Here is a 144,179-nt window from a genome sequence, read left to right on the forward strand (position 1 = left end):
TTGCAATTTCACATACGATGTCGTATGCGATGTGACCCACCCCCAACGTATGTGCGGCATGTTCAATTTGTTGACCGTGTCGCACAAACGATTTTTTCCGGCCACACGTACTTACCTTCCATGCGACCTCGATGTGGGCGGCGAACATCCAATTCCTGGAGTGGGAGGGACGTTCAGCATCACAGCGACATCACACGGCAGCCGGCTAATAGAAGCGGAGGGGCGGAGATGAGTGGGACGTAAACATCCCGCCCACTTCCTTCCTTCGGCATTGCAGGCGGGACGAAGGTAAGATATGCTCATCGTTCCCGGGGTGTCACACACTGCGATGTGTGCTGCCTCTGGAACATTGAACAACCTGACGTTCAATTTTTAGCTTTTGAACGACGTGTATGCGATCAACGTGTTTTCGTACAATCGCAATCGCGAATAGGTTTCACACGCTACAACAACACTAACGATGCCCGATGTGCGTCACTTACGACGTGACCCCGCCGACACATCGTTAGATTTATTGTAGCGTGTAAAACCCACTTTAGTCCCTATAATAGTCATACCTGTAGTGAAAACTTGACTAATTTCATCATACATAAAAATGTTTTATTATATATTTAAATGATGGGTTTTCAGTGCACTCTTCGCATGACAAAGAGCTCAATGCACCATTCAACTTTCCAATAACACTTCCCTGTATTGATGTTGCTCGCTTTATAGCATTGTCTGAATGGAATACTTAGGGGCACTTTGCACACTACGACATCGCAGGTGCGATGTCGGTGGGGTCAAATCGAAAGTGACACACATCCAGCGTCGCAGGCGATATCGTAGTGTGTAAAGCCTTTTTGATACAATTAACGAGCGCAAAATCGTCGTAATCGTATCATCGGTGTAGCGTCGGTCATTTCCATAATTTGGAAATGACCGATGTTACGATGTTGTTCCTCGTTCCAGCGGCATCACACATCGCTGTGTGAGAAGCCGCAGGAGCGAGGAACATCTTCTACCTGCGTCCTGCGGCTCACGCCGGCTATGCGGAAGGAAGGAGGTGGGCGGGATGTTTACGTCTCGCTCATCTCTGCCCCTCCGCTTCTATTGGCCGCCTGCCGTGTGACGTCGCTATGACGCCGCACGACCCGCCCCCTTAATAAGGAGGCGGGTCGCCGGCCAGAGCGACGTCGCAGGGCAGGTGAGTGCATGTGAACATTATCGCTACGCCAGCTATCACCATGATATCGCAGCTGCGACAGGGGGCAGGGACTATCGCGCTCGGCATCGCAAGCATCGGCTTGCGATGTCGTAGTGTGCAAAGTGCCCCTTAGCCCTGCACACACGGACACTGCAGAAACCAACAGCACACACAGTGTTAGTGCAGGCATGTCTGATCACTCTCTCTGGAGGCTCATTGCAAGGGTGTTGAGAGCGCGCACACTATCTACAGCGTTAAAGAAGGTGCGTTCTCATAACCTTCATTTGTCAGCATTGACCACCTGCTAATGTATGATCCTATGTGCAGAAAGCGGCCGCTGCAGGTAGGAGAGAGGGATCAGAGCATGCCCGCACTGACATTGTGTAAGCTCTCTGCTCTTGCAGTGTCAGTGTGTGCAGAGCTGGGGATTTAAATCAGGCAGCACTCCACAGCAAGTAATTTCAGTCACCTTAAGGCCATGTGAGCACGTTGCGTCCAGTACCTTGTAGAAATGAACGCATCCTCTGGCAGAATTTGTCATTGTCAAATTTGGTTTTGACCACAAAAACACTGGAAATACGCAGGCGTTTTTCTAGCATTTTTACATGCATTTTCTATGCTTAAAGACAGATGTGTTTTCAATACAAATACACTACTAAATAAAGTTTTCACATTCAAACACTATTAAAAAATGGTAAAAAATGATTGCAAATAACATGCTTTAAATCATACTCAAAATAGCTAATTTTAATAAAAAGATTAATGTGATCTAATGTTTAGGTATAAAATAACGTTAAATTATTGATTTTAAATTTTATTATAGTTGGACTATATGTGTTTTAAAAAGGACACATCATGACCTCGCTATAATGTCAAAAACGTATGCGTTTTGCATAAAAAAAAAGCATGTAAAACGCTAGGATTGTGATTTAGGATGCGTTTTGATCGTTCTCATTGACTTTAATGTTAGCAAAACGCTGCCAAAATGGCAAAAACAATTTACACGCTGCTTCTTCAAACGCAGAGATTTTGTCAAATTTTAAGCAACTAAAACGCTGCGTTTCTAAAAGCATTGCGCGCACAAGAAATCCCTATTTCCCAAAGACTTTGCTTGGAAATCAAAACGCATGCATTTTTGCATTAAAACGCTGCAGTTCAAAACACTGCGGAAATGCATGAAAAAATGGAACGTGCGCACATGGCCTAAGAGAAGGTGCAGAGTATTGGAGTTGATAGGGTGGAATGGTGCATGGAGTGCACCGAGGTTCCCTCATTTACATATGTAATAATTGTTTGTTTTCTTTTATGTAAAACAAAATGAGTGAAATCTGTCCTATAGGTATGTTTTTTGTTATAGGAACTAAGTCCCCTATTTATATTAATAAATTATTTGAGTTTTCGGAGTGTCAGTCTCCTGTTCACCATGTACATAAAGACTAAAGGGTGCTTTACACGCTGCAACATCGCTAGCAATTGCTAGCGATGTCGAGCGTGATAGCACCCGCCCCCGCCGTATGTGCGACATTTGTTGATCACTGCCGTAGCAAACGTTATCGCTACGGCAGCGTCACATGCACATTCCTTGTCAGCGATGTCGCTGTGACCGCCGAACAATCCCTCCTTCAAGGGGGAGGTGCGTTCGGCGTCACAGCGACGTCACCGTGATGTCACTAAGCGGCCGGCCAATAGAAGTAACATCCCGCCCACCTCCTTCCTTCCGCATTGCTGGTGGACGCAGGTAAGGAGATGTTCGTCGTTCCTGCGGTGTCACACATAGCGATGTGTGATGCTGCAGGAACGATGAACAACATCGTACCTGCAGCAGCAACGATATTAAGGAAAGGAGCAACGTGTCAACGATCCCCGTTTTTGAATGATTTTGCGATCGTTGATCGTCGCTCCTAGGTGTCACACGCTGCGATGTCGCTACCGGCGCCGGATGTGCGTCACTAACGATGTGACCCCGACGATATATCAGTAGCGATGTCGCAGCGTGTAAAGTACCCTTTACCGTATATACTCGAGTATAAGCCGAGTTTTTCAGCCCATTTTTTTAAGCTGAAAATGCCACCCCCGGGTTATACTTGAGTCAGGATAGCACAAAAAAAAATATTCTCACATGGAATCATTAGGGTAATTCCATTATTTTTACCTCAGAATTGAGTGATTCAATAATTGTTCCCTGTTTGGTCTTGAAAAGTAACCGTTACTGGCTAGCACATTATGTTTTCATGATTTTTTTAGTGTTTCTTAAAGCCAGAAAGTTGACATTTGAAATTACTTTAGTTTTGTGTCATGTCTTTGATCTGATTTTTACAAAAGTAATCAACTGAATGAACATCCTCAGAGCCGGGTGAGTCCAGAATTTTTGAAAGGGGTTGTATATATATATATAATTGCCTTATTCTGTCTGTCTTGCTCCAAAATGACGTCATTAGAGTGACAACCGTCGCCACAGCACGTGTGCTAAAGAGCCCTTATCCCGCACCCGCACAGAGCCCCGACTCCCAGGTGACTGCTGCACTACTGGGAGCCCACACCGGGAACCCAGCCGAGACATACCCTTGCGTTGCTGGGATCGTGCCGGGAGCCGGCGTACACTGGTAACCATGGTACAGATAGGGTAATTAAGCAAAGCGTTTGCATAGTTAACCGATTGTGTACCATGGTTACTAGCGTAACTCGGCTCCACCCCCCGCACTCCACCCTCCGCATGTATACACTGAACACACACCCCTGCACTACTGCAGCCATCATCCCCGCACACACGCAGGCACTACCGCTCCCATCATCCCCGCACACAAGCAGGCACTACCGCTCCCATCATCATCACTGCACACACCCCGCACTACTGCACCCATCATCATCACTGCACACACCCCGGCACTACTGCACCCATCATCCCCGCACACACGCAGGCACTACCACTCCCATCATCCCCGCACACACGCAGGCACTACCGCTCCCATCATCCCCGCACACAAGCAGGCACTACCGCTCCCATCATCATCACTGCACACACCCTGCACTACTGCTCCCATCATCATCACTGCACACACCCCGGCACTACTGCACCCATCATCACTGCACAGATCCTGGCACTACTGCACCCATCATCCCCGCACACACGCAGGCACTACTGCACTCATCATCATCCCCGCACACACCCCGGCACTACCGCACCCATCATCATCCCCGCACACACCCCGCCACTACCGCACCCATCACCATCCCCGCACACACCCCGGCACTACCCCACCCATCATCCTCACCGCACGCACAAGCACTACCGCACTCATCATCATCCCCGCACACACGCGGGCACTACCTGAGTGAAGTCTCCAGTGACAGCGTGGCTCACTTCAGTTGCTACGTGGAGCTAACACAGATTGGTCATGTTCTACGGCGCTACCTCTCAGCTTCATGTAGCAGAGCTGAAAGCGTCATGTGGATTACATCGGACCTGGATGGGTGTTTGGGGATTAATAAAGTGGTAAATGAGGGGGTTTTTTTGTCTTTTTTTCCAAACAAAGGATTTTTCGTTGTGTGTGTATATTTACTTTCACTTACAGGTTAATCATGGAAGGTATCTCGGGAAGACGCCTGCCATGATTAACTTAGGACTTAATGGCAGCTATAAGCTGCCATTTAACTCCTTATTACCCTGATTGCTACTGCACCAGGGCAATTCAGGATGAGCTGGGTAGAGTCCCGGGACTGTCGCATCTAATGGATGCGGCAATTCCGGGCGGCTGCTGGCTCATATTGTTAGGGTGGTGGGCTCCGCATAACGTGGCGCTCCCCATCCTGACAATACCAGCCTTCAGCCGTGTGGCTTTATCTTAGCTGGTATCAACATTGAGGGGACCGCAGTTTTTTTTTGTTTTAATTATTTGTTTATTTATTGTACCGCACGATATAGACCCGCCCACCGGTGGCTGTGATTGATTTCAGTGAGACAGCTGTCACTCAGCGTGGGCGTGTGTCTGACTGCAACCAATCATAGGCGCCGGTGGGCGGGGGAAGCAGGGAATATGAGATTGAATAATAAGCGGCCAGCATTTTCAAAAGCGGAAGCCGCCAGAGCAGTGTTACAGCTGTGCAGCGCCGCGCCGGTGATCAGTGAGTATCAGAGAGGGGGAAAGAGGGGGGGAGAGAGGGGGAAAGAGGGTTTGGAGAGGGGGGTTGGAGGGTGGGGGAGACCAGGAGTGATTTAAAACGATTTAGATTGTTCTGCTGGACATGCTGAGCATGCGCAGTAGAATGTGACGCTATCCGTCAGCGGATTCCGCCGCTTAGTGCATTGCTGCGGAATCCGCCCCCATAGACAATCATTAGACACCTTGGCGGATTCTAACGGAATCCGTCAAGGTGCGATATTTTAACGACCCAAAAAACGCTACATGCAGCGCTCCCTCCGCCCGACACTGCGTCAAATTAACGACGCAGCGTCTTCCAGTGGATGCAACGCAGACACTTGCGTTACAGTGCGTCGTCAATACAAGTCTATGGAGAATAGCGCAATGCGTTAACGGACTGCGCTGTTCTCCATAGTGGCGGATTGCGCTGAGCGCAAGTGTGAAAGCGCCCGAACACACACACACACACCTGGATAGTTACCTGTTCCCAGCCATGCAGTCCCCGACACTGACGTCCCCACCCCGCACTCCGCCCCCACCGCAGGATGGGGCACATGTCAGGATGGTGGCTGCACCATGATGGGGGCACATACCAGCATTGGGCCACATCACAGCATCAGCATATTTTTACTTAACTTTACACTGTTCATGGCCTTCTTTCATTACAAGCCATGGACATCATTAAACATTAGACTCATCTATTAAAACTGTTCCTTCTGTTGTTTGTCATTTTAAAACAAATAAACAATTATAGGAATACTAAATTAAACCTAACCCATCCAGTCCCTTCATTACCTTATTATTCAATCTGCTAACTTATATACACATTCTAGACTATATATACAGTCATGGCCAAAAGTTTTGAGAATGCTACAAATATTAATTTTTACAAAGTCTACTGCTTAAGTTTTTCTAATGGCAATTTGCATATACTCCAGAATGTCATAAAGAGTGATCAGCTTAACAGCAGTTACTTACAAAGTCAATATTGGCTAAGAAAATGAACTTTAACCCCCAAAACACATTTCAACATCATTGCATTCCTGCCTTAAAAGAAGCAGCTAACATTGTTTTAGTGAATGTTCCATTAACACAGGTGTGGGTGTTGATGAGGACAGGGCTGGCGATCAGTCATGATTAAGTAAGAATGACACCACTGGACACTTTAAAAGGAGGCTGGTGCTTGGTATCATTGTTTCTCTTCAGTTAACCATGGTTATCTTTAAAGAAACACGTGCAGTCATCATTGCTCTGCACAAAAATGGCCTAACAGGGAAGAGTATCGCAGCTACAAAGATTGCACAGTCAATAATTTACCGCATCATCAAGAACTTCAAGGAGAGAGCTTCCATTGTTGCCAAAAAGGCTCCAGGGCATCCAAGTAGGACCAGCAAATGCCAGGACCGTATCTTAAAACTGTTTCAGCTGCGGGATCGGACTACCAGCAGTGCCGAGCTAGCTCAGCAATGGCAGCAGGCTGGTGTGAGTGCTTCTGCACGCACTGTGAGGTGGAGACTGCTTGAGCAAGGCCTGGTTTCAAGGAGGGCAGCAAAGAAGCCACTTCTCTCCAGAAAAAACATCAGGGACCGACTGATATTCTGCAAAAGGTACAGGGAGTGGACTGCTGAGGACTGGGGTAAAGTCATTTTCTCAGATGAATCCCCTTTTCGATTGTTTGGGACATCTGGAAAACAGCTTATTCGTCGGAGAAGAGGTGAGCGCTACCACCAGTCTTGTCTCGTGCCAACTGTTAAGCATCCTGAAACGATTCATGTGTGGGGTTGCTTCTCAGCCAAGGGAATCGGCTCACTCACAGTCTTGCCTAAAAACACAGCCATGAATAAAGAATGGTACCAGAATGTCCTCCAAGAGCAACTTCTCCCAACTGTCCAAGAGCAGTTTGGCGCCCAACAATGCCTTTTCCAGCATGATGGAGCACCTTGCCATAAAGCAAAGGTGATCACTAAATGGTTCATGGAACAAAACATAGAGATTTTGGGTCCATGGCCTGGAAACTCCCCAGATCTTAATCCCATTGAGAACTTGTGGGCAATCATCAAGAGACGGGTGGACAAACAAAAACCAACAAATTCTGGCAAAATGCAAGCATTGCTTATGCAAGAATGGACAGCTATCAGTCAGGATTTGATCCAGAAGTTGATTGAGAGCATGCCAGGGAGAATTGCAGAGGTCCTGAAGAAGAAGGGTCAACACTGCAAATATTGACTTGCTGCATTAACTCATTCTAACTGTCAATATAACCTTTTGGTACTCATAATATGATTGCAATTATATTTCTGTATGTGATGTAAACATCAGACAAACACAATTAAAAACCAGAGGCCAACAGATCATGTGAAAATATAATTTTGGTGTCATTCTCAAAACTTTTGGCCATGACTGTATATATGTGTGTGTGTCTGTGTGTGTGTGTGTGTGTGTGTGTGTGTGTGTGTCTGTGTGCTGCTGTGTATAGCTCTCAGATCAGCTTCAGTGATACATTATTGCAAACCTTTACTTGTGAAGGAAAAAAAGGAGGGGAGCCAGCACTGCTTATGAATGGCATGCAACAATGAAGAAATAAAAAGTGTAATATTCACAAATTCATTCCTACTGTAACAATTCAATGAGATTATTTGCAAATGATTGATCAATGATTTGAGCCCCCCTGCCCCGTCACAACAAATCTCTATAGGGACCCCCTAACGCTATATTATAAATTATTATTGTACCATAAGGTCTCATATAATGAGCAGGACCATATGAAAACACCACTTACCTGAGACATGTCTGAACCGCTCCCATGCTGCCAGGACTGGCAACCGCGAATAAAGGCAGCCCAGGTGCCAGTGTGTGTGGCAGAACCACACACACCAGCACAATGTCAGGACTGGCCCTTACAGTGCCAGACCAGCAAACATGTATGAGGGCGGAACAAGCACGTGAAAAAAACGAACCATTTTTTACGGACGTATTAAAGGGATGGTTTGCTCCCCGTGTACCGTGTTTGTGGCACATGCGTGTTCTCCGTGTGTTATACGTAATAAGACACGGAGAACGGGAAGTCCCGCCTTACTTGTTTCTTACGGAGCTGTCTGTGGTGCTGAATGACAGCGTCTGGCACAGGCCACACCTCGCTGATGCTACTTCCGGCCCCCAGTGAAGAAGATGGGTTGTTCAAATTCACTGGGTGTCGGATGCATGTGACAGCCGCGGCAGAGACTGCAGGGTTGGTGGAGGTGAGTATGTGTTTTTTTATTTTTACAATGACACGTGTGTTTCTCCGGCGCATGTCACGTGGGACCGCATCCACACTACATCCGTATGGTACATGTGCGGCCTCCGCATGGAGCACGCGGGCTCATGTCTGTTCCACACGGAGGCACAGGCCAATGGCTGAACACGTGCGTGCACATATAACCATTGATTTTAATGGGTATACGTGTGCCTGTGTCTCCGGTACATGCGGGAACGGACCTAGCACGTACCGGAAGCACGTGCGTGTGAAGGGGGCCTTAAGCTATGTGCACACATTGTGCCTCATTCTGAGGCTTTATGGCATTTGATCTATGTAATCGAGGAACGTCGTAGGAACCGCTGGACTTTGTCGGATCTGGGAACTTTGCTTTCTAATAAATTGGTGAACAAGAGACAGTGTCTTGTTTTTATTTCTCTCTTTTAATGTCTTTCAAGTTTCCATTTGTGGACTACATTGGATTGCTGGACTACTTCGGAATCCCTGAACTTGATAAAGTATACATACAACGCAAATTTTTCCAGCTTACATGCACAAACTTAAATGCATTTTATTGGGATTTTATGTGATATACCAACACAAAGTAGCAAATATTTGTGAAGTGTAAAGGAAATAATACATTTTTTTAAAGAATATTTTAACAATATTAATCTAAAAATTGTGAGGTGCATTTGTATTCAGCCTCTTGTAGTCTGACACCCCTAAATAAAAGCCTGTGCGATTTATTTCCTCAAGAAGTTGCCTAATTAAAGGGTACTTTACACGCTGTGATTTCGCTAGCGAGATCGCTAGCGAGTGTACCCGCCCCCGTCGGTTGTGCATCACGGGCACATCGCTGCCCATGGCGCACAACATCACTAGGAACAGTCACATATACTTACCTGCCTAACGACGTCAATGTGACTGGTGAACCGCCTCCTTTCTAAGGGGGCGGTTCGTTCGGCCTCATAGCGACGTCACTAAGCATCCGCCCAATAGAAGTAGAGGGGCGGAGATGAGCGGGCAGGTAAGGAGATGTTCCTCGTTCTTGAAGTGTCACACATAGCGATGTGTGCTGCCACAGGAACGATGAACAACATCGCTACTGACCAGACAACGATTTTTGGTAAGGGAACGACGTCTCACAGACCAACGATTTTTACCTCTTTTGCGGTCGTTTAAGGTCGCACATAGGTGTCACATGCTGCGATGTCGCTAACAACGCCGGATGTGCGTCACAAACACCGTGACCCCGACGATATTTCGTTAGCGATGTCGCAGCGTGTAAATGGCCCTTAATACATTGAGTCCATCTGTGTGTATGTGTTCTCAGTATAACTATAGCTGTTCTGTTATAGGATTACTTGAGAATATTAGGGATTAATCACCATCATGAAAACCAAGGAACACACCAGACAGGTCAGGAATAAAGTTATGGAGAAGTGTAAAGCAGGGTTAGGTTATATAAAAAAGCCCAAGCTCTGAACATCTAACGGAGCACTGTTCAATCCATCATCCAAAAATAAAAGAAGAATGGCCCAACTTTAAACTAACCATGACATGGTCATTCACCTAAACTGACAGCCAAAGGAAGGAAAGCGCTAATCAGAGAAGCAGCCAAGAGGTCCTTGGTCAGTCTGGAGGAGCTGCAGAAATGCACAGCTCAGGTGGGAGAATCTGTCCATGGCACAACTATTACTGGTATAGTCTCCAAATATGGCCTTTATGAAAAAGTGGCAAGAAAAAAGCCATTTTTGAAAGCAGGCCATAGAAGTCCAATTTGTAGTTTGTGAAAATCCATGCAGGGGACACAGCTAGCATGTGTAAAAAGGTTCTCTGGTCAGGGGTGAGCAAAGTATATCTTTTTGGCTAGATGCAAAAATGTTATGTGTTGTACAAAACTAACACTGCACATCACTCTGAAAACACCATCCCCACTGTCAAAAATGATGGTGACAGCATCATGCTGCGGGGATGCTTTTCTTTACAAAGGACAGGGAAGCTGGTAAGTGTTGATGGGAAGATGGCTGGAGCAAAATACAGGGCAACTATGAAGGAAAACCTGTAAGAGTCTGCAAAACACTTGAGAATGTTGAATTGGTTCACCTTGCACCAGGACAACGACACTAAACATACTGCCAGAGCTACAATGGATGGTTTATATCAAAGCATATTTATGTGTTTGAATGGCCCAATGACAGTTCAGATCTAAATCCCTCTGAAAATTTGCCAACACTTGAAAATTGCTGTTCACCGTCCATCCAATCTCTCTGAGCTACAGCTATTTGCAAAGAGGAATGGGTAAAAATGTCAGCCTCCGGGTGTACAAAGCTGGTGGAGATGTACCCCAAAAGAATTGCAGAAATAATTGTCGAGAAAGATGATCCTACAAAGTATTGATTCAGGAGGGCTAAAAACATATGCAAGTCAGAATTTTCAGATTTTGATTTTTAAAATATTTAGATCATGTGTTTTCTTTACACTTCAGAAATACTTGCTACTTTGTGTTGGTATATCACATAAAATCGCAATAAAATGCATTTAGGTTTGTGGGTGTAACGTGAAAAAATTTGTTAAAGTTCACAGGGAAGGAATAGTTTTTGAAGGCATTGCAAGATTTCCTAATATATATCCTGGTAGAGCCTTATTTATTCTCCAGGAAACCGGAATCATTAACAGAAATGTTTACTAGGTTAAAGTTATTGATAGACAAAACTGAATTTTCAAGTTCTCAATGAAGTTTACATTTTTTATATTTTTAACTTTATTATATTAATAAAAGAACTTTACTGAGAACGCAAATTACAAATTATAACTGTCTTACCCTGCTAGAAATCAGATCTATGTACCATTCTTTTTACTACGCAATAAGTACACAGGAAATATTTCAAACACAGCAGTCCAGTTATTTTTGCTGCTTAGAGCTTTATTATAACAATCACGATTGTACATATTCGTTGGGAAAGGATTTAAAGAGGAGTCTTGCTGCCTTTGATTATAAAGTCCAAGATTCCTTCCCGATCCAGTGACAGTTAAAGCCAAGGTGACCCTAAACCTTCCCCATTTCTTGGAATCAGATGGATTTGAAAGGTGGGGCTGGCCTTGCTTTTGAAATGTAGGTTTACTGTTTTGTTCTTCAAACAATTTTCAGTAGTTTTGCATGGGCTACAGTACTCCATAGAAAATTAGTAAAATAATAACCCAGTGTATGGTGGCCCTGATGCTTCAGGACTCCAAGAAATGTCCTAGAATTTCAAGTGTATGTATCCGCACAGCAATTGATTCACAGCATAGTGTAGCATATACATAACTATACACCTTTTGTATCATTTAGTGATTTAACAAGATGTTAGGTTTTTACTCTCTTTACAAATATGTGTATTAGCTGCAAGAGTGATATTTGAACCTACTGAGCGTGTCCTTCCATGCTTGTAAAATGTTTGCGTATGTTTTCGTTTCCTTAATTTTTATATTACATCTTTTATTCTTTGCAGGTGAACTTTGACACTTTCTTCATTTGTGCAGCTACACATTTGTGTGAGTGTGCACTGGGTTTTCACATTTCCTGGTACATAAATGTTCTTGAATATTAGTCTGCACAGTTTTATTCTACGAACATCTTTGTGCCCACCTGTCAATTTTGTCTCTTTGCCTGTCTGCCTGTGTTCTTTAAGGCATTCTCTCACTTTTAGATCCCTTCCAAGGCACTACACTCCAAAGTCTATCTGGGAAAGTCTCTGAAACAACTTAGGCAAAAGTTCATCATTAGCACAAAGGAGTAGCTGGCACATTAATGCCTGACAAATTGTCTTCTTTTTTGTTCTGATTCCATTGGTGTATGACTGGAGGGTAAATCACTCTGCCAGAGAGAGACCATGGCGAAGAAGGGTCTGATCTGCCACCTGGACGATATCGGGCAAGTAACCCAATCACAACTAGTAATGAGCAGAATGCTAGTGCAGTTAGTGCTTTTTGTCCTCTATGTCTGTAACCTGGGCCAGTCTCCCTAGTCCTGGCACTAGCACAAGCTGTTCTCACTCTGCCCCCAAGAATGGAAACACGTAGGCATACCCTGCATTCTTCTCCTGGAAGCAGTCTTGTGACATTGTATGAATTCAGGCCAACAGGAAGCCTTGCACGTTCAACACTGGCACCAGGTGTTAGGCAACTCCAACGCAGGCTGCATCCAAGTGCATTAAGAGGTGGAACCCAAGACAGCAATAAATGACGCTCACCTACTTCTCCAACATGAAGTTGGACAGGATCATCTCTAACTGGGTATAGTTGGTTGACCATGAGATGAATACTCTTGTAATCTGCTCCTACCAAATTCTGTGCTACACAGGTATACACCCCAGCATGAGCTGATGACACCACCTGTATTTCAAGTGTTCCTTCTTCTTGTACTTTATATCCTCCCCAGTTTGCAGACACCCCTAGCCTCTCTCCAGAAGGGGTAACCCAATATATTTGTGGCTCTGGCTCTGCGAGTGCTCGGCAGTGTAAGGTTATGCTTTGTCCACTAGATGCCCGAACACGAGGTGAAAAACTTGGTACTGGAATAAGGGGAAGACACCTGTCACTCATCTCTCGAAAAGGGACTGATTTTAACTGTGTGCGCCTTAATTCTGGTGGCTCAGCACATAGTGTTGATTGAGGTTCCATAAAACGGACATGTGAGGCTGTGGCATTGACCCAACGGATAACACAATCACATCTCAGAGGATTTCCATGCATAGCAATTTCCTGCAAGTTTGGCAGTGACTCTACAGTTTCTCTGTGTAAAGAGCTCAGAGCATTGTTATTCAGCATTAGTGTTTCCATGCGTGGCAGTTTCTGGAAAGCCCTGGGATGGATGAAAGAAAGCTTAGGATTGTTAGTGACTTCTAACTTGGTCAGTTCTGGCAGGTTCACTAATGCTAGCTCATCAATAGAAACTAGCTCTTCCATGCTGTTTAATCCAAGTTCTTTTAACTGAGCCATATTTTCAAAGTCTTTTTGCTGTATTCTACTGAGTGGATTTTTGTTCAAATCCAAAAACTTCAGGCTTGGCACCCTTTGTAAAGCACCTTTTGGTACTCTGATTAATCTGTTATCATACAAGGAAAGACTTTCCAAGTTAAGTAATCCTTCTAAGGCAAAGTCTGATATGTCCTTCAACCCCATACCTGCCAGAACAAGGCTACGTAAATTAGAAAGGGCCTTAAAGTTCATGTCTAGTATTGAACTTACTTTATTGCCACCAACCATTAAGACCTCAAGGGATGGCATTTCTTTAAACCATTGGTTATTCAGTCTGGTCAGTAGGTTTGAGTTCAGATGAAGACGAAGTAAACGTTGCAAACCAGAAAATGCTTGGGGAGATATGTAATTCAACTGATTGTGATTTAAGTACAATTCTTCAAGACTCTCGAGTCCAGAAAAGCTATGGTCTGGTAAGTTTTCCAATTGGTTTTCTTCAAGGTGGAGGCTTACGAGTTTTGGTAGGTGCCTAGCATTAAAGTCTCTAATATGGGAGAAACTGTTCTGAGACAAGTCCAGTTCTGTCAGGTTTTCCAGGTAACCTAATTCTTGCTGCTCCAGACGTGCAATATTGTTGCTCTGCAGGAGAAGTGTATGAGTTCCGGCTGGTAGAGAATTTGGGACAGCTGTGTCAAAGAGATCATTGCAGTCCACAGTATTGGCTTCTCTGTAAGCTGACCTTGGGGTGTACCATGGGCGTATCTGACAGACACACTGTGATGGACACTGCACCTTCCAAGGCACAGCAGGGATGCCTGCTAGAGCTGAGGATGCCCAAAACAGGATTAGTTTGACCACAAGAAGTCTCATCCTGCAGCCAGGAGAAGGATAATCAAAATTCATTTTCCACATAGATCAAGCGTACAAATTAAATTTGATTACAGAAAGTGAGGCAGCAGATGCATCCAGAATACTTGTGTGTCAGCTAGGACCACCCATGAACACCAAGCTGCTGGGGTCTTCCTCTTGATAGCAAAAGCATTGCTTAGACAATCCAACATTTGATGAGATCTGTGTAGACAAGAGATCATTGTTAGAAGTGAACATGCAGAAATAAGATTCAGCACATTGTATGTATAGTTAGATTACTGACCACCTTTTCTGTTCACGATGATCACTTTTCCCACCACCTGCTCCTTTCGTATGCACACGTCTTTACTTTTATGTGCTTTCACCTTTTCTATCTCCCTCCTTCCCAAGTGTTTTTTTTTCTATTCTCCATCTTCTCTTCCCTATGCATCGCCCCCACAGGCTGAGCCTTTTCTTCATGGCCCTTTTCTTTCCAGAGAGCCTCTCACTTGTCACCATGGTGACGGACCAAGTATTAGACACGTTCAGTTTGGCCAGATATTGTGCTGGCCTCAAAAGGAAAGTGCTGAGAAAAAAAGGAGTTTGTGAGATCTAAAAATGGCTGAAATAGGGGTTTATTATTTTAGTTGCTGCTTTACACAAAATGTATAATGCTGATAGATTCTTTTTGCCTCAAGATTATTCTGACTGAATATGTCCTCAACTCTGTTTTTTCCATGCTCATCCAACTGTCTGATAGCGAAAACCTCCACATGGGTGCTAAATAGGACCAGAAACCTAAACCTTGTGTAAAAAGTACAATACTCTCACAGAACATTATCATACATGTGAATAATTGACTCAAGTCAAAATTTAAGCTCTAAGGCCTGTGGTGATGTGCTTTTGTGCATTGTATCCCATAGTGAAAGAGGTCTAGTTTGGCGCATATGGGGGCATGCTCCTGGTTAAAGCTGCGTTGTGGCGATATGACCACCGTTGAGTCTTGCACCTAGTTTTTAAATTCATTATTAACCCTGGAACGCGCAACCATAGAAATCTACCTACCATAGAAAACAATCAACCTAGCAGGCCTGCGAAGCCCCAGGTATGCGTTCTAGGGTTAAAGGGTTATTCCCATCTCCAGGATCCTACCCAATATGTTGTAGATGTAATAATAATATTAACAAATACCTCCAATTAGAAATGTAGTATAGTTATCCTGATTAGCTATGTATCTTACCTCATGTGCAGGGCATTGCTGCTTGGGTATCCATGGTTGTGTCCAATCATATTTTCACAGTTAATTAGTTGCTTGAAGTTTAACCATGGATACCTAAGCTGCAATGCCCTACACATGAGAGACAGGAGAACTATACATTTCTAAGTGAAGGTATGTGCTAATATTATTATAACTACTACATATTGGGATAGAATCTTGGAGATAGGAATACCCCTTTAACATCCTTTTAAAATACAGAGTACTTTTCCATGATATGGACCCCACTGCCATCTCTAACCTAGTGTATGTGTGCTCCTTGTTGGGTTATAATGTGCCTAAGCCTCTCACTTTTTCCATTATCCAGAAGCCTTCCTTACACTAATGAGTGAAGAATTGTAACAGGCAACAATAATTGGGGAGAGTATCAGTCACAAAAGGGATGGGAGCCAGCTATCAGTCTGTCACTATGGTTATGGAGATAGCTGGGGCCATATGGCTCATAGACTGGCCCTCAGGTTAGGGGACCCTAGCTTTCCCTGATCTCAGAGTTACCTTTGAAGGTGAGGATGTTTCAGCCGCCTTCCTGGCCTTGCTCCTGAACAGCAGTGATCTTAGACTTCCTACCCCAGGAGAGGACAAGGACAGGAGTGTGGTGAAACAGCAGAGATAGACAAACGGGAATACAAAACTCGGTCTCAGAGCGCGCTCACATAGAGGCATAAGACAATAAGAGGTAAGGCTGAAAATAAGAACAGGGAGGAAACAACCACAAGCCAACGGGAGAACTCCACAACAACTACAAGCTCCACGCAATATAATCACCAGCAGGACTGGGACACAACAGCACACAGATCAACACAGCAATAAACTATAGTCAGTATGGGTAGACAGATTCCTCCATCTTAAAAAAACAGGGAGCAAATGTGATAGGTTCCAACAACATGTGATCCCAGAGGTAACCAGCAGGCTAGCCTTGCAGAAATTAACTCTTGCTAGCCTGAGCATGAATGAGCACACCGCTGGTCTATGCCCGAGCCTGCCTGTGTAACTCAAAAACACCATAGAAACCATACGGTGGAGAATCAAAATCTGAAATAAGAACAGCATCTGATGCCGCCATGACAATATTCGAGTTTTGAACAAAACTCCATGTGATACAGTCTCAGGGAAGACCAAACTACCCATCAGTAGTGTGGCAGTCTTGAAACCACCCATCATTGGCATGGGGAGAGCATTATTGGTGACCTTTGTGACATTCTGGGAGCATTTGTCACCCCTCTTCCTCTACCTCACTGTGTGATTTGCCCAGGTGAGGATAGGTGCTAGGACATTCCTGGTGCTTTGCTGCGATTGTGGCAGTCTGTTTATTCAGCACAACCAAGGGGATTGCCCGGGCTTAAGGATGCTGTGTAGCAAGCTGATGATACATTGTAACACACAGGGGAGCACACAGACATTACTTTGAGGATGGCAGTGGCGTCACAATAATAATAATAATAATAATAATAATAATAAAAAAAATCAAATACTGCTATTTGGCAAACATTATTGCAGAATATTCACACAACCTTGCTTGAAACAATTTTGCTTGAAATTTTGTTAAGCTAGAGTCAATTCCTACATTACTACCCTATTCCTAGAAGCATAAGTAGAATTTATAGGGCCTCATAGTGAAGTAAGGAATCGACCCTTTACCTTATAATGAACTGTAGCATTATTATTATTATTATTTGTTATTATTAATGATATAATATTATAGCATCATTTACTCCATGGCGCTTTACATGAAGTAGTGGTAACAGCAGTAAAACTACTTTTATTTAGCCCAGTTTAGGCCACACAGTTTATAACTTTGAGCATGCGCTAAATAATTAAAGCAAGGGGATCTCACACTAATTGAACCAAATATACAGCCATAACATGCTTGTGTAAAAGAGGCTTTTATGTGAATCCCCACCTTTTATTATCATGTTTTTAGGCAAAAAAACATATCTTTGTAGTGGTCCTAGCTTTTATTTTTCTGCTACAATAGAAATATACTATAAATATACTATGGTAAAATCTGTAGTCGTCACTAAAGGGAGTCAGGAAAATTTCTGCCTTAAAGGTGTTGTCCTGTGAAAAGTTATCTCCTATCCACAGGATAATTGATAACTTATTGATTGGTGAGGGTCTTACCAATAGATTCTGCAGCAATTGGCAGAACAGGGAACTTTTATCCCTGATGGCGCACTTTATTCCCTTTAGAATGGATAGGTAGTGCACATCCTTGACCTCCCCTCCTTCATTCCCTGTGGATCTGCTAAGTGCTGTACACTGCTTTGTCCAGCAGCCCCTTAGAGAATTCATGGAATGGAGGTTTGGCATCCGACCAATGGCTTCATTTTGTAACAAGGATAAATGTCCAGTTCCCAGCAGTTGGACCCCAACTAATCAGTAAATTGTCATCTATACTTTGGCTAGTTATTCACTACAATGGTAAAATGGATTTACAGCATATGATAGCTGTGGTAAAGTAAGCCAAGACCAGTAAGGGAGTCTGTGTTGGCAATGAAGTAGATAAGATGAGTGTTGATGAGTTGTGATGAGCAAGTACTACCATGCTCAGGTGCTAGGTGCTTGGTACTTGGAAATGAACAGATCATATGCTCAGATGGGCAAGACTTGAGTACCGAATATAATATATAGTAGATAGAAGTAAATAGGAAACACAATCATTTTACAGGAAGATCTTCCAGAAAAATCTGACTTACATTATACTTGGTACTTGAGTCTAGCCTGTCCGAATGTCTAACCTGCTCATTTCGAGTATTGAGCACCCAAACATTTAATTTTCTGGAAAAATGCTTGAGTTTCCCATTGACTTCCATTAAACATGGTACTTGAGTCTAGCCTGTCTGAGCATCCGACCTGCTCATTTTGAGTATTGAGCACCTGAGCATGTAATTTTCTGGAAAAATGATTGAGTTTCCCATTGATTTCCATTATACTTGATACTCGAGTTTAGCCTCTCAAAGTATCCGACCTGCTTGTTTTGAGTACCTAGCACCAGAGCATGGTAGTGCTCGCTCATCACTATTGATAAGCTAAGTGAATATTTATTTTTTCTTTTATTCACATTCCTTGCTTTTACATATTTTTAAAATCATGGATGTATTCTCATGTTCTTAAATTGCTTAGTTAGCTAGTTCAACAGAGTGAAAATAAAAAGTTGGCAATTTACTTGCTTTTTCTATCTGCTTTCATTCTCCTGCTGTGAGAGCTTTTATCTTACAAAGTATGCAACTTATTGCGAAGGCGCTCAGTGACCAAAGCCTGGCCAAGCGTGCACTGTACTTACATTCCAGGAGAGGAGTTAACTCCTGAAATACCAGTCGGCTTTTTCCAGCCCATTGATTTCTACACAAAAGTTAGCTGCTCTTTTCCTCCCCGTACCTCTCAGCTCCTGACAACGTTCCTTTCAGTCCTGCATAATCACAATCCTGTCACCCAGCTTTGGCAATTTCAAGAGCAGTTCTCCTAATCCCATCTCCCATTTTCCTGACCTGTTTGTTCAAATGTGCTGTTATCTCTATATGCAAATATAATGGTATGAGTGTTGGTCCAGAACAAACCCTATCAGACCCCTAATGTGTTGTAGCAGGATGAAGCTGCTGACCAGAACTGTCACTCAAGGAAGCAAGCAACCAGGAAATAAGGAGACTGCAAAACTGTGAGCTGCTCAAGAGACAACTTGGAGTTAGACCCACGCGTGACCGTGTGGTAAGTACGTGTGTGCGCTTTTCTACACGGACGACATGTCCGTTTTTGGCCGGCAGCACGCAGGCACGGACCCGCTTTAGTCTATGGGTCCGTGCCTGCACGTACCACACACGGAGTATGTCCGTGTTCAGCACGTTTCGTGCGTGTGCGTTTTTACACTAGCGATCTTTTCTTTCGTTTTTTTTTAAATTAAATTCAGTATACTTACCTTTTTTTCTGCTGTTCTCAGTCATACTTACATTGGCGCTCGTTTTTTTTCTTCCCCCGGCTCATACCGCTCCCCGATCACCAGCGCGGCGAGGAACAGCTGTGCAGAGAATACGCGGCAACAATTACTTTGAATATGCCGGCCGCTCATTAATCAATCTCGTATTCCCTGCTTTCCCCACCCACAGACGCCTGTGATTGGTTGCAGTCAGACACGCCCCCCACGCTGAGTGACAGCTGTCTCACTGCACCCAATCACAGAAGCCGGTGGGTGTGTCTATACTGTGCAGTAAAATAAATAAATAAATAATTTAAAAAAACGGCGTGCGGTCCCCCGATTTTAATACCAGCCAGATGAAGCCATACGGCTGAAGGCTGGTATTCTCAGGATGGGGAGCCCCACGTTATGGGGAGACCCCCAGCCTAACAATATCAGTCAGCAGCCGCCCAGAATTGCCGCATACATTATATGCGACAGTTTTGGGACTGTACCCGGCTCTTCCCGATTTGCCCTGGTGCGTTGGCAAATCGGGGTAATAAGGAGTTTTTGGCAGCCCATAGCTGCCAATAAGTCCTAGATTAATCATGTCAGGCGTCTCCCCGAGATACCTTCCATGATTAATCTGTAAATTACAGTAAATAAACACACACACCCGAACAATCCTTTATTAGAAAAAAAAACACTAACAAATTGCCTTTTTCACCAATTTAATAAGCCCAAAAAAGCCCTCCACGTCCGGCGTACTCCAGGATGGTCCAGCGTCGCATCCAGCTCTGCTGCATGAAGGTGACCGGAGCTGCAGAAGACACCGCCGCTCCTGTCAGCTCCACGCAGCTAATGAAGAGAATAGCGCGATCAGCTGTATTCAGCGTTGGCCGCGAGTAACCTCAGTGACAGCTCAGCTGATCGCACTACTCACCTCAGTTGCTACGTGGAGCTGACAGGAGCGGCGGTGTCTTCTGCTGCTCCGGTCACCTTCATGCAGCAGAGCTGGAAGCGACGCTGGACCATCCTGGATAACGCCGGACATGGAGGGCTTTTGCAGGCTGATTAAATTGTGAACAAGGCAATTTGTTAGTGTTTTTTTTTTCTAATAAAGGATTGTTCGGGTGTGTGTGTTTATTTACTGTAATTTACAGATTAATCATGGAAGGTATCTCGGGGAGACGCCTGACATGATTAATCTAGGACTTATTGGCAGCTATAGGCTGCCAAAAACTCCTTATTACCCTGATTTGCCAACGCACCAGGGCAAATCGGGAAGAGTCGGGTACAGTCCCAGAACTGTCGCATATAATGTATGCGGCAATTCTGGGCGGCTGCTGACTGATATTGTTAGGCTGGGGGGCTCCCCATAATGTGGGGCTCCCTATCCTGAGAATACCAGCCTTCAGCCGTATGGCTTTATCTGGCTGGTATTAAAATTGGGGGGGACCGCACGCCGTTTTTTTTTAATTATTTATTTATTTTACTGCACAGTATATACACGCCCACCGGCTGCTGTGATTGGGTGCAGTGAGACAGCTGTCACTGAGCGGGGGGGGCGTGTCTAACTGCAACCAATCACAGGCGTCTGTGGGTGGGGAAAGCAGGGAATACGAGATTGAATAATGAGCGGTCGGCATATTCAAAGTAATTGTTGCCGCGTATTCTCTGCACAGCTGTTCCTCGTCGCGCTGGTGATCGAGGAGCAGTAAGTATGAGAGAGGGCTGCTCACTTTAGTCACTCGGGGGATTAGCGGTCACTGGTGAATCCTTCACAGGTGACCGCTAATCAGTACGCGGCACACAGACAGAGCCGCGGCATGACAATGAAGTCGTGTGAAGTTCACCCGAGTTCATTCTCATCGCGCAACTCTGTTTGCTGTCAGCCGACATGTATCAACGACATTGTGCAACACACAAACGGACATTCCACGTACACATACATGGGCATTTTACACACAAACACGGACATTTTACACGTACACATGGCTTGCATATGCCATCACACGGATGCCATACGTACCGGAGAAACGCCCCAAAAAAACGGAACACGGACCCGAAAAACAGACCGTGTCACACGGACTTTTTTTTGCGGAAGTGTGTTTTAGGCCTAAAGAGGAGTAAACATCCTCTGGTGGTAGCTGTAGGTAGTTAGCAAATTAAATTATTAATATGTATCTAAAAAGGGGCTTTGAAGCTCTGCTCAAAAAAATAGGGATTCAACCACTACAATGGTGTTAGGAAATGAGACAGTACAGAAGTTTTTACTTAAAGATTCAAAATGGTATTCCAGGGTAGACATTCACAAGCAGCAGTATGAGAGATTGACAGTGGTTTCATAACACATCATGCCCTTCCCAAAAATAAATAAAAATGAGATGGTCCCTCAGCCCACTATTACAGCTACAGTTATGTCCATTCTATAACATGAAAATCATCTCCACAAAGCCGCACTGTCACCTTTGATTATCACATCAGACTAAAAAATGCCCAGTGTGAGTTAAACTGTGGAGAGGGATGAACGGGGGATTCTATTTTGAACAAAGGAAATACCAAAAATATGGGAAGAATTTATTAGTTCAATGGATTGTTGAATAAAATGAACCAGGGCCGCAAAGTACAGCACTACGTTCAGAAAATGTGGGCTGCTAATTGCAATAATGTGTACATAATTTCTGATCTTGCTGCAGATCTAAAAAAAAAAAAATTCTAAAAGGTCATTTAATAATCCCACCAATAAATTAATGAAAATTTAAGTGCAGAATTCCAGCTGCATATTATCAAAGGGCAACAAGAAAATGTATGCCTAAAGAAAGCACTGAAGTCTACCACAATCCAGACCATTCAATCAGCCTGGCATAATTTGCCGGTGTCGAAGCCCTCACTACTGTATTGTCTTGTAAGAAAGAGAGAAAGAGGCATCTGCATGAAAAGCCACCTCCTTCTCCAGACTGAAGCATAGAGCAGAGGTAATTTATAACCCCTGCAGTGTCAGCATCAGCACTTAATACCCAGCAATGAGGGGGGAAGGAGTATCACACAAAATATGAAAGATCTTAGAAGAGAGTATCAAAGGTCGGGGAGGGAAACAAGAGCTAGGTAAAGGCAGATAGAAAACAAATGAACGTTACAAAAAGGAAAAGGAGGGAGGAATAACAAACATGAAGTAGCCTTGGAATAGTAAAATATGGAATATCTAGAGATCACACATTGCAAAGCACAGATGTACTAGGATTACAACATAAGCCAAGGGGGAGCTAGGCAGAATAAAGCTAAATAATGGCACTTCATAAAACATTCCAGAACTTTGTAGCTATTCCTAAATATACATAATTTAATTTGTGGATTTATTCTAACAGCTTCTAACCTTCATTTAAAGTTATCACCCCCCAACAATCTTGAGCTCTGAAATGTAGTACATTGCTCTTATAGAGACTGGGTGGTTCGGTGGCGCGGATACTGCACTCTGTTCTCAGAATTGGTGTTGAGTCTCAGCAGTCAAACACACACCGACCTGCAAGTTATTACAGTTGGGCAAATATTGCAATATTTGGGTTCTGATTAGAATATTCGAATACCGAGTACTATTTCAGTTTTTTTCGTCTAACGAATAATGAATCTAATTGAAGTCAATGGGGAAGCCAAGCATTTTTCAGGGAAATCTTCAAGAAAAATCCCCGGGTTTCCCAGTGACTTGCATCAGATTCATTCATGATGAAAACTAGAATAGTACTCGGTATTCGAATCAGAACCCAAATTTTCACTATTTGCCAATCTGTAGTTATTCTCTATCCTTAGGAGAGGCCAATATCAGTAAATACTTGCACTGCCCAATAATAATTCTGCTGTATCATTTATTACAACTTTGCGTTGTGGTGTTCCTCTGTGATCACCACTGGTAATTGATACATAGATTCACAAGTATTTTCGCGGTGTCTGTGCAGTGTATTCCTTCCTATTCACACACTGTTCGATCAGCTATAACAGTGTCAGACCATGTAAGCGCACAGCCTGTTTTTGTGAAGGAAAGTTATTTCCTTCAGTTTGCAATTTCTTCAAACAATTGTAGCATTAATGAAGGAGGTACATCACAATGCTTAAAGGGGAATTAAGACTAAATTGCAAATCTGTACACAAGCCATAGACAAAATTTACACTGCAAAAATACTGGTTCTAAAATCCAAAGTGGATCTAAGTGAAATCTGAGTGTGAGCCGTCATTGTAAAGAGACTGAACCGTAAGCTGAATCTTGATGGAATTAGATAGCACCTTTTTATGTAACTGTAAACAGGTCCGAGCAAAAAGAAAAGTTCACCAGTGGTTTGAAGCTCTAAAAATGAGGCTAGGGCCATAACGGTGACATTTCTCATGCATTGCAAGTCGCAACATCACATCTTATGTTTTCACATGGTGTCAAATCACAACCTGCAGCTATGACACAACGGCTCTAATGTTTCCAAATGACTTGGAATTTCTATTGCAAGTCTCAAGTATCCCACTTGATATAGCCTTCAATGCAAGTCGCCTATAAATTAGTCGTGCAACAGCAAATCACAGTCAAGTTGCACAGATGTTTTTGCCAAATGATTTTGCTATTGTGCGACAAATGTCGCCGTGAAGCCCTAACCTTGACAAACTAATGGATATCCACCTTCCAGCGCCCTGCTGAATTCACCCAATCCTCTCCATGGATTATGCTGACATAAGAGTAGATGTCACTTTTGCACCACCAATTACAGGCTGCAGTGGTCAGGGGAGATGAGCAGTATATCATCGGCTGGTTATCTGATGACGTACTGCTCATAACACCTCACCATTGTGGCCAATCACAGTCCGTAGTCCTGCTGCTGATGGAATGGGAGAAATAAAGGAACATCCTAGTGGTCTTCCCGGGGTGCCATTCATAGTCTGTAGACCCTATTTGCAGTTTATAGTCTTTCAATTGGATGTAATGTAATTACTAAGGATGAGTGAGCTCTACCATGCTTGATTGCTCGGTACAGATAACAAGCAGTTGGATGCTCAGATGGGCACGACTCAAGTACCTGAGTATAATGGAAGTCAAAGGGGAACTCGAACATTTTTTTGCAAGAAGTGTTCCTGGAAAGATGCTTGAGTTCCCTATTAACTTCCAATATACTCATGTACTCAAGTAGAGCCCATCGGAGTGTCCTACTACTAGTTATGAGTACCGAGCACCCGAGCATGGTAGTGCTCGCTCATCATTAGTAATTATCACCAATATATAATAGAATGAGAAATTTTAACCCCTTCCGGACTGCATCACATATAGAGTATGTAGTGCAGCTACCATTGTGCAGTCTACGGAGCTGCCATATATATTTAGAGTCCCCCTTCCTGTGGCGACTGCGGATTCTAGCTTTAGGATATGTCAAGATATGACTGTAGCTAACATGATGATGGGTGCCATCATCAGGAGCATATCAGTTCAGGTGGCAATGGTGATACCCGCACAAGGCTGTTTATTTCTATCAGACTTGTACTTACTTATATGTTGGAGGCTGGGATTTTCCTAAACCTCTTAAGGCCCCTTTACACACTGAGACTTTCTAGCGATCCCACCAGCGATCCCGACCTGGTCGGGATCGCTGGAAAGTCTCTAAACAGTCACTGGTGAGCTGTCAAACAGGCAGATCTGGTCAACGACGGAGCAGTGATACAGACCTGCAGAACGACCTCGCTGGTAATTGGAGACGTGTCACACAGCAGCTATTTGATGACTCACACCTATGTTAGGGGTGTGGTGTTTGGCGCTGAAGCCACCTAGGTGTCCTTTTTACACCCCCCCTTACCTCTGATTGGTGATCGCTAGTGCGTTCTTATTGGTGACCCCGAGCTTGGAGAGATTGGCAAAAGTCGCGCTTGTATAGCTTTTGTTCCTGAGCTTTGTTCCTGAGCTTTATAGTATTGCAGACTGGAGAACTCTCTAATGATCCGCAAACCTGCACGCTCAGGAACAAGGTAGCTTTGAAACAAAGGACGGAAGCGCTAAAATTGCCTTCTTTTCAGTGAAAGCCGCCCAATCAGAACGCAACAGCGACCACCTATCGGAGGTAAGGGGGCGGGAAAGGGAACGCTATAGCACACCTACGGGCTGGGTTCTAAGTTGCTGACGATGTTGTTGTAACGGTGTCAAACACACCGATGCATGCTGCGCAGCAGGAAACAAAGGACCATAAAATTGGTCCAGAACGATTTGTAGCGATCAACGACCTCACAGCGGGGGCCAGGTCGCTGATGCGTGTCACACACTGCAATGTCGCTGGGGAGGTCGCTATTACGTCACAAAACCGATGACATTACAGCGCTATCGCTAGCGATGTTGCAGTGTGTAAAGGGGCCTTTACACAAGCATAGTCTTTTCTCCAGTCGCATGTTGTCAAGCCTTATCATAAGTCTTATGTGATATGGGTGGTGGATATGCCTGACTTGACACTGGAGGAATGGAGAGAGTTGGAAGATACAGTTTATTCCACCTGAGTGGTGAGTGCTAGAGACAGTTTGGTCCCGATAAAATTTCTAAACAGAGTTTATCATACTCTATATAGTTGAAAAATAGAAAACGGGTTTAATGCTGCGCTAAAAACCACAGATGCTGTATATTTAAAAATGTCTCTTTTATTTCACAGTTCTACGCGTTTCAGAAACATCTTCGTCTCCTTCTTCAGGAAAAAAGAAATCCTTTTTCCTGAAGAAGGAGACGGAGATGTCTCTGAAACGTGTAGAACTGTGAAATAAAAGGGACATTTTTAATTATACAGCATCCGTGGTTTTTAGCGCGGCATTAAACCCGTTTCCTATTTTTCAACTATATACTATATGCCTTCACAGGGATGCTGCTGAGCCACCAGGACACTCACAAACGATCAAAAGGGGTTGTGACTGGCACAACCTCACCAGGTGAGTGTAACATTCCTTATTTGCTTTTACCCTCATACCGGGTAAGACCCTATTGCGCTTTCTTTCCCTTCTATAGTAATTTATCATACTCTGAAAGGTTAAGGAGGTTTGGGATAGTGATGAATGATTTGTGCTTTCATTGTCAATTGGCGGTGGGCTCCTTTCTTCATTCAATTGGGTCCAGTCTGAAAATTCTTCCATTCTGGCCTGAGCTACTTCGGTCTCTTCATGAATTCATGAACACGGTGACTTCCCTAGGGTGTTGTTCCCTAAAGTGTGCCTGCTGGGTATCGTAAATGAGCTTATTGATTGGTCATATGATGGACTCTTTTTTTAGATCTCTGTTTTTCTGTGCTAGAAAATGAATTATGACGGCATGAAGATCCACGGAAGTCCGCTGCATGCTCCATTGTAATTAGTCAATGAATATAATTCAAATTCATATTGTCAAAATAATAATAATAATAATTATTATTATTATTATATTTCTCGCAAATAAAAACTAAAAAAAAGAGTTTTAAAAAATATAAAAAAAATAAACGATCAAATAACTCCCCTTTTGCCTCATTGAAAATCTAATATATAAAGCTGAATGTGTGTATGTATACAAAGGGAATAGAAGTCATTCATTTTGCCAGAGTATCTCCATACCTCATAGCCACAAAATCAATGAGGTAGTCATAAGCACAAGTGTGCAGATAAAAGATTCTTTAATGAACAGGCAGTAGTAAAATACAGGGTATGGATATAAAGTCAGTATACAAAAGGTTACAAAGACATGGAGGGTGATTAATTCCCCAAGAGTGGCTGCATACAAAATCACATCAAATTAATCGATTGTAGCTCACTGGCGTGGTTAGTGCTATGAAAGGGTTACTAGAACAAAACAGTGTAGCCAGGAAAGTCAACAGCTGAACAGATCAATGTACCGGCTACACTTGAAACATAACCACACAGCACAAAACCAACACCCAGTATAGAGCTTACCAAAGTAGTAAGGAGGGCAGGCACACCAGGGGATAGTCCCAACACGTGTTTCGTGTGGTGACTTCTTCAGGGGCAGTCTTTGCTTCTCACCATTGATAAGATCCAATTTTACTGTTCTACGTTTTTCATGTGTGTATGTATGTATGTATGTATGTTTGTATGTCCGGGATTGGCATCTGCACCGTCGCAGCTACAGCCACAAAATTTTGCACACTCACACGTCTGGACCCCGAGAGCGTCATAGGCTATGTTGTGAGGTGAAATTTTAAACCCCGCGTGTTCCAATTTACCAATCAATTTTGCTCCTATCTACATAATGGGGAAAAAGTGAAACGAAAAGTGTATCCGCACCGTCGCATTTACAATCACAAAATTTTGCACACACACCTCATGTGACCCAGGGAACTCGAAGACTATGTTTTGACAGGAAAATTTAACCCCGCGCTTTACAGTTACTTTCCAAAAACATGCCTCCATTAAAGTAAATGGAGCCTGGAACTACAGGTTATTAGTAGGAGCTGTGATTTGTTGCTATAGGAACAAAAGACATTCATAGTATAAGAAGCTTATATGTGAGGTAATAAGATGTCGGTGGGGAGACGGATAGAGAGAAACAGACAGAGAGACAGACAGAGAGACAGACAGAGAGACAGACAGGGAAAGAGACAGAGAGATAGACACAGACAAGGAAAGAGACAGACGAGACAAACGGTGAAAGAGACAGACAGAGACAGATGGTGAAAGAGACAGACAGAGACAGACGGTGAAAGAGACAGACAGAGACAGATGGGGAAAGAGACAGACAGAGACAGACTTGGAAAGAGACAGACCTGGAAAGAGACAGATGGGGAAAGAGACAGATGGGGAAAAAGACAGATGGGGAAAAAGACAGATGGGGAAAGAGACAGACAGACATGCAGACAGGGACAGAGACAGGCCGACAGGGAAAGAGGAGACAGCCAGAGAGACAGACAAAGATAGATGGGGAAAGAAACAGACCTTGATAGAGACAGACGGGAAAAGAGACAGAGAAATAGAGACAGACAAGGAAAGAGACAGACAGAGACAGGCAGACAGGGAGAGAGACAGACAGGAAAAGACACAGACAAAGAGACGGGGAGACAGACCTTGGAAAGAGTCAGACCTAGAAAGAGACAGATGGGGAAAGAACCAGAGAGAGAGAGATAGACAGACAAAAAAAGAGACAGACAGAGACAGGCAGATGGGGAAAGAGACAGACGGGGAAAGAGACAGATGGGGAAAGAGACAGACGGGGAAAGCGACAGATGGGGAAAGAGACAGACTTGGAAAGAGACAGACCTGGAAAGAGACAGACCTGGAAAGAGACAGACGTAGCACATTACTTGGCCAATTTAGTTAAATCTGTGTGGAATATCTGTGGTGTTGAAATATATGGTGTGAAATGCTTCTATTAGCTTAGTTTTTGCCTTTTAATAATTACATTTCTATCTATTTGTTTTGTGATTTTTGTGTGCAGAATAAATTTTTGTTAATACATTCTATTTTGTTAGCAACAGTTATTAACCCGGGCGAAGCCGGGTAGTACAGCTAGTAAAACAATAAAAATACACATATTTGGTATGACTGCATTCAGAAATGCCCTATCTATCTAAATATACAATCTGTACACAGAAAGAATTCCAAACAACAAAATCATGTTATTTCTGGTTGCCGCAAAATTGCATTAAAATGCATTAACAGGTGATCAAAACCGCGCATCTACACAAAAATAGTATAATTAAAAATGCCAGCTCAATACGGAACAAATAAGCCATCACTGAGCCCTAGATCATGAAAAATAAGAAAGCCAGGGGTCTTGGAAAATGGCAACAAAAGTGCAATTCTTTTTTTTACAAACTTCTGAAATTTTTTTTACCACTTAGCTAAAAGTAAAACTATACATATTTGGTACCTGTGAACTCGTACTTACTTGGGGAATCATAATGCCAGGTCAATTTTTTAAAAAAAATAGCTAAAAAAACCCAACAATTATGCAATTGCACTTTTTTTAATGTCACCGAATTTTTTTCCTGTTTTCCTGTAGAAATGAGGGGCAGAATTAATGGTGTTCAAAAGTACAACTCATTCTGCAAAAAACAAGCTTTGTTATGGATATATTGATGGAAAAATAAAAAACGTTATGGCTCTTAGAAGAAGGGGAGGAAAAACAAAAATGGAAAATCACCCGGGGTGAAGTGGTTAAAGCACCACTGCAGCATTTTTTTAATGTCACCTTTAAATTGGTGCGTTAAATGTAAATCCCTTGCCCATAGTGTTATACTCACCCTCAGTTTTGGGTAGATGTGATATTTTGATCTCCTGTTACTGCATTTTAATGCACTGTTGTGGCAACCAAAAAAGCATAATTTTAGCGTTTGGAAATTATTTCTCGCCATGCTGTGTACCAATCAGATTAATTGATTTTATATTTTTATAGATCAGGAATTTCTGAACACAGCAATATGAAATATGTGTATTTTAATTTTGAATGGGGCGAAAATTAAAAATTTGAACTGACGTTTTTTCATTTATTTTATTTTTTAAAACTTTTTCACATTTTTTTATTTATTTTACTAGCCTCCGTAGGGGACTATATGGATCAGCAGTCTGATCACTGATTAATTTCTGCTGATCAGAGCTGCACAGCTCTGATCAGCAGAAATGCTGCTTTCCTGTTACAGCCACTGTTCTGCAGCTGTTCTGTCTGTAGCAGGAACTATGTCATGATAGCGACATGAGTCATCACATGACTCATCGCTACCATGGCAACCATCGGCTTCCCGTGATCATGTCACGGGGTCTCTGATGGCGGAGGGGAAAGGCGATTTTCCCGCTGCAGTCATTTAAATAACGATGTCACATTTTGACAGAGTGATCTAAGGGGTTAACAGGTGCACATGTCTGATGTTCAAATCAGCAGACGTGCAGGGATCGCTGCCGGCTCACTACAGCAACCAGCGGTGATCATCCCTTCGTGATTTAGGACGTACCAGTACATGCTCGGTCGTGAAGGGGTTAAAAGAGTTATGAATTGTCTGACAGGTAGGTAATAATGCCACTTTGCAAAGCTTTCTGAGCACCAGTTTATAGAATAGGATGCCTTGGAGTTAGAGCGTGTTCAAAGAAGAGCCACTAAACTGATAAAAGACATGGAAGATCTAAGTTATGAGTAGTGATGGGTGAACGGAGACTGTAAAATTTGGGATCTATGCGGTATACCTAGTATCCATGCACTTTTCCCAGGCCCACAATTCTCAGGGAACTACATGTAATTATCCGGATCTAGCCATCTGGATATTTAAAAAAAAAAAAATAAAGGAAAAAGAAAGAAAATAGAGATAAGCAGGAGCGTTATACTTATCGAGTCTCCCGTGCAGCTGTAACACTACTTCCAGGGTTGCTCATTACCCTCATACATATTCACTGCTTCCCCCACCTTTTGGCAGTCCCAGCTTCTGTGATTGGTTGCAGTCAGACCGTGCTCTTACCCTGTGTGACGGCGTGTGTGACTGCTTGGAATCACACACGCTGTCTGCATGTTTATAGTGATGTAAAAATAAATAATGAATAAATAAAAAAAAATTGACATGGGATCCCCCATATTATGATACCCAGCACAGAAAAAGCTTGAGGATACAGGCTGCAGCCCCCAGCCGTGTGCTTACCTTAGCTGTGCATAAAACCAAGAGGGACCCCATGTGGCTTTTTTTAACCCTAGAACGAGGAACCATAGAACTATACCATAGAAAACAAGTAACCTAGCAGGCCTACGAGGCCCCAGGTATGCATTCTAGGGTTAAAAAAATATGTAATTAAAAAACTGGCGTGTGGTCCACTCCCCACCCCCCCAATTTTGATACCCAGTCATGATTAAAGCAACAGCTGCGGGCTGGTGTTCTCATACTGGGGAAACCCATGTTTATTGCCCCCCCAGCCTAAAAATAGCAGCCTGCAGCTACCCAGAATTGCCGCTTCCATTAAATGGGACAATCCCTGCACTTTACCTGGATCATCCTGATTGCCCTGGTGCGGTGTCAATCAAAGTGATATAAGGGGTTATATATAATATATACATAACAGTAATATAACAGCCCACAGCTGCCACTAAGTCCTTGATTAGTAATGGGAGGCGGCATGTATTAGGGTTTTTTAATTTTAATTTTCTTTTTTTGGTGCACACTACAGTCATGGCCAAAAGTTTTGAGAATGACACCAAAATTATATTTTCACATGGTCTGTTGCCCTCTGGTTTTTAATTGTGTTTGTCTGATGTTTACATCACATACAGAAATATGATTGCAATCATATTATGAGTACCAAAAGAATATATATTGACAGTTAGAATGAGTTAATGCAGCAAGTCAATATTTGCAGTGTTGACCCTTCTTCTTCAGGACCTCTGCAATTCTCCCTGGCATGCTCTCAATCAACTTCTGGACCAAATCCTGACTGATAGCTGTCCATTCTTGCATAAGCAATGCTTGCATTTTGCCAGAATTTGTTGGTTTTTGTTTGTCCACCCGTCTCTTGATGATTGCCCACAAGTTCTCAATGGGATTAAGATCTGGGGAGTTTCCAGCCCATGGACCCAAAATCTCTATGTTTTGTTCCGTGAAACATTTAGTGATCACCTTTGCTTTATGGCAAGGTGCTCTATCATGCTGGAAAAGGCATTGTTGGGCGCCAAACTGCTCTTGGACAGTTGGGAGAAGTTGCTCTTGGAGGACATTCTGGTACCATTCTTTATTCATGGCTGTGTTTTTAGGCAAGACTGTGATTGAGCCGATTCCCTTTGCTGAGAAGCAACCCCACACATGACTTGTTCCAGGATGCTTAACAGTTGGCATGAGACAAGACTGGTGGTAGCGCTCACCTCTTCTTCTCCTAATAAGCTGTTTTCCAGATGTCCCAAACAATCGAAAAGGGGATTCATCTGAGAAAATGACTTTACCCCAGTCCTCAGAAGTCCACTCCCTGTACCTTTTGCAGAATATCAGTCGGTCCCTGATGTTTTTTCTGGAGAGAAGTGGCTTCTTTGCTGCCCTCCTTGAAACCAGGCCTTGCTCAAAGAGTCTCCGCCTCACAGTGCGTGCAGAAGCACTCACACCAGCATGCTGCCATTGCTGAGCTAGCTTGGAACTGCTGGTAGTCCGATCCCGCAGCTGAAACATTTTTAAGATACGGTCCTGGCGTTTGCTGGTCCTTCTTGAGCGCCCAGGAGCCTTTTTGGCAACAATGGAAGCTCTCTCCTTGAAGTTCTTGATGATGCGATAGATTGTTGACTGAGGTGCAATCTTTATAGCTGCGATACTCTTTCCTGTTAGGCCATTTTTGTGCAGTGCAATGATGGCTGCACGTGTTTCTTTAGAGATAACCATGGTTAACTGAAGAGATACAATGATACCAAGCACCATCCTCCTTTTAAAGTGTCCAGTGGTGTCATTCTTACTTAATCATGACTGATTGATCGCCAGCCCTGTCCTCATCAACACCCACACCTGTGTTAATGGAACAATCACTAAAACAATGTTAGCTGCTCCTTTTAAGGCAGGAATGCAATAATGTTGAAATGTGTTTTGGGGGTTAAAGTTCATTTTCTTAGTCAATATTGACTTTGCAAGTAATTGCTGTTAAGCTGATCACTCTTTATGACATTCTGGAGTATATGCAAATTGCCATTAGAAAAACTTTGTAGCATTCTCAAAACTTTTGGCCATGACTGTACATCCCATAAGGCTGTTGTAACCCAAAGTGTGAGCCATTCAAACACTGCAAGCATCTTACATTGAGCCAAGCACCGAGTGTACCCAAGCACAGAGATGCTCGGGTGAGTGGATTGCATACGTAAAGCACATGAACTCCGATCTTGAACACTGATTTTTTAAAAGTAAAAAATAAAAAAACTGCGTTCGGTACTTTAAAGTTCGGGTCCGCTCATATCTACTCACATATCAACATAGCTAATATCCTGCACTTATTTCCACTTCATTTGCTCTTCTTCTTTTATACAGCTCGTTTACTTTGCCGTCCCTGAGACTGTTGCTTTTCAATATGGAGATCTGAGTACAATCTTCCCCACTGCAATTTCTAACGAGAGAAGACCAGATAGAGCCGTAAGAGCTGAGACCTTGGCAACATTTTTGCAAAAGCACTCAGCCAGATAAAGGACTTACACTCTGTAGCAGCAAAATGGTAGAATAATTTAATGACTATTTTGCATTTAGGTAGCAAGGGAAGAATCATGGAAAAGAAAAGTTAAGTGGTGAAGAAGATTGTACAGTGCCTTTAACATTGAACAATGAGTGGTAGTAATGTATGAACGTACACTTACGAGTGCTTTTTTTGCGGCGGTACGTGCCAGTATGGCGTACCGGAAAATCTGAAGAGCATGTCTAGCTCTGTCCACATGGCTAATTTGTAAACTATAAAAATTAGCCATGTGTGGAGCGGAGGAACAAGCTAGAGGCGTATCTCGGGGGGAGTTATCGGGGCACTGTCGGGCTGCCTGATGCGGCGGTGTGGAAGTCTGCCGGAGTGGGAGACGCTATTCTCTGAGCATGGCTGTCATGCTGACAGCCGTACTCATAGAAAGTGCAGCGCACTGCTCCCACTGCTCAATTGTCCTTGTATCTGTCAGACGCCAGGACAATTGGAGCAGTGATCCCTGGCGCTGACTTCCGGGTCAGCGCGACGGCTTTCATGTGATCAGGTCAGCGGTTCACACTACTGACCCGAAAGCCAGTGCCACAGCGTGGAGGCGGCAGAGAAATGCTGATAAGTACTCCACTGTGGAGCTGAAGACACGGAGGAGGAACATTATGGGGTGAGAGATGAGTATTTATGAAACAGTATGGGGGAGAGAGGGTAGGGGAGGGAACTATCTGTGGACACAATATGGGGGACAGGGTGTGGAGGGGTCAAAATCTATATACACAGTATGGAGGGGGGAGGGAACTGTCTGTAGACAGAGTATGGTGGGAAAAGAGGACGGGGAGGGGGAAGTATCTTTGGACACAGTATGGAGAGAGAGAGGATGAGGTTTTATGCATGGGGAGAGAGACAATGAGGTTTCATGCATGGGGACAGAGAGGATGAGGGGTGATGCATGGGGACAGAGAGGATGAGGGGTGATGCATGGGGACAGAGAGGATGAGGGGTGATGCATGGGGACAGAGAGGATGAGGGGTGATTAATGGGGACAGAGAGGATGAGGGGTGATGCATGGGGACAGAGAGGATGAGGGGTCATGCATGGGGACAGAGAGAATGAGGGGTGGTGCATGGGGACAGAGAGGATGTGGAGCGAACTGGAAAGAAATTTTGAGGACACAGAATAAAGAGTGACATGGTATGAGGAGCAAGTGGGCAGGATAGGGAGTGAGGTGGAAAAGTATATGGACACACAGGAGGTAGTGAGGAGACAGTAAGGGATGAGAAGAATGTGAGGGGCACAGAATAAAGACTGGGTAATGGAGGGGTGTGGTATGGTGAGGGGGCAGAATGGGAGAACAGTGTGAGGTTATAGCAAGGAGGGGGAGTGTGATGAAGGCACAGTATAAAGACTGGGCAGTAGAAGGGGACACAGTGTAAAGGGGCCGAATAATATTGCACGCCCCAATTTTCAGTTTTTTATCTTTTACAAAAATTTAAAATAAGTGATAAATATTGTTCACCTTCACAATTGTGTCCCACTTGGTGTTTCCTCACCATAAAATTTAAATTTTTTATCTTTATGTTTGAGGCCTGAAATGTGTGAAAAGGTTGAAAAATTCTAAGGGGGGGCAAATACTTTTGCATGGCACTGTATTTTAGTTGGTCATCCCCAGACTTCATGGGACACGTTGTAAAATATAGTGAGAAGGGTTAAAAAGATGACCTTTCATTGGACTTTTTAATTTTAAACTGAGTACTTCTGCGAAATTGTTAATGTTCCAATGATTCAGGAATAGCAAACTTCCAGTATGACCCCCAGAAAAGAGTGTGTACAAATAATATATAGAGACTATTAGGTACAGGATTCAGTGCGGACTACATACAGTTTAATCATATAGACGCCCAATAATGTAGTATGTTTTGAGTTCCTTAATGAAGTTGACTATTGTCAAAGTCAGTAGCAGTAGAATATGGACCCTCACAATATTCGCAGATATGGGTCATTTCTGACCACCCATCTTCCTAACATCTCATGTAAAATTGTAAACCTTGTGGTTTTGTTTTTGTATAAATCAGTGTATGTGTATATTCAGTGTCTTGCCAATGACCATCTTTTTTTTCCCCTTTAAATTGTGCTTGGGTAGTAATCTAGATACATAAGTAAAAAGAAAGAAACTGGAGGGAATAGAGAAGTAATTCTACAGCAGCTTAAGAAGCTTTGCCAATAAGTGTTATTGACAGGTAAGATGAACAAACCATTTATAAAAGTGGTAGAATAGAGAAATTCGGAAGAAAGGAAGGAACTTTTATGGATTATTTAATTTGTGAAACAATGTTTATACATTATGCTTTAGAAGCCTTCATTGTATTGATATCAGATTCGTTCCATAACATGATGCAGGACTCAAGTTCCTTTTATGGCTGCTCTATAATTTCATCCCTTCAATCATATTTTAATGTGAATGTGAAATGTTGCAGTTGTGACTATCATGGTCTCAGTTTAGCTTTGTTTGACTGTGACAAGTGACTTTTAGAATGAACTTTTATTGTCATGTTGTAAATGTTCTTGTAGTATGCTTTTCTCATGACAGACCATGTGAGATATTCACATCACTACATTAACAGTATCCCATAGCCCTCAACTGAAATTAATAATTTCATAAGGATATGGAACTAATTTTCTTTTCTTACATTTGTATTCCACATTTAGAGCCTGATCTTCTGTAGAATCAGCAAGCTGGCAATGTAATGCTCTGAACCATATTACCGTAACCTATGTAGCTGAATACTATTATAAAAGCTGTGAGGTACACTTGTACATTGTCAATAGCCACCACTCATTCTAAGGAAGTGTGGCACCCCTGAGGCTTCAGTTGCCACAGGGAGCTACATCTCACCAGAGGTGCGGTACTCATCCCGAGTAAGGAGGAGGTTAGTGCCGGTTCATAACATCCCCAACCACTCATAGCCAGTTGCCATCTCACCGACACGGGGTTAAGGTAGGGTCATTTAGGATGGTCACCATATCATCTGGGGCCTCCCACCCACTAGCTCAAGGGTTCAGGTGGGCAGGGTGACTGATCTGGAGAGCAGGAGCCACACACACATACTCAGAAGAGAAACCACCGGGAACCAAGTGAGCCGCAGGAGAATACGGTCACTGAGGGGAGAGCTCATAACTCCCTCAGGACCTGCGCACATCTTAGGGTACAGAGCCGTAGGCTGGTGGGCACTTCAAAGCCTGCCAGCAGTAGAATTCACCGGGCAGAGGATTTCAAGTCCATAACAGCGCCCAGGGCAAAGCAGCATATAGAGCCAGGAGCCGTGACCAAAGGGCGGCCCATCAATGGACTCGCGCTGCCTGCTATATGGGTCAGGGAACACAACTACCCCAAGGACTCGGGTCCCTGTGTAGCTTCAAGTCGCAGGGACTCACACCACAGAGCGCAGGGAGGAAGGACTCAAGAAGTATCCCACCGGTACCGGCCCCCAAACTATCCAGGATCGTCTGGAGCCCAACACAGCGGCGTCTGACAGTCCAATGGCAGGAGCAACTCAGTGAGTAAACACCTTAAACTGCAACCGCTGTGTCGTCTGATCCTTCCCACACACCGCGCTTCCCACACTGAAGTGGACAACTACTTCCAACATCCTTCCTGGTGCCTAGCTCTGCCTGTGGAGAGCTGCAACATCTGAGCTGCGTTACCATCCGCCCCAGCAGAGAGAGACTTTGCGCAGCGGTGGCTCCCATCATAGCTACACACCACAGGTGGCGTCACGAGACAACTACACCCATCCTCCTCAACCCCTTCATCTTTATTGACACCGACCAGATCACGGAATCGGGATGGGCCACTTTGACAACCAAAATTGACACCCGCCCGGTGACAAATAACCCCAGAGACCCCGTGGGCGTGTCAGAAGCCCATACACTTTGGGTAGTTGTCTGCCGAACGATGGTTCAGATGAACGTTTGGCAGGCAATTATGTTGCCCAACTCCTCCATACATTTGAGCACTAGCTCAGACAAAAGTTCATGTGTTCCGTAAGAGAGCCACTGCCAGAGATGTCTTACGTCTTAAATAGAAAAAGGACTGGCAGTCTGATACTGGACATGTAGGATGCTTGTCTCTGACATCATCTCTTCCTTACACATTAGAGTATCAGCTTAAGGCCTCTTTCACACGTTCGTGAAAAACCACGCACGTTTTTCACGGATGTGTCAGAGGTGCGTTTTGCCGTCGGTGAGCTGTGTTTATTGCCTATGTGTGTTCTCCGTGTGTTCTCCGTGATAACACAAGGAGAACAGGAACTTCTATTCACCTGTCCCTGGCTTTGCTGTCCGTGGTGCTGAACTTCGGTCTCCGTTCCTGCCGACTCCCCGCAGCTGCTGCTTCCGGCCGCAGTGAAGTGAATATTCAATTAGCATAATGAGCGGTGGTCGGCAGCAAGTGACAGCAGCGGCAGAGACTGCAGGGCTGGAGAAGTAGAGTAAAGTTTTTTTTTCTTGCAAACACATGTCTTTTCTCCGGTGTGTGTCACACGGAATACATCCGTGTGGTCCATTTGTGTTACGTGTGACCCATTAGGGTTCCGTGTGACACCCATGATGCCGGAGAGAAAACAGACATGTTGCCGTGAGAAACACACGGACATACGTATGTATGGAATTTTAAGATTTATGGTGTGCACTCAGACAAAAAATAGATTGTGTAGAGGTGCGAGTGAGGGGACCGTGGTCCTGTCCGTATATAACAATAATAGACACTGCACTCTCTTAGAATAGAAGAAAAAACATTTTCTAAGAAGAAAAAAGAAGACGAAGTTGAAAGTTTCTTATGCAAACACACTTGTATTTTTATTGATATGGTGACTAAGAAGACATGGGACGTTTCGGCCTTACTCGGCCTTTATCACGCCAAGTCACTGCACCAAGGAATTTTTTCGCATGAGAATTTTTCAAAGGAGAATATTTTCAAAAGAAGAAAAGAGGATGTGGGAGGAATCCGTCCATAGGGTCTTTTTAGTAGTAAGTATCACTGGAGGTAAGTTCTGGATAGTGTTATCCACAAGTTTTTCTTTTTTCATTTTTTCGAGGCTCCGTCCTTTGTATGGATGGTAGCCTGTGTCATTAATTTTGAGAGCCAGAGGGTCTTTATGGCGGGCTATACCTGAAAATAACTTGGGGGAGTGATCACACAGGTATATGAATTCATTTATATAATGGTTATGCAAACCTCCATCTGTATAGTAGTTATAAAGTGAAACCTTGCATTGGCGGAGTGGAGTTTCTCCTTAAAGCCGCCATCCAACACTGCCAAACCCTGGGAAGGCGGCTTAAACAAAATGTTTCTTCTATTCTAAGAGAGACACGTATGTATGGAACGGACACTTTCCGTGCGTAAATACATACGTGTATCCAAATCCATTGGAATACCTAGGTCTACGTGTGTACGTGTCTCCAGTATGTGCGCAAACTGACCAAACACGTACCGGAGGCACGTACATGTGAAAAAGGCCTAAAGGGAATTTATAACAACATTTGACCCCTTTAAACTATTAATATAGGCGTAAGGGTATGTATAGGCTGCTGAAAAATGTCCTACCTGTATGCCTCATATTAGATGGCTTGTTGTGGATAAATTAACTTTATCACTTTATGTAAATGAGCTCTTCCAGGCTATGGGGAGTATGTTGCCTCGAAGATAATTCTGCATCCAGAGCTTATTTTAAATAAAAGGGTGTTACCAGTGTGATGTGTGATGGTCGTTCTCTGCTCTCCTGATATCACTCCAGAGCTGTGTGTGATTATAACTGCAGAGCTGTGTTTGATTATAACTGCAGAGCTGTGTGATTATAACTGCAGAGCTGTGTGATTATAACTGCAGAGCTGTGTGATTATAACTGCAGAGCTGTGTGATTATAACTGCAGAGCTGTGTGATTATAACTGCAGAGCTGTGTTTGATTATCACTGCAGAGCTGTGTGTGATTATAACTGCAGACCTGTGTGATTATAACTGCAGAGCTGTGTGATTATAACTACAGAGCTCTGTATGATTATAACTACAGAGCTGTGTATGATTAAAACTACAGAGCTGTGTATGATTATAACTGCAGAGCTGTGTGATTATATCTGCAGAGCTGTGTATGATTATAACTGCAGAGCTGTGTGTGATTATAACTACAGAGCTGTGTATGATTAAAACTACAGAGCTGTGTATGATTATAACTGCAGAGCTTGTGTGATTATATCTGCAGAGCTGTGTGTGATTATAGCTGCAGAGCTGTGTGTGATTATATCTGCAGAGCTGTGTGTGATCATATCTGCAGAGCTGTGTGTGATTATATCTGCAGAGCTGTGTGTGATTCTAACTACAGAGCTGTGTGTGATTATAACTGCAGAGCTGTGTGTGATTATAACTGCAGAGCTATGTGTGATTATAACTGCAGAGCTGTGTGTGATTATAGCTACAGAGCTGTGTGTGATTATAACTGCAGAGCTGTGTGTGATTATAACTGCAGAGCTGTGTGTGATTATAACTGCAGAGCTGTGTGTGATTATAGCTACAGAGCTGTGTGTGATTATAACTGCAGAGCTGTGTGTGATTATAACTGCAGAGCTGTGTGTGATTATAACTGACACATCTGCAGGTTCCTCTCAGCTTCAGCCTCCATCTCACATGCAGACAGGTTCATAATATTGGTGCAATACAGCAGACTCAGAGAGTTGCAAAAATTTAAATTCTCCTTTTTTGTGTTAGTTGCTTGTCTCACACTGGTATCCCCCTTTCTATGTAAAATAAGACTTAGAAGCAGAGTTATCTTGCAGGCTGTGTTTCCCCATAGCCTGGAAGAGGTCATTTACATAAAGTGATAAAAGATTTATCCTTAACAAGGCATCTAATATGAGGTATACAGATATGACTTTTTTCAGCAGTCTATAACCTGTATGCCCATATTAATACTTTAGATAGGTCAAATGTGGTGACAGATTCCCTTTAAGCCACCAGTTTTGGAGGGCTTGGCTGATGTTAGCCTAATGTGTATGGGGTCTTTAACACAAAGATAAACCTGCACCTGTTAGGCACTTCTGGCCTATCCTTTGAACGTGTCACAAATCCTTAAAGTGATCTTTCTTTTCTTCATACTAAACTCTAGAGGCTCTTTGAAATATTAATCTTTTCATTTCTAAGCTGAATTAGATATGTATTTTCTTCACTGGCTTGTCTATCAGGATTGTGCTGTGTCATTAGCGCTTTCCTTTACTGAACTTATTCCTGTGTGAATGAATAAGAGTTACTGCAAAAATAAGATCATCTTATGGCACTGATAAACTAATGTGCCCCCATTAACCAACCCAATCTGGTAATTGTACAATAAAAAGCATTTGTACCTAAAGTGGTGTTCTTTTGATTTCCCGCTACTTCTAGTGCATAGTGGACATTGTGTTCCCCATCAGTTGTCCCTGTAAATAAGACAAACGCCATGTCACACCTAAAATGGCCCCGAGCAGCAGAAGAGCAGGTAAAATATTATTCCGTGTGTATGTAAATGGAATTAAAGAACACCTATAACCTCATAAAACGTTTGACATATCATAATGACATGTTAAAATGGTTCGAGGCCAGCACAATCGCCGGACATGACTGCAAAAGCGCTCACAAGGGTGCTGTGCCTTCAATTACATGTATTAATGGTGCTATATGGGTTGGCACTAGGTATGGTCCTTAGTCATTGTAGGTACATAATCCTTATAAAAAGAAAACAGATCCAAAAAATAATCATTATTCAGGTACATGTGAAGGGGTTGACTATAAAGATTATTATATAATATATTTTTACAGTTAAGCATTCTTTACGGGTTAAACACTGGTTTATTCTATGCAGTGAAGATTGTGCTGGTAGAGCCACTAGGGGTGACATTTTTTGGCTGCAGTGTGGGTTCACATATTCTTTTTTCCACTGGGATTTGTTGCCTAACCATTGTGATTGCTGGCCCGGATGTTTTTTAGTTTGCAGTATTTTCTAAAAGATCCTGAAACAGGATTCCAAAATAGCCTTGCAAGGAATGATGAGACAGATACAAAGCTTTTTCTGGAATGTTCATTTGGGAGATTCGGTTGCCTCTGTTTAGGTTGAAAGCCCTATCCATCTAACAGTCAAAGAAACGTTTTTGATTAACAATATACAAGTGCATCTCAATAAATTAGAATATCATCAAAAAGTTAATTTATTTCAGTAATTCAATACAAAAAAGGAAATGCATATATTATTGAGTCATTACAGAGTAATCTATTTCAAGTGTTTATTTCTGTTAATGTTGTTGATTATGGCTTACAGCCAATGAAAACCCAAAAGTCATTATTTCAGAAATTAGAATCATTGTCACAAAACACCTGCACAGGCTTCCTAAGCGTTTAAAATGGTCCCTTAGTCTGGTTCAGTAGGCTACAGAATCATGGGAAAAGACTGCTGACAGATGTCCAGAAGGCAGTCATTGACACACTCCACCAGGAGGGTAAGCCATAAAAGGTCATTGCTAAAGAAGCTGGCTGTTCACAGAGTGCTGTATCCAAGCATATTAATGGAAAGTTGAGTGGAAAGATAAAGTGTGGTAGAAAAAGGTGCACAAGCAACTGGGATAACCGCAGCCTTGATAGGATGGTTATGAAAAGGCCATTCAAAAATTTGGGGGAGATTCACAAGGAGTGGATTGCTGCTGGAGTCAGTGCTTCAAGAGCACACACACACACACACACACACACACATACACACACACACATACACACACATACACACACACACACATACACAAATGGCTTGTGTCAAGCCATTCATGAGCAATAGACAACGCCAGAAGCATCTTACCTGCTGGATGCATGGGTTGCTCAGTGGTCCAAGGTGTTCTTTTCAGCTGAAAGTAAATTTTGCATTTCATTTGGAAATCAAGGTCCCAGAATCTGGAGGAAGAGTGGAGAGGCCACAATCCAAGCTGTTTGAGGTCTAGTGTGATGTTTCCACAATCAGTGATGGTTTGGGGAGCTATGTCATCTGCTGGTGTAGGTCCACTGTGTTTTATCCAGACCAAAGTCAGCGCAGCCATCTACCTGGACATTTTAGAGCACTTCATGCTTCCCTCTACTTTTTGGAGATGGAAATTTCATTTTTGAGCAGAACTTGGCACCTGTCCACACTGCAAAAAGTACGAATACCTGGTTTAATAACCAAAGTATCACTGTATCACTGTGCTTGATTGGCCAGCAAACTAGCCTGACCTAAACCTCATAGAGATACTATGGGATATTGTGAAGAGGAAGATGAGAGACACCAGACCCAACAATGCAGACGAGCTGAAGGCTGATATCCATGCAACCTGGGCTTCGATAACACCTCAGCAGTGCCACAGGCTGATCGCCTCCATGCCACGCCACATTGATGCAATACTTCATGCAAAAGGAGCCCCGACCAAGTATTGAGGCATTTACTGTACATACTTTTCAGTAGGTGCCAACATTTCTGAGTTTAAAATCATGTTTTCAGTTGGTCTTATATAATATTCTAATTTTCTGAGATAATGACTTTTGGGTTTTCATTGGCTGTAAGCCATAATCATCAACATTAACAGAAATAAACACTTGGAATGGATCACTCTGTGTAAAATGACTATATAATATATGCGGTTCATGTTTTGTATTGAATTACTGAAATAAATTAACTTTTTGATGATATTCTAATTTATTGAGATACAATTGTAGCTTGAGACTTCATTTTCTCAAGTTCATTTGAGGCCTAGATACAAGAAGTTAGTTTGCCTTGTTTCTGGTGAGTCGGCTTGTACATTTTGATCAAAATGTTCTCGGAAAACCAAGAACCTCACATATTTATGTGTGTAGCAATAATATAATTCATGTATTCAGTCTGCAGAAACTGTAGAATTGTCTTTGTGTTAAAGTCAATGTTAACTCTTTCTGGTTACATTGTATCATATCTTCCGTCATGCACCGTCTTGCAGTTCACATCTACAGAATTGTAGGAAACTTTTAGGCAGGTTTAGAAAAATGCTGTATGTAAGAATGCTTCAAAATACAGAAGTGTTAAGTGATAAAAATAAACTATTAAAATGCCAGGTGAATGAACAAAAAAGTAATCTAAAGCAAACCATTACTTGGTGAGACCACCTTTTGTCTTCAAGACAGCATCAAAACATCAACCTACTATAGTGTTTGAAGGAACTCAGCAGGAGAATGTTCCAAACCTTTTTAAGAACCACATATATTATGTGGATGTAGGCTTTTTTTTTGTAATCTCAGACAGACTATCATTTTGAGATCAGGGCACCACTTTGAGGACTCCTTGTTTCTCTTTAAATTGAACATAGTTCTTAATGACATTGAATCTACTTTTGGAGTTGTTGTCCTGGTTCTGAACAAATTTGGAGCCAGATGCCTCATTGATGGCATTGCATGAAGGATAAGTATCTACCTGTAATTACTTAGCATTGAAGATACCAAGAAATTGGCAACGTAGATGACCATAGATGCAATATTCAGCTGAAAAAATGTGCAGCAGATGAAAAACACATCATGCTTGCTTCCCTTTGAAAATGGAAGATGTCAACCACTTCCATCAGCTCAGAACGTGTAGCAACTAGTGATGAGCGAGTACTAAAAAGCTCGGGTGCTCGAAGCTCGGGCCGAGCCTCCCAAGATACTCGTGTACTCGGGCCGAGCAACGAGCCCAATGTTATCCTATGGGAGACCCGAGTATTTTTGTGAAATGACCCCCCGGCAGCATGGAGAAACCCTAAAAATGGCACAAAAGTCTCAGAAGAGTGCTCAAATGACATGGCAACAGCATGGGGAAGACCCCTTGAAGCATTTATCACTGAAAAGTCACAGCTGTGAACAATTTTGTCCGCGTTTTACGCCATTTTTACGGACTCACCAGAAAACCTTCCAAAATGACCCCAAAATGATTTTTCATGGCGGAAATGTTAAGGGCACATACCCAATAGTGAGATAGAGCTGGTGTATGTTACTTTTTGAAATTAATACATGAAAGATTTTACGTGAAAACATTGTGTGGCACTCCGATGTCCCTGAGAAGAGACGTACATGAAGGCCTCTTGAGTCTAATGTGCCCATTTTGAGGAAGTGAGTCTTTGTAGTATTTTCCTTTGCCAGGGCAGTCCAAAATTGTGAGGTTCACCAATGCCCCTGCATACAGACGTGCATGAGGGCCTCAAAACATTAAGTGTCCATTGTCAGGAAGTGGGTGTATTATAGTATAGCCCTTAGGCAGGGCAGCCAAAAATTGGGAAGCTCCACATTGTCCCTGGATAGAGACGTGCATGATGGCCTGTAAACCTGAAGTGCCCATTGTAAGGAAGTGGGTCTATTGTAGTATAGCCCTTAGGCAGGGCAGCCAAAAATTGGGAGGCTCCACATTGTCCCTGGATAGAGACGTGCATGATGGCCTGTAAACCTGAAGTGCCCATTGTAAGGAAGTGGGTCTATTGTAGTATAGCCCTTAGGCAGGGCAGCCAAAAATTGGGAGGCTCCACGTTGTCCCTGGATAGAGACGTGCATGAGGGCCTGTAAACCTGAAGTGCCCATTGTAAGGAAGTGGGTCTATTGTAGTATAGCCCTTAGGCAGGGCAGCCAAAAATTGGGAGGCTCCACGTTGTCCCTGGATAGAGACGTGCATGAGGGCCTGTAAACCTGAAGTGCCCATTGTAAGGAAGTGGGTGTATTATAGTATAGCCCTTAGGCAGGGCAGCCAAAAATTGGGAGGCTCCACATTGTCCCTGAATAGAGACGTGCATGATGGCCTGTAAACCTGAAGTGCCCATTGTAAGGAAGTGGGTCTATTGTAGTATAGCCCTTAGGCAGGGCAGCCAAAAATTGGGAGGCTCCACGTTGTCCCTGGATAGAGACGTGCATGAGGGCCTGTAAACCTGAAGTGCCCATTGTAAGGAAGTGGGTGTATTATAGTATAGCCCTTAGGCAGGGCAGCCAAAAATTGGGAGGCTCCACGTTGTCCCTGGATAGAGACGTGCATGAGGGCCTGTAAACCTGAAGTGCCCATTGTAAGGAAGTGGGTGTATTATAGTATAGCCCTTAGGCAGGGCAGCCAAAAATTGGGAGGCTCCACGTTGTCCCTGGATAGAGACGTGCATGATGGCCTGTAAACCTGAAGTGCCCATTGTAAGGAAGTGGGTCTATTGTAGTATAGCCCTTAGGCAGGGCAGCCAAAAATTGGGAGGCTCCACGTTGTCCCTGGATAGAGACCTGTTAGGTTCTTAGTGCCTCCGTGCTTGCATTTAAAAACCGCACGTGTGTGCCTGTTGGTGGCAGCTTTCCGCTGCATTTGTGTGAGTTTTGCAAAAACTTGGATATAACGCACAAGTCTAGTGAATACACATCAGCACAGCATTGCAAAATGCGCAAGGGCGTTGTCAACGAACAAGGAAGTGGACGTGATGGTGGTGCAGGCAGAGACCGAGGTTGTGTGCAAGCTCTAATTTCGCCACAACAAAGGGCCACATCTAGTCGCTCGCACGTCCTGTCCCAAATTCTTGGGGACCGCAGCAGTACACCGCTCTTGAACCAAGACCAGTGTCAACAGGTTGTTAGTTGGATAGCGGATAATGCTTCCAGTCAGATTGGCACCACCACAAACACTCTGTCTTCCACACGGTCAAGTGTCAGTAGCCGTGATACTGCACCGCACATTTCAGAACCTGATCCTCCTTCCTACCACCAGGCCGAGTACACGTCCACGGACATTACTGATCCCACACTTGGACACTCGGAAGAGCTGTTCGTTCACGTTTCCATTCACAAATTCTGGCCTCTCGCCAGCTCCTGTTGAAGTGGGCCATGACGAGATTGTATGTACAGATGCCCAAATATTTGAGCAGCCACGTTCTCACGAAGTTGGCAACGTGTCTCAACAAGGGGTGGACGATGATGAGACACAATTGTCAGGAAGTCAGGAGGAGGAGCAGGGTGCGGAAGAGGAAGACGACGTGGTGGATGATCCAGTAACTGACCCAACCTGGCAGGAGGATATGCAGAGCGAGGACAGCAGTGCACAGGGGGAGGGAGGCGTAGCATCACAACAGGCAGTAAGAAGCAGAGTGGTGGCCCCAGGCAGACGTCAGGCAACTGTTCCCCGGAACAACACGACACAAGGTGCCTGTACAAATGTTAGGTCTTCCCGAGTCTGGCTGTAATACTATTGTATGTATTGAGGATTTCGATTGCGTTAGGGCAATGACAACCAGAGACGAGTTCTTGGTGCAAGACGTTTATAATATGCAACCAGCAAATATGTACATAAACGGAACAAAAACACAGTAGAACATAAATACAGGAAATACCTTTCAGGGACGGAGCGAAAGGGAATTCCCGGGACCGCGCACCGGACTCCCCCAGGGAGACCACCAAGAGCGAACCCCTATACAGGGACTGTCTGGCAATCACCCCAGAAGCCCTAAATGCGCAGCAGCCGGGACACAAAAGGGCAATAGGTAAGTCCAAAAATGTCCGTACGTGATGTGAGTCCAGAGTGGTATTAAACGGAAGGAACCGGGCAGAAGTGCCGACCAAAGACGGCAAACGGAGTCCGGGCACAGCTAGATGATACCAGATGAAGTCCAGAGTCGGTGTCGGTTGTTTTCCAAGAGGATCCGAATAACAATCAGGAACCAAAAGCAGCAGGGCAGGAGCACACAGGAAGCAGTATACTCAGGCACTGGACTAAGCTTTAGGGGCGGCTTTTAAACAGATGGACAGGAAGTAGGGCAACAGAACAGAAAACTCCATGTTAACAAAGGGCAAGCTCTTTCAAAAGAAAACTGGAAAACCCGGAACTCTGACACTGGCAGTTTTTTAAGTTGGCTCCAGATGATTCTAAAAAGGCCATTTGCAACACCTGCCATGCCAGCATCAGCAGGGGTACCAAAACTAGCAGCCTGACCACCACCAGCATGATCAGGCACATGTCAGCCAAGCACCCGACTTTGTGGGAAGTACAACAGAGTCGAGGAGCAGTGCTTGCTGATGTCACTGCTACGTCTTCGCTGGTTGTGCATGCGAGCCAATCCCCTGTCCATGCTGCATGCGAACAAGCCTCCTCCACTCCTGCACCTGCAGTTGCCTACGCAGAAAGAACACCATCATCAAGCACGTCCTTGTCCCAGCGCAACGTTCAGTTATCCATTCAGCAAACCTTTGAACGCAGGCGCAAATACACTGACAACACCCCACATGCCACAGTTCTAAATGCTAACATTTCGCGACTGCTTGCGCTGGAAATGTTGCCTTTTAGGCTGGTTGAGACAGAAGCATTCCGTGACCTGATGGTGGCAGCTGTCCCACGTTACTCGGTCCACAGCCGCCACTATTTCTCCCGGTGTGCCGTCCCCGCATTGCATAACTAACCACGTGTCACAAAACATCACACGTGCCCTGAACAACGCTGTTTCAGCCAAAGTCCACCTAACCACAGACACGTGGACAAGTGCATGTGGGCAAGGCCGCTACATCTCGTTGACGTCACACTGGGTTAATATTGTGCAAGCTGGGACCCAGTCTGAGCGAGGGACGGAACACGTCCTTCACACACCAAGTTTTGCAGGCCCTACCTCAGTCAGGGTTTCACACACACTCTACAGCTCCGGAATGTCATGCTCCTCAGCCTCCTCCTCCTCCTGCGCATCCTGATCCACTTTACCCTCCACACCAGTCCCAAGCTGGAAGTGTCGCGGGCGGAGGAGGGGACGGTGCGCTCTCCCACTGCTCGGGTCCGGCTGACGCAGCTCTACGGCTGCTGCTGCTCGTTGGCTCGAGCGATGGCCGGATCCCGGGGACTCGAGCGGCGCTACTCGCCCGTGAGTGAAAAGGGGTGGTTTGGGTTTTGGGGATATTGTCCGTGACGCCACCCACGGTTGTGGTGATTGTGTGGACACCACCGCTGCTCTGGACGGGGATCCCGGGAGCCTGTGACAGGGAGCAGCTTTGTTGTTATTTCTCCCCTCCGTGGGTAGGGGGGTTGGTTGTCCCGGGGCCTGGTGATGGGGTAGAGATGGATGACAGGCGGGTTGCGGGGCCTGATGAAGTGCAGGGTCGCAGGGGCAGCGCTGTGCCGCACGGCACGGAGGTACTCACTCAGCCCAATGATGATGACACAGTTCACGGTAAAACAAGTGGCTGGATGGACGGGTCACTCGGACGGCTGCGGTTGTTCCTCCCTGCAGGTTAGTGATGACTGTCTCTCCCTGCACCTAAGTTAAGTGTTGGTAGTGATGGTTTCCCAACGGTAACCCGCTCCCCGACCTGGATATGGGCCGGAGGAGCCCCTTTTGCCCACAGGCGATGGCACTGGGAGACGGTTGCCCTTGGCGGTGGCTGTGTCTCCCCTTCACGGTTGTACGGTTGCCTTCTATCTGGACTTGGCTGTTTGGAAACCCTGAGGTTCCCTTCACTAACGGATTTGGCAAATTCACGGCGACACCAAGCCTTGCCGGGATCCGAAAGTCCTCTGCCAATGGTGCTGGCTTCTCTTTGTATACCGGTCCGGTACGGCCGGGTCACCACCCGTCCACGGTCCTTACGGCAGACTCCAATCGGCCTCCACTGCAGACGGTCACCACATCCTGCCAACCTTGCTGTCCTGTCCGGGCCACACACCCGGACCAACTTCAGGCTCTTTGCTGTCACTTTTCTCCTCTCTACTACTTTCCTCCTTCCACTTCCTTAGCTTAACTCTCACTGCCTGTGTTTTCCCTCCTCCTCGGTGGGTGGAGACCAACCGCCTGGCTCCACACCCTGGTGTGGACAACAGCCCCTGGGGAAGGCAACAAGGATTTTGTGTTTTGACTATGATATGCCTGCAGGGAGTGTGGGGTGTTTAAGTGTTGTGCTCTGTGGCCCCTGGCTTGTCCAGGGCGACACAGAAGCACTGCAGCACTGCCTCGGCGAAGCGGCAACAGGCAGTGCTGAAGCTAATCTGCATAGGTGACAAACCCCACAATGCAGAAGAGGTGTGGACAGCTCTGAAACAGCAGGCAGATCACTGGCTCACAACTCTGAACCTAAAGCCAGGAAAGGTCGTGTGTGACAATGGCCGGAACCTGGTGGCGGCTTTGAGGCGAGGCCAGCTGACACATGTTCCATGCGTGGCCCATGTGCTCAACCTCGTGGTTCAGCGGTTTCTAAAGTCATACTCAGAGCTGTCTGATCTGCTGGTAAAAGTTCGCCGCCTGTCTGCACATTTTCGAAAGTCACCTACTGCTTCAGCCGGCCTTGCCGGCTTAAGACGCCGTTTGCATCTTCCGGCACACAGACTGGTGTGTGATGTCCCCACGCGTTGGAATTCAACTCTGCACAAGTTGGTCAGGATATGTGAGCAGAAGAGGGCAGTTGTTGAGTACCTGCATCACCTAAGCCGTCGGGAAATGGGTCAAACTCCACACATAACACCTGAGGAGTGGAGATGGATGTCCGACCTATGCACCATCCGCCAAAACTTTGAGGACTCCACCAAGATGGTGAGCGGCGATGACGACATTATTAGCGTCACCATACCGCTTCTCTGCCTTCTAAAATGGTCTCTGCTCAAAAAACAACCATGATGCATTGCAGGCGGAGCGCGATGAGTTTGAGCAAGAAACAGTAGTGGGTGTGGGTGATGATAACACACAGCCCAGCCTCGTCTCATCACAACGTGCAGTGGAGGACTATGACGAGGAGGAGGATGAAGACATGGAGCAACTCTCTGGCCAAATTGAGGATATGACATGCAGTCATATCCTCGGTTCAGCGTGGCTGGCCAGAGGACAGGGTAGATGATGAGGAGGAGGAGGAGGAGGACAGCATGTTCAGTCATCGTGTTGGTCAGGATACTGAAGTGATGGCTGTTAAGAGTCTGGCACACATGGCTGACTTTATGGTAAGCTGCCTGTCTCGTGACCCTCGCGTTAAGAACATCTTGGCCGACAATCATTACTGGTTGGTAACACTGTTAGACCCACGCTAAAAGGAGAACTTTATGTCTCTTATTCCCGAGGCGGAGAGGTCAGGCAAAATGCAGCAGTTCCAGAAGGCCATAGTCACGGAAGTAGGCAAAGCATTCCCCTCACAAAATGCTAGCGGCATAGGTCATGAATCAGTGGACAACCGAGGCGTACAGCCGAGAGAGGCACAAGTCCAATCCGCCAGAGGTAGGGGAACAGTCTTTAAGATGTGGGACAGTTTTCTCAGCCCCTCACGTACCACAGCCCCTGAGGTGCGGGGTAGTGCCACAAGAAATCCTAAGTTTGCCCAGATGCTGAAGGAGTACCTTGCAGATCGAACAACTGTACTCCGACATTCCTCTGTGCCTTACAATTATTGGGTATCCAAGCTGGACACGTGGCATGAATTGGCTCTCTACGCCTTGGAAGGCCTGGCCTGCCCTGCTGCTAGCGTTTTGTCAGAGCGTGTTTTTAGTGCCGCAGGTGGAATCATTACAGATAAACGCACCCGCCTGTCAACTGAAAATGCTGACAGGCTGACTCTGATCAAGATGAACAAGGGTTGGATTGGGCCAGACTTCACCACACCACCAGCAAATGAGAGCGGAATTTAAAGTTTGCCATGTACCTCCACTCACCCATGGGTACACACTTCTGGACTTTGGATAATCGCTGGACTGCTCCTCCTTCTCCTCATGCGCCACCATGATGATGACCGTTACAGATTGCAATACTTAGGCCTTTGTTTCAGGTATACCCCCAGTGGTAAATTTTTTCGCCCATTCTTTGCAGAATGGACATTACAACGACAGGAGACCCGCTCCTTTGCAATGGGAACAATGTTTTGAGGCCCTCATGCACGTCTCTACCCAGGGACAACGTGGAGCCTCCCAATTTTTGGCTGCCCTGCCTAAGGGCTATACTACAATAGACCCACTTCCTTCCAATGGGCACTTCAGGTTTACAGGCCCTCATGCACGTCTCTATCCAGGGACAACGTGGAGCCTCCCAATTTTTGGCTGCCCTGCCTAAGGGCTATACTACAATAGACCCACTTCCTTACAATGGGCACTTCATGTTTACAGGCCATCATGCACGTCTCTATCCAGGGACAATATGGAGCCTGACGCTGCCACCGACTGCCACACACGTGCTGTTTTTAAATGCAAGCACGGACGCAATAAGAACGTAACTGGTTTTTAGGAGCGACAATTACTGAGAAGTCTGACACTATCAGACACTGCTGACTGACGTGTATTATACACTAGACTTGTGCGTTATATAATAGTTTGTGCAAAACGCGCACCTGTACACTGCCACCGACTGCCACACACGTGCTGTTTTTAAATGCAAGCACGGACGCAATAAGAACGTAACTGGTTTTTAGGAGCGACAATTACTGAGAAGTCTGACACTATCAGACACTGCTGACTGACGTGTATTATACACTAGACTTGTGCGTTATATAATAGTTTGTGCAAAACGCGCACCTGTACGCTGCCACCGACTGCCACACACGTGCTGTTTTTAAATGCAAGCACGGACGCAATAAGAACGTAAATGGTTTTTAGGAGCGACAATTACTGAGAAGTCTGACACTATCAGACACTGCTGACTGACGTGTATTATACACTAGACTTGTGCGTTATATAATAGTTTGTGCAAAACGCGCACCTGTACGCTGCCACCGACTGCCACACACGTGCTGTTTTTAAATGCAAGCACGGACGCAATAAGAACGTAAATGGTTTTTAGGAGCGACAATTACTGAGAAGTCTGACACTATCAGACACTGCTGACTGACGTGTATTATACACTAGACTTGTGCGTTATATAATAGTTTGTGCAAAACGCGCACCTGTACGCTGCCACCGACAGACACACACGTGCTGTTTTTAAATGCAAGCACGGACGCAATAAGAACCTAACTGGTTTTTAGGAGCGACAATTACTGAGAAGTCTGACACTATCAGACACTGCTGACTGACGTGTATTATACACTAGACTTGTGCGTTATATAATAGTTTGTGCAAAACGCGCACCTGTACCCTGCCACCGACTGCCACACACGTGCTGTTTTTAAATGCAAGCACGGACGCAATAAGAACCTAACTGGTTTTTAGGAGCGACAATTACTGAGAAGTCTGACACTATCAGACACTGCTGACTGACGTGTATTATACACTAGACTTGTGCGTTATATAATAGTTTGTGCAAAACGCGCACTTGTACCCTGCCACCGACTGCCACACACGTGCTGTTTTTAAATGCAAGCACGGACGCAATAAGAACCTAACTGGTTTTTAAGAGCGACAATTACTGAGAAGTCTGACACTATCAGACACTGCTGACTGACGTGTATTATACACTAGACTTGTGCGTTATATAATAGTTTGTGCAAAACGCGCACCTGTACCCTGCCACCGACTGCCACACACGTGCTGTTTTTAAATGCAAGCACGGACGCAATAAGAACCTAACTGGTTTTTAGGAGCGACAATTACTGAGAAGTCTGACACTATCAGACACTGCTGACTGACGTGTATTATACACTAGACTTGTGCGTTATATAATAGTTTGTGCAAAACGCGCACCTGTACGCTGCCACTGACTGCCACACACGTGCTGTTTTTAAATGCAAGCACAGACGCAATAAGAACCTAACTGGTTTTTAGGAGCGACAATTACTGAGAAGTCTGACACTATCAGACACTGCTGACTGACGTGTATTATACACTAGACTTGTGCGTTATATAATAGTTTGTGCAAAACGCGCACCTGTACGCTGCCACCGACAGACACACACGTGCTGTTTTTAAATGCAAGCACGGACGCAATAAGAACCTAACTGGTTTTTAGGAGCGACAATTACTGAGAAGTCTGACACTATCAGACACTGCTGACTGACGTGTATTATACACTAGACTTGTGCGTTATATAATAGTTTGTGCAAAACGCGCACCTGTACGCTGCCACTGACTGCCACACACGTGCTGTTTTTAAATGCAAGCACGGACGCAATAAGAACCTAACTGGTTTTTAGGAGCGACAATTACTGAGAAGTCTGACACTATCAGACACTGCTGACTGACGTGTATTATACACTAGACTTGTGCGTTATATAATAGTTTGTGCAAAACGCGCACCTGTACGCTGCCACTGACTGCCACACACGTGCTGTTTTTAAATGCAAGCACAGACGCAATAACAACCTAACTGGTTTTTAGGAGCGACAATTACTGAGAAGTCTGACACTATCTGGACTGTTTTACACTGTGTACACCAGCCCCAGATATGATGAAGGCTGGTATACGGTCACCACTACCCTGCCTGCCTGCCTGTATACTGCTACAATAGTCCTGACAAGGACTCTTCTGGTCACTAGCCTGTATTCCGACCTGGCTATACCCTGCCTGTATATAGCAACAATAGTCCTGAGAAGGACTCTGCTACTGTACTCCGACCTGGCTATACCCTGCCTGCCTGTATACAACTAGAATAGTCCTGAGAAGGACTTCTGGTCACACTGTTTGCAGCCCTGCTCCGGAACTAACTATAAAGGGCCGCAAAGCTTTCCCTGAATCAGCGACACTCTCCCTGCACTGACTGTCTGGATAGTTGTGAGCAGAGCACAGCGCGCCGGCCGATATAAAGGCTCGGTCACGCTGTGCAGACCGGCCAATCACTGCAATTCCACAACTAACAGGGCTGTGGCATTGCAGTGGTCTGCCAGCCAATCCCTGCATGAGGGCTGGCTCTCAAAAGAGCGCCAACATGCAGAAATGAAGACCACGAGTACAGCACGAGTATCGCGAGATTACTCGGTCCCCGCCGAGCAGCCCGAGTACAGCGATACTCGTGCGAGTACCGAGTAGTGACAAGCATGCTCGCTCATCACTAGTAGCAACCAGTGGGAATAGGCTGCACCTAACTAATATACAGTGACAAGCAAAAGGGCAGAGACGTAATGACCACGGTCGCAGAGGTCGCCATCGTGACCGGGCCTGGCAGGTTAGGGGCCCGGCGCCTGCCCTGCAGGTCAGCAGCCGGCTCCTCTCTGTTAGAGAGGAGCTGTGCTGTTCTCTTGCAGACCACGCGGCCGCTATATGGCCCGTGACTCAAGGGAGCCTGGTGTCAGCGGCGGCAGCTCCGTGCCCCCCTCTCCCGTCATCGCACACAGCAATGATGAAGCATGGAGCGGCGCGTACCGCTCCATGCTTCATCATTCTCTCTCTGTACCTGCGCTCGACATCTCAGAGTGATGACGTTACTCCTGTGCAACTGCTGTGCTGACAGCACAGAGTGCAGGATGGGAAGACGCTCTGACCGGAGCATCGGAGGAACGAGGAGAGGGGAGGACTTGTTGGTTTTTTTTTTAATCAGTGATTACACTGTGGCCAGAGGCCTAAGGGGCTGCATTATACATGGAGGTCTATGGGGGGCTGCATTATACATTGAGGTCTAGGGGCTGTATTATACATGGAGGTCTATGGGGCTGCAATTTAATACATATAGGACTATGGAGGCTCCATTATAATATGTGGAGGACTATGGGGGCTACCGTATACATGGACTATGGGGGTGCATTATAAAACTTGGAAGACTATGGGAGTGCATTATAATATATGGAGGACTATGGGGGTGCATTATAAGATATGGAGGGCTATGAGGGCTACTTTACACATGGAGGACTATGGAAAATGCATGATAATACATGGAGGACTATGGGGGTGCATTCTAATATATGAAGGGTTATGTGGGACCCTTTATACCATATGGGAGGCTATGTGGGGAGCATTATTGTATTTGGATAACTATATTTGAGGGGGGACAAAGATATAAGTGTGGGATTGGAAAGTTTTGTGTTGAAGGAAAAATGCTCTTTCGCTCAGCATTCAACTTTCCCATGCTCTGCTATATATCTTCTCTCAGCACCCAGCTTTCCCATGCTCTGATATGGGAAAGCTGGGTGCTGAGGGAAAGATGTATAGCAGAGCATAGGGAAGCTGGGTGCCAAGGACAAGATGGATATCAGAACATAGGAAAGCTGGGTGCTGATAGAAAGAGGGATTTCAGATCATGAGAAACTTGGGTGCTGAGGGAAAGAATCAAGCGTTAGCGTCTTTATCCCGTACCCAGAGTATCGGCATGATTATCCCGTACCCCCAGTGTCGGAGTACGTGGAGGGGGGCCCAGGTCCAAACTTTAAATCGGGGCCCATCAAACTCTAGTTACACCACCTCAAAAAGGTAACAATGTTTTTAACTTTTGACTTTCAGGATCCATATCTCACCATCCACTACAGCTTTGAGCGTGAGATTGCCATAATTTTATAGACAATCATTTTGGCTATCTTGTATATATATTTAGCTTGCAACTTTTTAGCATGTGATTAATTATGTAAAGTCTTGCCATGTCACTCAATTGTTACAGTTTTGCTCCTGTTGTTTGAAAAATCTTTTTCTTCTGTATATTATAAATTAGAACCTTTTCTCCCATTCCCTTATAGCTCTGTGTGTAATTAGATTGATAACCTAACGAAAGTAAATGGTTCGAATCGAGGAGCAGGCATGAAGGAGATTCCCAAGAAAAGAGGATCAGCATCATCCCGCTCATCGATAGCAGTCTTTCATTGAAGAAAATTGCCAAGCTGCATCATGTGAGTGCCATAACAATTGGGAGAATACAAAATGATGTCTATCCATTTATTCAAAAGTCAAAAGGTGGATGTCCAGGCAAAATATTGCAGTCAACAAGTCGGCTCATCACAAGGTCTATCAGTTCTGTAGTGACAAACATGGCAATGGAAGTGGTTCGTATGCCTCATAATAGTGAGCTCAATGACATCCATGCAAGCACTCTGTAATGCATGTCACACAAGCCTGGAATGGTGGACGGAAAAAAGGTGAAGAAGCCTCTACTGCAACATCATCATAAGAAGCATCGGCTCCAGTTTGCAAAAAAGTACAAAAAGTGAACAGTAGAAGACTGGAAACAGGTGATTTGGAGTGGTCAGACGAAAGTCAGTAGATTAGGCTTTGAAGGATGCTATTAGGTCTGGAAGAAACAAGGGAAAAAGAGGCTAACGGATCAAAAAATTGAAGAAACTATCAAGTTTGGTACAGGAAGTGTGACAATATGGGATTGTTTTACAGCTAATTGTGTTAGACATTTGGCCAGAATTGATGGTGGTCTCAATGGTGAGGTATATGTGAGTATTCTGCAAGACAAGTTACTTCATACACTCAAGTACTATGGGTATGAAAAGGATGACATAGTGTTCCAGCAGGACAACAACCGAATGCATACGTCTAGATCGTCGAAGAAATGGTTCAATGACAGGTGCTGGATTTGCCCACACATTCCAAAGACCTTAACCCGATTGAAAACTTGTGGGTAGAGTTGAAGAAAAAGCTGTATACACCATGTTCCAAATTACTATGCAAATTTGATTTAACCCCATTACGACCGCGTTACGTTTTAAAACGGCACCAAAAAAGGGTCCTTATTCCTTTCTGCCGTTTTAAAACGGCGGGCAGAAATAAGTGTATAGCGCCCCCCAGCGTCAGAAAATCTCCGGGATTTTAGCTACCGGGGGTAGCTGAGACCCTGGAGATCATGATTCGGGCCGGTTTTTCTGGTCCCCAGTCACGTGATGACCGGTATACACCGTATACCGATCATCAAGTTATAGTAAATGACCGCGCCGGTAAAAAATGATTTATCTCCCATCTGGCATGATCAAATATGTCAGATGGGAGATAAATGTCTTTCTCGGTTCCCTCCGGTCCCCCGGTGTCCCCAAAGTGCCCCCCCCGACCCCCAACCCCCTCCCGAAAATCCAAGATGGCCGCGCGCACCGGCCGCATTCACACTTTTCTTATGATTTCTGTCGTATGTGCCATAACACATGCGACAGAAACCTGCTCCCCAGGCCCTGCCAAGTCACCCCCTATCCCCACCCCGGTGTTCCCCGGTGTCCTACATACCTGTCGGAGCGCTGATCCCCCGCGGCCCCCTCCTCCGGCTCCTTCACAGCAGACGCCGGTCACATGTGCAGAGCGCGGCTGTCAGCTTCCTGTGTTCAGGATGCTGGCTGCTGCTGCTGCTCGGCACACTGCAGCTGTGACCCAGGGAGGGTGGGTGCAGATTCTTTGCACCCACTCTCCTCAAATGGAGGGTCTGCACACCTAGAAAATGGGGGATATGTTCCCTGAACGTGTCCCCCATATTCTAGAAGGTCCAGAGTCGACGTGGGACGTCCAAATGGATTACAGCAGATTTTTTTTTTCTTTTCAATAAATTGGTTAATCAGGGAATGTTTTGGGGAGTGTTTTTTCAAATAAATTTTTTTTTGTTGTCAATTTTTTTTTTTATTACTGTCAATTAGTTATGTCGGGTATCTGATAGACGCCGTGACATAACTAATTGCTGGGCTTGATGCCAGGTGACATTACACATCTGGTATCAACCCCATTTATTACCCCATTTGCCAACGCACCAGGGCGCGGGATGAGCTGGGGCGAAGCGCCAGAATTGGCGCATCTAATGGATGCGCCATTTCTGGGGCGGCTGCGGCCTGCTATTTTTAGGCTGGGAAGAGTCCAATAACCATGGCTCTTCCCATCCTGAGAATACCAGACCCCAGCTGTCAGCTTCACCTTGGCTGGTGATCTAATTTGGGGGGACCCCACGTTTGTTTTGTTTTTTTTAATTATTTATTTATAAATAATTAAAAAAAAAACACCTTGGGGAGCAATCCAAATTGATCACCAGACAAGATGAAGCTGTCAGCTGTGGTTTGCAGGCTACAGCTGTCTGCTTTACCCTAGCTAGCTATCAAAAATAGGGGGGACCCCACGTCATTTATTTTAATTCTTTTTTTTTCTTTTGGGCTAAATACAAGGCTAGGCACCCTTTAGTGTCACATGAAAGGCACTAAAGGGCGCCAGCTTAGAATCTGCAGAGGGGGGTGGACATTATATATATGTTTGACATCTATCCATTCATCCATTGTAGCATTTTACGCTGTGTGCCCACAATCAGGGTTTGCAGCGTTTTGGGCGCAGAGTGTTTTCCCTGCGTCCATAACGCTGCGTTGTGCAGTAGAAGCACAGTGGAAGGATTTTTAGAAATCCCGTGCCCACTGTGTTTCTTTTCTCTGCAGCATAAACCGACCTGTGGCGCAGCTTCCCGAGCCTCAGCATGTCAATTTATGCTGCGGAGATGAGTGTTTTCTGCAGGTAGAATAGAGCTAAAGTCCACAGCAGCCTGAACCCAAATCGTGGGCATGGGCAGCTGTGTTCTCCCGTGGACAACACTCACATCTCTGCAGGAAGGCTGACACTGTGTACTAGCAACATTATTGTGAAGTACCTGTGGATTCAAAATGCTTACTATACTCCTGAATAAAATCCTTGAGGGGTCCAGTTTCCAAAATGAGGTCACTTGTGGGGGGTTTCTGATGTATAGGTACCCTAGGGGCCCTGCTAATGTGACATGGTGCGCGCAATTTACTTCAACTTTTCCAAAATTCAAATGGTGCTCCTTCCATTCCAAGCCCTCCCATTTATCCAAACAAAGGTTTTTGGCCACATGTGGGGTATCCCTGCGCTCACAAGAAATTAGATAACCTGTGGGGTACACGTTTTGTTGTTGCCTCTTGAAAAAGTGAGAAATGTGTCGCTAAATCAACATTTTTGTGAAAAAAATGAAAATTTCAATATGGCAACCTAAGCTTATCAAATTCTGTAAAGTATTCGTGGATTCAAAATGCTCAATATACACCTCGATAAAAGCCTTGAGGTGTCTTGTTTCCAGAATGGGGTCACTTGTGGGGGACCTCCACTGTTTAGGCACCTTAGGGGCTTTCCAAATGTGACATAGCGTCCGCTAATTATTGCAGCCAATTGTTCAGTCAAATGGCACTTTTTCACTTCCGAGACCTGCTGTGCACCCAAACAGTTGATTTCCACCACACATAAGGTATCAGCATACTGAGGAGAAATTGCACAATAAATTTTATGCTGATATTTTTCCGTGTACTCTTGTTAAAAAAAAGCTATCTGGTTGAAGTAACAATTTTGTGGTAAAAATATATTTTTTTTATTTTCACAGCTCAACATTATAAACTTTTGTGAAGCACCTGGGGGTTCAGGGTACTCACCAAACATCTAGATAAATTCCTTGTGGGGTCTATTTTCCAGAATGGGGTCACTTGTGGGGGACCTCCACTGCTTAGGCACCTCAGGGGCTCTCCTAATGCAACATGGCGTCCACTATTGATTCCAGCCAATTTTGCAGTCAAGTTGCACTCCTCTTCCGAGCCCTGCAGTGTGCCCAAACAGTTGATTTCCACCACGTACAAGATATCACCAAACTCAGGAGAAATTGCGCAATAAATTTCATGGTGATTTTTTTCCTGTTACCCTTGTGAGAAAAAAAAGCTACCTGGTTGAAGTAATAATTTTGTGGTAAAATTTTCTTTTTTTATTTTATGGCTCAACATTATAAACTTCTGTAAAGCACCTGGAGGTTCAGGGTACTCACCAAACATCTAGATAAATTCCTTGAGGGGCCTAGTTTCAAATATGGGGTCACTTGTGGTGGTTTTTTGCTGTTTACATACCTTAGGGGTCCTCCAAATGCGACGGTGCCCGCAATCTTTTTCAGCCAAATTTCCTTTCCAAAATTCAAATATTGCTCCTTCCGTTCCAAGCCCTCCCAATTCTCCAAACACAGGTTTCAGACCACAAGTGAGGTATCACCGCGCTCATAAAAAAGTGGGTAACAAACATTGGGGTGAAATTTTTGGAATTACCTCTTGAAAAAGTGAAAAAAGTTATGCTAAAGCAACATTTTTGAGAAAAAAATGAAAATTTTCAATGTGACAATGTAACGATCAAAATCTGTGAAGCACCTGTGGATCCAAAATGCTCACTATACCCCTACATAGAAGCCTTGAGAGGTCCACTTTCCAAAATGGCGTCACTTGTGAGGAGTTTCTGCTGTTTAGGTACCTTAGCGGACCTGTAAATGCAACATGGTGCCCGTAATCTATTTCAGCCAAATTTGCTTTCCAAAATTCAAATATTGCTGCTCCTGTTCCGAGCCCTCCCAGTTGTCCAAACAAAGGTTTCTGACCACATGTGGGGTGTTGGCGCGTTCATAAGAAAGTGGGTAACAAGTTTTGGGGTTCATTTTGTTGTGTTATTTCTTCTAAAAGTGAATAAATTTGGGGTAGAGCAACATTTTAGGTAAAATTTTATTTTTTGCTTTTTTTCATTCCACTTTGCTTTAGTTCCTGTGAAGCACCTGAAGGGTTAATAAACTTCTTGGATGTGGTTTTGAGTACTTTGAGGGGTGCTGTTTTGAGAATGGTGTCACTTTTAGGTATTTTCTGTCACTTAGGCCTCTCAAAGTCACTTCAAATGTGATGTGGTCCTTAAAAAAATGGTTTTGTGAATTTTGTTGAAAAAATGGGAAATTGCAGATGAACTTTGACCCCTTCTAACTTCCTAACCCCAAAACATTTTGTTTCAGAAATTGCGCTAATGTAAAGTAGACATGTGGGAAATGTTATTTATTAACTGTTTTGTGTGACATAACTCTCTGGGTTAAGGGCATAAAAATTAAAAGTTTGAAAATTGCAAAATTTTCAAAATTTTCATCAAATTTCCGATTTTTTCACAAATAAAAGCAAAAAATATCGTTCTAAATTTATAACTATCATGAAGTACAATATGTCACGAAAAAACAATGTCAGAATCACCGGGATCTGTTGAAGCGTTCCAGAGTTATAACCTCATAAAGTGACACTGGTCAGAATTGCAAAAAATGGCCTGGGCATTAAGGACAAAACTGGCTTCGTCCTTAAGGGGTTAAGTGTCATAGCGATTAATTTTTTTTTTCAATGAAACTCATTGATGGTATTGTGTCTCAGGGTTCTTTGAATCACTGAAATCCATCTCAGATACCTGTGATAATTAGTTTGCCAGGTGAGCCTAATAAAAGGAAAACTGGATGTTCCACAATATTAAGCAGGCCACAGTTTTCAAGTAACATGGGAAAGAAAAAGGATCTCTCTTGAAAAAAAATTAATAAAACATTGAAAAGAAAGAAAAAGGATCTCTCTGCTGCCGAAAAGCATCAAATAGTGCAATGCCTTGGACAAGGGATGAAAACATTAGATATTTCACGAAAACTTAAGCATGATCATTGTACTCTGCAGAGATTTGTGACTGATTCAGAGCACATACGTGTTCGTGCTGATAAAAGCAGAATGAGGAAGGTTTCTGCTTAGCAAGTTCATCGGATTAAGAGAGCAGCTGCTAAAAAGCCATTATAAACCAGCAAACAGATATTTGAAGCTGCTGGTGCCTCTGGGGTCCCTCGAACCTCAAGCTGTAGGATCCCTCAAAGGCTTACTGTGGTGCATAAACCTACTATTCGGCTACCCCTAACAAGTGCTCACAAGCAGAAACAGTTGCAGTGGGCCCAGACATACATGAAGACTAATTTTCAAACAGTCTTGTTTATTGATGAGTGTCGAGCAACCCTGGATGGTCCAGATGGATGGAGTAGTGGATGGTTGGTGGATGGCCACCATGTCCCAACAAGGCTGCAACGTCAGCAAGGAGGTGGAGGAGTCATGTTTTGGGCCGGAATCATGAGAAGACATCTGGTAGGCCCCTTTAGGGTTCCTGAAGGTGTGAAAATGACCTCTGCAAAGTATATAGAGTTTCTGACTGACAGCTTTCTTCCATGGTACAAAAAGCAGAATTGTGCCTTCGGCCTCCGACACACATCCGGTACATGTTTGCCATTTTTTGCACGTCTCGGCGGCATGGATACACGTACACCAATGCTACCCTATGGTAGCAGGCACACACACGTAAAACCGCACGGAACGTGTGTCCGTGTGCGTTTGTACGTGTGTACATTTTTCTACACGCTGACATGTCCACGTTTTCTCCGGCAGCACGGGTGTCACAAGGCCCGCACGGATGTAGTGTGGATGCGGTCCTGTGTGACACGCGCCGGAGAAAACACACGTGTCAGTGAAAAAAACCCAAAACATTTACTCACCTTCTCCAGCCCTCCTGTCTCTGCCGCTGCTGCCATTTGCTACCGACCGCCGCTCATTATGCTCATTTAATATTCACTTCACTGCGGCCGGCAGCAGCGGGGAGACGGCAGGGATGGAGACCAAAGATCAGCACCACGGACAGCAGCGCGGACCACTTGAGTATGCAAATTAACAGTTCTACGTGTGCTATCGCGGATAGCACACGTAGAACACACATGGACCGCGCGTACCCGAGACACGTACTTACCACACGCAACACGCAGGGTAAATACGTGTCTCGCGTCACATGCGTGTTTTTAATGGAAGTGTGTTTCAGGCCTTCAGGAGCAAAATCATCTTCATGCTTGACAATGCACCATCTCATGCTGCAAAGAATACCTCTGTGTCATTGGCTGCTATGGGCATAAAAGGAGATAAACTCATGATGTGGCCGCCATCTTCCCCTGACCTCAACCCTATAGAAAAACTTTGGAGTATTATCAAGCAAAAGATCTATGAGGGTGGGAGGCAGTTCACATCAAAATAGCAGCTCTGGGAGGCTATTCTGACATCATGCAAAGAAATTCAAGCAGAAACTCTCCAAAAATTCACAAGTTCAATGGATGCAACAATTGTGAAGTTGATATCAAAGAAGGGTTGCTATGTTAGGCCTCGTTCACACATCCATGCCTCCGGTACGTGTATGGACAGTTTTCTCACGTACCGGAGACACGTACACACGTTGACATATGTTTTCCTATAGTTTCGGGCACACGTAAGTATTTTTGCAAGGAACGTGTGTCCGTTCTGTACTTACGTGTGCCCATGTGCTCCACACGCCGACATGTCCATTTTTCTCCGGCATCACGGGTGTCACACGGAATGCAAACGTATCACACATAACACACACAGACCACACGGATGTGTTCCGTGTGACACGCACCGGAGTAAAGACATGTGTCTATTAAAAAAAAACAAACCTTTACTCACCTTCTCCAGCCCTGCAGTCTCTGCCGCTGCTGTCATTTGCTGCCGACCGCCGCTCATTACGCTCATTTAATATTCACTTCACTGTGGCCGGAAGCAGCAGCAGCGGGGAGTCGGCAGGACTGGAGACCGAAGATCAGCACCACGGACAGCGACGCCAGGGACAGGTGAGCAGAATGTTCCCGTTCTCCGTGTGTTATCACGGATAACACACGAAGAACACACGTGTGTTATACACACAGCTCACCGAGGGCAATACGCATCTTTGACACGTCCGTGAAACACGTGCGTGATTTTCACGGGCCGCGTGAAAGAGGCTGTTTTGGATTTAAATAGCTTTTTATTTCAGTAAATGTAACCTCCTAATGCTACAAATTCCACAAATGAGCATTTTCAGTTCTTTAAAACATATAAAATGTTTAGAAACTCTACTGTGCCTAATAATTTGGAACAGTGCATTTTGATGTTTTTTTAATTTTGAAGATTATACTGTTATCATTGGGAGGTTTCTTCAATAAAATTTGATGTATACTCTAACGGTTGATGACTATTAGACTGACTGTCATTTGCGCCAAACATTTAGGAAAATCAGAAAAAAATTTAATTTGCATTATAATTTTGAACATGGTGTACATACCCAAGTGAGTCAACCAGTATGTACCAACATTGGAAATGTGTAGAAGAGACCTGGAATCAGATTTTGGTCGAGACATAATTGATTCTAATGACAGAATGCCCAAAAGGATTCAGGCATTGCTAAAAAACAAAGGTGTTTTTACAAAATACTAACAAAATAATAAAAATTAAAATTTAGCTTTTAAGGAACTAAATAATAACAATGCAGTGACATGACAAGAATCTGCATAACTAATCATATGCTAAAAATTTGGAAGTCAAATGTATACATGAGATAACCAAAATGATTGCCTAAGAAAATAAAATTATTCTCACACTCATAGCTATGGTGGATGGTGAAATACAGAGCCTGAAAGTGAAAAGTACAAACCATTGTTACCCTTTTGCTTGTCAATGTATATAATAATATATAATAACAACTTGACTTAACAGCAAGTAAGAAATCAGAGTCATCTCCGTGCTACTATTATGTCAGTGGAGAAATAACCCAGAACTGTAAACAGTGGCATGAAAAACTTTGGGCACCCCTGGTTAAAATTACTGTTATTGTGAACAGTTAAGCAAGTTGAAGATGAAATAATCTCTAAAAGGCATAAGTTAAAAATAACACATTTCCTTTGCATTTTAGGCAACAATTTTTTATTTTCATCTTTTACATTTTAAAATTAACAAAAAAAGAAAAATGGGCTAATGTAAAGTTTGGGCATCCTGCATGGTTAGCAGCTATTAGTACCCCCTTTGTAAGTATCACAGCTTTTTGTAGCCAGCCCACAGTCTTTCAATTTTTGTTTGAGGGATTTTCATCCATTCTTCCTGGGAAAAGTCTTCCAGTTCTGTGAGATTCCTGGGTCATCTTGCATGCACTGCTCTTTTGAGGTCTAACCACAGATTTTCCATGATGTTCAGATCAGGGACTGTGAGGGCCAATGTAAAACCTTCAGCTTGCACCTTTTGAGGTAGTCTATTGTAGGTTTTGAATTGTGTTTAGGTTCATTATCCATTTGTAGAAACCAGCCTCATTTCAACTTCAACCTTTGTACAGATGGTGTTATGTTTGCATTATGATTTTGTTGAAATTTCATTGAATCCATTCTTCCCACTACCAGTGAAATGTTCCCCGAGCCATTGGTTACAACACAAAACCAAAGCATGATTGATCCACCCCCATGGTTAATGATTGGTGACATGTTATTTTTCTGAAATTATGTGCCTATTTTTCTCCACATATACCTTTGATTATTGTGGCCAAAGAGTTCTATTTTAACCCCACAGTCCACAGGACTTGTTTACAAAATGCATCACCCTTGTTTGATTTTCTTTTAAATACTTCTGACTCTGAATTTTATGGTGAGGATGCAGGAAAGATTTTCTTATCACGACTCTTCCATGAAGGTCATATTTGTGTCAGGTGTATCTGAGCAGTAGAACAATGTACCACAACTCTAGAGTCTGCTAAATCTTCCTGAAGGTCTTTTGCAGTCAGGTAGGAGTTCTGATTTTCCTCTCTAGCAATCCTATGAGCAGCTTTTACAGAAATTTAGCTTGGTCTTCCTGACTTTATCTTGACCTCCACTGTTCCTGTTAACTGCCATTTCTTAATTACATTTCGAATTGAGGAAAGGGCAACTTGAAAATGACTTGCTATCTTCTTATAGCCTTCTCCTGCTTTGTGGGCCTCTGCCATTTTCATTTTCAGAGTGCTAGGCAGCTGCTTAGAAGACCCCATGGCTGTTGTTTTCTTGCACAAGGTTAGAGGAGGCTGCGTTTTTATAAATCTGTGAAATTTCCATCACCTGGCCTTTCCTAACAATGACAGTGAACAAGTCACAACCCTAACAGGCTACTTAAGGTCTGAAACCTTGGTCACAGTTATCTGAGCACACAAATTTCCAAGGGTGCCCAAACTTTTCCATTGGCCCATTTTCCTTTTTGTAATTTTTAAAGTGTAAAAGATGAAAATATTTTTTTTTTCCTAAAATACAAAGGAAATGCATCATCTTTAACTTTATACCTTTCAGAGATCATTTAATCTTCAACTTGCTTAACTGTTCACAATAGCAATACTTTTGACAAGGGGTGCTAAAACTTTTGCAAGCCAGTTTAAAAGCGTGACAGCCTGCAGAACTCAGCTGTGGGTGAAAATGCAGTACAGTAGAAACTGTGAACACAGACATAAGGTGAAGGATCTGATTTTCAATGTGGCACAAGGGAATTAGGGCCCCTGCAGTCAACAAGGTTTGGGTCCACCTGCTGTATCTACACTCATTATAGTTACTACCTTTGCTGTATAGCTGTAACAGTGGCCTGTGATTTGTCTAATTAAAATAATTTTATTTACATTAGTAACTATTTAGCTCAAATAGATATCGTTCAATAGTAATGTATAAGTACTGGCCATGGGACTTGTTGATTGCTTTCTCACTGGCTCCTAATGTCTATTTCTGCTATAAGCACTTTTTATTCTACAAATATTTGGAAATTGAAGGCTGAGTAAATGATTATGAATTACACCTGGGACATATGTGCAAATGTCAGATTCAGATTAATTATTTTCCTAAGCTCTTCTTCTAAACATGAGCATTAATTTACACAGCATATGGATCAATGGCCCCTATGGACAGATGGACGAGGTCTACACGCCATATTGCCAGATGCACTAACCTTTAGCACGTGACTCAAAATTGACTCGAAGGATGGAGGAAGTGGAATGACATAGTGCCATGGTGGCTTATTACAGCTGTTGCCCCACATCAGCATTTTTGCCAAAGTAATATTTGTTTCAGCCATTATTATTAGAATCCCACTCTGAAAGATGCTGAGACTTACTGAGAAATATTATTTATACCATTAGCAGAACTAACATATGGTTTCTAGGCATCTCTGATAATAGGCATTATAGTACTCCATACAACACATTTCAAAAGCAACTCATTCTTTGTTTCTGCATTATTAGACATGGGAAAGATTTGTCATTTTAACTTTAATCATTAATAATTCTTTAAAGGGAATCTGCTACAACTTTGACCTTTTTAACCTATTAACATGGGCATACATAGAATGCTGATAAAAGTCATACCTGTCATTTCAGATGACTTGTTCAAATATAATCTTTTATCACCTTATGTAAATGAGCTCTTCCAGGCTATGGGGCGGATGCTGCCTGGAAGATAACTCCTCCTCCAGAGATTATTCTATATTAAAGGGGCGTTACCAGAGTGATGTGTGATGGACGCTCTCTGCTCTCACTGCAGAGCTGTGTGTGATTATAACTGACACTTCAGCAGGTGTCTCTCAGCTTCAGCCTCCATCTCACAGGCAGACAGGGTTGTAATATTGTTGCAATGATACAGAGCTCACGGAGCTGTAAAAAATGTGTTGGCAAGAAGTCAAACTTCCTTTCTCCTCTTCGGTGTCAGTTACTTGTCTCACACTGGTAACTCCAACCTTCTATTTAAAATATGCTCTGGAGACCGAGTTATCTTCCAGGCAGCATCTGCCCCATAGCCTGGAAGAGCTCATTTACATAAAGCGATGAAAGATGATATTTCCACAACAAGGCATCTGATATGAGACACACAGGTTGGCCTTTTTTTCAGCATTCTATAACCTGTATGCCCATAATGATAGGTTAAAGGTCAAAGTGAAGATAGATTCCCTTTAATTATCTGTAACAAAAGTTAAGGTTTGAGAAAGAGTGGAATAAGGAGAATTTGTTGTGTAATGGCAAACTGTAAGTTATGAGTAAGTGGTAGAATATTAACCATCTTGCAGGGCGCCCCAACTATTATGGACCAAGTTTAACATTGTTGTGTGAATGCAACATATGCCTCAGAATGGTAAAATCCAATTAATTTATTCACACACACTGAAAGGTCCTGTTCAATTTAGAATGATTTTAGATGTCATCTGTAAAATGATGTTCAAACAGGGCATATGAACAATTTAAATGTGTTTCGCATATATTAAAAATAGTCTTAAAAGTCTATAAATATATATATATACAGTTAGGTCCAGAAATATTTGGACAGCGACACAATTTTCGCGAGCTGGGCTCTGCATGCCACCACATTGGATTTGAAATGAAACCTCTACAACAGAATTCAAGCGCAGATTGTAACGTTTAATTTGAAGGTTTGAACAAAAATATCTGATAGAATTGTACACATTTCTTTACAAACACTCCACATTTTAGGAGGTCAAAAGTAATTGGACAAATAAACCAAACCCAAACAAAATATTTTTTTTTTCAATATTTTGTTGCGAATCCTTTGGAGGCAATCACTGCCTTAAGTCTGGAACCCATGGACATCACGAAACGCTGGGTTTCCTCCTTCTTAATGCTTTGCCAGGCCTTTACAGCCGCAGCCTTCAGGTCTTGCTTGTTTGTGGGTCTTTCCGTCTTAAGTCTGGATTTGAGCAAGTGAAATGCATGTTCAATTGGGTTAAGATCTGGTGATTGACTTGGCCATTGCAGAATGTTCCACTTTTTTGCACTCATGAACTCCTGGGTAGCTTTGGCTGTATGCTTGGGGTCATTGTCCATCTGTACTATGAAGCGCCGTCCGATCAACTTTGCGGCATTTGGCTGAATCTGGGCTGAAAGTATATCCCGGTACACTTCAGAATTCATCCTGCTACTCTTGTCTGCTGTTATGTCATCAATAAACACAAGTGACCCAGTGCCATTGAAAGACATGCATGCCCATGCCATCACGTTGCCTCCACCATGTTTTACAGAGGATGTGGTGTGCCTTGGATCATGTGCCGTTCCCTTTCTTCTCCAAACTTTTTTCTTCCCATCATTCTGGTACAGGTTGATCTTGGTCTCATCTGTCCATAGAATACTTTTCCAGAACTGAGCTGGCTTCATGAGGTGTTTTTCAGCAAATGTAACTCTGGCCTGTCTATTTTTGGAATTGATGAATGGTTTGCATCTAGATGTGAACCCTTTGTATTTACTTTCATGGAGTCTTCTCTTTACTGTTGACTTAGAGACAGATACACCTACTTCACTGAGAGTGTTCTGGACTTCAGTTGATGTTGTGAACGGGTTCTTCTTCACCAAAGAAAGTATGCGGCGATCATCCACCACTGTTGTCATCCGTGGACGCCCAGGCCTTTTTGAGTTCCCAAGCTCACCAGTCAATTCCTTTTTTCTCAGAATGTACCCGACTGTTGATTTTGCTACTCCAAGCATGTCTGCATTCTCTCTGATGGATTTTTTCTTTTTTTTCAGCCTCAGGATGTTCTGCTTCACCTCAATTGAGAGTTCCTTAGACCGCATGTTGTCTGGTCACAGCAACAGCTTCCAAATGCAAAACCACACACCTGTAATCAACCCCAGACCTTTTAACTACTTCATTGATTAGAGGTTAACGAGGGAGACGCCTTCAGAGTTAATTGCAGCCCTTAGAGTCCCTTGTCCAATTACATTTGGTCCCTTGAAAAAGAGGAGGCTATGCATTACAGAGCTATGATTCCTAAACCCTTTCTCCGATTTGAATGTGAAAACTCTCATATTGCAGCTGGGAGTGTGCACTTTCAGCCCATATTATATATATAATTGTATTTCTGAACATGTTTTTGTAAAGCTAAAATAACAAAACTTGTGTCACTGTCCAAATATTTCTGGACCTAACTGTATATATATATATATATATATATATATATATATATATATATATATATATATATACTGTATATATACTGTATATGCATATAAAGTTCACGGGATCACAACAGTCAAAAGTTTGGATCATAACAGAAGAAATCTATACAGGGTTCTGTGCTATAGTTAATTACCCCTTTCTATCCTGAGTGAATCGACTGGATCCTTGTTTATCCTCATACCTTCAATTCCTATAAAAAATGTATGGTATGATGCTTTGGCCATTTTTCCTTTTATTGACACAGTGCTTGCCAATGCTAGTACATAGCTGGAGGATTGCACAGGTCCCAGGTCTAATCATCTGATACTTGACTTCACTTGGAGTTGAATCTGTACAGACGAACAATTAGTTGCGTGGCATTGGGGTACCATAGGTGTGGTTGTCCCAAATGCCAAATTTTATACAGGCACAACCTTTTAGTCCTTGACTCCACTGTCCAGTTCACTTAGCAGCGCTTGAAAATGCCAGTTGCTTTTGGAGCGTCCACTTGGCAGCCTGCAATGTGCCATTTTGCTTGTGCTGAAAATTCCTACACAGAGTGCAGCAGTAAGAAAAGTTTGTCAATGGCTGCTCTACTATGCATAGGAAGCGAATGAGATGACAAAGCTCTCAGGATAATTAAGCCAATGTCCCTCATAGGCAGCAACCAAGATGAGGATGAGCGTCTGCTAGTTAAGCTAAGCGATAGGACAAGAAATAGAAGTAAGCTTAGGGGGTGAGAGAGACAGTATAATTGACTGCAGTAAGGTGTCTGCATCTCCCTCAGGCCTGAAAGTGACTCCGATGGAGCTGACATGTGCCACAGATGTGGAAGATGACAGTGGCAATAGAAAAGAGGCGGGGTAGGACTCACAGCTAAGGTACAGTCAAATGTTGGTGCGCTAATGCAGCTGAAGTAGGTACTGTGTAGGAGAGTCACCCCATCTTCTGACTGCTATGCTGTGTGAGACCGAAAAGACTCAAGGCTTGCGGCCTAATGGGGAAGTGTGGTCATATGGGCTGGTGAAAGAAGTCACTAAGTCACATTGAGAAGAGCCAGAAGCTGAACTCCTTCATGAAGCTGTGGCGCCCCTGACCTGGTCAGGCACCACTGAGTACTGCACCCCTGCTGGGGACAGTACAAAACAGGTAATCCAGAAGGCTGACCGAGGTGTGACTACACAGGCGCATAGTGATCAGGTCTCACACATTTACCTTTGAGAGGACCCCTGGGGATCCCAGGAGGGGGCGAAGCCTCCATCTCCACTCGAGGGGTGGAGGGGGCGAAGCCTCCATCTCCACTCGAGGGGTGTGGTAGAGAGCCTGGTTGCTAGGTGACGTAGGCAAGAATAGGAGAGGAGGAGCAGTGAGCCAGTTTAGTGTGCAGCTCAGGGAAAGCAGACGTGAGGAGCAGACCCTGGGGCTGTTGCAGTCTAACAGCATCCGCGCAGTGACTACCGACGGGGGAGAACGGTCACCTGGGAGTGCTGCCCGAAATCCACACACAGCTAAAGAGAGAGCAACGGAGTGGAAAGTAAGGAGACTGTCAGGGAGAACCAGGCCCAAACGGGTAGCAGGTCCCAGTGCAGGGATAGATTCACCTTTCCTTTGCCAAACCTGCATGAGGGGGCACTTTACACCCCCAAGACAACACCACAGAGTCCGCAGCCACGTAACCAAAGTTAGGGCCCATAGCTCACAGGAGGCAAGCAGCCGGAGTGATCTGGTCCAGGCTACAAGCAAACGGGCCAAAACGAAGGGGAGAGAGGCACCAGCAACTTCCCTGGGCGACCCCAGCAGGGCTTCAAGCAGGGGTTACCTCAAAACATAACGGGCTAAGGAAGGCGAGTTGGTAGTCACCCTCATCAGTCAGCCTGAAGGACACCTGGTTCCAGCCTGGTTCATCCCAGCTACGCCCGGGTTACTCACCCTGCCATCATCAGTGAGTAAAATCCATGAAAGACATCCTGCTTGTGTGTGTGAGTCATTCTGCGACTTGTAGTTCCACACACCTACACGGGACCCTGGGGCCTGCCTCACTCTCAGGAGGCTATTACAACTGACTGCACCTACCATCAGCCCCAGGCACCCCTAACCTGCAGTGGCGGTCTCCACTGACCGCAATTCTGAGAGTGGCGTCACGACAATCAAAATAGAGGATTTCCTACCTGTGACGAGCTCCAGCCGAGTGGAGTCCCTGAAGGTAATGCACCGCTGCACCGACACCGAGCCTCGGGGCCCCACACATCACCTGACGTTCTGGGTGTACCTTTGAACCGAGTGTGCTAACTCTGATGTCTCAACTACAAGGCATGCACAAAACGAGATCCTGTGGCAGAGCATCTTACAAGATATCCAAGGGAAATGTGCTCTGCAGCTGATAAGATCAGGACCATCAGAAGAACTTCAAGGGGTGTAATGATTCTTTTTGCCCAAGGACTAACGAGTTTAAAGAAAGGGGTAATGTAAGGGGGTCAGTTAAGCAGAAGACATATTCAGATAAACAGAGAACACATACAGCTAACCTCCCATAGTATCTGCAAGGAAACTACCATTTGCTGGCCAAAGGTAATAAAAGAAAACAGGAATTAAAAGAGTTTTGTGTGTGTTTCCTGGAGGGAAGAGTTTAGAAGGCATGCTGGGTTATGTGACAAGTTGTATCACAGTTACTAAATATAAAAAGACTTGATCGGGCCAAGAAGGGCAAGAAGGAGAAGTTGGCACCAGAATCCTGTTCTGGGAAGGTCATGTGGCAGTGAAGCAGGCTTACAGCCCCTTTATTACCAAAGTGTCCTAGAGCAGTCAGATACCAGAGAAGTCCTGAGCTGAGAGGAAGATCCATTACTTAAACTGAAAGGAAGATCCGTGACCTGAGTTGAAAGGAAGATTGATGACCTAAGCTGAGAGGAAGATCCATGACCTGAGCTGAGAGGAATATAGATAACCCAAGCTAAGTCAAAGACCATGACCCATACCAGTAGAACACTATAACCTACAGCAGTAGAAGCCCATGCTCAGCGCTAGTAGAAGCCCGTGATCAAAGTCAGCGGATGCCAGTTAGAATACCTGAGGAGAACAGAATATGCCGGTCATGGTCCAGAGCTTCCCTTTGCATCATGCTCTGAGATACGTCATTGAGTGGGGACTTAGGCCGCGCTTCAGGGCATGAAGGCAGCCAGCTGGTAAAGTGTGTGCAGAGTCCAGTCTTGGACTTGTGGCCTAGCGAGTAGTGTCTCCGACTCTGCTAGGGCCTGTTCACTATTTAGTATTGTTAGATAAGTAGTCAACAGTAACGAATAGGGTGACACTGACATTTCCCTGCTTGAGAGATCTAGAGAACAATAACAATGATGGTGACCTTTAGTCAGTGATAGAAGTAATACCGTGTAACTAATATTGTAATGGTATTCCAAATATCTTTGTTGCTGATTTATCCTATGTGAAGTACTCTGCTTTACCACTGTTACTTGTGTCATATCTCATTATTTCTCATAATCTTTAATTTGTATAAAAGTTAATAAAACCATTGTTGGTTCACCACTGACTCCTCATTCTCTGCGCCGTTGCATCCGATCACCGGCTTTACATATGCCATATTATGCCATATTATGCACTGTATTACAAATGAGAAGCCGTGCTAAATGTCTGGGGAAATAATTTGCATGAAACCGTATCAAATTAAATGTGGGCAAAATTTCAAACAAAACAAAAAAGTGTGAATGAGTTAACAAAACTTTGATGTCTGAAATGTTCCCATGAAAATGTCTGCTCCCATGTCTCACTGCTTGAAGGCCAGATGGTGCTGCTAATGGTATCATACATTTCCGTTCACTCTCTGATCAGAAACTTGGAGCCATTCACAACTTTGTATTTGTTGACAAGCCAATTAGTAGATCATTTTTAATAAACCAACTGCCATACTGCACAATAGCGGATGCTTCATGTAAAGCAACCCTTACATGTGTTGCTAAGCCCTGACTGTATAGAGTGAGTCACATACTTCCTCTGCCCACTTCCATTAGAGCCCACACAAACAGACATTTGTTGCTTATACCTTATTATTTCTGCGTATTCAAGAAATAATGAAATAATTATTAGAAATGTCTCTATGTGCACCCTGCAATTTACCTGCCATTCCTTCTTTTGCTGTCATAATTGTATGCATAGCTCCCAGTATTTGCTCCCGCAATACCTCCCATTGCTTTCTGTATTATTACTGTTGTTTTTCCCTTAATGTTGGTAAAATTACCCCTTAGATAATGTGTGTGTTGGATGGAATGAGCCAGAGCGAGTGTAGAAGCAATAAAAACAGATGAAGAGAGGAGGCAGACACATTAGTAGCAAGAAAAAGGCATAGCGGTATGATCATGAGAATGGAAGAGGAGGGTGGCTCCATCTTGTGCTGAATGCTTCTCACGCTGAAGCGAGGAACCATCAGACCTGTCACACAAATCCGAGATAGAAAATGTGCCGTTTCCATAGAAACAAGCATCAAATGAGGCCTTCCATAAAGCCAACATGCCAGACCTCTATGGATACGAATATACATTTGTGCTAGATACAGTACATAACCTATACAGGCACACACTATAAAGGGAAATATCATGTTTAGTAGTTATGGACACTCACATAAAAGACTGAATTTGTTATTGAATGAGTGAATGTATGGTCATTAAATGTGGTGATATAAGAAAGTAGACTGGGTGCTGTCATATTCCTTCCCTTGAAGACACCAATCGCGTCAAGTAGTGTAATGTGAATTGGGTCCTGAGTCTTTTGTATGATGTTGTTTTATGCAAACTGTGATGTATTGTATAGTAATGTAATATAAGGCATAGCACTTGTATGGGTAGTTACCAGACTATAGGGTAAGAGACAATTAATGTTGGGACTATCCCACAATGGGAGGGGTTAGTTGAAATGGAAAGTGACTGTTTCCTGCTGGTACTTCAGTGAAGATCTAGTGAGCAATAGATATGGATAGATAGTCTGTAAGTCTTGAAGGTTGCAAACACTGGGTGACTTGTGGCAAAAATTGAAGAAAGGAGACTGAAGTCAAGATTGCATGATCCTTAACTACCGATTAAGAAACATAATGTTAAGAAAATGCTGAGGCTAGAGACTAGCCTTCATATGGAAGGGCCCCATATAGAAGGGTCCAGAGGATAGAAATTTAGTGGCCAGGCCCCTAATTGTCAAGGTAACAGGTTAATACTAACTGATGTGTGAACGAAGTTGGCTTTCCCTGGGCGGAATCTCCATAAATGTCTGAAACCATAAGGGTCTACTCTGACACTTCTGCCCATCCCTTACCCCATCCTCTATGAGAAGAAGTGATGTGGATATTGAAGCATCTGGGAGCACAAGGCTCTACTCTGGACATGATAACAGAAGTTCTGACACCCTCCAATACAAAGAGACTGGAAGTGAAGCCATTTGAGGGAGGTGACCATTTTGAACTGTACTGTTGCATTGGGCTTGGTTGTGCTGGGACTCACAGGACCAGTAAGACCAGAAGCAACCCGGTGAGAACTGAGACTGAGTCTGAATATGCCTTGTACAATTGAAACGTGCTGGATGATATGTACCCGCTATTTGGTGTGTAAAGTTGCTGCTGAAGAGTATGAGTCGCCATCTGATCCTGCCCAGCCATTGTCAGTAGGAACTTGCGACACCAAGCCAGGACACTTTCATCTAGTATTCTGGGGCATCTGGAATCAAACCCTCACCCACAACTACTGCCCCGCGCCACTCTACAGTGACATGAGAAAAAATCAAAGCAATTGTAATCTAGTGTAAGGGACATAATAATAGACTGCTCTGAGACAAGGAAACATGGATCGAGTTATACAGGGAAGAAAGCAAATGTATACTGTATTAAGATATATTTGACATATACCTGAATAAGATAATAATAATATGCATAGTATATAATAGTTTTATATATAAGTAACACACATCAGCTTATGATATATACACACCACTATATAACACAATCACTGTATAACACACACACATCATTATACAATATCAGTATACAACACACAGAAACACACGCCTCAGTATGTAACACACAAACATCAGTATATAACACATGAAAATCAGTATAAAACACACACTTCAATGTATAGCACATACAAACACACACGTCAGTATGTAACACTAATATATATATATATATATATAAAATGTTTATTTTTTGTTTATTTTGCCAGATGGTCAGTGATTAATCTCGTATATCTATATGCCATGGAAATTCCATGAATATTCTTTCAGCTGCTTTCATTCATGCGGCTCCCGTGAACTATTGAGCTTGGAATGAATGAGGCCTGCAACATGTGGCACCACATCATGTCACATGCAGTAGCATATTAAGTGTCAAATTACTAGATCTAATAACTGGTCAGGGCAAAGAAAAATGAATTTATAGATGAAGAATTGATTTTCCACTAATGTATATTTAGTAAAGGGAATGTATGCAGTATAATTATTAATACAGTAAACATTTTATATACAGCATGAGACTGAAATGTGAGGATTTCTTACTTGGCATAAGGGTATTAAAATATTGCTATCATCGTAACAATAGTCACCGTCTTGATGAAATATACCATATAACCTGTGATCAGCCATCTTAGCCGGACACCAGCTCACAGTTTCTGCACATTTTGTGCTTCCAGATGCTGTGACTACATGAGAGCAGGGATAGTCCTTATAGGTTTTCAATGGGAAATCAGTAACAATGCAACATTACAATCTTACATGAAGGAGGATGATAAAATAATTATAAAAACATGGCTCCATTAACACTAAAGAATACAAAATATTTGTTTTTGTATGGAGGCTAGCACTTTGCTTTTCGACCAAGCCACAATGTTTTCCTATGTGGACCACAGACACATATAGGATATGCTGAACAGACAGATGGCACGGAAGTATAGTCGATGGGGCCTGATAGACATTGTATGGCCTCGCCAATGGACATTTCTTATGATGGTAAGTTAGTGATGTCCCAGATATAATCCACCTGCCTAATATTTTTCAGTGCAGAGGATATTTACCTTCAGGATACTCTTTCCAGCTGCAGTCGCTCCGTGCCTTTTGCTCCTTACGTAGGAATGATCTGTCAAATGTCTGGGCGGATGGGTAAAATGCTTTTCACCATCCAACCTTACATCTCATGATGCCAAGTCCATTCCTCCAGTGACACCCACACTGCCCTTTTTCTTTGGCACTGCAGACTGTATTCTCTTTCTCTCCTCTCTGGAAGATGTGAGTGGGATGCAGAAGAAGAGATGGAGGGGGGAGAGCAGGATGGGAGGAGGGGCAGCTTCCATCTCCAAGCCCACTGATTTGCAATCATACACACAAACGCAGGGTAAAGGTAGGGGGCAGTGCCAACCAGTGGCAAGCACTCACCACTGCATAACTGTCCCTGTACATAAAACATCTGATGCCAACCTGTGGCTTGGATTTTGGATGGCATAGCTTGAAATATGACTATACACTACATAAATGGCTGGTTATGATCCTTCTTTTCCATTCCTCCTCTTCTTATCATGGGGCTGGTTTATTTTATCCATAGTAGGGGATAAAACATATAAAGTGTCGATTTTATCTGGTTAGTTCAAGAAAATCAGAAAAGCGTTGCTAAGGCCATAGAGCCTTGTAAACGTTATGCCACTGATAGGTAAATCTCCAGATTAAAATCTCATTACCATATTCCTTCTCATCAATCATACGCAGGTAGTTTCCTCCTAATCCCCTCACCCCAACCTCTCTCTGTGCAGGCTGTTGCTAGGATACTAAGTGATAATTTGTGGGTGAGGGATGATACGATCTGTAGGAAGCTTGACATTGACAGACAGCAGACTAACCATTTATTATCCTCATATGGATTTTCAACCCTCTGCTTTGCACCTGTGCATATCATCGTCTCGATGGCTCATGTCGCCTGCTGGATCAGTATAAAAAGGAAGAGGTTCTGGATACAACATGGTTCTCTGCATGGTAAATGTTAAGCAGGTCATTTAATGAGGGAGTCTCCAAAGAGAATAGTGAGCATGAGTGAGACGAGATACCATGATCACAAATGGTGGCAGAACTGATGCAAAAATGCTTGACGCTTTCTCAAATGACACAGAACAGTGTCTGGGAGCTGGATCAGAAAACTGCTGCATCAAATATTGTAATTTGGTCACTGGATTGTCATGTGGATCTGTGGCGCCCTGAGGCTTCAGCCACCACAGGGTATTGCATCTGACTTAAGGTGCAATGCTCATTCCGGATAAGGAAGAGGTTAACTACTGGTTTTCACTTACACAACACAGCCGGGTGCTCCCCCATTGTAACTGGGCTAAAGGTGGTCACCAAAACAACTGTTTTTTTCAGCCACTGGTCAGTCATCAGGAAGGTGGGGGCAGCATGAGGGAAGTTAGAATACACATAATTTTCACCTCAGAATAGTCTGAGACTCAGAACAACACGGTTGCTATAGAGAGTGCATAAGAGCTTCTATAGTAAGGACCGGGCAGACTGGAAGGAGCAGGAGACAACAGTGGAGGAGCTGGCTGACCGATAGCTCATGTGGGATGGAGGAGAAACACGTTTGCCGAGGGGAGAGCTTCATTGCTTCCTTGGAACCAGCGCTGTTCAGGGTGCAGAGCCCTAGGGTGGAACATACTCCTCGTTGGACCACCAGAATCTGCAGGACAGATGGATTTCACGTCCCTCTGGCCACTACAAGATCCAGTAGCACAGTGGCACATAGGGTCCAGAGTTCATGATTGCAGTCAGGCCCCACAGCGGACCCACGCCAGCTGCATACGAGACAGGAACTTTAACACTACACCGGGGTCCCCAAGCACTTCAAGTCACGGGGATCCACACTAAAAAGCTCAAGGAAGGGCCCACAGACTACCGCACTGGTTATAACCCTTGACTTACCCGTGATCGGCTGGAGTCCATCGCAGCGGAGACTGGTGACTCTGGGCAGCCCACGAACTGTAAGTAAAGAGACCTGGAACCGCAGCAGCTGACTCTGCCTCTTATTGCCGGCAGCGGCGCCGTGCGCTTCAGCGCCAACGGCAACCGTCTCCTCATCACCTCCCCGTGGCCCGCTCTACCTGTGGGGAGCAGAACCATACTTTCTGCGACACCATCAGCCCCGGAGGACATCACCCACAGCCGGGGCTAATCTCTGGCCGCGTACCACAGGTGGCATCATGAGAAAAATCCTCCACCATCATCTCCCTCCCACCCTTCTTTATTGTACACCTCAGGGCCATAACGCCGGGCAAGGGCCACCCATGACATCATCCAGACCCGACATCACCGGCCTGGCAACGAGTAAAGTTAACCCCTTGCCCTGTGGGTGCTACAGATCCACTGCGTCAACTCTCTTGGGCATGGAATTCTCTAGAGCTTCAGAGGAGCCACTGGAATCCTCTTCCATCCTTCATAACAACATCACAGAGCTGGTGGATGTTAGAATGTTAGAGACCTAGTGCTTCTCCACCTTCCATTTGAGAATGTCCCACAGATGCTCAATAGGTGTGGAGACATGCTTGTCCACCCCAGCAGCTTTACCCTCAGTTTCTTTACCAAGGCAGTGGTCGTCTTGCAGGTGTGTTTGGGATCTGTATCATACTGCCCTGTGGCCCAGTTTCCGAAAGGAGGGAGCATGCTTTGCTTCAGTACGTCACAATACATGTTGGCATTCATGGTTCCCTCAATGAACTGTAGCTCCCCACACCTGGCAGCTCTCATGCAGCCCCAAACCATGACACTCCCACCACCATGTTTGACAGTAGGCAAGACACACTTGTCTTTGTACTCTTCACCTGGTTGCCGCCACACACATTTGACACCATCTGAACCAAATAAGTTTATCTTGGTCTCATCAGACCCCAGAAAATAGTACCAGTAATCCTTAGTCTGCTTGTCTTCAGCAAAGTGTTTGAAGGCTTCCTTGTACATCATCTTTAGAAGAGGCTTCATTCTGGGATGGCAACCATGTAGACCAATTTGATGCTGTGTGCGGCATATGGTCTGACCCTCTCCCCCCCACCTCTTTCATCCTGTGCAGCAAAGCTGGCAGCAATCAGGACTGGAGTAAAAAGAAAATGATACTCCTTGAATGTAGAAATTATTTTTCTAACTTCTCTCCAGTAAAGGGCCAGCTCAGGACATTCCCTGACTATGTAAAGTAACATACCTGAATCTTTTCCACATCTCTGGCACAGGGGTAGATTATGGGCATAAGCACATGCTTAGAGGAGAATCCTCTATCAGAGAGATATACAGTGCCTTTAAAAATACACATACCTTGTGAACTTTTCCACATTTTTTCACGTTACACTCACAAATTTAAATGTATTATATTGGATTTTATGTGATATAACATCATTAAGTAGCAAGTATTTGTGTAATGTAAAGGAAATTATACATGGTTTCTCTATAAATTTTAAAATATATATCTGAGAATTGTGACATGTGTTTATATTCATTCCCCTGTAATCTGATACCCCTAAGTAAAATACGCAGTGACCAGCTGACTCCAGAAGTCACCTAATAAGTATATTAAGTATACCTGTGTGTAATCTATTCTCAGTGTAACTACAATTTCTGTGAAGGCCTCAGAGGTTTGTTTGAGAATAGTTGGGATAAAAAAAATCATAAAAACCAAGAAACACACCAGACAGGTCAGGAATAAAGTTGTGGAGAAGAGTAAAGCAGGGTTAGGTGTTAAAAAAAAAGAACATTGTTCAATCCATCATCTAAAAATGAAAGGAGTACAGTACAACTGTAAAGCTACCAAGACATGGCTGCCCACTTAAAAGGAAGGTGTCGTCCAAAAAAATATTTTTTTCAATAACTGAAAAAATATAAAGTATGAATGTTTCAATGTTATATTTAAATAATGTTATTTGTTTTTAATTGAGAAAAATATAAAAAAAAAAAAAAAGTTTGATATTTTCCACTCAAACGCTAAGGGGCACTTTGCACACTACGACATCGCAAGCCGATGCTTGCGATGCCGAGCGCGATTGTCCCCGCCCCCGTCGCAGCTATGATATCATGGTGATAGTTGGTGTAGCGAACATTATCGCTACGCCAGCTTCACATGCACTCACCTGCCCTGCAACGTCGCGCTGGCCGGCGACCCGCCTCCTTATTAAGGGTGCGGGTCGTTGGGCGTCATAACGACATCACACGGCAGGCGACCAATAGAAGCGGAGGGGCGGAGATGAGCGGGACATAAACATCCCGCCCACCTCCTTCCTTCCGCATAGCTGGCGTGAGCCGCAGGACGCAGGTAGGAGATGTTCCTCGCTCCTGCGGCTTCACACACAGCGATGTATGATGCCGCTGGAACGAGGAACAACATCGTAATATTGGTCATTTCCAAATTATGGAAATGACCAACGCTACACCGATGTTACGATTATGACGATTTTGCGCTCGTTAATCGTATCAAAAAGGCTTTACACACTACGATATCGCGTGCGACGCTGGATGTGCGTCACTTTCAATTTGACCCCACCAACATCGCACATACGATGTCGTAGTGTGCAAAGTGCCCCTAAGGGGAGCAGCTGCTGAAATCCTGCTGTAGAGCTACTGTAGAACTAGCTCACATTACAACTGCAGTAAAAGTGGGTGGAATCTGCTCTCCTGTGTGTGATGTGACACCTCCCCCTCCCGATCTGGGTGTTTCCAAAAGGATAAGAGAGAATGAAGTTTAGGATCACAGTGCGGAGCCATTTTCTTTGTGGCCGCAAAGTGATCCTAATATGTTTAAAGTATCAGTAAGTCCAGCTGCATAGTGCTCCACTGTTTCCTGCGCCACACTGTATCCCAATGCCCTCACCGCTTTCAGCCACATGCACTCACCTCAGACCTACGTCCCGGCAGCCTGTCCTGTCAGCGATCACACTACATAGCAGTGAGCAGCGGAGGCCCGAGGTGAGCACACGCGGGGAGAGGGGGTGAGCGGCGGGGGAGGGGGGTGCACGGCAGAGTGGGGGGTGCGCAGCAGAGTGGAGTGGTGCGCAGCAGAGTGGGGTGGGTACGCGGCAGAGGGGGGAGCAGCACGCCAGGATCAGTTATGGTGCAATCACCGATGCCCAGCGCCGGTACTCACCCCATCCATCCCGGTGGGTGACAGGGGGAAAGTGGAGCACACAGCATATGTTGTGAGCTCCACAAAGATAGCGCTGATCTCCTCCCTCTGCTGTGAATTGGGCAGATCAGGGGGCATCTTCAGGTAACAGCAGGAAGCTCTCCTGTGTTATGTATAGGGTCGGAGTCCAACTATCAGAGTCCATGCCCTGGGCGCTGCCATAAAGGAGGTGAGTAACTGTCGTTACTCACAGCAAATCCAAGATGGCAGCGCCTAGTGTTTCAGTAAAACTAGAATTAAATAAAAACTAAATAAACAGTGAATTTATTTTTGTATTAAAAATACTTGATTTCATAATAACTATTATTAACCCCTTAACGACCTTGGACGTACTGAGTACGTCATGGTGACATGGTGCTAAACGACCCATGACGTACTCAGTACGTCATGGCGAAATCGCGGTCCCGGAGCCCCGGGGAGTGAAATTTGTTTACTTAAACGGTAGATTCGGGAAGGAGGGGACCTCTGCCTGACCTCAGGAGGGGTGGTGCCTCCTCCCCGAACCTACAGAGGCTGTGATTGGCTGACGAACGCCGCTCAGCCAATTACAGCCACTGTAATGTTCCAGCCATTGAAAATGGCTGGAACATTGAAATCCAGCACTGATCAGTGCTGCTGTAGCACTGGCCATTGGCTGGAGCTGGGTGATCGATGCTTCACCCGCCCCCAGCTCTGATTGGAGAGACCGGTCTTGTGACCGCTCTCTCCAATCAATGTGGATCTGCGGCCTGTGACCGTCCCTGGAAGCCGAGGAGAGCGGTAAGTTGCTGTCCCCGCCGCCCGCCCGCCCCTGTCCCCGCCGCCCGCCCCTGTCCCCGATCGCCCCGCCGCTGCTCCCGATCCACCGCTGTCCCCGCCGCTGTCTCCGATCGCCCCGCCATGCTCCCGCTCCACCGCTGTCCCCGCCGCTGTCTCCGATCGCCCCGGCGCCATGCTCCCGCTCCACCGCTGTCCCCGCCGCTGTCTCTGATCGCCCCGCCATGCTCCCGCTCCACCGCTGTCCCCGCCGCTGTCTCCGATCGCCCCGGCGCCATGCTCCCGCTCCACCGCTGTCCCCGCCGCTGTCTCCGATCGCCCTGCCATGCTCCCGCTCCACCGCTGTTCCCGCCGCTGTCTCCGATCGCCCCGGCGCCATGCTCCCGCTCCACCGCTGTCCCCGCCGCTGTCTCCGATCGCCCCGCCATGCTCCCGCTCCACCGCTGTCCCCGCCGCTGTCTCCGATCGCCCCGCCGCTGTCTCCGATCGCCCCGCCGCTGTCCCCACCGCCGCTCCCGATCCACCGCTATACCCGCCGCCATGCTCGCCACTGTCCCCGCCGCCGTCGCACCCACCTTTTTCAGCCGCTGCTGCCCCCGAATCGGCCCCCACTGTTCCCGATCGGCGGCCGCCGCCGCCGCCTCCTTCATCGGATGCCCCTTCTCCATCGCCACACCTCCTATCCCTCCATGTGCTGCAAGCCACCCTCCCCCCACGTGGGGGGAGGGTGGCTTGCAGCACATGTGGGGGGAGGGTGGCTGGCTTGCAGTACATGTGGGGGGAGGGTGGCTGGCTTGCAGCACATGTGGGGGGAGGGTGGCTGGCTTGCAGCACATGTGGGGGGAGGGTGACTGGCTTGCAGCACATGTGCTGCAAGCCACCCTCCCCCCACATGTGCTGCAAGCCAGCCACCCTCCCCCTACATGTGCTGCAAGCCACCCTCCCCCTACATGTGCTGCAAGCCACCCTCCCCCCGGGGCCCCCCCTCCTCCATGTGCCATCTCTCTCTCCCATCAGACTCTGCCCCCCTCCCCGATCTGCTGCCTGCTCTCTCCCATTTTCCATCTACTGCCCCCTCTCGCCCTCCTCGATCTGTTGCCTCCTTCATCTGCTGCCTCTTCTGTCTGCTGTGATCCTGCTGCCTAGATCCATCCTGTAAGGTAGGTATCCCCATCTCACCTCCCCCCCCCATCCTCTGCCACTCCTCCATCCGCTGCGCCATTTCCCATCCATCCGCTGCGCCATTTCCCATCATCCATCCGCTGTGCCCTTTCCCATCCTCTGCCGCTCCTCCACCCGCTGCGCCCTTTCCCATCTTCCATCCGCTGCGCCCTTTCTCATCTGCCGCCCCGCCCTCTCGCATCGCATTATCCAGCGCAGTTGCTCACTTCCAGACTGCAGTGGATGATGCGATGCGAGACTCGTGCATTGCTCTCACGTTTGGCAGTGGTCTTGGCAGGCGCTCATTTTTTTTTTTTTTTCTACTGATGTCTGTATTTTTTATTTCGCCAAACTAATTTTTTTTGTATGGGGGGGTCTAGTTTCCAAAATGGGATCACATGTGGGGGAGCTCCATTGTTTAGGCACCTCAGGGGGTCTCCAAATGAAACATGGCGTCTGCTAATAATTCCAATCAATTTTACTGTGAAATGGCGCTCCTTCTCTTCTGAGCCCCGCCGTACGCCCAAACAATTGATTTCCACCACATATGAGGTATCGTCGTACTCAGGAGAAAATGCACAATACATTTTATGGTGCATTTTTTCCTGATACCCTTGTGGAAAAAAAAGCTACCTGTTTGAAAAAACAATTTTGTGGTAAAAAAAATAAAATATTTTCACGGCTGAACATTACAAACGTTTGTGAAGCCTCCAGGGGTTCAAAGTGCTCCCTAAACAGCTAGATAAATTCCATGAGGGGTCTAGTTTCCAAAATGGGGTCAATTGTGGGGGAGCTCCATTGTTTAGGCACTTCAGGGGGGTCTCCAAACGCAACATGGCGTCCGCTAATAATTCCAACCAATTTTGCTGTGAAATGGCGCTCCTTGCCTTCCGAGTCCTGCCGTGCGCCCAAACATTTGATTTCCACCACATATGGGGTATCTGCGTACTCAGGAGAAAATGCACAATACATTTTATGGTGCATTTTTTCCTGATACCCTTGTGATAAAAAAAGCTACCTGGTTGAAGCAACAGTTTTGTGGTAAAAAATTTTTTTTTTCTTTTCACGGCTCAACGTTATAAACTTCTGTGAAGCCCCCAGGGGTTCAAAGTGCACATCAAACATCTAGAAAAAATATTTGATGGCTCTAGTTTCCAAAATGGGGTCACTTATGGGGGAGCTCCATTGTTTAGGCACCTCGGAGAGTCTTCAAACCCGACATGGCGTCCGCTAATGAGTGCAACTAATTTTGCACTCAAAAATTCAAATGGCGCTCCTTGCCTTCCGAGTCCTGCTGTGTGCCCAAACATTTGATTTCCACCACATATGGGGTATCTGCGTACTCAGGAGAAAATGCACAATACATTTTATGGTGCATTTTTTCCTGATACCCTTGTGATAAAAAAAGCTACCTGGTTGAAGCAACAGTTTTGTGGTAAAAAACATTTTTTTTCTTTTCACGGCTCAACGTTATAAACTTCTGTGAAGCCCCCAGGGGTTCAAAGTGCACATCAAACATCTAGAAAAAATATTTGATGGCTCTAGTTTCCAAAATGGGGTCACTTATGGGGGAGCTCCATTGTTTAGGCACCTCGGGGAGTCTTCAAACCCGACATGGCGTCCGCTAATGAGTGCAGCTAATTTTGCACTCAAAAATTCAAATGGCGCTCCTTGCCTTCCGAGTCCTGCTGTGTGCCCAAACATTTGATTTCCACCACATATGGGGTATCTGCGTACTCAGGAGAAAATGCACAATACATTTTATGGTGCATTTTTTCCTGATACCCTTGTGATAAAAAAAGCTACCTAGTTGAAGCAACAGTTTTGTGGTAAAAAAATTTTTTTTTCTTTTCACGGCTCAACGTTATAAACTTCTGTGAAGCCCCCAGGGGTTCAAAGTGCACATCAAACATCTAGAAAAAATATTTGAGGGCTCTAGTTTCCAAAATGGGGTCATTTGTGGGGGAGCTCCATTGTTTAGGCACCTCAGGGAGTCTTCAAACCCGACATGGTGTCCGCTAATGAGTGCAGCTAATTTTGCACTCAAAAATTCAAATGGCGCTCCTTGCCTTCCGAGTCCTGCTGTGTGCCCAAACATTTGATTACCACCACATATGGGGTATCTGCGTACTCAGGAGAAAATGCACGATACATTTTATGATGCATTTTTCCTGATACCCTTGTGAAAATACTATTTTTTATGGCTAAAGTAACATTTTTGTGTTAAAAAAGTAAAATTTTCATTTTTTCGTCGACATTGCTTTGGTTGCTGTGAAGCTCCTAAAGGGTTAATAAACTTCTTGGATGTGGTTTTGAGCAGAGTGAGGGGTGCAGATTTTAGAATTGGGTCACTTTTGGGTATTTTCTGTCGCCTAGGTTTCTCAAATCATTCCAAATGTGATGTGGTACCTAAAAAATTTTTTTTTGTAAATTTTGTTGGAAAAATGAGAAATTGGTGATGAACTTTGAACCCTTCTAACTTCCTAACGTAATTTTTTTTTTTTTCAAAAATTGCGCTGGTGTAAAGTAGACATGTGGGAAATGTTATTTAGTAACTTTTTTGTGTGACATATCTCTCAGATTTATGGGCATAAAATTTCAAATTTTGAAAATTGCAAAATTTTCAAAATTTTCGCCAAATTTCCGAAATTTTCACAAATAAACGCAAAACATATCGGCCTAAATTTACCACTGACATGAAGTACAATATGTCACGAAAAAACAATCTCAGAATCGCCAGGATCCGTTGAAGTGTTCCAGAGTTATAACCTGTCAAAGTGACACTGGTCAAAATTGCAAAAAATGGCCGGGTCTTTAAGGTGAAAACAGGCTGGGGGCTGAAGGGGTTAATACAAAAATAAAAAAACGCGGAAATCACTAATTAGGGAAGCAGCCAAGAGGTCCATGGTCACTATGGAGGAGCTGCAGAGATCCACAGGTCTGTGGGAGAATCTGTCAACAGGACTACTATACGTTACATACTCCAAAAATATGCAAAAATATGACCTTTATAGAAGGGTGGCAAGAATAAAGCTATTTTCTAAAGCAATCAGTAAGAAGTCCCATTTGCAGTTTACAAAAATCCATATAGGGGACACATGTGGAAAAAGATGGTTAGAGAAGACCAAAGAAGACCTTTTTGGTCAAAATGCAAAATACTATGTGTGGCAAAAACTAACACTGCACATCACCCTGAAAACACCAACCCGACCGCCAAACATGATAGTGGCAGCATATTGCTGTTGAGATGCTTTCCTTCAGCAGGGACAGGGAAGGTCAGAGTTGATGGGAAGATGGATGGGGATGACTAATGGGCAATCCTAGAGGAAAAGCATTTAAGTTGATAAGGAGAAAACGTCCAGCAGTCCCACAAAAAAAAAAAAAATCTTTATTTCAAAATCTTGGATAAAATGCCATGGGACAGATATTAACATTAGAAGTCCCAGAAATTTCGAGCTCCCTGGGTTCCAAAGGTAGAAATGTTAAATGACCCCTCTCTGGGACTTCTAGTGTTAAAAACAGAACAGATGACGCGTTTCAGATTGCACAGGATCCTTACTCATAATTAGGACTATGCCTCACCGGTGACCAGCTGGTTTCTTCCTCCTTCCTTCCTCCTTTCAGGATCTGGATTTGACACACCCACCAGTGCCGTGGGGCACTCTGAAACAGGCCGGTTCTGTCTGGAGGTTACGGCAGCAGGGCCCGACTGTGACCCTGGCGGTGTCGTTTAAATGAGTGGGGGATATTTACATGGGATGAGTCGTGACGCCACCTGTGGTATTCGGCAATGTATGGCCGACGCTACTGGATGGGATTGCTGGGGCAGATGGTGATGCAGCAATGATGGTACAGCTCTCCACAGGTGGAGCAGGGCCCCAGGGCAACCGTTATACTCTATGATGGAGGAATTAAGGTTGTGTGCAGGACCGAAGATGCCGCTAATAACTGGACAACACAGGGAGCATAGTTTTCTTTACCCTTTACTTAGTAGTAGATGGTACAGGCCTGAGAGACTGGTCCAGATGGTAACAGAGGTCTGGGCAGCCTGGAAGCAATTGAGGGGATCCACCTAGCTGGGTGGGTTCAGAGGCCTTCCTTCAGCACTGTAACGTGTAGGTCCCTGCTGCTTGAAGCTATGCTGCGGCCCTCTTACTGGTGTTGGTACTGGTTCTCACCCGTATGGCAGGCGGCGCGAGCCTTCTACAGGTGCCGTTCCTCTAGTCACGGCTCCAGGCTCTAGTCTGCTGCTGTGCCACGGGCGTTCTGTGGGGCCAGAAGACATGCAGTCTTCTGCCCTTCGGATTCAGCTCCTGGGACTTCAGTGCCTTCACAGCCTAGGACTCTGGTGTCCTGTCCTCTGCACTCTGCTCTGAAGGAGCTCTGTCATAGCTCTCTTCCCCAGGCTCTCTCCCCAGAGACTGTCTGCTTGATTCTCCTTTCTGTTTCACTTTTGTGAGTCTGTTTTTAACCCCTCCCCCAGGCCAGAATTCACCAGCAAGCTCCCCATGAACTGGGTTTTAGAGCTCCCCCTTCTGGTCTGGAGTTAGGAAAGTGTTGACTACTGGGACTACCTACCATGGGAACCCCCCTTCTTGCTTTCAGGCATAACGTCACCCCCTGTGAGGAGGGCAGCGTTACTGTGGCAACCAGACCACTGGGGTGCAACAAATTTCTAGCTGAAGTGGCTGATAAGTATTTTTTTCACTTTTCTAGGAAAACCTTTTACAAGCTGCAAGAGACTTGAGACTGGAGCTTAGATTCGCCAATGACAATGACCCTAAACATACTGCCAGAGATACAATGGAATGCTTTAAATAAAAGCATATTCATGTGTTTTGAATGGCCCAGTCACAGTCCAGACCTAAATCCCATTAAGAATCTGTGGCTTTAAAATTGCTGTTCACAGATGCAAAAATAAAGGACAAAGAGAGAAAATACGAATAAAGCAGGCTTGTTATACTTACAGAGTCTCCCGTGCAGCTGTAACACTACTTACGGAGCTGCTCATGCATATGCACTGCTTCCCCCACCCATGGGCAGTCACAGTGTCTCTAATTGGTTGCAGTCATCCACCCTGTGTGGCAATGTGTCCGATTGCTTGGAATCAGAGATGCTATATGCGTATGTATAGTAGTGTAAAATAAATAAATTGGTGTAGGGTCCCCCCATATTATGATATCTAGCACAGATAACGCATACGGCTACAAGCTGCCGCCCCCAGCTGTATGTTTATCTTGGCTGTGTGTCAAAATAAGAGGGACCCATGTATCATTTTTTCTTTAAATTATTTAAATAAATAATTAAAAAAAACACATGCGGTCCCTCCCTCAATTTTGATACCCAGCCACGATAAAGCAGACAGCTGGAGCCTGGTATTCTCAGGCTGGGGAGGCCCTTGGTTATTGGGCCCCCCAACCTAAAAATAGTAGCCCGCAGCCACCCAGACTTGTCGCATTCATTAAATGCAACAATTCCGGCACTTTACCCGGCTCAGCCCGATTGCCCTGCTGCGGTGGCAATTTGGGTAATATCACAGCTGCCACTTTGGATCATTTCACATTAATACTGTTCTCTATGCTTTGTATCAGGGTTTCCAACTACATCTCCGAAATTTGCAATTCAGATGAAACCCCCGATGGATCCATTCGCTATAATGAGGCAGCAGAGTTACTCCGGACTCCATTTGGCCTCTGTTCAGGAGTGTCCTCCTTTTAAAAAAAAACAAACAAAAAACAAAAACAGGTAAAAATATGGACAACGCTGGACCACATGGGAGTTCAAAGTGACTCCCTCTGCCTCATTACAGTGATTTTCAGTTATGAATTTTATCTGAATAATGTTTTTCAGAGATTTAAATAGAAAACTCGAATTACGCACTCAACATAGAGCGCAGGATAAACGTGAGACAACCCATACTGTAATGTTTGGCAGAATTAACAAATTAACAGCAGTATAATAATTGTCTTTATTACTATTTTTTTTATGCCATTCATTTTGCGATGTAAGTGATTAGGCTGCTTTATTGCTCAGGTCAGTGTGATTACAGTGATACCAGATTTATATAGTTTTTTTTTAGGTTCGGCTACTATTATTGATGAGCAAGTGTGTGACGCCCTGGCAAAACCAGGTAGTCACACAGTTTAGCCCCCACACAACACCGCTCCCACACAGAGTTAAAGCAGCTGACCTGAAACCCTAGTCACCCCCTCAGGGAAGGACAGGCACACCAGTGGGCGGGACCAGGTGGAAAGGAAACGCCCACCTAGGGGTCTGGAGAGCCCGGGGCGGGAAATCAGCAGATGATTTTGGAAGTTCAAGTGGAGAGGAGATAGAAGGAGAAGCTGACAGGTGTCAGGGTCAGAGGCCTGACACATTGGCTAGGTGGCAGACGGTGGTCACCGCCAGCAGGAGAGGGGAAGACGGCTCGGCAGATCCGAGGTGGACCGGGGCAGGGTTATAGCCCGCCGGTACCGATACCGGAGAACCGACCCGTAAACCGTGCACACAAGGGTGTACTCGGACCCTGAAGCTAGGACTGGCACCGACGGCCTAGCTAATTAACCGATTGAGGGCAGGATTCAAGATCCTGTCCCAACCTAAGTCCCGAAAAGTAGACAACCACCCACAGAGAGGGATAGGGCATCCGCCAGGGCCCGATAGATCCCACGGGTCAGCGTCTGACGGGCACGGCTCCCAACCAGAGGATCGGGCGCGGACTCCTGCGTTACACACCGGGAAGTCTACATAGGAAAACACAAAGTGCAGAGGAAAGGGGCAGTGACCATCAGCCCGGGTGTGGGACCAGATACACCCGTCTGCGGCAACCGGCCACCATCACCTTGGTTTACCAAAAGACTTGTATGATTGATTCAACAGTGAGTAACTTTCCCAGCCTGACCGGGTGCGCTGGCCCCTGCCGTTCTCATCCCCTGCACAGAGACACTGGGCCCCGGGGCATCCTTCCCTGCCCACGGAGGGGTTTAACATCCAGCTGCCAGTCTATCGCCCCCGGGAGCCCCACAACTGCAGCGGTGGTGCTACATCTCACCACACACCGTGGGTGGCGTCACAGACAGTTCTTAACAACCCCCGTACAAATACGTCCCCCTTTTTATTCGAAGTGTCCGCGTGACCCCCGGGTCCGGTAGAGTCCCTCGAGCCATACCGCAGATCCGGATCCGAGCAGCACGGCTGCTGGTGTGTCGCCCAGGGATAGGGGTACTCAGATCCGGGCCAAGGGTCACTTCAGTAAGTTTCATGGTGGCGTAACCCGGTCTGTGATCCCAGGCTCCCCAGTAAAAAGGGGTTATTGAAAAAGGGGATTGTCCGTAACGCCACCCACGGGTTGTGGTGATGGTGGGCACCACCGCTGCTGGTGACGGGGGATCCCGGGAGCGATGGCGGGGAGCAGCTTAAGGTGTTGACCCCTCCGTGGGTAGGGGCGGTGTGTCCCGGGGCCCGATGGGGGATAAGCAGGGAGCAGGGCGAAGAGCTGCGGTGCGGTGCCTGAGGGCACGGGCGTACTCACAAGTATTTCACACAGAGTCACTGGTAAACTAGGAATTGCCGGTGTCCGCAGCCTTCAGTACGGATGGTGTTTGGATCCCACTCACGGTGCAGCAGATCCCTGTTCTTGCCCTGCAGTCAGGTGCCTCTTTCTCCACTCTTTCTCTTTCTTTCCTCCTCGGCCGGGAACGGGGAGTCCACTCCCCTGCAGTGATCCGGGATCTCTTTCGATACCGGCGGGCCACTACCCTGCCCCGGTCACCTCAAGTCCCTTCCTCACTAACAGCTTGTCCCGGCCCTTTTGGAGCACGCTTCTGTAGCAGCCCGGGAGCTACAACTCCGGACTCCTCTCCTCTCCCTCTCCCCACACACTCTGCTCCAGCCCCTCCCCTGCTGCTCTGTTTTGCTCTTACACTGGGGGGGTGTCTGTCCTGCTGCACTGGTGTGGGATCAGGTTACCAAGGAGGAGAATGGCCTGCACTTTGCTGGATGTCTGCAGGCTCTGTGACACCCTGGTTTTGCCAGGGCGTCACACTGGCACGGGGGCGGCACACCTCGAAACCTGGCGTCACGAACAGAATTCCTACCCATTCACTTATTTGGTGGAAGTGCACCTTGTTTTGGACAGTCAGCGGTGCTCCGCTGCAAAGTTTTTGAAAAACGCCATTTTAGCCGCCATTTTTAGGTGCGAAAAAGGACAACCCAGCGTCTTCTTCCCCGAGAAGGGGAGCAATGTTGAAGCCCCGCCCCCTGGGAACAAGGCCGGAAAGTATACCCTGAGGCCGAAAAACGAAACTAACAAGCCACGTCTAGATACTTCTCCCGAAAAACCAGGGGGGCACCAGGACTCTGCCATCTTCCGTTTCTGGACATCACCTCAAGAGGATGTCTGACCGGTCCGGCAACCTGAAGATGGAGGGATTTGCCCCTGGGACTGCCGACTGGGTAGAAGCCCAGACAGAACGGATGTGCCGAAGGATCCAGGCCCAGGCCAACTTTCTACTAAAAATATGGACGGCCGAGATGCAGGAACTGGCTGCAGCTGTCCGGGCCCGCGAAGTGGAGGTGACCTTGGAGGAGCGGGTATGCGACCCACGCCCCTATGTCCCACCGGGTCCGGCACAACAGGCTGAGAGGCCCGGTCTGCCCCCGTCCGCCACGCCGTCTCCCTCACTGACCGTACCTGTAGCTGGCACCCCGCATGGTCCGCTGCCACATGCAACGGCAATGGTACCCGTTCAATCTGCCTGTGAGGACCCAGCCGTGGAGTCATCGGGCCCTGAGCACGCCACCGCTTCCACACCCGTAGCAGCCCCACGAAAGATCAAGACCCGGAAGTCATCCCCTCTGGCCCCGAGCCCGGCCGCACCAGAGATGACATCCTCCCCGATCCCGGAGAAGATGGCGCACTCAATGACGTTGGTCCCGGCAATCCGCCCGGCCACAGCAGAGGCGACGCCCTACCGGAAGTCAGCAAAGACGCCGGACGCTTCCCAGTACCCGGTCCCAGCTGAGGTGCAGCTGGGATGCACCTGCAGGGCGGCAGAGCAGGCCGCAGATCAACGGAGCCCTCTTCCACTTCACGTGAGCCTGGTCGTAGCCGGCAGTGAGGGCGTCCGGATGGTCCAAGCCCCCGTGCAAGGGGGAGCAGAGTGCAGAGCCGGTGCTCCGTATTGGGAGCGACAGCGGCAGCAGCTGAAGATGGAGATCGCGGCTCGGGAGAAGCGGAAGGCCGAAGTACTGAACCGGACCTACCGGGAGAAAGAAAACCTCTGGCAGGAAACCTTCCGGGTGCGGGGCCCGACATCCAAGGACAGGTCCGGCATTTTAACCCCCAAAAGGGATGGGGTTTTATTTATGAACCGGGCCTGGAGGCCGAGATTTTTGTGTCCTGGAGGGACGTGGCCCATCATTTGTCTACAGGTCCCCCAGTCCGTGACCTGGAGCCAGGAGAGCTAGTCTCCTACACCCGGCACTGCAGAGAGAGGGGGTGGTTTGCCCTCGATGTGAAGAAGTGGGGCAAGATGGATGAAAATTTGATCCTTCACCCCCCTCCACCATCTTCAAGCCAAGATTGTTACGGTAGCGGTTCCCGGCTACCCCAGTTAAAGTTGAACCCTGTTACTGTTTACCGTTTAAAATATGGACCATGGCTTTGGACTGGAAAGCCAACCCAAAAACTTTTGGGCTTTGTAAATACACCCCGACCACCCTCTTTGCCCCGCAGCAGTCTCTGGAGAGGCTGATTGGAGGAAGGGCCTGCGGTAGAGTCGGCTGAGGCCCAGTCACCACTAAAACCGGCGACTACCCTCCAGGCCAAGCGTCCCCGGGCTTGGGGCCCTTGAGATAGACTGCCGGGTAAGGAACTTTTTACCCGGCCATGGGGGCGTCACCCTGACCCGTTTCTGGACTTGGGAAAAGGGGTGCCAACCAGTTCTTAGAGGTGGCACCAGGGCCAGGTTTGTTTGGGTGGGCGCAGCAAGAAGGTGGTCCGGTCCGTCCCGTTATGTTTAAATGTGCAACGTTTAAGATATGTGCCTCCCATAAGGGAAGAAATTGTAAATATCTATATATATAATTGCCTTATTCTGTCTGTCTGTCTGTCTGTCTTGCTCCAAAATTGTGTCCTTACGGTGACAAGCGTCTGATTGGCCGCTGCCTCGGCCTGGCCCCGCCCCCCCACAGATTGGTAGCTCGCCTCGGCCTGGCCCCGCCCCTCCGCACGGATTGGCCGCTCGCCCCGGCCCTCCGCATGCATCGCCAGACATGACCTTGCGCTGCTGGGATCGTGACGGAGCCGGTGAACGCTGGTAACCATTATACACATCGGGTAACTAAGGTCCCTTAGTTAACCGATGTGTATCATAGTTACCAGTGTACACCGGCTTCGTCACGATCCCAGCATCGCCAGACATACCCTTGCGATGCTGGGATCGTGACGGAGCCAGTGAACGCTGGTAACCATTATACACATCGGGTAACTAAGGTCCCTTAGATACCCGATGTGTATCATAGTTACCAGCGTACACCGGCTCCCGGTACACATGTGCAGGGAGCCGGCATTATACTCCTCTCCCCCCAGGACTACTCCTCCTATTATAGTCCTCCTATTATACTCCTCTCTGAGTATAATAGGAGAACTATTATAGCATGGGGGATGGAGCACGATGGGGAGTGCGCAGCATGGGGGATGGAGCACGATGGGGAGTGTGCAGCATGGGGGATGGAGCACGATGGGGGGTGCGCAGCATGGTGGATGGAGCACAATGGGGGGTGCGCAGCATGGGGGATGGAGCACGATGGGGGGTGCGCAGCATGGGGGATGGAGCACGATGGGGAGTGCGCAGCATGGGGGATGGAGCACGATGGGGAGTGCGCAGCATGGGGGATGGAGCACGATGGGGAGTGTGCAGCATGGGGGATGGAGCACAATGGTGGGTGCGCAGCATGGGGGATGGAGCACGATGGGGGGTGCGCAGCATGGGGGATGGAGCACGATGGGGGGTGCGCAGCATGGGGGATGGAGCACGATGGGGAGTGCGCAGCATGGGTGATGGAGCACGATGGGGAGTGTGCAGCATGGGGGATGGAGCACGATGGGGGGTGCGCAGCATGGTGGATGGAGCACAATGGGGGGTGCGCAGCATGGGGGATGGAGCACGATGGGGGGTGCGCAGCATGGGGGATGGAGCACGATGGGGAGTGCGCAGCATGGGGGATGGAGCACGATGGGGAGTGCGCAGCATGGGGGATGGAGCACGATGGGGAGTGTGCAGCATGGGGGATGGAGCACAATGGTGGGTGCGCAGCATGGGGGATGGAGCACGATGGGGGGTGCGCAGCATGGGGGATGGAGCACGATGGGGGGTGCGCAGCATGGGGGATGGAGCACGATGGGGAGTGCGCAGCATGGCGGATGGAGCACGATGGGGAGTGCGCAGCATGGGGGATGGAGCACGATGGGGAGTGCGCAGCATGGGGGATGGAGCACGATGGGGGGTGCGCAGCATGGGGGATGGAGCACGATGGGGGGTGCGCAGCATGGGGGATGGAGCACGATGGGGGGTGCGCAGCATGGGCGATGTAGCACGATGGGGAGTGCGCAGCATGGGGGATGTAGCACGATGGGGAGTGCGCAGCATGGGGGATGGAGCACGATGGGGAGTGCGCAGCATGGGGGATGGAGCACGATGGGGAGTGTGCAGCAGCATGGGGGATGGAGCACGATGGGGAGTGCGCAGCATGGGGGATGGAGCACGATGGGGGGTGCGCAGCATGGGGGATGGAGCACGATGGGGGGTGCGCAGCATGGGGGATGGAGCACGATGGGGAGTGCGCAGCATGGGGGATGTAGCACGATGGGGAGTGCGCAGCATGGGGGATGGAGCACGATGGGGGGTGCGCAGCATGGGGGATGGAGCACGATGGGGGGTGCGCAGCATGGGGGATGGAGCACGATGGGGAGTGCGCAGCATGGGGGATGGAGCACGATGGGGGGTGCACACCTCCCCCCACTGCACAATACCACACACACACTGGGAACCACAAACACCGCCCTACACAGACACCCAACACACAAACAGCGTGGCACACACAAATATACGCACATGCCGCACAACACAGACATTGCACAAAACATACCTCCCACCAAAACACACACACACACCCCACACCCACACAAATCGCGCAGCACACACACACAGCGCTCCACAAACAAGGCAACACACACAACGCAACACACAAACAACACCGCTCTCACCCCCCGCCACACCCACACAACAGCCAGAACATGTACAGCGCCCTACACAAACACTTGGTAACTACACACAACAACATCTATATATATATAACAAAAATCATACATTAACTACACAATACGTAAATTCTAGAATACCCGATGTGTAGAATCGGGCCACCTTCTAGTGTTATTATAATTGTACCCTGTTTTTACCTTTTCCACAGTTCCAGTTAAAAATAAAAGGTGGTGGTCGGACAGCCCACGGACGGTCTGTATTAAACCAAGGGGGAATGTGATTCCCTGGCAAAACCAGGTAGTCACACAGTTTAGCCCCCCACAACACCACTCCCACACAGGGGTAAAACAGCCGATCTGAAACCCTAGTCACCCCCTCAGAGAAGGACAGGCACACCAGTGGGCGGGCCCAGGCAGAAAGGAAACGCCCACCTAGGGGTCTGGAGAGCCCGGGGCGGGAAAGCAGCAGATGAGTTTGGAGGTTCAAGTGGAGAGGAGTTAGAAGGAGAAGCTGACAGGTGTCAGGGTCGGAGCCCTGACACATTGGCTAGGTGGCAGACGGTGGTCACCGCCAGCAGGAGACGGGAAAACGGCTCGGCAGATCCGAGGTGGACCGGGGCAGGGTTGTAGCCCACCGGTACCGACACCAGAGAACCGACCCGGAAACCGTGCACACAAGGGTGTACTCGGACCCTGAAGCCAGGACTGGCACTGACGGCGTAGCTAATTAACCGATTGAGGGCAGGATTCAAGATCCTGTCCCAACCTACGTCCCGAAAAGTAGACAACCACCCACAGAGAGGGATAGGGCATCCGCCACGGCCCGGTAGATCCCACGGGTCAGCGTCTGATGGGCACAGCTCCCAACCAGAGTACCGGGAGCGGACTCCTGCATTACACACCGGAAAGTCTACATAAGAAAACACAAAGTGCAGAGGAAAGGGGCAGGGACCATCAGCCCGGGTGTGGGATCAGATACACCCATCTGCAGCAACCGACCACCATCACCTTGGTTTACTAAAAGACTTGTATGATTGATACAACAGTGAGTAACTTTCCCGGCCTGACCGGGTGCGCCGGCCCCTGACGCTATGATCCCCTGCACAGGGACATTGGGCCCCGGGGCATCCTTCCCTGCCCACGGAGGGGTTAACATCGCCCATCGCCCTCGGGAGCCCCACAACTGCAGCGGTGGTGCTACATCTCACCACACACCGTGGGTGGCATCACAGACAGTTCTTAACAAACCCCATACAAATACGTCCCCGTTTTTATTCAAAGGGTCCGCGTGACCCCCGGGTCCGGTAGAGTCCCTCGAGCCATACCGCAGATCCGGATCCGAGCAGCACGGCTGCTGGCATGTGGGCGGCACAAGTGTAATCGTCACTATTCGCTACTTGGATAGTACGATATTCGTATTGCTCGTTATATTGCGACTTTTTGTGTACTCGCCTCGGCATATTCGTATGTTACGCCCAGATGATTTGGTACCTGATTTGCAGCCACTAAACATGCTGGGCTTCTTAACCAATCACAGTAATGCTGCAGCCATCTTGGTTGTAGCAATACTGTGATTGGCTGGCCGCACAGTGTCATATGGTCTATAAAAGCCATTTTGCGCACATTGCATCTGGAGCTAGCGGTATATCAGCATAGGGACACAGCGAGCAGCTGCTAGGGAGAGTGATTAGGTCTCTTAATAACACAAAGGCCCTTGAGCAGGGCCACAGGCGATGGAGATCCGGTCGCGGGAGACCTAAAGTGGACCAGGGCAGGGTCATAGCCCGCCGGTACCGACAGCAGGAATCCGGTCTGGAGGCCGTGTACAGTCGGGGTGCCTGGACCCTAGGACAAGGAAGGTTGCAAGCCCCCTTGTTAATTGACCAGCAGAGGACGAGGTTTCAGGCCCAGAGAGCGAAACGGAAGCCCAACGCGGGGGATAGGGTGTCCGTCAGAACCCACAGAGATCCCAAGGGTCAGATTTCGCGGGTCACAGCTCCCTATATACATACAAAACCGGGAGTGGACTTCTCCGTTCCATGTGAAGTCGTCCAAAAGGAGAGACAAACACAGCGTGCAGGAGGAAGGGACACCTGTTCACTAACCAGGGTGTGGGACCCAAATACACCCTCCAATGGCAGCCGGTCACTGGCAACTTGGTTTACTACTGGACTTGTGTACAATTACTGAACTGTGAGTACACCAATGACCCCCGGTCCAATCCGGCTAGCCACCACCAGCAGCCATCACTCCCGTGTACCAACGCAGGGCCCCGGGACTACACCTCCCCTACCCGTGGAGGGGATCCCATCTAGCTGCCCCGTTCCACCAGCCACGGGCGCCCCATCACCAGGCAGCGGCGGTGTCACCATCCCTCACTGCAACCCACGGGTGGCGTCACAGACAATTTCTCCTGTAAATAGCCCCCTTTCAGACGGTTGTGAGGACGGACGGCCGTGCGAATGCGGGTCCGGTCACCACTCGAGCTGCAGTAGCGAACCCGGACCAGAGTGTGCCTAGAGGACCGTAAGCAGCTGCGGCTGTGGGCCCTGAAGCATCCGGACTTAAACTTCGCAGTTTTAAAGGACCGGGCCATTAAGGCCTTACAAACCCCAGAAGTTAGTGACTCTGTGCCATCACCCTGGCCAGCTGATACTTCTCACTTATTGGTGAAGCCTCCTCTATTAGCCCTGCCAGCACCTGCAGTGCCACTAGCACCCCTTGGAGCTCCCGGTGATCTGTCATCCCAAGTTCAGCAGCTGAGCAAGGAAGTCGCCAGGATCCTCGAGGCCATGCAGCTCCAGCCAAAGACCAAGCCGGCAGAGAAGATCTAGCTCGCCGACAGCCCTGAGGACGTCCCCTGGATGCAGAGAAGGAGCAACAACCAGTATGGACAGCCCGTTTGTTACAGGTGCAACAAGACCGGCCACTACTCCCGTCGGTGTCCTTTAAACGAGCAACCTCTGAGGCCAAGGGCCAATCCTCAGGAATAGATCCACAAGGCCCAGCTGATTGGCGTGAGCGGTATGTTGGAGGCCGCCCCATTACCTTACTGTAGACGGGATCCCGACGTTCGCGCTCCTGGACACTGGCTCGCAGGTAACGACTATACCCTATGTACTATGTACTGTATTAGCGTTACTAGTCCGATGATGATCTCACCCCACCAGATTCTGGCCTTACTATCATTGTGACCAATGGACTCCCCATGACCCAAGTGGGGTTTAAGGAGGTGACTCTTAAGGTGGGGTGAGTGGAGCTAGAGCATCAAGTACTTATTGTGGTGCAGAATGACCCTAGTGATCGTAACCCGAAAATGGTCCTAGGAACGAATGTTATTGAAAATTGCATGGGGGAAGTATTGCACCTATTGCAACAGCTGTCTGCCTAGGCAGGAGTGGGCCGGCAGAGGGCTGTGCAACGTGAAATTCGAGCTCTCCTGCAGTGGAAACAGGTCAATTTATCTGATGCAGAAATTGGTGGTGTGGGAGTGATGGATGTGGCGCCTCTAGTAGTGCCTCCGCGAAGTGAGATGATGATTAGGTGTAGGGCAGCAGTAGGTACCCGTGGACAGGATTATCAGGCAGTGGTGGAGCCCCTGCCTTCAGAACACTGGCCCACAGTTTTGGCAGCCAGAGGAGTGATTGATGTCCGGAAGGGGAGAGTGCCCGTGAGAGTGATGAATTGCGGAGAGGAGGAGGTTAAGCTACCCAGATATGCCACCATTGCTAAGCTATTCACTGTAGATGCACATGCCATTCAAACCACTGCACCCCCCCAGCATTGCACCTCAGCCAGCCAGTAACAGTTCATCAAGTCAGCCGGAAGAGTGGTGTCAAGAACTACACGTAGGCACTGACTCCACACCTTCACATCACAAGGAGGGGGTGTACAGGGTAGTGCAAGAGTATGAGCAAGTCTTCAGTAAACACCGGTTAGACTTTGGGCGGATCAAAGGGGTCCAACACTACATCCCCACAGGTGCACACCCACCCATGAAAGAGAGATATAGGCCAATACTGCCTGCACATTACCAGTGTGCCAAAGACATGTTGAGAAACATGAGGGAAGCAGGGGTTATTCATGGTAGTTGTAGCCCCTGGGCAGCTCCATTGGTCCTGGTAAAGAAAAAGGACGGCACCATGAGGATGTGTGTGCATTACCGGAAGATTAATCAGATCACCCATAAGGATGCATACCTTCTTCGCCGTATTGAGGAATCGCTGGCTGCATTGAGAACTGCAAATTACTTTTCCACTCTTGATCTCACTAGTGGCTACTGGCAGGTGTCCGTTGCAGAGGAAGACCGTGAAAAGACCGCCTTCGTTACCCCAATGAGCCTCTGCGAGTTTAACAGCATGCCCTTTGGATTGTGCAACGCGCCAGGAACCTTCCAGAGGTTGATGGAGTGCTGCTTGGGACATCGCAACTTTGAAACGGTCCTGCTATACTTGGATGACGTCATTGTTTATTCGAAGACGTATGAAGAGCATTTGGAACATCTTGCAGAAGTCTTCGAAGCCCTCTCCAAGTACGGGATGAAGTTGAAGCCGTCTAAGTGCCACCTGCTGAAGCCAAAGGTCCACTACCTCGGCCATGTGGTAAGCGCAGAAGGTGTAACTCCAGATATGGAGAAGATAACTGCCATCCAGAACTGGCCAACCCCCATGACCATCAAGGAGGTATGGCAATTCCTGGGCCTGATGGGCTATTACCGTCGCTTTGTCAAGGGTTACACTAAGATGGCAGCCCCTATGCAAGACCTCCTTGTTGGACAAACGAAACATGGTAAGGTCCCCGGTCTTCCGTTTGCTTGGGGTAAGGAGCAGGAAGATTAATTCCAGCAGATGAAGTCAGCCCTGACCGGAGAAGAAATCTTGGCGTACCCCGATTACGGCCTCCCGTTTATACTCTATACGGATGACAGTAATGTGGGATTGGGAGCTGTCCTGTCTCAAATGCAGAATGGCAAAGAGAAGGTAATAGCTTACGCGAGCAGGAAGATCCGCCCAACAGAGAGGAACCCTGAAAATTACAGTTCTTTCAAGCTGGAGTTCCTGGCACTCGTCTGGGCAGTGACGGAAAGGTTTAAGCACTACCTAGCTTCTGCAAAGTTCACTGCATATACGGACAACAACCCTTTGACCCATCTGGACACAGCGAAGCTTGGCGCCTTGGAACAGTGCTGGGTAGCCTGGTTGGCGAACTATGATTTCACCATAAAGTACAGAGCCGGTCGGAAGAATACCAACGCCGATGCGTTGTACAGGATGCCACATCTGCCTGATGTGGGGTGGATGAAGATGAGTTGGAAGAAATTGAACTGCCTGTATTCCATCAACCTGCCCGTTTGGAGAATACCCGACCTTACAGCGGTCAGCAGGAGGCAGCATTCAACCCGCTACCCCATCATGGTTGGCAGGAGGCCCAAGATAGAGATCCAGCAGTCCGATTGATCAAGACGCTGATTTCTCATGTTGATTCCTAGACGGAGCCTACTGCACCGGCGGAGGGCGGAGGCACAGAAGCTGTGGAAAGAGAGGGGCCGGTTATACTTACAAAGGGGCAAGCTGTGCAGATTGCTGATTAATCCCAAGACGCATGAGAGGATCTGCCAGGTCGTAGTATCTCAGGCATACGTACCGGTGGTCCTGGAAGCTTACCATGATGGAGCTGGACACTTTAACTGCAAGAAATTGGAGATGCTGCTATGAGAACGCTTCTACTGGGCTGGAATGAGAGAATCCATCGAAGCATGGTGCCGGGATTGTGGTCCCTGTGTGCTAAGAAGAAAGGATGGTACCAGTCAGAAGGCCCGGTTGCAGCCGATCGCTACCAACCAGCCGTTGGAACTTGTCGCTTGGACGACGTCAAGCTCACACCAAGTAGAAGTGGATATACGTATGCTCTCACAATAGTGGACCACTACTCAAGATTTATGGTCGTGATACCCGTCAAGGATCTAACAGCTGGCACGGCGGCGAGGGTTTTCTAGGTGCATTTCTGTCGGCCGCATGGCTACCCAGAGAAGGTACTTACAGATCAAGGCCCTGCCTTTGAAGCCGAGATCTTCAAGGAGTTCTGCAGTCTATACGGATGCAGGAAGATCCGTACTACACCATACCATGCCCAAACCAATGGGATGTGTGAGAAGATGAGCCACTTGGTTATCAACCTGCTTAAGACTTTGCCCCTTGAAGAGCGGAACCAGTGGCCTGAGAGACTGCCCGATCTAGTGGATATGTATAATAACATCCCTATCAGTTCTACTAAGTGTACACCTGCTTATCTTATAAGGGCGAGGCCTAGAAGACTGCCGGTGCACCTGGACATGGATATTGAGGTGCCCGAGATCATCTCGCCAACTACCGACTGGAATTCCAAACGCCAGATGCAATACCGACAGATCCAGGAATATGTGGAGAGGAATCTGAACCGGAGAAGGGAAAAGCAAGAGCAGCACTTTAACAATTGGGCGAAGGCTACCCCCTTTGCACCAGGAGACGTCGTGCTGAAGAGAAAAAGAAGACTTCATAAATTGGACGACCAGTGGGAGAGGGCCCCCTATGTTATCCAACCCTCTTACCTGAGTAATCAGAAAACTTACCTTGTCAGCAGGGATCAGGGGAAAACCACAGCCACCGTTTCCAGGGACCACTTGAAGAAATGTCCGGAGCCCTTGAAGATCGTGGAAGAAGTTCCCACACCAGCTCCGGGCGTGGAAAGACGAAAAGAGGTGATCCACACCGCTATGGTTGATTTCCCACCTGATTGGCCTATGCAGAATGAAGCAGTGATTGTTCCCGTTATAATGTTCCCACAACCCGTGGAAGATGCAGAACTAGAGAGGTCTATTAGCACTAAACCGGTACATACACCCAGGGATGCACCTGCACTTACATCACGACCCGTAGGTCCTTAACCAACTTTACCTGTCACTAGGAGTGAGGAATCCGTAGATAATTCTACCCCACCGAGCCTAGGAGAAAATATAGGGTTGAGGAGGTCCACACGTCCTAACCTAGGTCAGCCCCCGCTCAGATATAGGGAGTGAGTGGTGCCTGTATGTACCTGTATATACTGTAGCAATGCATGTAAATGCCAATTAACCGTGTACTTTACCTGATTTACCTGTATGAAGATAAGGAGTAGGTAGCGGATTCCGGCTACCCTTCTACAAGTTTATTGATGTTAAATCCTGTGTTCTAAGTTAAAAAAAAATGGACCATGGCTTCAGGACTGGCGAAGCCATCCAAAAACTTTTGTAAATAACCCCCATCTACCTTCTTGTTACCTCACCACCAGGACTGCAACGTCTCTGGAGAGGTTGGTTGGAGGAAGGGCCTGCGGTAGAGTCGGCCGAGGCCCAGTCACTAACAAAACAGGTGGCTAACCTCCAGGCCAAGGGTTCTTGGACTATGGAACTCTTGGGGTGGACTGGCGGGTAAGGGACTTTTACTCGGACATTTTGGACACCCACAGAGACCTGGGACGGTGTGCACTTGGGATTATCGGTGGCACTGAGGGTGGGTTCAGGTGTTTTGGGTGGCGGGTGAAAGTGGGAAAAGGAGATGTCCGTTTGTTTACTGCAACGTTCAAGTAATGTGCCTCCCGTAAGGGATTAAATGTTTTACAATGTTTTATATGTTTGTTATACCTTTTTCTACTTTCAGTTGCTGCAAAAATAAATGTCAGTGGCCGGACAGCCCGCGGACGGGCTGTATTCAACCAAGGGGGAGTGTGACGCCCTGGCAAAACCAGGTAGTCACAAAAGTGTCCCTCCTCCTTGTCACCACCAAAAACCCACACGCAGGCACAACACACAGCCATGAAAGCTTAGCCACCCCCTCATGGTAATAAGGGCACACCAGTGGGCGGGATCAGGCAGATGAGAACGCCCACCTAGGGGCCCTGAGGTGTCAGAGGCGGGAACACAACAGTTGGAGTTTAGGAGTTCAAGTTGAAGTGTGGAGGAGTAGTGAGTGGAAGTCAAGTGGAGACTGTGCAGTGTAGTCAGGGGTCGGGATCCCTGGATTACCCGTCTAGGTGGCAGACAGTGAGCAGGGCCACAGGCGACAGAGATTCGGTCGCGGGAGACCTAAAGTGGACCGGGGCAGGGTCGTAGCCCGCCGCTGCCAACAGAGGAAAACCAGTCCGGAGGCCGTGCACAGTTAGGGTGCCTGGACCATAGGACAAGGAAGGTTGCAAGCCCCCTTGTAATTAACCAGCAGAGGACGAGGTTTCAGGCCTTGTTCTCCCGAAGCCCAGAGAGCGAAACGGAAGCCCAACGCGGGGGATAGGGTGTTCGTCAGAATCCACAGAGATCCCAAGGGTCAGATTTCACGGGCCACAGCTCCCAAATACATACAAAACCGGGAGTGGACTTCTCCGTTCCATGCGAAGTCGTCCAAAAGGAGAGACAAACACAGCATGCAGGAGGAAGGGACACCTATTCATTAACCAGGGTGTGTGACCCGAATACACCCCCCAATGGCAGCCGGTCACTGGCAACTTGTTTTACTACTGGACTTGTGTGCAATTACTGAACTGTGAGTACACCATTGACCCCCGGTCCAATCCGGCTAGCCACCTCCAGCAGCCATCACTCCCATGTACCGACACAGGGCCCCGGGACTACACCTCCCCTACCCATGGAGGGGATCCCACCTAGCTGTCCCGTTCCACCAGCCCCGGGCGCCCCATCACCAGGCAGCGGCGGTGTCACCATCCCTCACCGCAACCCACGGGTGGTGTCACAGACAATTCCCCCTGTACATAACCCCCTTTTCCGATAGTTGTGAGGACGGATGGCCGTGCGAGCCCGGGTCCAGTCACCACTCGAGCCGCAGCAGTAACCCGGATCCAAGCGGGCAACAGAAGCGTAAATACCAAGCCACGCACCCACAGGCACAAAACCTAAACTCGTACATTGCCAAATTGCTAGTCGTGGAGATGTTGCCGTTTAGGCTTGTGGGAACACAGTGTTTCCGTGATCTCTTGGCTGCCCCACAATACAGTGTTCCCAGCCACCACTGTTTTGCCCGTTGTGCCGTACCCACATTACACAACCACGTATTAAACAATGTCAACCGTGCTCTGACCAACGCCGTAACCGGGAAGGTCCACTTAACAGACATGTGGACAAGTTGTTGAGGACAGGGATGATACAAATCTGTCACGGCACACTGCGTGAATCTGGTGGAGGCTGGGACAATGTTGCAAACTGTAACATTACACATCCTCACACGGCAAGAATAGCATACCCAACTACAATCAGGGTTTCTGCCTCATCATATGCCACTTTCTGTCTCCCCTTCTTCTCCTGCTCCTCATCCTCTGCTGAATTACCCTCCCCATAACTGCCAAGCTGGGAACTGTGCAGCAGCGCATCAGCAAAGCAGCAACACGCTCTGCTGAAGCTGATATGTTTACGTCACCCATCACACACTACAGCAGAGCTGTGGCAAGGTATAAAAGAACAGACGATCAGTGACTACCCACTGCACCTCCAACCCGGTCTGGCTGTCTGCAACAATGGGCATAATCTGGTGGCGGCTTTAAAGGTCGGCAAGGTGGTACACGTGCCATGCATGGCTCACATGCTGAACCTAGTTGTTTGGAAGTTTCTCAAACCATAAGGCCGCTTTACAGAGATCGCTACCAAGCGTACTCACCCCCATCGTTTGTGCGTCAGGGGCAAATCTCTGCCCGTGGCGCACAAAATCGTTAGGACCCATCACACTACTTACCTGCCTAGCGACGTCGCTGCGACCGGCGAACCGCCTCCTTTTTTAAGGGGGCGGTTTGTTCGATGCCACAGCGACGTCACTAAGCGGCCACCCAAACGAAGCGGAGGGGCGGAGATGAGCGGGACATCCCGCCCACCTCCTTCCTTTCTCATTGCCAGCGGCCGCAGGTAAGGTGAGGTTCTTCGTTCCTGCGGTGTCACACATAGCGATGTGTGCTGCCGCAGGAACGCCGAACAACATTGTACCTGCAGCTGCAACGATATTTGGGAATAGGGGAGCATGTCAACGATAAACGATTTTGAACGAATTTGCAACCTTTTTTGATCGCACGTAGGTGTCACACGCAACGACATTGCTAACGAGGCCTGATGTGCGTCACGAATTCCGTGACCCCATCGACATCGCTTTAGCGATGTCGCTGCGTGTAAAGCGGCCTATACCCTGACTTGCCGTACCTAATGGGGAAGGTGCACCATATTAGCGCCCATTTCTGCCATTTCTCTACCGCTTTTGCTGGTCTTACAGACTGAGTTACAGAGCTGCAAAAGTGGTTGACTTTGCCAAGTAACTAACTCATGTGCGACCTTTCCATGTGGTGGAACTCTACATATTATATGTTGGCAAGGATTAGTGAGCAGCAGAGGCCAGTAGCTGAATACCAGCTTCAACATGCTCGTCAGAATGAGCATCAGCCACCACACATTACAACTGTCGAGTGGGTGTGGATCACTGACATTTGTGAGGTTCTTGAGAACTTTTAGTACTGCACCAAGCTTGTGAGCGGTGATCAGGCTATTATCAGTTTAACCATCCCGCTGCTGTGTCTGCTGAAACAATCACTGCCGCTTCTTTCTCGGGGGGCCTGCTCGGATCCGGGTTCGCTGCTGCGGCTCGAGTGGTGACCGGACCCGGACTCGCATGGCCGCCCATCCTCACAACCGTCGGAAAGGGGATATTTACAGGGGATTTTGTCTGTGACGCCAGCTGTGGGGTGCGGTGAGGGATGGTGACACCGCCGCTGCCTGGTGATGGGGCGCCCGGGGCTGATGGAGCGGGAAGCAAGATGGGATCCCCTCCACGGGTAGTAGAGGTGTAGTCCCGGGGCCCTGGGTCGGAACACGGGAGTGATGGCTGCTGGAGGTGGCGCGCCGGGCTGGACCGGGGGACAATGGAATACTCACAATTGAGTAATTTCACACAAGTCCAGTAGTAAACCAAGTTTCAAGTGGCTGGCTGCCTTAAGAGGGTGCATGCGGGTCCCGCACCCAGGTTAATGAACGGGTATTCCTTCCTCCTGCACTTTGTGTTTTTTTCTTTCCTTTTGGACAACTTCGCATGGAACAGAGAAGTCCACTCCTGGTTCTATGTGTGTTGGGAGCTGTGGCCTGCGAAAGCTGACCCTTGGGATCTCTGTGGGTTCTGACGGACACCCTATCCCCTGCGTTGGGCTTCCGTTTCACTCTATCTGGGCAGTTAATGGGACAATGTCTGAAGCCTTGTTCCTGGCTGGTTATTTGGAGAGGGGCTTGCAACCTTCCTTGCCCTAAGTTCCAGGCACCCCGACTGTGCGAGGCCTCTGGACTGGATTCCCTCTGTCGGCACCGGCGGGCTACAACCCTGCTCTGGTCCACTTTAGGTCTCCCGCAACCGGATTTCCGTCGCCTGTGGCCCTGTTCACTGTCTGCCACCTAGTCGGGTAGTCGAAGGGCTACTACCCCAGGCTACAATGCACACTTCGCTCCTTTCACTTTAACTCTCCAAACTGAACTCCAACTTGAACTCCAACTTCCACTTGACTGTCGTGTTCCCGCCCCTGACACCTCAGGACCCCTAGGTGGGCGTTCTCATCTGTCTGATCCCGCCCACTGGTGTGTATTTATTATCATGAGGGGGTGACTAGAGTTTTAATAGCTGTGTGTTATACCTAAGTGTGGGTTTTTGGTGGTGACAAGGAGGAGGTACAGTTTTGTGACTACCTGGTTTTGCCAGGGTGTCACAGAAGCGTTGAGTGCCCAGCATGTGGCTACAGAGCCAGATTTCCCAACTGGTGATACTACCCAGCCCAGCTAATATTGTGAGGCAACATTGGGTGATGATGATGAGGAGGATGAGGAGGGAAAGGATTTGTTTTTCTGGGCCACCGAGGGGACCCCCAATGCTACACAGGGGACTCTCAACCCCAGCTTCATTTCTGTCCACCATGGATGTGCTGGAGAGGAGGAGGTGGAGGAGGAGGCGAGTCAGCGTGATGAGAGGATGGGTATTGTTCCTCCTCGTGTGGACACAGAACCTTTGCCTGTTTGCAGCTTGGCCGACATGGCACAGTTCATGTGTATGTGTCTGGCAAGACCCTCGCGTGATACACATTTTATCCAACAACCTATACTGGTTGGCCACCTTTCTGGACCCACGGTACAAGGAGAAATTTCCTTCTCTCGTTTTGGCGTCACAAAGGGTTGCACAATGGAATCCTTCAAGAGGGTCATTGTAGATAAGTTGCTGAAATCATCACCCTCAGACAATGCTGGTGGCAAAGTTACCGGCGCTTTTCAACACCAAGGATTCATGGAGAGAGACACGAACACCACGTCCAACAGAGGTATGGGGAGGGGTGACATGTGCACAAAATGGACCATTTTCAATAAACCAGCATATCAGCAAGGGCTATCTGTGCCTGTAACAATGCCAAGGAGGGTTAAATATTTGTAAGAAGGAAACCGGGATATGCTGCACTGATATCAAATATCCAGAAGTTGATTAATTTCTCTTTTATTCAATCAGGTTGCGTTTTGGAGGATGCAGCCTCCTTCTTCAGGACAATTCTTACAGAAAAAAATCAACCATCTTGCAAAATTACTCTTAGCGGAAAGACAGGGCTATCTCAATAAAATGTTAATTTTGGAACCCTGCTAAGACAGGCTGTTATTTCCATCATCAATTACAGCACCTACATGGGGACATGACAAGAGATATATCAAGTCAGTGCACTACTACAGACACTGACATAAATGTATCACCATGTTTTCTTGTTTATATCAGACACAGAAGGACTAGAAGACTAAAGTGTGGAGACTGCGCTATAGTAAAAAGGCATGTACTTTTGTCATTTTTTTGGCATAAAAGTATTTACTTTGAGTAAAACTTTTAAACCTAAAGTTGAAGGGACATTCCAAGTTCAATTAACCACCCCAACCTGGGCTAAATTGGAAAGTAAGAACCCTTGTACAGTACAGACCAAAAGTTTGGACACACCTTCTCATTCAAATAGTTTTCTTTATTTTCATGACATGAAAATTGTAGATTCACATTGAAGGCATCAAAACTATGAATTAACGCATGTGAAATGAAATACTTAACAAAAAAAGTGTGAAACAACTGAAAATATGTCTTATTTTCTAGGTTCTTCAAAGTAGCCACCTTTTGCTTTGATTACTACTTTGCACACTCTTGGCATTCTCTTGATGAGCTTCAAGAGATAGTCACCGGAAATGGTCTTCCAACAGTCTTGAAGGAGTTGACAGAGATGCTTAGCACTTGTTGGCCCTTTTGCCTTCACTCTGCGGTCCAGCTCACCCCAAACCATCTCAATTGGGTTCAGGTCTGGTGACTGTGGAGACCAGGTCATCTGGTGTAGCACCCCATCACTCTCCTTCTTAGACAAATAGCCTTTACACAGCCTGGAGGTGTGTTTGGGGTCATTGTCCTGTTGAAAAATAAATGATGGTCCAACTAAATGCAAACCGGATGGAATAGAATGCCGCTGCAAGATGCTGTGGTAGCCATGCTGGTTCAGTATGCCTTCAATTTTGAATAAATCATCAACAGTGTCACCAGCAAAGCACCCCCCCACACACCATCACACCTTCTCCTCCATGCTTCACGGTGGGACCCAGGCATGTAGAGTTTATCCGTTCACCTTTTCTGCGTCACACAAAGACACAGTGGTTGGATCCAAAGATCTCAAATTTGGACTCATCAGACCAAAGCACAGATTTCCACTGGTCTAATGTCTATTCCTTGTGTTCTTTAGCCCAAACAAGTGTCTTCTGCTTGATGCCTGTCCTTAGCAGTGGTTTCCTAGCAGCTATTATACCATGAAGGCATGCTGCACAAAGTCTCCGCTTAACAGTTGTTCTAGAGATGTGTCTGCTGCTAGAACTCTGTGTGGCATTGATCTGGTTTCTAATCTGAGCTGCTGTTAACCTGCGATTTCTGAGGCTGGTGACTCGGATAAACTTATCCTCCACAGCAGAGGTGACTCTTGGTCTTCTTTTCCTCCTGTGAGACAGTTTCTTTGTAGCGTTTGATGGTTTTTGCCGATGCACTTGGGGACACTTTCAAAGTGTTCCCAATTTTTTGGACTGACTGACCTTCATTTTTAAAAGTAATGATGGCCACTCATTTTTCTTTACTTAGCTGCTTTTTTCTTGTCATTATATAAATTCTAACAGTCTATTCAGTAGGACTATCAGCTGTGTATAACACAACACAACTGATGGTCCCAACCCCATTTATAAGGCAAGAAATCCCACTTATTAAACCTGACAGGTCACACCAGTGAAGTGAAAACCATTTCCGGTGACTACCTCTTGAAGCTCATCAAGAGAATGCCAAGAGTGTGCAAAGCAGTAATCAAAGCAAAAGGTGGCTACTTTGAAGAACCTAGAATATAAGTCATATTTTCAGTTGTTTCACAATTGTTTGTTAAGTATTTCATTCTACATGTGTTAATTCATAGTTTTGAATCCTTCAATGTGAATCTACAATTTTCAGAGTCATGAAAATAAAGAAAACTCTTTGAATGAGAAGGTGTGTCCAAACTTTTGGTCTGTACTGTATACACACCTCTTAGACCACATCATACATGTAGTTCTGTATTATTAGTTATGAACATATGAACAAGTCTTTGTTGGAGTTCGGAGTTCAGTTGCTATTCGTATGCTCATAAAGTTTGTTGAAAGGCTGAAGAACAGACAATCAACAAGCTTTACTGCATGGAGAAGATGCCTGTACGCTGCTGTGAACAACAAATAAAAAAAATGAGGTAGAAACCAGCCTACTTTTAATAACCTGCACAGGTAAAGCAGAAGACTGAGGGCTGCAACCCTCAGCTGTCAGCTTTACCTTGGCTGGTTATCAAAAGGGGAGGGGACCCCACTTTTAAAATTATTGGGGGATCTTATTATTAGACTGGGATGGCCCATAGTTATTTGGCCTTCTCAGCTTAAAAATAGCAGCTGCCCCAAAAGTGGCGCATCCATTGTATTGACAGCTGGCATCAACGTCAGGGGTTAGTAATGAATAGGCATCTATCAGACACCCACATTACTAACTTGGCAAGTGTAGAGTTAAAACACACACACACACACACACACACACACACACACTTGAACAAACACTTCCCCACACTCCCTCTTTCTCAAATTTATTAATTAAAAAAGAGTCGAATAAATTCTGGGCCTACTGCTAACCAGTAGTCCAGTAGTGACCCATGGAGCCTCGTTCATGAAGCCCCATAGGAATCAATGGGTGTTTGGGGGACATTACACCTTTGGATTATGTTGGAACTTTGAGGATTTCTTTTTAGTTAATAAATTGGTAAACAAGTCTTTATTCCTCAATTGGATTATGTCAAAACGTCAAGGATTTTTTTAAAAATAATAATTTGGTGAATGAGGGAGTGTAGGAAAGTGTTTATTCAAATAAAGTATTTTCTCCTGTGTGTGTGTGTGTGTGTGTGTGTGTTTTTTAACTCTATACTTGCCGATTTAGTAAAGTGGTGTCTGATAAACACCTATCCATTGCTAACCCCTGAGCTTGATGCCAGCTGTCAATTCGCAGCTGATATCAAACCCAAAAGTATTAGTCTTTTTGCCTCTGCACTAGGGCAATCGGGAACAGCCAGACAAAGCGCCAGAATTGGCTCATCTAATAGATGCGACTTTTCTGGGGCAGCTGTAGGCTGCTATTTTCAGGCTGAAAGGTCAAAAAAATCATCAACCTTCCCAGCCACATAATACCAGCCCCCAGCTGTTTGCTTTATCTTGGCTGCTTATCAAAAATAGGTGGAGCCCACAGTTGTTTTAAACATTAGGACTTTGGTATAGGGCACAATGTTGATTTGTGATCCCAAAATGTTGTAATAAAGAAAGAAATTAATCTTATTACGTGGATGTGCCGAATCTCCCTTTTTCCATGGGACGACGTTACTCCCTAAACTCCAGCAATTTTTTTCCTCACTTCTCAGCTCAGACATTTACAGATTGTTGTAAAAGGAAAAGAAGATGCTACACAACTTCTTTAAGATGCTGCTCTATGTCATCAATATATCACTGGCTGTAATTAAATAGGACCAAGAGCATTATAATAAGATTCTGCCAACATAGGAAATTAGCACTGGGAGAACCTTATCAAAGAACAAGAAGTAATCAACATGGCAAATAACCAAGTCATGGTATAGATATACACAAGGAAGGCATACATAAAAATCTCTACCTTAATAACCTATAAAAAATATAAAAAAGGGCACAATAAAGTAAAGAAAACATTTGTAAAAAAATATACTGTATACAAAAAAATTATGGAGAAATAAAAACAAATTTATTTTAAAAAACAAAAAAAACAAAAACCCAACCTCCAAGTTGGAAAACAAAATACTACTTTTTTCATATTAAAAACATTTTGACTTTGTGACAGGTAAGTAAAACATCTATACAATTTAGGAATTTAAATTACAGTAAAAACCTGAAAAATTAAACAATTTGATTACCGTAGTGTAAAACTTGAACAGTAAGAATTAATGATGGGTGAGCAATAAATTACTCATGTGCTCGTTACTCAAGGTGAACAATTGAAGACAATGTGAAACTACAGCATTTTTTCTGGCAGACCCCCTGAGGTGAACCTTTATGGTATAGGGGGTAAAAATTACTGGATTGATCTTTCACTTCTACATGTACATAATCATCAACCACGGGTTCAGTGGAGGAAGTGGGTTAATAATGTTCCATTCTTCATCCAACACTGCCATTTATTGTATCCAATCACTGTGTTTTTTACCTATATATGTCACTTCCTTGTCCATACCCTCTACACTACATGATGAAAATAGCTTAGACTATCGAAATGCATTGTGGCCAGCTAGAAAGGCTGAACGGAATCAGGGCAGAGCCGTGGGCGTAGTGACCCATGACTCACCTTTGCAGGGCAACCAGGGGTTAATTATATTTCTAGAAAAGAGCGGCCTTTTGGCGGGGGTCAGGAGTTTAAGGGGTGGACTTATAGGGCCAGGGGAGGGAATAGTGGGGGGGACTGTATATATATGTCCAGGGAGAGAGGGGGGGGCATAATTTCTGCGCGAGGTACTGTACCGCCCCGCGCTCGGCTGCAGCGGAGTCGCTTGGATCCGGGCTCGTTGGTGGGTGGCTCTAGCGCCTCCGGACCCGGGGTCACTTCGTTCTGAAAGGGTGCTGGCGCTCCTTAGGGGGGTGGTTGGTAGGTGTATCGCCGGAGCCGTGTTTGAGATTGTGATGCCACCCACGGGATGTGGTGAAGGTGTAGACACCACCGCTGCAGTTATGGGGCACCCGGGGAAGATGGTTATGCAGCGAGATGTTAACCCCTCCGTGGGCAGGGCTGATGGCCCCGGGACCCGTTGGGGAGAGTAGCTGGGCGGTGCAGGGCGGTGCGCGGTCAGATGGCACTGTTGTACTCACTGTTATTGACACACACAAGTCTATGGTAAACAGAGTTGATGGTGGTCGGTGCCCGCAGCCGGCTGCGTCTGGTCCCCCACCAGGGTCAGTGGTCTTTGCCTTTCTCCTGCACTGTGTAGTGTATGTGTAGACTGCCTGCGCTTCAGCAACAGGAGTCCGCTCCCCGGCTTTGTATATGTCGGAGGAGCCCGTTTGCCCGCAGACGCTGGCCTGTGGGATCTCTCTGCCTGTGCGGTGGCTTTCTATCCCCCTCGGTGGGCTGTTGTCTTCAGTCGGGACTTGGGTGGGAAAGGACCTATAGTCCAGACTGCAATCAGTGAATTAACTCAGTCCAGTAGATTCTGGACCTCGTTTTCAGGGTCTGAGTACCCCCCTGTGTGCTTTGGTTTCCAGACGGTTCCCCGGGTTGATACCGGTGGGCTACTACCCTGTGCCGGTCCACCACGGTTCCACCGAGCCGTCTTCCCTGCTCCTGCAGGCTAGGCCTATGGCTATGCCTCCTAGCCAAGGTACCAGGGCTCTGACCCCGGCACCTGTCAGTCTGTTGCAGACCTGGGCACAGGCCTGCTTCCACTCTCCTACACTCCTTTCAACTCATCTGCTCTGTTTTCCTGCCTCAGGCTCGTTGAACTCCTCGGTGGGTGTGGCCAACTGCCTGGCTCCGCCCCCCTGGTGTTTCCATCAAGCTCTGCGGGAGGTGACTAGGGTTTATGGTTTGGCTGGTGTTACCTTGTGTGGGACTGGTGTTGTGTGGGGCGCTATCTGTGACTACCTGGCTAGTCCAGGCGTCACACTCCCCCTTGATTAACTACAGACCGTCCGCGGGCAGTCTGACCACCACCGTTTATTTTTCTGAACTGGAAAAGATAAAAACAGTGAACAAGCATACTAACATATTTACAATTATGAAAGCTTTTGTTTCTTCCCTTGATGGGAGGCATGTCACTTAAACGTTGCAAACATATAAAAACAACATTTTTATTAAACCGGGAATGGGACGGGACCGGGTCCTACCCAAACAAACCTGAACCTTGATGCTGCCTCTAAAAACAGGTTAGCACCCCTTTTCCCCAGTCCAGGAATCGGGTTCGGGTCCGGGTGTTGCACAAACGGGCCGGATGCAAAGTTCCATACCCAGCAGTCTCTCAGAGGCCACACGTCCAGGGGACCCCTGACCCGGTTGCTATTGTGACGGGGCCTCGGCCTCCTCAGCTGCAGGCCCTTCCTCCAACCAGCCTCCCCGGGGGCTGTAGGACCTGAAAGGGTGGTCCGGGATTATTTACAAGCCCAAAAGTTATTGGGTGGCCTGCAAGTTCTCAGCCATGTTCATATAATGGGGTAAACAATGGGAACATCAACAAAGTCCCAACGGGGACGGGTAGTATGGTAGCCGGGAACCGCTACCTTCTTTAACACTCCTCTTCCTCGGGACTGTATGGTGGGGGAGGGGAATGGGTACTGCGGCTCACCCTCCTCTTCACGTTAAGGGCGAACCAGCCCCTCTCCCCGCAATGCCGGGTGTAGCTCACCAGTTCTCCGGGCTCCAGGTCACGGTCCAGGTGACCTACGGGCAGGTGCGGGTACACGTCCCTGCGGGACACAAACACTTCCGCCTCCAGGCCGGGCTCATATATAAACCCCCATCCACGGTTGGGGTCAAACTGCCGGACTTGGCCTTCATAGGTCGGGCCCCGTACCCGATAGGTGGCGCTGGGGAGATTCTCCTTCTCCCTGATGATCCAGGCCAGCACCTCCGCCTTCTGCCTCTCACGTGCCGCGATCTCCCGGCCCAGCTGGCGCTGCTGCCACTCCCAATACGGAGCGTCTGCCTGCTCCCTTTGCGCGGGGTCAGGCGTGGCCAAACGCCTGGCTCTGCCCCCCTGGTGTGTCCATCAAGCTCCTCGGGAGGTGACTAGGGTTTATGGTTTGGCTGGTGTTACCTTGTGTGGGACTGGTGTGTGGGCGCTATCTGTGACTAACTGGCTAGTCCAGGGCGTCACAGTACCTATAGAGAAAGGTCCCCGTGTCACCTCACCTGGTCTCCCCCTGATCTGATGGCATCGGTTGCAGGACTCCTGGAGCAGCTTTGGGATGCTGCTGGCGGCGTGGATGGAGCGGTGGTCAAGACAGCGTTAAGGGAGATCCTGGGAGGTCCGGATGCGGTGTCTGATTCTGACCCCCCACCACTCCGGAGTGCACGCAGGGCGAGGGCACCGGAGCGGTTCTCGCCTGATGCTGCTCTTGGTCCTCAGTGGCACCGCAGGAGCCCCTCCGGGGACCCTCCTTGCAAGAAGAATCCATCTGCTGCAGCCGGCAGTAGCAGGCGAGGGAGGAATCCTACGCGGCGGTCAGGACCTGCGGCGGTGGGCGGTCCCTCCAGGGGTCATGTGACCGGCTCAGCTGCCTCTACTGCTTTGAGCTACAACAAAATGGCGGCGGTCCTCCCTGGTGATGCTCCTGTCGGGTGACCTGCTAGACAAAGTACAGATGGCATTTCTGCAGGGCCTCCGGGGCCCGGAGTTGGGAGGACGTCCCTTCAAGGAACATCATCTGTGGTGCCCGGGATGGATTCATCTTCCAGGAGCACAGCGCGTGCCAGGTTGGAGGATCCTGTCGGGAGAGGGTCATCACAGCTGCGGAGATCATCAGAAGAGAGGAGGTCATGGTCCAGGTTCAGGTCACCTTCAGCGCAGATGAGTGGGTCGCCAGCAGGGAGGTCAGCGACAGGGTGAAATTCGCCCGCACGGCATGGGCCTGCATCTTCTCGGTCGAGGTCGCGATCCAGGAGGAGGTCGCCTTCACGATCATGGTCGGCATCTGAGGCGAGTCATCCTGCATCTCAATATCCGGTTCGCTCCCTGGTCATCCGACCAGGTTCGAGCGTGGCGGGTTCCTAGGTCCCCCCCTGGTCGAGCTGCCGAAGACGGTTCCGTGCTGCGCCATTCTGGAGGAGATCATCACCTGGAGTCAGGATTTTCGGCTGGTGGGTCTCATGTACCGACGCAGCTTGGTGAGTACGCCTCTATGTTTCGTACGTCCTCACCTACTTTAGTCTCCCCGGGGGTAAGCGGTGGCCAGGCGCAGGGGGTCATGGGGGGCCGAGCGTGGCAGGGCTTGATGTCGGTGGTCTGAGCAATGTGGTGAAGGGTGTGCGTGATTTGTTGGAGCGGTTAGATAGGGCGAGTCAGGGGGCGATCAGGTCCCCTGTCCCAGCGTGGGTACCGGGTTCTGGGGCGGCAGCACCGGCTGTGGTTGTGGTACCGACGGAGAGTGAGGTGGTTGCTGGAGATGGTGTAGCGGCTCCCGGGCAAAAGGAGAAGGATAAGGAAGGGGATAGGATTATTTCGGATTTTCGGGCCAGAGGGGAGGTGTATGTTTGCTTTGAGGGCCCTCTGAGGGCGCATTTAAAGAAGGAAGTGAAGGAGAAGATTTGGAAGGATGAATACGTGGAGATTTTTTCCCTCTTTCCTTTGGAGAAATTTAATTTAGATAAGAAAAAGAAGGATGATAGCAAGAAGGAGGAGGAAGAAAAGCGGAGGTGGCGGCTGATCCCTCAGACGTTTGCTAACTGGTTGCAGGCTTTTGCGATCCTAGCTAGCCTTATTGGCGAGAAGGCGCCGGATAATTGTTCTGGGCTATTCTGCTATAAGGATGCTATAGCGGAAGCTCATAGGATTTATGGCAGACAGACTTGGTTGCGGTACGATGAACAATTTCGGCAGTGGAAAGCTGTGTGGCCCAGTATTCGATGGGATCAGAAGGATATCGGGTTATGGTTGAAAGTCATGGCACCGGCTCGTTATGATCAGCCCTTTCACGGAGGGGCCGGGTCGGCCGGGTCGGCCGGTCAGCATACTGTTGGGGGAGCGGGGACCCAGGCAGGGGGTGTTGGAGCAAAGGCAGGGGTGTGCAAGTGCAAGTGCAAGTTTGGGAGCTCCTGCAAGTTTAAGCATCAGTGTTCCGGTTGTGGAGGTTCCTCCCGCGGAGTGGCTCGTTGCTTTAAGAAGGGAAGGCTCAAAGCATGGGGAGATCCTGGAAAAGGGGGGGAGCCCAGTGAGGCTTCTTGAGATGGCTCCTTATCTAAATAGATACCCTAGGCGGGACAAGGCAGTGTTATTGGAGGACGCTTTTTGTGTTGGTTTTAGGATCCCCCCCCCTCCTCATGTTGTTCCGTTTCAGTTAGAGAATTTGTTGTCAGTGACTAAAAAGCTACTTGGTTAGGTTGCTTGTGGTCGGATGGCGGGTCCGTTTGCAACCCCCATTCCGAATTTGGTTGTATCGCCACTAGGGGTCGTCCCAAAGAAGGAGCCGAACAAATTTCGGCTCATTCAGCATTTGTCGTTCCCCAAGGGTTTGTCGGTGAATGATGGCATTGACCTGGACCTCTGTTCGGTGGTTTATACCTCGTTTGACACAGCCAACAGATGGGTTCGAAGATGTTGTAGGGGAGCATTGCTAGCAAAAACGGACATCGAATCGGCTTTCCGTTTGCTTCCGGTGCATCCTGAGAGCATGCATCTGTTGGGTTGTTTTTGGGACAGATCCTATTTTCTTGATCGTTTTTTGCCTATGGGGTGTTCCATTTCTTGGGCTTATTTTGAAATGTTCAGTTCTTTCTTAGAATGGGCAGTGTGTGATGTGGCTCAGCTCTCGTCGGTGATTCACTATCTTGATGATTTTTTGTTCATTGGTCCTGCTGAGTTGGCAGTTTGTCAGATGCTGTTGAAGACTATGGAATGGTTGTCTGGTCGGTTCGGGGTTCCCTTGGCTCAGGATAAGATGGAAGGCCCGTGTACTTGTCTGAATTTTTTGGGCATCACTATTGATACTGTGTTGATGGAGTGCAGGCTGCCGGAGGAAAAAATCTCGGCTTTACGCGCGGAGGTGAGTTTGGCCATTCGCCTTAAAAAAATTCAGTTGAGGGACCTTCAGTCTTTGTTGGGCAAGCTGAATTTTGCTTGTCGTATCATGCCCATGGGCCGGGTTTTTTCACGTAGGTTGGCGTTGGCGACAGCCGAGGCGCGTTCCCCAAGGCATTATATCAGGCTGACCCAGGACCTTAGGGAGGATTTGGCTGTTTGGGGCACTTTTTTGGAGAAGTAGAATGGCCGGTCGCTAATGATTGCGGAACTGGTAGATGATTTTGATTGTGAGCTTTTCACCGACGCTGCAGGTGGTACGGGCTTTGGGGCTTACTTCAGAGGTAGGTGGTGCATGGGAGAGTGGCCGACGACGTGGCATGAAGCAGGGTTTACGCAGAATTTCACGTTGTTGGAGCTGTTTCCGATTGTGGTGGCGGTGTCCATTTGGGGAGAACATTTTAGCAACAGAAAAATCCGTTTTCAGTGCGACAACATGTCGGTTGTCATGGCGATTAACAACTTGTCTGGTGCGTCTCCTCCGGTTGTCCTCCTGTTGCGGTATTTTGTGTTGCGGTGTCTTTGCCTTAATGTGTGGGTCGTGGCTGTGCATGTACCGGGGTTGAGAACTCCATTGCTAATTCCCTTTCTTACTTACAGTGGGATAGTTTTTGGAGCCTGGCGCCGGAAGCGGAGTCCGCCGGCAGCATCTGGCTGGCGAAGCTCTTGGAGTTGGTGTTCGAGAGGCGAGCTCGTTGATCAGAGCATCATTGGCTCCTGGTACGTGGGCTGCATATGAAGCAGCCTGGAGGGACTGGATGAATTGGAGGCAGGAATTTGGGGCTGGGGAGTCTGAGGAGGATTCTGTCAGTGCCTTGCTTTGTCGGTTGTGTAGGATGGCGTCGGATCAGTGGTCTTTTTCCAGGGTTAATTGGTTTTTGGCAGGGGTTTCGTTTGGTTGTAAATTGCGGGGGGTGGTGGATATAACAAAAAATTTTCTTGTTCGGCAAGCTGTGAGGGGCTTGAGAAAGGGGGTTCATAGACCGGACAGTCGGAGGCCGGTGTCATTCCAGCTGCTGGAAGAGCTGGGTGCTCAGCTGGAGCGAGTGTGTGTTTCACACTTTGAAATGATTCTGTTTCAGTTGGCATTTTCATGGGCTTTCTTCGGAGCTACGAGGATAGGCGAGTTGGTATCCCAGCGTCATCCCGGGGAGGGGGCGTTTTGGGAGAGGACACGGTTGTTTCTGGGGACTCTGTGGAATTTCGGATTCGGCGGTCTGAGACGGATCAATTTGGTCGTTGGAGAAGGGTCACCTTATGGGCGTTGGCGGGGTCCGTGATGTGCCCTGTATCCTGTTTTAAACGGTATTTAGAATTGGAGGTTGACTGCCCAGGTCCGTTGTTGAAGCATCAGGATAGATCGTTTTTGTCCAGGTACCAGTTTGTGGCGGTTTTTCGGAAATGTCTGGAGAGGTTGGGGTTGCAGGCGGACAAGTATTCAGCCTTGTTTCGGATCGGGGCAGCAACTGAAGCTGACAGGTGGGGGCTCCCAGCGGAGACAGTGCAGAGGATAGGCAGGTGGGAGTCGAGGAGGTTCAGGCTGTACGTCCGCCCTCATTTGTTGTAGGAATCAGGGTGTTTTTTCTGGTCTGATGGTGTATATATATATATATATATATATATATATATGTATCTATAAAAAAAAAAAAAACACCTCTGCAATGTTGTTTTACAGTTTAATGGTAGTTATTGGTGCGTGTCAGTTTTTTCTGTTTGTTATACCCTCCCCCACCCCTTTTTTTTGTTTTTGTTTCCTTCTACAGGTGATACTCCCCTGGTGTGGATTTTTGGACATTCTTTTGTTTATTGGGGGGCACTGAGAGCTGATGTGCGGCACAATGGTCGGCAGTTGGGTTGGTCCAGAGACGAGTTAATCGTTCGTTGGATCGGGGTGAGAGGCATGCGCTGGCGGCAGGTGTTGGTGGATTTTCACCGGTTCGCTCGTTTGGATCGCCCCCCTGATGTGCTGGTGTTGCACGTCGGGGGAAATGATTTAGGGGCTCTCCCCTGTCGGGAGTTGATACGGGATATCTGGTACGACCTGCTCCACCTTTGGTCAATCTTTCCTAAACTCAGGGTGGTTTGGGCAGATATCATTCCCCGAAAGATTTGGCGGGGGGCTCGGTCCCTGGAGAGGATCGAAAAGACCAGTATAAAGGTCAACAGGGTGATTGGGAATTTTGTGTCCAGGAATGGAGTAGTTGTAGTTCGGCTCAGGTACTTGGAGTCGGGGAGGGGAATTTTTGGCGATCAGATGGTGTGCACCTGACTGCCGTGGGTATTGATCTGTGGGCCTTGAGCATTCAAGAAGGAGTGGAGCGGGCACTGGTTTTGGTGGGGTGACTCGCATTATGAGGTGTCAGGTAATGCTCGTGGTGGCGGTGGAGAGGGGGGTTCTTGGAGTCGGTGGAAATGTCGGGGAGGGGGGTGGTACATGGTATAAGATCAGGGCTAGTCAGGAGCAGGGCCAGGAAGGTGGCTCAGACATCCTCACCTTCAGACGTAACTCTGACATCAGTGATAGCCAGGGTCCCTCTACTCTAAGTACCAGTCTAGGGGCCCTGTCCCCAGCTTTCTCCATAACATCTGTGACAATGCCGAGAGGATTGAAGTTCATTTCCTCCCAGCAGTGGGTTCAATCTGCAGGCGCCAGACAGGTTTCAATTGCTATTAACCTGCAGATTAACCCTATATCTGCAGGTTAGTAGCGTTTTTTCATGAGTCAGGTTCCCTATAAAGCTAATATATGAAACCTAAAATAAAAACATATTTCGAAGTGGATAATTGTTCATCAATAGAAGTTATTTCTAAAGTAGAAGTAACAATTTTGTTTCTATAGGTACACAAGCTACATTATTTTCAAAGCACTAGTCTGTGTTAAAATAATTATTCACTTGTTATGCACTAGGATGCGTTGTCATGATCCCGAAATACAGGCAGGTAAATAATGAATAATTTATTGCCTTTAATTAGAAAATACATGAGGAGGAAATTAAAATGCTGGTAGAATATTTTGAAAAGCAACACAATACCGTATGTTGATTCAGTGTCAACATTATCAACTGCTTTACAGTACAGTCATATAAACCTAATAACCAACGCAGAAAGTGAAGACAGAAATGAGAAGGATCCTTTTCAAAGAAAATGTGATATCTTTAATTGAATGCCTTTTAGGCCTCCTTCACACATCCGTGCAAAACACGAACATATGTGTATGTCCGTGTGTGTGTTCTACGTGTGCTGTCCCTTGCTATCAGTGTGACATCCAGATAGCATACAGACAGCATGAGCTGGTATACTTACCTGTCCGTCCCCGCGGGGCTGCTGTCTTCCACGTTGCGCTGAATATGATATGAAAACGGTCGTCACACATACTGGAGATACGGATGTGTGAAGGAGGCCTTAGAGATCATTTCATCTTCAACTTGCTTAACTATTTAATATATTGTATATATGTATGCCCTCCTTTTTTGCGACAATTAATTCAGTCATAGTAATGGAGCAGTCACTTCTAATGCCGAGTACAGAGAGGTTATACGAAGGGCTGCTGATAAGTCTTTGACTTTGTGATCTTTTCTTGCTTCTATGGTAATGGTAATGAATGTTACGTCACATGAAAGTCTTATGTGTCTAATATACGTTTTCAAAATTTTGTTTGTTGCTTAAGGCAACAGTGTTCTACACATGCAGGAAAACAAAATAGCGGAGTCTAGTGCAGTATTCGCAGCAACTGAGAGCAGATGAGTGATTAAATTCTTGTTTCTGCAAGGAAAGTTCGCGAAGTATATACATGGTGATATGTCGCAGACATTGGGGGATCAATGCCCTTCATATTCCACAGTTAAGAACTGGGTTTTCAAATTTAAAATGGGCCACTTCAACACCAATGATGAGGAATGTCCTGGATGACCGAGATTGGTTGTTGCTCCGGAGATTGTCGAGGTTGTGCACAACCTCATACTGGAGAATCAACGAATTTCAGCTAAAGCAGTAGCAGACATCATAGAGATTTCCTGTGAATGTGTTTGTGTCATTATCCATGAACATTTTGACAAGGTGATGGCGTCTGTGTTCTGGGATAAGGAGGGCGTGCTGCTAGTGAACTACCTTCAAAAGGGTTCCACCACAATACAAGTAATATAAGGTATTACATTGTACTTTTGTACCAATTGAAGGCAGCTCTGAAGGCCAAAAGGTGTGGCAAGCTGTCCAAAGGAATCTTGTTCCTGCAAGACAACGCCTCCACTCACACTGCACAAGTGACCATGGCAAAACTGTCAGAGCTGGGCTTATTGACCAGATCTAGCTCCCTTATGCCGGCGTCGCACGGTACGATATATCGGGCGATATGTTGTCGGGGTCACGTCGTTAGTGACGCAAATCCGGCATCGTCAGATATATCGTACCGTGTGACACCTCCGAACGACTGTGAATGAGCAAAAATACTCACCTTATCGTTGCTCGTTGACACGTCGTTCATTTCCATATTATCGTCCCACCTTCTCTGCGCCGGTTGTTCATCGTTCCCGAGGCAGCACACATCGCTCCGTGTGACACCCCAGGAACGATGAACACATCTTACCTGTGTCCCGTTGGCAATGCAGAAGGAAGGAGGTGGGCGGGATGTTTACGTCCCGCTCATCTCCAGCCCTCCGCTTCTATTGGCCGGCCGCTGTGTAACGTCGCTGTGACGCCGAACATCCCTGCCACTTCAGGAAGAGGATGTTCGCCGCCCACAGCGACGTCGTCTGGGAGGTAAGTACGTGTGACAGGGGGTTAATGACTTTGTGCGCCACGGGCAACTAATTACCCGTGACGCACAAACGACGGGGACGGGTACGATCGCTCTGCGATCGCACAATAGATCGTACCGTGTGACTCAGGCCTTAGACGATTATCTGCTTCCAAAGAAACATCTTAAGGGTACCACATTTCACACCATTTCTGATGCAATGGCTGTTACAGATGCCTGGTTTGAGGCACAACTGAAATCCTTCTTTTTGCTAGGCTTACAGAACTTGGAATACCGATGTAAGAAGTGTGTTGACAACAGTGGAGAGTATGTGGAATAAATGTAAATCATCCTATCTCATTTCTTTCTGGGTAAAGCCAAAGTCTTATCAGCAACCCGTCATATAGTCCAAATATTCTCAGGGATTAAGGATTATTTTTCCTAAAACACCCTTAATTCCTCCACCTCTTATTTACCTACTGTATTATACCCCAGCTATTAGTGACTATTTATAATATTCATATCATGATTTGTATTAATAATTGTTTCCAAAGTTCATATTCTGATTAATAGTAGTAATTTTATAATATGACTCATTTAGATATTGTCATGATTATTCAATCTATTCAGTGACATTTTTTGTTTTAGTTCCTTGACTTAGAAACGTCTGACTGACGGCCCTAACTTGCCGTTCTGACCCAAACCAGTTATCCACCTTTCACCACTTTTTCACTAAAATAAGACACAGACTGCGTGACATTGGATGTAAAGGCCACAGCAGCCTCGTTTATTAACACCAAAATAATCAATAACATTTTATTCATAAATATAGTAAATAACTCCATAAGCATAACCACCAGCAAAGGAGGGGGGGTAAGTGAAGAGTCCCTTTGTCCATGATTGCAACACCAGCTCCACCATGTGCCCTCAGCCGCACCACACCGACTCGAGGACACCCAGCCGAGTGTTGCTCCACCATTTGCCCTCAGCCGCACCACACCGGCTCGAGGACACCCAGCACATTAACATGCCCTGCTGTGACCCAGCACAGCAGGGTCCCACGTTAACATGTCCCGTTGTGACCGAGCACAGCAGGGACCCACCAACCATACCATTGCACACCAGGAGTAACCCGCTTCTGCACTGGGTTCCCCCCCGCTCTTTGTGCAATCCACCGACTTCAAATACCCCCCTCCTTTCCGCCACAGCGAGCACGTATGACACCTTGTACGTGCGAGCCCCACCACCAAAACCCGACCCGAGCCGACTCCTCGGGTCGAGCAACCAATACTGCGGGACCAATGTCAATAGAGCAAAATGACCCCCCAATAGACCTTACGATGCCAACCTGCACCAAACCACCAATACAACAAGATCAGCCGACCCAAGACCTGCAACTAGCCGACCACATCGTCCGATCCTATTTACCGCCTGCGCGACCAGTCCCCAACGAGCCACCAGAGCCGCCGCCCCCATCTCCACGGAATAGGGGGCAAGCTTGGCCTCGTTGAGACAGCCACACTGCAGGCGCCGCTGAAATTTACACATCCACTGATAATTAAACAAAGCCAACCATTATTGGTGTACCAGTACAACAAGGGCAGCCGCCCCAAGACCAGCAACTAGCCAACCACGCTGTCCGATCCTATGCACCGCCTGCGCGACCAGTCCCCAACGAGCCACCTGAGCCGCCGCCCCCATCTCCAAGGAATAAGGGGGCAAGCTCGGCCTCGTTGAGACAGCTACACTGCAGGCGCCTCCAAAATTACATATCAGCTGGTAATTAAGCAAAGCCAACCCTTATAGTAGGAAACAAAACAACCTCCCCTGTTTCCCCAACCTCTGGCAGATCCTAAGACATACCAAATAATAAACCGCTAGACAGTCATGCCCCTGCGAACAACAACACGAGCACGCCACCCAGGCAGGAAGAAATGGCCCAGGGCAATCAAGCCCGATGTCACGGATCAAGCACCCCGGATGCCCCCCCAGCGACCACGTCTCCTCCACCCACGTGCGGTACCAAAACGCTGCTGTTCCCGTAAACTGAGTATTATCACTCCGATCCTGGAATTACCACCCAGTCCAATAGCCAAAACCATTCCACCCCAAAGACACAACAACACGGGACCAAAGACAGTCAAGCCGACCACCGGCCTGAAGAAAAGACCTTAACTATATCCCACTGTGTAACCATACTCCCACCACCAGATGATTTCCCTAACTAAGTCAGAATACACCCTTCTGACCACCGCATAATGCTCAAAGCCCCGTAAAAGGGGGGCACATGAGCACAGTTAAACATTGGTATCTCCGTGCGCTTTGAACCTGGAAGCACAACCCTACCACTGCCACCCTCTCACCAAAAACCAACTGCACACCACGCCCAATCCCCGCTAAACTGCAGACTCAATACAACTCACAAAATGAGAGAACAGAAACTCCCACTCGACCCGTAATCCCGGGAAACTCAAACACCATATTTCTCCGAAATTGCAGACACCATAAGCCAGGGCCAACCGTCAACGTTGCACCCACGAGTGTCTGGTGCCTGTCCACCATTCAGCCCTAAAGCGCCGCAAAACAACCCCCAAACGGGGCACCGCCCCAAACGATTACCACGTCCTTAAACCATAAGAGCCAGTGCATACCGCACTGGCTACCACAGCCATCCAGCCCGACATTGCGGGAGGTGATGGCATAGTTGCGACCTACTCACACACTACTTCACATACCTCACCCGCAGCTGCGCCGCACCACTGTGTACCCGTGATACCAGCCGGTCCCGACCAATACGTAAGACCAAAGGAACCGCCCGGCAATGTACTGCCGGGAGGGGCTGCACCACCGCGTGACAGCCAGCGAAACCCACAACAGGCCCCACGGTCTGTCCACATAATCAACAAATGGAGCAACACCCGCCAGCAGCACTACCTGGCTGGAAACTCCCACAAGTCGCCAATAGGAGGCCCCCCCCCGACACCAATAGGCCACACACTGGATCACCCAACACAAATGTCACTTATTCCTCGCACCGACACATTACCCGAGCCCCCTACCCAGGGGGCACCAGGAAGAAACACGCCAAGACGAACCATATACCCATAAGGCAAAACCAAGTCAGCTGTACCCAAAAGAAACACCCCAAACCCATCGTAAACGAGAACCACCCACTCTTATTATAAACTCCTGTGGAGCTACTATCAACCGCCATGACGGATGCCGCCTAATACGGACTGCCAACGTTAAGCCGGCAACCCTACTAAGAACCGCATACCAATCCGCGCGTATAAAACTTGTCAAAAATGCCCCTGTGCAGACACTGCCGGCAGACTCCCGTAATCTCCCCATGAACCCCCAAACGGCATGTGAACCCACGAATTCAAGAAGCCAAACTGGACCACAAAACAGTAGCACGATATACCCGGGAACCTGATAATGGCCCGTAAATGTACCTCAGACATAGGGCCCCACCTATACGAACCACACACATCGATTTATCACACACATTCTAACTCTGCAAATACACTCTGGGCATGAAGAAACAGCTTAACAAGGCCAGGTTGTCCCAGAACCAGAAAATAAGCACTCAACCATCCCGAATATTGGATAATCCCCCAACTATGGGACCGAACCCGAACCATAGACCACATTAACCAGACATTGCACAACCATAAAACATCCAGCTCCACACAATATATGTACAAAAGATATCGGAAACAAACACTGAAAACCCAATTACAGGCAAGGGCAACAAAATCGTGACTTTTTTTTTTTTTTTTTTATTTTTTTTATCGCCTATTACTCCTGTCAATAGACGGCTAACCTGGGCACCGCATACAGGTGACTGGTCCATTTCAAGACCCCCAGAAAGGTGTCGTCCACCGCCGCAAGGAAGGACAGATATCCAAAATCTGCTGTCCCAATCATCTCGACCTTAACATCGGGCCGCAACAAAACATGCCGCGCCCCAGTGGACCAGCAAAATACCCCCAGTACTCACACAACACCAGTTGGAGAACCGGGCTAGCCCGATGCCCATACAACTTAAAACACCCCTCTTAAAACACAACCACCTTCCCCTTCACCTCTCAAATAGAACACACCCCATGCAACGCTCCAGAGTAAGACGCCGAATGCAAATGCGCCCCCGCATGCCGGGCCACCATGCCAGTGGACTACCATCGAACTCTTATCACATATTATGAACCGCGATAATCCTCTAGCTAACAGACCCCCATGACCATTACAGAAACCATGGAATTGCCGTGACCATGGCTATCCACAACCCCTTTGCAAGTATTCGTATCCCTGCCTCAATCACCGCCCCACCGCCGACTTCCACCTGAATCAGTCACAAACCACCTGGAAATCACCCAATCATACAAAACACCCAGAGAATGCAAGCGCCATTACGCCATCCAGAATAAACAAAGTCGTCACCTATAGATAGACACCCTAGCATAGCAAGGCACCTGGGACCACGTAGCAACCACTCACACACAAAATTCAACGCCGTACTCAGGGCCCCCAACCTCCTGCCGAAACCCGCTGACAAACAAACTACCGCCCTAATGCACCAAAAATCATACCTATCGACACCCTTACCACCCCCCATAATTCAAGCATTAATACAAGGTTTTAAGTGAGCCGTAACTTACTAGGCTGACTCCATGGGATCCCACGGAACAGCCGTCACATGTCCTCCGCGTCGAGCACCGCCATCTTCTCCACGGGTAAACGCAGGTTGCAGCCTTCCAGGGCCGCAACACAACCGGCCGGACTGGCCGGCCAGCCGGGGACGCTTGTCAAGTAGTCACCGGCTTGGAGCCACAACTTAGGGGGGGGGGTGCGCTCCAGCCGCACATCCGCCAGCTGGTACCCGTGCTGCCACCCAGCCGCTGACCAGACCCTACGCGGCTGCGCAGGCCGCACTCCTGGCATATGCAGACGATCGCATGACAAGCCCAGCTCTGGGTCAGCCCTGTCGTTTGCTGACCCCCCGAGCCAGCGCCAGACGTGCCGCCACTGCCTGCTGGACCCCATTCAGGCTGTTCCACCTAGATCCCCGGCAGTAGTAACGACCGAGATGCCAGGGGCATGTGACTGCGCCGCCAGACCCCGCACCGCGCCATGGGTCACGTGGCCGCGCCGCCCAGGTATCACGCTGACCCCCGCACCGTACCGATCTGAGGCTGTCAGGGCCAGTGATGTCACTTACCACTGCCCGCACCGCTGCTGGATGGTCGTCTGGGTCTGCGAAATCCTCCCCGCATCTTGCTCTGCAGCCGCCGCCGATCGCTGCAGGATTCATCGCCGACACTTCCGGGTCAGCTGACACCAGCGCCGAAGCACGTGACCGCATCGCCAGACCACGTGACCGCGTCGGGTCACGTGGCCGCGACGCGCGCGTCACCAGTGCGCGCCGCCACCCGGAAGTGGAGGAGAGGCCGGTCACATCACACCGCCCCGCTGCCGACATCTGATGCAGGTCACCACGACGTGTTCTCTCCTGGGACCGCAAGTGACCGCGCCGCCGGCCCACGTAACCGCGCCGCCCGCCCACGTGTCACCGCCGCCCCACTTGACATCGCTGACCCACGTGACACCGCCGACCCACGTGACCGCAGCGGGTCAGGCGAGCGCGGCGGGTCAGGCGAGCGCGGCGGGTCAGGCAAGCTCGGCGGGGCAGCTGAGCGCGGTGGGCCACGCAGCCGCGACGCGCGCATCACCCTGCGCCCCGCGAACCGGAAGTGGAGGGGAGGCCGGCCATGTCACTCACCGCCCCGCTGCCTTGATGCCCGTGGCCCGACTTCCGACCCAGGCCCCGCTTTGTCCCGTTTCTTTGATCTGCCGCCGCTGGCGTGGGTCTTCCGCTGGAGCTCCTTCTCCGCCGTCGGGTCCTCGGCGGCGTCTCCGGGCTGAGGCGCTAAGGGAACCGCGGTCTTCACTGCCGCTTCGGAGGCAGAGGGGTCCCCATCTGCAGAGCCGCCGACTTCGCCGGGCCATCGCTGCAGCTGCTCCTCCTCTCCCTTTATCTGTACCCCGAAGCCCTCGATCTTCAGGATCCAAGCGATTCAGCAACAATTCAAGACGTCTTCCAGGTAGTGAATGACCTCCCACCTCCTAATCTAGCCCTGTATATACTCCCCTACCCTAGCAACCCCCTAACCAATTACATGGCCCCACAGCCCTATAACTCCACCTCCCACTTTTCCCGCACAAAATACCCTGCACCTTAACCCCTTGCTAACCCTCAGGCCTAGCATCCCTCCTCAGTCATGTTGCCCTCCCTTGAGCCCTTTCAGGGCAGGCGTCCGGGCTTTTCTTTCTCAATCTGACCCTTATTAAACTACAAAGGTGGAGAAGTAATCCAACGCCCTCTCTGAAGGTCCTGATATTTTATTTTGGTGACCTATTGTTTTATGTGTTTTTATTTCCATGTGACTGTAACTTGCTGTGATTTAGAGGTGACAGGTAGAGACAGAGGTGTATCTAGGCATTCCAGCACCCGGGGCAAGAATTCAGTTTGGCGCCCCCCCATGTGACCAATTATTTCTATGTAATTTGCACACTTACCATCACATGATGACGAGCTGCTCTTAATAATTCACTCGATGTTCATAGAGAAACTTAGGAAGAAAAGCTAATTGTCACATGCAGGTATGAAAATCATATATGAGTGGAGGGGCCATATGATGACTACTAGAACCAGAAGTAGAGCTGAATCCTGACAGGAAATATATTACATGCTGCTAGGATTGGGTTAAACTGTTTAATTTTTTTCGTGTAATATTTCTTTATTGTTTAAAAAATGTATATAACAAACAATGTATATAGGTATTTCGTGTTACCCAAGTATTACAAAATATGAAAAGGTTAATATGACCTGGGCCTTTAAGTCTCATAAGCATATAGTGTAGTAGAATTTGTCACAAATCTTGCAAGAAGTAAAACCTGCATGGCATCCTAAATGACATCCTAACCCAAATATGTAGTCATCATTTGTCTTTGTTCTATTTAGAATATAGAAGGCAACATCCTTCTGTAAAATCTTGTTGTAAATATGAACACGTAAACCTATGTATATAAATTAGATGAAAGAGAGGCAGAAAAAGAGAAAGAAAACGATGAGTAGAGAGAAAGAGAAGGGGAAGAAGAGGGAAGAAGGGGAAGGGGGAAAAGAGTGGAGATTCTGTAACGTGATACCACACCACCTTCTTATTGGGAAATCCAACCCACCCCCTTGAACCTTCATTGTGATAAAGTGAGCATAAGTAGCCAAGTTTAGAATTGCTGCGTCTTTCTGAATTGGAGCCAGGGGTACCAGGTAGAGAAACACAAGGAGTCTCTCCCTTCGTCAAAAGCTCTCATCTCCTCTAGACGTCGCAGGGTGTCTACGGCCTCCACCCAGTCTGCTCTCTTCAATGAAGAAAAAACAAAAAGCCAGCACCAAATGTGCACTTCAGCACTAAACATTCCAAACTGTACTTATTATAAAAATTTTGAGATTTTTGGCAAAAAATTGCAATTTCTTGAGCTGCCTCGCCACGTCACGGCAAATCTCATTTGAGGCAGTCCTACACTAAAATATTTTTATAAAATGTGCCATACGGCCTCACATATGAATGGTAGAACTGCTCTTAGCAGCACTCACCTGGTCTATTTCAATCCCGTACCCATGACTGAGTCATGGCTGTGGGCGGGACAGGTCCAAGCAAATGCTGCATGAAGTAAAAAGCCTGTGGACAAGGCCTGATGACTTAATGTGAACAGTCACCAACTGCCAAAATCTAGACAGATGGAATACATCCCAAATTGGGGTGCATAGCAAGGTGGAGGTCAACCACCGACCAATTCAATGAAGAAAAAACAAAAAGCCAGCACCAAATGTGCACTTCATTGAATTGGTTGGTGGTTGACCTCCACCTTGCTATGCACCCCAATTTTGGATGTATTCCATCTGTCTAGATTTTGGCGGTTGGTGACTGTTCACATTAAGTCATCAGGCTTTGTCCACAGGCTATTTACTTCATGCAGCATTTGCTTGGACCTGTCCCGCCCACAGCCATGACTCAGTCATGGGTACGGGATTGAAATAGACCAGGTGAGTGCTGCTAAGAGCAGTTCTACTATTCATATGTGAGGCCGTATGGCACATTTTATAAAAATATTTTAGTGTAGGACTGCCTCAAATGAGATTTGCCGTGACGTGGCTAGGCAGCTCAAGAAATTGCAATTTTTTGCCAAAAATCTCAAAATTTTTATAATAAGTACAGTTTGGAATGTATAGTGCTGAAGTGCACATTTGGTGCTGGCTTTTTGTTTTTTCTTCATTGAATTGGTTGGTGGTTGACCCCCACCTTGCTATGCACCCCAATTTGGGATGTATTCCATCTGTCTAGATTTTGGCGGTTGGTGACTGTTCACATTAAGTCATCAGGCTTTGTCCACAGGCTATTTACTTAATGCAGCATTTGCTTGGACCTGTCCCGCCCACAGCCATGACTCAGTCATGGGTACGGGATTAAAATAGACCAGGTGAGTGCTGCTAAGAGCAGTTCTACTATTCATATGTGAGGCCGTATGGCACATTTTATAAAAATATTTTAGTGTAGTACTGCCTCAAATGAGATTTGCCGTGACGTGGCGAGGCAGCTCAAGAAATTGCAATTTTTTTGCCAAAAATCTCAAAATTTTTATAATAAGTACAGTTTGGAATGTATAGTGCTGAAGTGCACATTTGGTGCTGGCTTTTTGTTTTTTCTGCTCTCTTCAATGTATAGGTGGATCCTCCAATGTTTCGGTATGATCTGCCTCATTGAAATCATGAAGTACGAAAGCAGACCTCTCTTCGCCTTGGAGATTGCCCCTGTGTACATCGACGAGAGCTATTTCCGGTGAAGGTGTCACTCCTGTGTGATGTAAGTGAATGTAGAGAGCAAAGACATCTTCCCATAGTCCCTGTATCCCCAGGCAGGTCCACCAAACATGCAGCATTTTGCCCACCGAGGTCTGACACCTCCAGCAAGTGTCCGGAACCTCTGGAGTAGTCTGGCGGGTGTCCTGTACCACCGTGAGGATTTTATAATTGAGTTCCTGCATTCTACATGAAATGGTGGATTTGTGTGTTAGATTAAATGACTTATGCCACTGTGCTTTGGGAAAAGTCCAGCTCAATTCTGATTGCCAATGCCTTACATACTCAGGTAGGTCACCTCCCCGGGCACTGTTATGTTGTAGATTATCAAGACTGTGTGAGGAGGTGTTTCTCTAAGGAAACATAGTTTTTCAAATGGAGTCAGATCCCTATGCTTCTCGGATCCCAGGGCCAGTGAGTCTATAAAGCTATGTAATTGTAAGTATTGAAACCAATGACTTGGTTCTCTTGGCCGGTCACCAAGCAGGGACATCAATGATCTGCAACCCTGCTGGGTAATTACATCTTTGACCCGTGGGATTCCTCCTGTCGGCGTTGAAATCAGACTGGGATGAAGCTCGTGAAGCCAACACTGGAACGCGGGGTTGGCCACCAGTGGCATCATAGGACCCGGTTCCCCTGTCAGTCCATATCGCCTATTGGCCTTCCTCCACGTGGTAGCCAAAGATAAGAGAATCTTGGAAACTTCCAGGGTCTCCAGACTGGTTTTAGATGACAACCAGAAGATTCCTAGTGTCATAATCGGGTATAAGTCACACTCAATCTCCACCCACAATTTTCTGTCTTTATTGTGAAGGAAATTCAGTATGCAGTTGCCTACCACCGCTGCGTGGTAAGCTTTATAATCAGGTAGCCCCACCCCTCCGTCCCAACGAGATTTATTCAGCATGGAATATTTCAATCGGGGTCTGGTACTGCGCCATATGAAATTGCTAATCATCTTCTTTAACGTAAGGAAGAAATTTTCTCCCAGGTTCAATGGAATGGTTTGAAACACAAAGTATTTTGGGTAGGACATCCATTTTATATGTATTGACTCTGCCAAACCACGATATGGGGAGGTTATGCCAAGCCATGAGATCTTTTTGTATGTTTTTTTTAAGAGGTCTGGGAAATTGTGGTCATATAGGTCTTGGTGTTTAGGGGAGACCCTAATCCCCAGATATTTAATGTAATTACTGTTCCACTTAAAGGGGAAGGTGGGTTTGAGGATATTCTCTTCTGCAGACGGCAGCGATATGTGCTGCCCCCTTGCCAGCAGCCTGCCACTGCTTGGGTCCTGACCTTCTGGTGGGTGGCTCGAGGGTCTCCGTACCTGGGGGATCCCGCGGACACTCCGAATGAAAAGGGTCGGGGGGTGGTGGATGAATATGTACGGACTGGGCCGTACTAGATTTGCGACGCCACCCACGGTATGTGGTGATATTGGACACCACCGCTGCAGTTACGGGGCACCCGGGGGAGATGTAGTGAAGCAAGTTGTTAACATCTCCGTGGGCAGGGATGGTAGCCCCGGGAGCCGTTGGGGTTGGTGGTGCTGGGAGATGGGGGACCGCAGGGTGCCGGTGTACTCACTATTAAGGAAACACACGAGTCTCTGGTAAACCAAGGTGATGGTGGTCGGTGCCCGCAGCCGGCTGTGTTCTGATTCCCCCACCCGGCTGGTGGTCTCTGTCTTTCTGCTGCACCTTTTTTAGAACAGTGGACTGCCTGTGCTTGCAACTTCAGGAGTCCACTCCCGGCTGGATGTGGCCTAAGGAGCCTTTCCCGCAGACGCTGGCCCGTGGGATCTCTGAGCCCTGGCGGTGGCCTATTATCCCCCTCGGTGGGCTGTTGCCTTCAATCGGGACTTTGGGTAAGACAGGACCTCTAGTCCTGGCCGCAATCAGTTAATTAACCAGTTCCAGTCGCTTCTGGACCTAGCTTCAGGGTCTGAGTACCCCCTGTTTCCGAGTCGGTTCCCCGGGTCGGTATCGGCGGGCTACAACCCTGTCCCGGTCCACCTCGGTTCCACCGAGCCGTCTTCCCGGCTCCTGCAGACGGAGACCGCCGTCTGCTTTCTACCCAAAGGCACCAGGGCTCCTACCCTGGTACCTGTCATTTTTCCTTCAGGCCTGAGACACAGGCCTGACTTCCACTCTCCTTGAACTCTACAACTGAACTGCCTGTTTACTTTCCCCACCCTCGGGCTGTCTAGACTCCTAGGTGGGCATCTTCCAACCGCCTGGTTCCGCCCCCTGGTGTGTCTATCAAGCCCCGAGGGAGGTGACTAGGGTTGTAAGGTTGGCTGCTGTCATCTGTGAGGGAAGGGTGTTGTGTGGCGCCCTATTTGTGACTACCTGGCCCGGCCAGGGCGTAACAGATACGTTTAAGATCTCTGTTTTTTGTAGGTTTACTTTAAAGTTGGAAAGTCTACCAAAAGTCTCAAATTCCTGTAATACGGTATGACAGGTAAGCTAGTCCTCAGTTGTGTCACATATACCAAGAGGTTGTCTGCAAACAGTGCTAGTTTATGGGATGTTTGTCCTATCTGTATCCCTTTTACCGAAGGATTTTTCCTGAGTGCATTTGCCAGGGATTCCATTACCAAAATGTATAGGTATGGTGATAGGGGGCACCCCTGTCTGGTGCCGTTTCTAATATTAAATGGAGCTGACAGGCATCCGATCACGCCCACTTGTGCCGTTGGTTCATGATATAGTGCTTTAACCCATTGTAGTAAGCGCGAACAGACGCCAATTGCCGCAGCGTGGCCTCCAAAAAACCCCAATGGACTCTGTCAAATGCTTTTTCGGCATCCACTGTCAAGAGGCACATTGGGGTTTAACGCTGATGAGCCTGAGCCACCAAGGACAGGGTTCTGATAGTATTATTATCACGTGCCTCCCTCCCTGGAACAAATCCCACCTGGTCTTTGTGTATCAGTTTGGGAATAAAGGGACCTAATCTCAAGGCTATCATTTTAGAGTATAATTTAATATCCACATTTATTAGTGAGATAGGTCTGTAATTGGAACAAGTCAGGGGGTCCCTGCCAGGTTTTGGGATTACGGTTATTCGGGCTTGGAGTGTCTGTTTAGGGAACTGGCATGTGTTAGTTATAGAGTTAAAGGCTGTCAACATTATAGAGCTACAGGCCTCTCCACATATTTTGTAAAACCGGGAAGTAAACTCATCAGAACCGGGACTTTTACCAACTTTAAGAGTTTTGATGGCATTGCTTAGCTCTGTGTCTGAGAAATCCCCATTTAGCCTCCACATCCTCAAGGGGGTCTGGTGCATGTTTGTTGAGATATTCCAAAATGTCATGGTGTCTCGCATCAGATAATGGGGCATGCGGGGTTGGGATGTTATAAAGTTTTGCATAGTAGGTTCTAAATTCTTCTAATATATCAGGGGTGGAGTGGATCTGGGTTCCTGCCTGCGAGTTTAACACGATTATTGGGGTTTGTGAATGTCTGGGGTGTAGGGTTCTAGCCAACAATCGTCCACTTTTATCTCCAAACTCAAAGATATTCCTACGAAATTTATCTCTGGTACACAGTGATTTTCGATCAAGGATAGATAATATTTGGTGCCGAATATTAGATATTTCTGCTTTAAGGATATCACTGGACCTGGATTTATTTATCGTTTCTTTGTGACCTAGTTGCAGTAATAGTTCTTTTAGTTCCCTTGCACTTTCTTTTTTAATTCTGGATCCATGGGATATGCAACCCCCCCGAATCATACATTTCAGCGCTTCCCATTTGACCGGGGCAGGTTTTATGGATATCCTCTAGACATTGCTCATTTTTGAGCAGGTTGTCGTTCAGTCTCCAAGTGTGCCCCATTTTCCCCCGTCTCTTACCCCAACTTCCCCACATTCTGGCGCGTGGTCCGACCAAAGAAAGACATCCATCGAACAGCCCGGGGATTTGTCTAGCAAGTCATGGGATATAAAAATGTGATCCAGTCTGGTGTAGGTATTATGAACTGTGGCGTGAAAGCTGTAGTCTCTGACTCTGGGATGTAAGACTCTCCAAAGGTCAACTAATTTAAGGGATGTTAGTTCTCTTTTCAATCTACGTAGTGCCGAGGAGGGGATTGAAGACCTACCAGAGGACAAGTCCAGAGCCGAATCCAGAACGAGGTTGAAGTCTCCTCCCAGAATGATACAGGTGCCACCCACAAACCCTGCCAGTGTCTCCAGAGTCTCCATTCCAAAGGATACCTGATCTTGGTTTGGAAAATAGATAGTAGCAATAGTATAGGTGTTGTTCAAAAAAGATATTTTAAGAAATAACCAACGTCCCTCCAGGCTAATGAGTGTGTCAAGAATTATTGGCTGAAATGTCTTGTGAAAGGCGATGGAAACCCCACATACCTTCCTGTCAGGGTGCGGGCTATGGAACCATGTCGGATAATTTTTAGTTTTACATTTAGGTGTGTTGGAGGCTAAGAAGTGTGTCTCTTGGAGTAGGGCTATTTTAACTCCCTTCCTGTGCAGGCGATACAAGATCTGGCTCCTCTTTTCAGGTTTATTTAAACCTTTAGTATTGTAGGTGCAAAAGGTTAGGTGTGACATCACAGAAGAGGGTAAGCAAGAGAAAGGGTGTACCGAAAGCAGAGGAAAAAGAGCAGAAAGAGGATAGCGAAGAAAGAAAAGAGTTAGATAGTCTAAGTAGCACTAGAGTGCCTACTGATCCTGAGTATCTACTAATAGACTGTTGTCTACTGTGGCACTCTTCCACGTCCCTAATAGAGGTACGGGGAAGCCTACGGCCTGTCAGGCGCTCCCCCGCTCCCGCGGCAAACTCCCACAGATAGTATGAGTAACAATCCCCATATGTAGTCTAGTATTGGTCAGTCACTTTTCTATTCCCCCCCCTCCACCCCCTTCGCCCCCAAACCCTGAAATGTTTGGTACATTTTGAATATGAAACATATGGCACAAAGAGAACACGAGACAGCGAACTCAATGAAAAATATGGTTAAACCAGAGCTCAATATCAGATCAAGATGAAAAAGAATGAGGAAGAGAGAAGAAGAGAAAGGGGAGGGAGCAACAGGATGAGAGACAATGTGAGACTTAGAATGGCACGAGGCAAAGGGCCAGGGAAGGGGGTGTGGGAAGAATTGGGAAGTGGAAAGATAAGGTGTAAGGAATGTGTGAAAGAGTGTGTGTAAAGAGCATGACCAAGAAGAGGAGAGGGTGAAAGAGTAGAAAATAGTGTGGGGCATATGGCATTTGTGATTGTATGTGAGGGGGGGGAGGGGTTAGGTGTTGAACTGGTTGTTGTGAAATAGTGTGTGCGGAGAGTGTGAGAAGATGGAGAAGCAGGGGGGGAGGGAAAAGAGGATGAGGAAAAGAGAGAGAGGGAGGGGAAAGGAGAAGAGGGAGAGAGAGAGAAAAAAAAAAGGGAAGGGGGAGAAGCAGAGAGGTAAGAAAAAAAGGGGGGGAGAGATACTGATAAAGTTACGCTCTATAAACAGGTAAACAATCAAATGTAATCAACATGCGTCTCGTCTCCTGGTTCTTCTAATAAGTTTTCTCCTTTTCTCTGGACAGTCAGCAATGATCAGCGGTGCACATCTCGGGGAGATCCTCCAGCTCGTCTGTTCTGGACTTGTCTCCATTGCTCCCTCAGTGGTAAGGTTGCGGGACCTCCTGGGGTTGACCAATCTGGTAGGCTAATCATAGGCAGTTCAAAAGTCCCTAAAAAGTTGGGTAGATCTCCCAAGGACCGAAGGACCGCCGACTTCCCATTTTTCTTTGCTATAAGTTGGAAAGGATATCCCCAATGATATGGAATATCTTTATCTTTAAGGGACTGGAGTAGTTGTCACAAGGCCTTGTGCAGTTGCAGTGTCCTTCGTGCCAGGTCTGGTAGGACAATCAAGGGTGACCCTTTGTATGTGCCCGCTCCCTTATCTCTGCATCTTTGTAGTATGGCCTCCTTTTCCTTATAGAAATGGATCCAACATATCACATCTCTTGGTCTTGCCGAATCAGGTGACTTAGGACCCAGAGATCTGTGAATGCGGTCCAGTTCTATGCGTTGTCCTGGATCACGTTGGAGAAGACTGATGAAGAATTTTTGTGCCCATTCTTCCAACTGTGGTGGTTCCACTGCCTCTGTAAGGCCTCTGATCCATATGTTATTACGGCGGTGCCGGTTCTCGATGTGATCTAAACGGGTCAGTATGTCCTGTATCTGGACAGTGTGCTCTGATGGGACTTGTTGGTGTGATTCTCTATAGGAAACTATCTACTCCTGTACCTCCTTCTGTAGCTGCTACACGCTGGCCAATTTGCTTGATCGGCTCCCAGCCACCATGCTTTGTGAATCCCATCCCTCCCCATATCCCATCCAGCTCACTTTCCACATTTGACCCAGTCACAGAGGAGGAAGTCTCCAGGCTCCTCTCTTCTTCTCGTCCTACCACTTTCCCTACTGATCCCTTCCCCTCACACCTACTCCAGACACTCTCTCCGGTTGTCACTACTCACCTAACTAAAATCTTCAATCTCTCTCTCTTCTGGTATCTTCCCTTCCTCCCTTAAACACTCTATCATTACTCCATTATTGAAAAAACCTTCCCTTGATCCATCCTGCACAAGCAACTACAGACCAGTCTCCAATCTCTCCTTCATCTCTAAACTCTTTGAGCACCTGGACTACTCTCGTCTCACCCACTACCTTTCCACTCACTCTCTTCTAGATCCTTTACAGTCTGGCTTCCACCCTTTACACTCAATAGAAACTGCCCTTGTCAAAGTGACCAATGACCTATTGACAGCAAAACGTAACGGTGACCACTCTCTGCTTATTCTTCTTGACCTTTCTGCCGCCTTCGACACTGTTGACCATCATCTCCTTCTCACTATGCTCCATTCTAACGGCCTAAAGGATACTGTGCTTTCCTGGTTCTCTTCCTATCTTTCTGGCCGCTCATTCAGTGTATCATTTGCTGGCTCCACATCTTCTCCTCTTCCTCTCACTGTTTGGGTCCCTCAAGGTTCAGTCCTTGGTCCTCTTCTTTTCTCCCTCCACACTGCCCCAATTGGAATGACCATCAGCAGATTTGGCTTCCAGTACCATCTTTATGCTGATGACACACAGCTATACACCTCATCCCCTGACCTCACCCCCGCTGTACTAATGAACACAAGTGACTGCCTGACTGCAGTTTGCAACGTCATGTCTGCTCTCTATCTGAAACATAACCTTTCCAAAACTGAACTTCTGCTTTTCCCTCCAACTCCCAACCTTCCTAAACCTGACATCTCCCTCTCTGTGTGTGGCACAACGATAAGTCCTAGGCAGCAAGCCCGCTGCCTGGGGGTTATACTTGACACTGATCTCTCCTTCACCTCCCACATACAATCTCTTGCCCGCTCCTGCCGCTTGCACCTCAAGAACATCTCTAGAATCCGCCCCTTTCTCACAATGGAAACGACAAAAACCCTCACCGTGGCCCTGATCCACTTTCGCCTTGACTACTGTAACTCTCTATTAATTGGTCTACCCCTAACTAGACTCTCTCCTCTACAGTCCATCCTTAATGCAGCAGCCAGGGTCACCTATCTGGCTAACCGCTACTCTGATGCCTCTGCACTGTGCCAGTCATTGCACTGGCTGTCCATATATCACAGGATCCAATTCAAATTGCTTGTTCTCACCCACAAAGCTCTCCACAGTGCAGCACCCGCCTACATCTCCACCCTTCTCTCTGTCTATCATCCCACCCGTTCTCTACGCTCTGCAAATGACTTTCGACTAACATCCACACTAATTCGAACCTCCCACTCCTAAATCCAAGACTTCTTCCGAGCTGCACCAAACCTCTGGAATGCTCTACCCCAAGAAGTTAGGACAAATCACAACTTACTCAGCTTCAGACGCTCCCTAAAAACGCATCATTTTAGGGCGGCCTATCACACTCCCTAGCCAAACTAATTTCACCTAATCCCTCTACAACTTCTCAGAACATAACCCCACGTCAAATTCCATGGCACCCAAATGCATCTCAGGGCTCTGGCCTATTGGTCCAGGAAGCCATTATCTATCCCCCATTTCCTTGAGATGGCTGGATTGTTATTGTAAATAAGCACTTGTACCATGCCCCTCCCCCCATATCATTGTAGATTGTAAGCTCTCAAGAGCAGGGTTGCCTTTTTTCCCTATAAATATTGTATCTTCTATAATTGTTACTTGTTTGTATATGTTTATGTATATGATATGTATATGAGCCTCCTGAATTGTAAAGCACTGCGGAATATGTTGGCGCTAGAGAAATAAAGATTATTATTATTGATCTCTGATAGTATAGAGGCCATGTCTTGCTTATAAGATTCCCTCAGTTTCCCCAGTAAAGAGTCAATTTCCTGCCTGGTTGAAATTGATCTGATATGTGCTTTCCAATCCCAATCTTCCTCTTGTGCCTGTATCTGGTCTGGTTTATTCTTTTCTCCCTTCTTTCTGCGTGTGGTGGTATTTGAGTTGGGGGATCTTTGCCCTTTAGGTGATGAATACTGTTGTACTGTTGAATACTGTTGTAGTGGCATTATAGGATCCTCTCCGGGTGCCGCAGATCTGTTCCCTATGGCTATATATACCCAAAATTAGAAGATTTAACCAAAATTAACCAAGAATTATTAATCCTATCAGGATATACCAACAGCAATATACCAAAATATCCCAATAAACAACTATAGATTCAGTTAAAAAGAGTTTTTTATTAATGGCATATTAATAAAAACAATTAAGACAAAAATACAATTTAAAAAACAACATAAAAACCCATAGGCAGGGAAGACAAGTCATACAAGGTAACATGAAAGGTTGAAATATATATGGGGAATCATATAATGGTTAAATACTCGCCAATATATAGCCAGTAAAGTAGTGATGCGGTCAATTTCTTGCCTTCTAATAGTAAAATACTATAGCTGCATCATTAAACTGCCCCCCTATAAACCATATACCAGACCTGTAGCCATAATAGACCGTATAACCAGCTCCCCCGCCTCTCACTCCAACGCACATTTCACACCGCTTCTTCAGGGAGTGTTCCCTATGGCTGCTGGGGTCTGCAGTGTTGGTGAGCTGGGGCCTTGTTCTGCCTGCAACTCATCCAGGGATCGTCGCTGTGGCTGGAGCAAGGGGTTTTCAATATTCCCCCTGTGGTGCTCTGCTGCAATGTGTCTGGGCTTAAGGCTGGTCTGTCTGCTCCCATGTGTGGAGGCGGTGAGGCCACTCCGCTGCATGTTTGCTGAGCGTTACCTCTTGCCTCATTGTCTGCCGGTGCCATCTTGTGAGCAGCAGCAGTGTCTGGCTGAGAATCTCTGGCCCCGAAAAAACGGGCGATACGGTACCTTCTCCCTCTGGGATTTGCGTGCCCGTCCTCTCCTGCGGACCATTACACCGACCTGGGACCCGGTGAGTGCCTGTGGATTCAGGATTCTGCCATGGGTTTGTGGGAGCTCCTTCTCTCTGCGTCCTAATGCGCCATCAGCTAGCTCCGCCCCCCCCTGTTTAATTTTTTTAAGTAAAGGGCTTCTCCAGGTTTGAGATAAAAATCTGCAGTCACTCTGTGTCACTCTGTGACTGCAGACTTCTGAATTCTCACACTGCACACTGTCAGGATTCTCTGTTGCCGGCGGTGAGAGTGGGAGGTCACGAAACCGCAAGTATGCAATTTACATTCATGTGGTCACGTGCCAACTAGACATGTATGGCCTCACTTAATAAAAATGAAATGAGTAAGGATGGACACGTGAAATCAGAATGTGGCCAGAAATATAAAAATCTCATACTTTCGCTCACATGACCGTCCACTCCCGCCAATGCCATGGAAAATCCTAAAAATATGCAGTGCAAGCTGTGAGAATTCAGAAGCCTGCAGACACCTAGAGAGACTAGAAACTTTCATCTCAAACCTGGACAAGACTTTCTTATAAAATTAAGCAGTATAGCCGAATTCTAAGTAAAGGGGTTGTCCAATCTCACAATTTATGTATTGCTACTTGTGTACAGGATCAGAACTAGCAACAGCAACAGAACCACCAGAGGTACAGAAATACATAATTAGAACCCCCATCAATACAGAAACACGGCATCACAACCACCAGCAGTACAGAAATTCATCACAACCACCAGCAGTACAGAAATACATCAATATAACCCCACCAGTTCAGAAACAGCATCAAAACCCTTCTTCAGTAAAGAAATACATAATCAGAACCACAAGCATGGTACATCAATTGTAATGTCAGGTCAGATACATAGACATTTCTATTGCAGGAATCTACAACTTCCAATACATCCTTAAGGCAATCTGTCACCAGGATTTTAACACCTTATCTGAGAGCAGCATAATGTAGGGGTAGAGATCCCGATTCTAGCAGTGTGTCACTTACTGTGAGGCTTAGTGTAGTTTTGATAAAAATCACTGTTTAATCAGCAGTAGATTATCATTACAGGACTGCTTGGCATGCTGCCATGTAGACCAGTATATTCATCAGCTCTGTATAACTGCTAGATCTGCAGCAGAGAAAACATTGATTTTATCAAAATGACAGCAAACAACCCAGTAAGTGACACATCGCTGGAATCAGGGTCTCTGTCTCCACATTATGCTGCTCTCAGATGGGGCCACAAAAACCTGGTGACAGGTTCCTTTTAACAATGGTAAGTAGATACTTGGAAGTTAACAGTCATCATCAGACTGTGGACCATACAGGAACTACTGTAAGGCCTCAGTTCCACTTGCGTTTTGCATGGACGAGTGCAATCTCATAGAACATCGAGTGTCCATCTGCAAATGATTTTGCATGATATATTGGCATGAGAAAAGAATTGCAGCATGCTGCAAGTGTAAGAGATTCTCAGCTCACACACCCATACAAGTCTACGGGACCGTGTGAAACATCGTACTGCACTTGGATGTAATCAGAGTGCAGTACAATGTACGCAGAGAGGCCGTGGAGAAGGGGGAAATTACTCCCTCCCTTCGTCTTGTCCGCAGCTGTGATCCGATCGCAAGATCGCATCACAGTCGCATGACACTCGGCTCACGCTCGCAGCAGAGCCTAAGTCGACGGTCATTAGCATATTGCATCTGATGATCTTGCATGGTAAGCAATGCGCAAGTGGGACTGAGGCCTAATGATGAGAATTAGTCAGTATCACAAATAAACATTTACATTCAGGTACCTTATAGATGTTGTTGTCTCTGATGAGTCATCTTGTCCAGACGCCATGATGACTTTTCACATCCACAGCTCGTCTCTGCAGACTTCTATCTTCTTCGCTCTTCTGCAGAACATCCTGGCATGATACTATTAAAAATAGCAGAATGATTATAATACTCCTATATAAAAATATTGCCTTACACTGTGCCCCTGAATAAATAATGGCCCCTCACTGTATTCTTTGCACAAAACATGATGCACACACAGTCCCTCTTATGGCACATGCCCTCCACAGTGCCCTCTACTTTCCATACTGTCTCTTCACACTGTCCTCTACACTATGTCCCCTTATACTGCCCAGTCTTTATACTGTGCCCCTCATCACACTACCCCTCGTTGCTATGACTTCACACTATCCTCTCATGCTATCACCTCTTCTTGACAGCCGGACTCAGAGAATAACCGGCTCCCACTACGGGGACGGCAAAATGCAGCTGCAGGCAAGGCCAGCTCCAGGTTTCTGTGGGCCCTGGGTGAAAGAGTCTCAATGGGCCTCATCCTCACATGGACACGTACATACACAAATATGTACACAT

At 46.8% G+C, this 144,179-nt stretch overlaps 1 protein-coding gene across 1 annotated transcript; it reads right to left on the minus strand.

Moving 5' to 3' along the window:
- Window positions 1-11,465: 11,465 nt before the first annotated feature.
- LRRN2 (leucine rich repeat neuronal 2) lies at window positions 11,466-77,298 on the minus strand. The gene is made up of 2 exons (XM_075335661.1): window positions 77,047-77,298; window positions 11,466-14,593 (listed from the first exon to the last, which is right to left on the minus strand). The coding sequence occupies exon 2, from the start codon at window positions 14,432-14,434 to the stop codon at window positions 12,326-12,328; it is 2,109 nt and encodes a 702-aa protein (XP_075191776.1). The 5' UTR covers window positions 14,435-14,593; window positions 77,047-77,298; the 3' UTR covers window positions 11,466-12,325.
- Between the last annotated feature and the right edge of the window lie 66,881 nt (window positions 77,299-144,179).

This window comes from Anomaloglossus baeobatrachus, chromosome 2 (genome assembly GCF_048569485.1).
Source record: "Anomaloglossus baeobatrachus isolate aAnoBae1 chromosome 2, aAnoBae1.hap1, whole genome shotgun sequence".
NCBI classification, from domain to species: Eukaryota; Metazoa; Chordata; class Amphibia; order Anura; family Aromobatidae; genus Anomaloglossus; species Anomaloglossus baeobatrachus.

Bases quoted from the DNA above. Each gene is read 5' to 3' on its own strand.
- LRRN2 (XM_075335661.1), bottom strand. From the start codon at position 14,434: ATGTGGAAAATGAATTTTGATTATCCTTCTCCTGGCTGCAGGATGAGA.